This window comes from Salmo salar, chromosome 03, assembly GCF_965601325.2.
Source record: "Salmo salar chromosome 03, fSalSal1, whole genome shotgun sequence".
Taxonomy (NCBI): Eukaryota; Metazoa; Chordata; class Actinopteri; order Salmoniformes; family Salmonidae; genus Salmo; species Salmo salar.
In genome coordinates this window covers 65168656-65312834 of record NC_138293.1, presented here as the reverse complement: position 1 = coordinate 65312834, position 144179 = coordinate 65168656, and the positions used below count along the sequence as shown (strand labels likewise).

The 144179-nt window shown below is 42.0% G+C and overlaps 1 protein-coding gene across 1 annotated transcript; it reads left to right on the top strand.

Annotated features, from left to right (window-relative positions):
- The first annotated feature begins 30661 nt into the window (after window positions 1-30661).
- Window positions 30662-131628, top strand: LOC106601107 (heparan sulfate glucosamine 3-O-sulfotransferase 4). The gene is made up of 2 exons (XM_014193034.3): window positions 30662-31993; window positions 129412-131628. Exons 1-2 carry the CDS (start codon window positions 31380-31382, stop codon window positions 130064-130066), a joined length of 1269 nt encoding a protein of 422 aa, XP_014048509.1. The 5' UTR covers window positions 30662-31379; the 3' UTR covers window positions 130067-131628.
- The last annotated feature ends 12551 nt before the right edge of the window (window positions 131629-144179 follow it).

Genomic DNA, 144179 nt, shown 5'->3' with positions numbered 1-144179 from the left:
CTTCAATCTCTTTATTTGCCAACTTTTTTTAACAAACAGTATTTATCCCATGCCCATCATGTATACTAAGATGCAGGTTGTTAACATTACTGTATGTGTGGCGTGAGATTCCTTAACATTGCCCTTTAGAATAGAGCAAGCCAGTATTGCTGATGAATCATGGCTGCAGTGGTTATCTGCATCTGATAACCTGGTGAGGGACATAACGTGCAAAGTGCCAGAGAGAAAGGCCTAACAGCTGTGAAAATCAGCCCAGAATATTTCCCGGGAAACAGGCTTTGTTGCGTCATGGCATGAGGCCTTGGCAAAGTACAAGCCAAAAACATGGAGTCTGAAATTATGTCTCTGTCTCTCTGGGTAAACAAGCCAGCACACATTCATTACACAGCCCCTGACTGGGCCTCAAATGTGTATTGAACAGCTGGGGGCAAATGGGAACTATTTCCTTCTATGAATTGAACCCATTTGTTATATTTTAGGATTGATTCTTTGTCATGGGAACCATCAATACCAGTATGTGGATGTGAAATACGAAATAATTTTATCTCAACAAAATGGATTTCCACAAAAATGTAATCTCTGAAAATCTTTATCAAGATGCCACCCAGTTGTGACCGTAAACATCAAAAGAATGTCGCTGTATTTTTTAAACATAACATTTGCATTTTCATGCATTTAACAGTGTAATCGTGAGCCTTGGCCTGTCCAGCAGCAACAGTCTTTGCCCCCCCCCCCCCAATACCCTGTAGAGAACTATCCAACCAAGCAACTCTGACATGGCATCAGTGTTACATGTAACTGATGTTTGAGAAGCCATTACCTTGGCACATAGTAGACAGCTTTATTTAATCTACAAGCTGCCAGGCCTGTCGCCTTCCCAGACTGGCACAGCAGGTGCTTGTTCCTCCAATCTGCAGGGGTTGGCACGAGCCAGGTCATTTTATTCAATCTGGGGGGGCTGGAAAATCTGGCAAGGAACAAAGTTCAATGCTGACACCTCCAGGTAAATGTATAATTACTGGTACCGACCATACGCTTTCATTCTTCCAGTATACACCAGACAGAGGACTGCAATGGAGTCAATTTAAGAGTTCAAAATGAATGCGTTGCTCTGGTGGAATTTTGGCCAAATGCAGCATTTGATATACCTGATTACCTATTTAAACCTTTTTTATGTATTTTTTCCACATCTAAGCAAAGGAGGTTTGACCAAGTAATAATAGATATGTCTAAATATTGGAGATGGTGAAATACCTCTCATATTGAATAGATATTCCCCATCTCTTTTTCATATCATCTAGATTTAGGATCAGGGGAGCATTGCCCAAGAAGACTGTCATTCAGAGTGGACAATTACCTCGTCTCATACAGGGATCATTTTTTAAATTAGGGAGAGTAGGGCCAGGTGCTAGAATGTAATGTTATGTTGTCAGAGCCACAGTGTGTCTGGGAACAAAGGTCGGTGTGATCCTCTGTCTTCAGTCTGGAGTCTGGGATTTTATGTGGAAGAAGAGCTTCTCCCCAGGATCTACCAGGCCAGAGGGGTTAAAGGCACAGCTACAGGACTTGTCAGAGATGCCATGTTGGTGTCCCGATGTCAGGATTAGACCATGACCATGACATACATGTATGGTAGCTATGTACACTCAGGGATCTACTACCTTAGATACTTAAAGCAAAGGGGAGCTGTGGTCATTGTGGAAATTCGGACTGAGCATTTGAGTCATATTTCATTAAGTTAATTGTACATAAATGGCCTTTGTAGACACTTCAACTGAATATGACTCATATTTTCGTGTAGCTCATAAAAGTGGTTGTATGCCCACAATCATTTTGGATAAAAGCATCAACATCAGAGATGTCAGAAACAGACCTTTTGTTGCACCTCAATGGAAACATTACCATTGGACAATCTGCTAACAATGGTTGAGATGTTTTATTTTATTATATTTTATTTGACAAGGTCTTCACAGTATCATTGTTTTGTTAACCTCCCCCATAACATCCCCCCCCCCCCCCCCCCACACACACACACCTTTTAACAAAGCACCTTTTTATGTTATTTTTAAACAGCATTGTCTTTCATTTTCAAAAACATTTTGTTATAATTTGTTTTAAAGTTCAGTTATTCTGACTCATGTCTCCCTTTAGTGGTGCTGCACCTCTCCATTTCAATTTTTCTGATAGACAGAATATAAATTGAACATTTATATTGTCTTACATTTCTCATGACTCTTGAAGAAGAGAGGACGCGCCACTGTCCTCTGCTATCTGAGCTTTTTAGTTTTCCCCAGATGAAATGTGATTTGTCCGCACCAAATCCCCGCCATTTAATGTGGGATGTGATCGAGTGTGCAGGCCGTATCTATAATGCATCACCGTGTTGCTCTGCACAAGGAAAGGCCTATAATAAGTTCTCTTTCACCACACCATTAGAGAGCATGTCTCTTCATTTCAGTGTACATTGATAATTTACATGGGGCCTGACACAGTAAATGAGAATTACCGGGGTTATTTGTTGTTTTTACTCTCCTTTTCCAGTCTCATCAACATACTGGGGGTTAACGCTTTTCTTCTTCATATGCATTGTCTGAAAACGACTTATTGTATTCTGTAATTGTTGAGCGGTAAACACAATGCTTGTTGACATTTGCAGAAAATAGGTGTTGATCACTGAGCCAGAGCAGATTCGCAAAGCCAGTAATTGAATAGTGAGGAGTGCGGTGAGGGGGGGAAAGATGTGGCGAAGCCTGCTGTGAACAGCAGATGGCACTGGCGGAGCAGGAATGAGTGTGAGAGCTGAGCTTGGTCTATCTATGCTCTCTTTCCTTTGAGGCTGGCTGGTCCATCCACTCCACCAAGGTGAATAATGACGGTGTATAACCCACCCGAACTCTAGAGTAGCACTTTTTAATCTAGTTCAGATTTATGATGTTAACAGCATGAAAATGCCCCCTCTTCTTGTTCGGGATGAAATAGAATGTATGTGTGGGCATTTAATAAAAGGAGGGTGTTTTGAAAGGTGATAGAAAAAGGCCTTTGCCTCGGCTCTCACTGAAGTGAGTGGAGTTGTGAGTCATCTCTCAACCTTTTAGATGTGCGAGTGAGGAGGAAAAGCATGAGGTGAACTGATAACCAAGGACTACATCAGACAGGAATGAATTGAAAGACGAAGTGTAAATTGCAGCAACTCCAAGATAGATGAAAGGCAGAAGCGAAGAATGTTGAAATTGGAACTCAAAACAGGGCCATAAAAAAAGATGATGAATAGCAAATATAGATTGACTGTATCTAGTGCCTCATTCACCATGTGCACCCCTGTGGCAGAGTTCCTCATTTCCATAAAAGTCTACTTCCTCCGTCTGACAAGAGAGAAAACACTAGCTGCTGCTTTACAAGAACACTGGGCATGCCATTAAGAATTCTCCATTACATGGCTGTAAATTTACTTTACATCTAGGTACGCGTGTACTTCATTGATTTATTCATGAATTTATTAATCCACTCATTCATTTCCGAACGATACCCATGGAAGCAGTTCAATATGAAATCCAACATGGGAATATATGGAAATACAATGTAATGTCGCCATTGGGAGTATAATTTTAAGATACAGAGTAACTCTGCAGTTGTCAACAATGAACAACAAAGAACGGATTAGTTGTATTGCAAAGGATGTATGAACTGAAGACCTGATACTCCAACTCCAGCCTCTAGCAACAAATGACGGGTCAACCAACAAATAGACAGATTGTGAAAATATTTGACAAGCCAGAGTGCGAGAGATTAATGTGATAGATCAATCTAAAGATTTATTCCTTCCCAGCCAAAGGTCTCCATTTCTGTCAAATGCCTCCTCGCTGGATCACTCATCATGGACACAGCGCCATATCATTATCTCCCTGAAAGAATTGTTTTGTTGGCTGGCAACAGATACCAACGGATGACCTTAATTATCATGTGCCAGCTATGCTGGGTTTTAGATTACTGAGTTACTTGAGCAGCCTGCTTCAGTAAAGTATGCTGCATGTTATATTGTGATTGTGTGGGCAGGAGCCGATAGCCCCTCTCCTTTCCGCTGTATGGAACCTGATGCCAGCACAGGGCACTCTGGGGAAGGTTTCAGCAGGACAGGGCATTCAGCCAAATAGCACTGCTGCTCCCACACAGGTCTACAATTTGTCTTGCTGCTCCCCTGGATACACCCCATGAAAACAAATGAAATCTCACCTTTGTTGCTACGGCAAGGAAGTACACAACATTGTTAGTGACAACGATTCATTACAGGATGCTCAGGGTTATTATGGGATTGTTGAATGCCACCCCCTCAGGGTCCAGATGCCCTACTGTACGGCTGCATCTGAGATTTGATTGTGGTGAAAATTGGATGGGGGAGAAAAAGAAGTGAAGGATATTTAGTGACCTCAGTTGTCCAGTGATGTTTTGGCCTAAAGGGTTTTCAGGACTACATCAAAGACAAGAGCAGGGAGCAAGTGTAGAAAATTCAGTCCAGGGTCAGAGGTCATGTGCTGTATAAGCACTCCTGGTGAGGGAAGATCATAAACCATGGGGTGTTAAATCGATTTTCAGTGTTCCTGTGTGGCCCGTGGCTGAAACAGTGGGGGATAGACATGTCCGTCATCTTTATGCGTACATTTATAGTGCCTATGAGAAACTGTGACCATCTAAACCTCGTATATCAATATATTTTAGACCAAGTAAAAATAGTATAGTAGTTGACTTTCAGTAGACTGAGCCTAATAAGAACATTAGTCTTTGTCATACCGCAATGAGAAAAATAAAGCCAACTATTGTAATGCACTGTCATCATGAAATAGATTTATGAAATTAATGAATATCTAAAATGAATCTTGTGTCTTACTGTCATAAAAGAAAAATGATCAAGTAGATTATTAATCGTTATGACATTGTCATCATGTTGGCTTAGTTTAATCACAGTGAAATCCCATGCCATAGCCGTACCCCAAATGACCTTTTCACATATGCTGAAACGTTCATTGGGATGTGCTTAACATGAAGGTACAGAAAGGTCAGCGTGGGATTGAGGGTAAAACACGGTAATCCCTGATTTTAAGGGATTTCAATGAAAATGAGCTTTGTCTTTCATCCCTTAATCAAAATTATAGTGGATTTTTTTAATCAGCGATTGAATGGCTTCTGTGGCGCATCCCACCAACCATGCATGCCTCATTGTTGAGTAACACAGAATGAGTTCAAGAATTCAAGCTCAGATTCGGGCTAATTGAGTTTGTGTCTTCAAATAAATGCAGGTAGTGGTCTTTGTAGCACAAGCCTATTGCCACTACTGCCCATGATTGACTTCAATTATAGGCTTTGGGGATTAGGTTGACCCAGGGTGGAAGTAAATCGTCTGGCTCTGCATACATAAATGAGTGATTATCAATTCTTGATCTAAGGGTAGCATCCCAACGCAATTCACTGAGTGCATCAATAGAAATGCTGTCACTTTTATAGAGCTATTAAATGTTAGGACGTATTTTCCTGCCTTAGAGCCTAACCATCAGACTGGGTTTCATACACCACCATTACTATGTCGTCATCGTTTTCCATCCGTCACCCCTACAAGTGTCCACCTTTAATGCCCTTTCATAGCGAGACATCAGATGTTATATCATTAGAATCGTGTTCAGAAGTCATTAGGGTTTCCTGTGTTTAGCACTAAGTATAGGTATGAACCACATTGCCTCAGCGATCACACAGCTTGGACAGATTCCAAGACTCACTTGCTGCCTACTGAGCAGTCATGGATGGATGCAGTGAACAAGGATTGGGTTTTGCCCAGGACATGTGCAACCTCTGACTACAGGACCCCTTTTACACTGCTGCTATTATGGACTTCTGAAACAGGTCTCAGTTCATTTGATATTTCACGATTAATGTATACCTGGAAGAGGAAAGGATTAGCAGGCTTCAACTGATATAGATCTCTATGTATAGCTTTGATCCTAGACATAGAAGTGAACATAATCTACGGTATGCAGATTCAACACAAAGATATGTTATCTGCCCTTTATGAGTCATTTGGAATGATTTGGAGGTTCTCACTGGTACCTCATGTTAGAAGTCACCATTGGTTGGATCTCAGGTATCTCCACTAGAAGTGCACTTGTATACCATCTTAACCGGCAGGGAGGATAGACATGGTTGCAGGATCTCTACACTAATTACACAAAGCCTGCATGTTGCATGCAGATATCCAGATGCCTTTATCTCCTCTCCATCAGAGCCTGAATGGAGTTGTAGAATGCAGAGGAGCCAGTGTGGGGTCAGTGACGGCGAATGCAGCTGCGCATGTGTCAGGAAGTTAATGGAGGCTCCACTGTAACAGATTACAGCAGTTCTGTCAGAGGAAGAGAGGAGGCAATGCCTGCAGCACATCCATCACTGGGCCCTGTCTATGTGCAGCCTCAGTCTCCCTAAGCCGTGTGATAAAGGTGCATGTCAGCTCCCCTCTGCTGCTCAACTGCATCCAATCCCTGCAGAATCCACACAGAGGCTCAACACTGGATAGGCTGGTACTGTACTGTACCTGCAGTCTGCTATGTGCACAGCAGGACAGAAACATATAGGCTTGAGCTCTCACCAGTGTTATTTCCTTCTTCTTTCTTTGGTCCTTTGGATACCTCAGACTCAGACCCTCTGTCCAGATTCTTTCCTGCATATTACATGGTTCTCTCTGTTACCAAAGGCAATTATAAAGGGTTGAGCTTATTGTGTGGCAAATCCCCAATCGGCTTGTCTGCACAGGGGACTCTAGAATTAATCCTGTCTGAGAGAAGGAGAGAGGGAGAGAGAGAGAGTAGAAAGAAAAGAGAAAGAATAGCGATAGTAAAGAGAGTAGAGAGAGAGAGAGAGAGAGAGAGAGAAGGCATACTGTGTTTTCATGTCATTAGTGTCATGCTAGCAATGTGTTAAAAATACTTTGTTCAGATTGTGTCTCTGCTCAAGATTACATCAGACATTCTTTAGTCCATTAGCGACACAAGCTTATGTTTCTTTTAGACATGCTTGTGTAGGCCGCTGAGAAGTTGATTCGTTTCTCAATCATATCGTTTCATTTTTATCAAGGAGGATAGTATGGTGTTGAAAAACACCAACAATACATTTTTGCTAATATTCCTTATGACACTACACTGTCTGGACCCTAATGACAGTCATTACCAGCTAAGATGTATGTTTATAGCACAAATATCAATAATGCTAGGGAATTCCACTTTCATACCTACTGTAATATTTCATACCTACTGTAGAGGCTAACGATGATACTCTGTGTTATGTAGATTGGTACAGTGGGCAGGCGTATAGACTCATCTGCACTGAACTCAGATGCCTCTGTAACACACTGATGTGGCATATCACCATTCATTGTAAATGCACCAATGCAATAAGCATTTTGAACAGCTCACAACTCCTAATATTGTAGCAGCTTTTACAGTTGAATACATGATTACAAATACATTCACAATGCATTACAGGTGGTTTCTCTATGCCGTTACTTACCGATGCATTGAAAACACTCTCAAAAACGGATGACTTATTTCTCTCAAAACTCTGCTTGTCAGATATCACTAGTCTTCCTTGACTCCGGGAATACTCTATTTATTTTAGCTTGCCTGGCATGGGTTTTTCTGAGAGAGAAGCATATGTTATTTTCTGGAATTCTCAAAGCAAATTGTTTATTTCAGTGTGCAGGGGCGTAAATTGCATACACTCTGTTTTAAATAGTTAAGATCAATCATATTAAAAATCTTGCTTTCAAAAGTTAGTGTTCCTTTCACAATTAACAAAAAAAAAAAAATCCTTTTTACATGAAATGGGAGGGACAGCTGGAGCTCTACCAAAGCTGTGTGCTGGGAACGGACAGCATACTTAATCAGTTCAATTAGACCATGTTGCCACCAATATCTATTGATAATGTGATGTGAACATGTATCACAAGGCATACCTTTGATCATCAGAAATGAAGGAGATAGCACATCTGCCAGTCACCATCAAACACGGCGTATCTTTAAAGAATAAAGTTCCAACTGGGTTAGAGAGTAGCCTTTAGTATTCAGTAAGCCAACTACTCAGATGTTCGATGTGGACAGAACAAAGATGACAACTGCCAGGGCTGAAGGTCAGCTACAAACGTAAGGGCAGTCATAGATTTGAGCTTTTGTTGAATTAACTGCACCGACTTTACTGGGAAGCCTGATGGGAATCGCATAATTGGAATAAACTGTGTTGCACATTCAAAATGGTGGTATTTGTACAGGAGGTTATATTATTGATATCGATCCATATTTTATGATGGAAGAATATGTTTTTATGATGGTGAAATAGAAGAGGTTGTTTTGATTGACATTACTGTGGACGTGTGTCCAGCTGAGGTACTTCTTTTCAGAGGGAACGTTATCCGAGATGTATATATTTCAAACCATCTCAGTATCAGTCGGTCTGAATTTATATTCCGCGGACATGTTTTATAAACAGCTTTATTGTGTTAGGAAATGTGTGGTTATAGGCAACAGATGTATGGTCATAAACAAAATGGCATCTCTATACTTTTTGGTGACTATAGATTTTATGTGGCCTCAACATTATGGTTTTATCTCTCTCAATAGTCCCCAAATGATACATCTGAAGACTACAGCATTGCCACGAGGATATTAACATCCATCCATCCATTATCACGTACCTCCCCATGTATATTTACCTTCCTGACTGACTTAAAAGCCTCATAATTCAAGAATATGAGATATACTGCAATTATCCATGTCCCCTGACAATTTGAATTCTATTTTGTTTTGATTAAATGCGTAGAACACCAACCAATACAGTCATGCTTTGCTGTCTAAAAATGTAGCACTCTCATTCGGAAGCATAATTTCCTCCGAGGTTTATAACAACCGGGCCTCAAATGAATAGGAGATGACCAATGTGCTGCAAACCTTTTTCAGATAGCTTTTTAAATGCACCTATTTGTTTTAATCTCCAATCTCTGCCCTACCATTAGGGTTTCCAATTAAGCCCCGAAAGACAGGCAGGAACCTGGCACATCACAGGAGCAAGAGTCCTAAACAGACATCTGTGTGCCACTCAGCCATGCCTTAAATACAGCAAGGCCGTAAATACATGGAATTGAATTAGTTAACATAAAGAATGAAACTTTCCCTCTAATTGGATTAAGTGATGGATGCCCCACTAGCATAGGGACAGACGTATAAGAACATCACTGATTGTTTCCATGGATTTTAGCTGAGGATAAGAGGAAGGCTGTGATATGGATTGGCTTTGCCTCATAATGCAACCTGGTCTCAGAGCATTTCTTATTATTCTGTATGTAAATCTGAGATACTCCATTTAGTGAGATATCTAATGTTCGTATGATATGTATCCATTTGTGGATGTCCATCACCCGTTTTGTATGATATGTTACAAATTACAATGCGTATTATATGTTACGAATTTACAAATGTACAAAATGTTACGAATTTGCTAAACGTACAATATGTTACAGTCCCCTCCTGTACTCCCTGTTCACCCACGACTGCATGGCCAGGCACGACTCCAACACCAACATTAAGTTTGCAGACAACACAACAGGGGTATGCCTGATCACCGAAAATGATGAGACAGCTTATAGGGAGGAGGTCAGAGACCTGGCCAGGTGGTGCCAGATAAACAACCTATCCCTCAACGTAACCAAGACTAAGGAGATGATTGTGGACTACAGGAAAAGGAGGACCGAGCACGCCCCCATTCTCATTGACGGGGCTGTAGTGGAGGAGGTTGAGAGCTTCAAGTTCCTTGGTGTCCACATCACCAACAAACTAACATGGTCCAAACACACCAAGACAGTCGTGAAGAGGGCATGACAAAGCCTATACCCCCTCAGGAAACTAAAAAGATTTGGCATGGGTCCTGAGATCCTCAAAAGGTTCTACAGCTGCAACATCGAGACCAACCTGACTGGTTGCATCACTGCCTGGTACGGCAGTTGCTTGGCCTCTGACCGCAAGGCACTACAGAGGGTATTGCGTATGGCCCAGTACATCACTGGGGCTAAACTGCCTGCCATCCAGGACCTCTACACCAGGCGGTTTCAGAGGAAGGCCCTAAAAATTGTCAAAGACCCCAAACACCCCAGTCAGACTGTTCTCTCTACTATCGCATGGCAAGCGGTACCGGAGTGTCTAGACAAAAAGGCTTCTCAACAGTTTTTACCCCCAAGCCATAAGACTCTTGAACAGTTAATCAAATGGCTACCCGGACTATTTGCATTGTGTGCCCCCCCAACCCCTCTTTTTACGCTACTGCTACTCTCTGTTTATCATATATGCATAGTCACTTTAACTATACATTCATGTACATACAGTGGGAGAAAAAAGTATTTGATCCCCAGCTGATTTTGTTCGTTTGCCCACTTACAAAGAAATTATCAGTCTATAATTTTAGTAGTAGGTTTATTTGAACAATGAGAGACAGAATAACAACAAAAAAATCCAGAAAAACACATGTCAAAAATGTTATAAAATAATTTGCATTTTATTGAGGGAAATACGTATTTGACCCCTCTGCAAAACATGACTTAGTACTTGGTGGCAAAACCCTTGTTGGCAATCACAGAGGTCAGACGTTTCTTGTAGTTGGCCACCAGGTTTGCACACATCTCAGGAGGGATTTTGTCCCACTCCTCTTTGCAGATCTTCCCCAAATCATTAATGTTTCGAGGCTGACGTTTGGCAACTTGAACCTTCAGTTCCCTCCCCAGATTTTCTATGGGATTAAGGTCTGGAGACTGGCTAGGACACTCCAGGACCTTAATGTGCTTCTTCTTGAGCCACTCCTTTGTTGCCTTCGCCGTGTGTTTTGGGTCATTGTCATGCTGGAATACCCATCCACGACCCATTTTCAATGCCCTGGCGGAGGGAAGGAGGCACTCACCCAAGATTTGACGGTACATGGCCCCGTCCATCGTCCCTTTGATGCGGTGAAGTTGTCATGTCCCCTTAGCAGAAAAACACCCCCAAAGCATAATGTTTCCACCTCCATGTTTGACGGTGGAGATGGTGTTCTTGGGGTCATAGGCAGCATTCCTCCTCCTCTAAACACGGTGAGTTGAGTTGATGTCAAAGAGCTCCATTTTGGTCTCATCTGACCACAACACCTTCACCAGTTGTCCTCTGAGTCATTCAGATGTTCATTGGCAAACTTCAGACGGGCATGTATAAGTATTCTTGAGCAGGGGGACCTTGCGGGCGCTGCAGGATTTCAGTCCTTCACGGCGTAGTGTGTTACCAATTGTTTTCTTGGTGACTATGGTCCCAGCTGCCTTGAGATCATTGACAAGATCCTCCCGTGTAGTTCTGGGCTGATTCCTCACCGTTCTCATGATCATTGCAACTCCACGAGGTGAGATCTTGCATGGAGCCCCAGGCCGAGGGAGATTGACAGTTCTTTTGTGTTTCTTCCATTTGCGAATAATCGCACCAAATGTTGTCATCTTCTCACCAAGCTGCTTGGCGATGGTCTTGTAGCCCATTCCAGCCTTGTGTAGGTCTACAATCTTGTCCCTGACATCCTTGGAGAGCTCTTTGGTCTTGGCCATGGTGGAGAGTTTGGAATCAGATTGATTCATTGCTTCTGTGGACAGGTGTCTTTTTTACAGGTAACAAGCTGCGGTTAGGAGCACTCCCTTTAAGAGTGTGCTCCTAATCTCAGCTCATTACCTGTATAAAAGACACCTGGGAGCCAGAAATCTTTCTGATTGAGAGTGGGTCAAATACTTATTTCCCTTATTAAAATGCAAATCAATTTATAAAATTTTTGACATGCGTTTTTCGGGATATTTTTGTTGTTATTCTGTCTCTCACTGTTCAAATAAACCTCCATTAAAATTATAGACTGATCCTTTCTTTGTCAGTGGGCAAATGTACAAAATCAGCAGGGGATCAAATACTTTTTCCCCCCACTGTACTACCTCAATTGGGCCGATCAACCAGTGCTCCAGCATATTGGCTAACCCGGCTATCTGCATTGTGTCCCACCCACCACCCGCCAACCCCTCTTTTACGCTACTGCTACTCTCTGTTCATCATATATGCATAGTCACTTTAACCATATCTACATGTACATACTACCTCAATCAGCCTGACTAATCGGTGTCTGTATGTAGCCTCGCTACTTTTATAGTCTCGATACTGTATATAGCCTGTCTTTTTACTGTTGTTTTATTTCTTTACCTACCTGTTGTTCACCTAATACCTTTTTTTGCACTATTGGTTAGAGCCTGTAAGTAAGCATTTCACTGTAAGGTCTACACCTGTTGTATTCGGCGCACGTGACAAATAAACTTTGTTTTGACTTGATTTGAAATTTGCTAAATTATGATGTGTTTATGAATTCTAGCTAGGTGGCTAATGTTAGCTAGGCTAGGGTTTAGGGTTAAGTTTAAGTTCAGGAGTTAGGTTAAAGGGTTAAAGTTAATGTTAGGGGAAGGGTTAGCTATCATGCTAAGTAGTTTCAAAGTAGCTAAAAAATAGTAAGTAGTTTAAAAGTTGCTAAATAGCTCAAATGCTAAAGATGTCCATGATGAGATTTGAACTCGCAACCTTTGCTTTTCGTTCTACATTCCATTTCGCTTCACCACTTTGTCCTGGATCATCTGTCCTTGAGGGTGTGTTAAGGGCACCTAGGTGTTATGAAGTGAACCTTGGTCAGGGTCTGGGCTCATTCTGCTAAGGCAGATCCCTCCTGAGCTCAATGACTTCACACAAGGAGGGTGCTCTCGGTAATAACTCTGCTAGATGATATCTAATCCAGGTACTTGAAGTCTATCTGCACTCACAATTGGTGTGTTTTTTTCTCCATTTCCCATCTCCCAACAACACATGGGTCTACGAACTGCAGTACATATCAATGACAGCAAGGGCAATAGAAACATTATTAATGTGTTAATTTACAGGACAGGCGAGGTGTGCAGGGCTCAGGAGACTGCAGTTTTTTGCACCGAAGGGGATAAAGCTGGAGGAAACGATTTCTATGATGATGGGGATCAAATAGGAAATATGAATTATTAATCACAAGCGTTTTGTCCCTAATGCCCCCGAGGAAAGAGAGACTGCTGCTAACACAATCCCCATCCCATTTATTTTTATTGAAAAGTTATTAAAGTATGTACTTGAGATCAAATGGTTAGCACAAGAGGAAACAATGAAAATAATGAATGTCATCGCCCTGGTCCGAACATTTGGAGGCTTTTAACAAGCGATCAGACATTTGCTGCCATCCAGCAATAAATTATGACCTAGATAAAACTTAAAACCTCCCTATTTATTTAGTTATTTACAGTGGGGGAAAAAAGTATTTGATCCCCTGCTGATTTTGTTCGTTGGCCCACTTACAAAGAAATGATCAGTCTATAATTTTAATGGTAGGTTTATTTGAACAGTGAGAGACAGAATAACAACAAAAATATCCAGAAAACGCACGTCAAAAATGTTATAAAATGATTTGCATTTTAATGAGGGAAATAAGTATTTGACCCCTCTGCAAAACATGACTTAGTACTTGGTGGCAAAACCCTTGTTGGCAATCACAGAGGTCAGACGTTTCTTGTAGTTGGCCACCAGGTTTGCACACATCTCAGGAGGGATTTTGTCCCACTCCTCTTTGCAGAACTTCTCCAAGTCATTAAGGTTTCGAGGCTGACGTTTGACAACTCGAACCTTCAGCTCCCTCCACAGATTTTCTATGGGATTGAGGTCTGGAGACTGGCTAGGCCACTCCAGGACCTTAATGTGCTTCTTCTTGAGTCACTCCTTTGTTGCCTTGACCGTGTGTTTTGGGTCATTGTCATGCTGGAATACCCATCCACGACCCATTTTCAATGCCCTGGCTGAGGGAAGGAGGTTCTCACCCAAGATTTGACAGTACATGGCCCCGTCAAATGATGCGGTGAAGTTGTCCTGTCCCCTTAGCTGAAAAACACCCCCAAAGCATAATGTTTCCACCTCCATGTTTGACGGTGGAGATGGTGTTCTTGGGGTCATAGGCAGCATTCCTCCTCCTCCAAACACGGCGAGTTGAGTTGATGCCAAAGAGCTCCATTTTCGTCTCATCTGACCACAACACTTTCACCAGTTGTCCTCTGACTCATTCAGATGTTCATTGGCAAACTTCAGACGGGCATGTATATGTATTCTTGAGCAGGGGGACCTTGTGGGCGCTGCAGGATTTCAGTCCTTCACGGTGTAGTGTGTTACCAATTGTTTTCTTGGTGACTATGGTCCCAGCTGCCTTGAGATCATTGACAAGATCCTCCCGTGTAGTTCTGGGCTGATTCCTCACCGTTCTCATGATCATTGCAACTCCACGAGGTGAGATCTTGCATGGAGCCCCAGGCCGAGGGAGATTGACAGTTCTTTTGTGTTTCTTCCATATGCGAATAATCGCACCAAATGTTGTCACCTTCTCACCAAGCTGCTTGGCGATGGTCTTGTAGCCCATTCCAGCCTTGTGTAGGTCTACAATCTTGTCCCTGACATCCTTGGAGAGTTCTTTGGTCTTGGCCATAGTGGAGAGTTTGGAATCTGATTGATTGCTTCTGTGGACAGGTGTCTTTTTTACAGGTAACAAGCTGCAGTTAGGAGCACTCCCTTTAAGAGTGTGCTCCTAATCTCAGCTCGTTACCTGTATAAAAGACACCTGGGAGCCAGAAATCTTTCTGATTGAGAGGGGGTCAAATACTTATTTCCCTCATTAAAATGCAAATCAATTTATAACATTTTTGACATGCGTTTTTCTGGATATTTTTGTTGTTATTCTGTCTCTCACTGTTCAAATAAACCTACCATTAAAATTATAGACTGATCCTTTATTATCAGTGGGCAAACGTACAAAATCAGCAGGTGATCAAATACTTTTTTCCCCCACTGTAGCTAAGAGTTTATTTTCAGAAGACAATGGTTGGCTGCCAAGTGACCGGGACTTCTTTGAGGGATTAAGAGAGTACATACAAAATAATCCAGTCTATTTGGCCCTCATTAAACTAACCTGCTTCAGCTCAGCCATATTCTCCAGATAAACCTGGCCACACCCCATTCATCTCAATGTAACCAAATGTACAGTATTACAATATTCTGCTGCAAAGCATACATTCCATAATGCATTATTTAAAACTCTCTAGCATAGAATTCCATTACAGAAAAATGATCGCTCTGCTGTGCCAAATGATAATTAACCTGCTTGAGTGCAACTTTGTCGACTCAGGGTTGTGCTTACAATGGTAATCACAGTAATCTTATGTGAAATATTAAGCGGCACTAGAGAAATCCAATCAGTGTTGACTATATAGCAAAAAAAAGCATGTGTCACAGTGCATGGTACAGAATACATCTCAAATCAAATCAAATGTTCTTTATCACATGCTCCGAAAACAACTGGTGTAGAATTTACAGTGAAATTGCTTATGAACATTTCCCAACGATGCAGAGTTGAAATATAATAATACAAATAAAATAGTAACTAACACAAGAGGAATAAAATACACAAGAATGGAGCTATTCTCTGTACAGAAAGTACCAGTACTAGATCAATGTGGAGCTATACTCTATACAGAGAGTACCAGTACTAGATCAATGTGCAGAGGTATGAGGTACTTGAAGTAGATTTGTACATGAATGCAGGGCAAAGTGACTAGGCATTCGGATAGATAATAATAAGAGTAAAATGAAGAATACAGTAGCACCAGCAAATGATGATTGTAAAAGTGTGTGAGTGTGCATGTGTGTATGTATGTGTGTTTGTGTTGTGTCGGTATACATGTGTGTGTTATGTGTGTGTGTGCATATGTAGAGTTTGTGAATTTATGGGGGTTTTGTGTCAGTGTAACAGTGTAGTGTGTGTGAGTGAGTGTGTGTGTGTATATGGTGTGTATATAAAGTCTAGTGAGTGTGTATGTGGTGTGTATATAAAGTCTAATGAGTGTGCATAGGGTCAGTGCAAATAGTTTGGGTACCATTAATTGACTATTTAGCAGTCTGGCTATTTAGCAGTCTGGCTATTTAGCAGTCTGGCTATTTAGCAGTCTTATGGCTTGGGGATAGAAGCTGTCTCTGAGCCTGTTGGTCCGAGAGCCGATGCTCCGGTACCGTTTGCTGGACGGTAGCAGAGTGAGCAAATTTTTGGGGGGGGCAATGTTTCGGGCCTTCCTCTGACACCGCCTGATATAGAGGTCCTGAATGGAATGGAGCTCGGCCCCAGATATACTGGGCTGTCCGCACCACCCTTTGTAACACTTTGCGGTCAAGGGCGGTGCAATTGCCATACCAAGTGGTGACGCAACCAGTCAAGTTGCTCTCGATGGTGCAGCTGTAGAACTTTTTGAGGATCTTAGGACCCATGCCAAATCTTTTCAGCCTCCTGGAGGGGGGGGGGGGGGGGGGGGGCTGCCGTGCCCTCTTCACGACTGTGCGGTTGTGTGTGGACCATGTTAAGTCCTCAGTGGACGCCAAGGAACTTGAAGCTCTCAACCCGCTCAAGAACAGTTCCAACGAGCTAACAGACAAGGTAAGTAACTTTTAGTTAAAGTGTCACGTGTAATTTTCCCCCCTAATTTCATAGCATACACTGAGTGTACGAAACATTAGGAACACCTGCTTGCTCTTTCCATGACATAGACTGACCAGGTCAATCCAGGTGAAAGCTTTTATCCCTTATTGATGTCACCTGTTAAATCCACTTCAATCAGTGTAGGTTAAAGGGGAGGAGAAAGGTTAAAGAATCATTTTTAAGCCTTGAGACAATTGAGACATGGATTGTGTATATCTGTCATCCGGAGGGTGAATGGGCAAAATATCAAGTGCCTTTGAACGGGGTATGGAAGTAGGTGCAAGGCCCACCTGTTTGAGTGTGTCAAGAACTGCAACGCTGTTGGGTTTTTCACACTCAACTGTTTCCCGTGTGTATCAAGAATGGTCCACCACCCAAAGGACAAAGGAGTCTGACACGAATTGTGCAGAGCAACAGATGGGCTACAGTTAGTCAACTGACAGTCCATAACAACATTAGTGCCCAAAGACCTATACAAGTATGAACAACCCGTTGTACCTTGACATGAATGGGGTATGGCAGCCGACGACCTTACAGAGTTCCACTTCTTTCAGGAAAAACAAACTGCAGTTGCAGTGGGCTAAGGAACAAAAACACTGGACACTGGAGAATTGGAAAAACATTGCCTGGTCTGATGAATCCTGGTTCCTGCTATTTCAAGCTGACGGGAGGACTTGGGTATGGAGAAAACCACATGAGTACATGCATCCATCATGTCACGTGTCAACATTGCAGGCTGGTGGTGGTGTGATGGTGTGGGGTATGTTTTCATGACTCACATTGGGCCCCTTGATAAAAGTCGAGCAATGTTTGAATGCCACAGAATATCTGAACATCATTGCCAATCAGGTGCATCCCTTCATGGCAGCAGTGTATCTATCTTTGAATAGATTTTTTCAGCAGGATAAAGCCCCATGCCACAAGGCTAGGATTGTCCAGGAATGGTTCCATGAACATGACAGTGAATTCAGCTTACTGCAATGTAATGCCCAGTCACCAGATCTCAATCCAATTGAGCATCTGTGGGATGAGATGGAATGAGCTATTCGGAGTAGAGATTCACTACCAGCCAACTTGACACAACTGTGAGAAGCACTGGAGTCAACATGGGCCAGCATCCCTGTGGAAAACTTTCAACACCTTGTAGAGTCCATGCCCAGATGGATTGAGGCTGTTCTGAGTGGAAAAAGGGGGTGCAACTCAATATTAGGAAGGTGTTCCTAATGTTTTGTACACTCAGTGTATATTTATCATACTGCATGAGAACACTACAGTATTTCTTGAGGCAAAGATCGCTGAAACAATCAATGTTTATTTTGTTCAGTGGAATCCAATCAATCACGTATAGTACTTTGAGCTGTGTCTTTGTTGACCAGGGAGTGTGTGCTCAGCCGCAGTACTGATGTGATGTGGATGACTTCAGCTCTCAACCTTCCTCTGTGGTTGTCCAGGGGAAGCTAGCTGATGAAGAAGTAGAGAGCCATGGCCACAGGTCAGCAGTGTTCATGACTAGTGTCAACACGCCTGACAGACTTCCCGGGGAGGGTTTATACACTTCCCACAGCGGGCGGCACCTGCCGAGGGGGATGTGGATCGCCTGTGGAGGAATGGGGAATTGTTTCACATGTTTCCTTCATGCCTAACGAAGCTTGGCATGTATTATGAATGTTTCCATCCACCACCAATGTAAATCACCCACCAAATGTGACTTACCACATATCACAGTGGAGAGTTGAGGAATGATTGCACCAATTGAATCTGGAGATGATTAGATGACCATGAAAATTAGAGGAGCCAGGTTGGGAATTTAGCCAGCACACCAGAGTCAACACCTTGATTTTTACAATAAGTGCCATGGTATTTTGTCACCACAGAGCCAGAACTGTGGATCAAATGCCCAATCTCATACAATCCCCTAGATCTCAACTCACATGGAATTGAATTTGTTGCCAACTAAACATTGACAGTAGGAATTCCATGGAAGTATGACTTAGACCACTCTGGCTTAGATAAGGTTTACTTACTGACAGTGCATTCAGAAAGTATTATGGGGTATTGTGTGTAGATTGATGAGGATTTCTTTTATTGAATCCATGTTAGAACGTAACAAAATGTAACTGTCACGCCCTGACCTGAGAGAGACGTTTTATTTCTCTATTTTGTTAGGTCATTCTATGTGTTATATGTGTTATATTTCAATGTTTTTTTTTCTTTGATTGGCCTAGTATGGTTTCCAATCAGAGGCAGCTGTCTATCATTGTCTCTGATTGGGAATCATACTTAGGCAGCCCTTTTTCCCTCCTTCAGTGTGGGATCTTGTTTTTGTACAGCTCAGTTTAGCCTGCAGAACGTGACGTTCGTTTTCTGTTGTTTCTTGTTTTGATTTAGTGTTCTGAGTTAAAATACATTTATCATGAGCACTCACCACGCTGCACCTTGGTCTCCTCTTTACGACGATCGTCACAGTAACAAAATGTTGAAAAAGTGAAGGGGTCTGAATACTTTCCGAATGCACTGTACCTACCTACTTACTATGATGATGTCCAAAATGAACACCGTGCTCTGAGATGGGCCTCTTCATCTATTCATTAATTGTGCAAACTCACGTATTGCCAAGCGTATTGGGGTAGATCTTTCTTTAAAAGTTTGAATGACAGCACCCTTTGCAGGGCAATGTTCCAATCAGTGCCCATGGCCACTATGGCCTCCGATGTATGCTGTTTTCTAATGTATGTTACTTTCTAATGTACACCACTTTTCTTTCCCCGATATTGCAGTTAATCATAAAAAGATGGAGGACACACCTACAGGTCCTTGACACTGAGGCTTTGTGACAGAGCAGAATAATTTTCATTCATGAAAGCCATCTTTAATTGAAATCTTCGTTTGTCATTTGGAGTATCTTCCACAGTATAAAACAGTCCCTGACATAAGCAGTGCATTGGAATTATTATATCATTAGGAATTAAATAGGTAATACATTCTGATCTTGACTCTGGGGACAGTTACATTCTCACATTTCTATCACATTTCTCTTTTGAATGACACATTTTTGTTCTTGCAAAGCACAGATAAGGCTAATTGGACAGTTGAGAGGCTCATGAATTGATGATATGGCGTGTGTTGCTTTCCATTCAAGATGTGGACGGAATTAATGAATGAAAGGTCTTTCTCAGGTTCCTTGAGTTCTGTGTGACCTTGGGGATGTTTGTGGAATATTTTAGTTTTTTTCTTATATTTTCCTTGTCTCCTTTAGACAATGACAAAAGAGGCTTTACATGCATACCAATATGGCGCGTGGATGGAATATGGTGACACTCTGAATGTGAATTCTCTGAACGATTTGAGTCATCGCTAAAGTAGTCATTAGTGGTCAAATCAATGCCAATATAAAGACTGCAGTAAGAGGAAGCAGTACATTGGTCTTTAATAAGTCCATCCTGTCTCTGCCATAATGATGCTTTCTAAAAGTATGAACCTTTTCTCATCCTTGAAAGCCTTGTCCAGACATGAAATGCAATTCTTAATACATAGTGGATAAGCATTGTGGAGGGTTTATTCTGTCATTAAAGCTGGCTGTTAATAAACTTTGTGTAGAACAGCTTGGCAATACTTGTTCTATTAATGTTGTTGTGAACCAATGTTTCCATGAATCAATCAGCTGCTCACATTGCCAAAACGCCCAAGTAGCTCTCACAGTCACACGTCTGAATTAGATGTTCATCCATGTTTATCAAATGTCACATTTCTAAGTTGTTGCAAACATCAAATGTTTAAGGTTAGGTTTAGGCTTAAAACAAAAATCTCAAAAACAACTTTTCTATAACTGGATTCAAACTTGCAACCTTTGGAATCAAAGGCAGATGCTTATGCCCATCCACTATCTCAGTACACAATGCCATTGCAAAAACGAAACCTACTTGAAGGTAAAAGCGCTCACTGTTGCCCCTCGTGCCAGTTTCCACGTCATCTCCCAACGTCTTCAGACATTGATGGTCATCTCCCAGCGTCCTCAGACATGGATGGACGTCGAATACTGACGTGAATCGCGGGTGACCCGGCTGAAAACGTCATGGTCCAGTATAGTATCACAGCCCCAACACAGTCTCCATTCTTCCATGCCATATTCACTGACCATCAGCAATAGGCTGTAACTCCTAAAGCACAGCAATCAAAGTGAATCGACAGGCAGTGGAAGCATTATGCCACTTGTTGTTGTGTTTCTTCTCAGTGAAGGGATTATGCCTGCTGTTGTGGACTAGAGGGAAGAGTGGGTGTTTACCTGAACTGATCAATAGGAAACTCTAAAAATGGCTTATTTTTCAAAACAGAGATGTAGCTTTTTGAGTACTCACAATAGGATCATCAAACAACAGTCTTTGAATAATCATAAATATAAAAGGGGTTGTTTGGTTCCTGGATGCTGATTGGTTGACAACAACTCCCACACAATATCATGACGTGTTAATCTCATAATTCCACTGTCCAAATAGTAGCAGGCAGGAAATTCATCTCCCTCTGGAAAAAAAAATTTACACATGATTTTTCAATGCTACTATTTGGTTTGCAACAGTTGGGGGTTGTATAAATCTGTCTGCCTCTACAACCTGTGCGATAATGTATAATTTGACTAATGCGATCTCTCCCATACCAGCAAAGAAGAGGCAAGCACTGGCTGTCACCAACCAGCTTCCGGACCATGGACAGTTCTTCCACTCATGTGCCATCAACGGAAACGTCACTATTAACATCCCTAACTAGCTTGGTTAGCTCTGACTCGCCAACCATAATAGTTGTTGCCTATTTAGGCCGATTAGATGTTTATTAAATTATTATTTATTGAGGTTCTTGTCTCTCATCATCATTTAATCTCTGCTAGCCAGCTACATAATGATTTTTTTTAGCATAGCAACGTCGAATGACTAGAATTATTAGAATTAACGACTAGGTCAAAAAATGAGAAAATAGCTAACGACCAGCCCGCCTGGGTAACTTCAGAATGCAAAAACACATTTACTCATTAAGTTAATATTTGTCATTAATATTTGTATAAATATGTTGGCAACCGTTTTATAAAATCCCTCAGGCATTATTGCTTAAATAGTCTTTTATCTTTGTTTTTAGAATAACTGTCTGGTCTTTGGTAAATTGGTTGCTAATAGGATTTTTTCTTCATCACAAAATGTCACACTTCAACGATAAGAACTCAATATATCCTGGGTAGAAATGGAAAAACTAAAGCTTAATCGTTATACCTTTTCTCACAACGATAAACTCACCACCTCCATCCATATGTTATCCAACTCCTGTGGGCAAGATCCTATTTCTTAGTTCGCCGTCTGAAAATGTGTATCTTCCCACTCGCCTGGTATACAAAGGCTCTATATGAAAAGGTACTCTATCTCTGTACGCTTAGTGTTTGATGAATAGCCCCTTGTATATCGCATGTCTTATCCATACTAAATACTTAAACAGGGACTACAACGTTCTGTTTCCCTGGAAGTCAAACAGAATTACGCTCATGGAATTCTGTAGCATATGATACGTAATGCTCTAAATCTTCGCCCGAACGCATCAGCTCTGCTGAAGAAATGAAGCGTTCTGGGACCCTCCTGAGCCCTCTAAGGTCACAGAGATCATTCGCCTGTTAAAAATGGCTTAACACCGACTGCAAATGATCACTGCTAGAGAATGATAAAGCTGATGATCTCTGGTGTCGATTCTCTGGGTGGTTCAGGATGATACATCTTCCTCACCAGGAAAACCTTGTTCACCTTGTAGTTCTAACATAACATGAGAAATGATAAAAAGGCCAGGTGGAACTCAACATTTTATAGGACTCCTAGCCTGGGGTCCTGAAAGGGCCACAGATGCCCAATGAATCATACACCTCCATACATTCTGCAGCCCACTACTCCCCTTCTAAAATAATGCTGTGGCCTACTGAGGCTGTGTAAATGACGTAGACTGGAGAACCACAGTGGACATGGCTCAGTGCTCACTATCTGAGGTGAAAAACGAGACTGGCATCGTGTTTCTGATAAATAAGACACGTTCAGAGAGGATGGTAGTTGTCAGAGGTCATGCTCTGGAAGTTCAAAGTGAAGCGCTTCATGGAGTTCTGCAAAGGGTCTGTTGGGAATATCGCCTGCAAAAAAAATATATCTCAGTGCCCTTATACCATTCATACTGTGATGCATAGATATAAAGCATAGCCTCCAGACACTGGTGAATCTTTCAACTTCACACATACAAACAGTACAAATTCTGTAACATATGTAAATATGAAATTCTACACACAAGCTGCTCAGTTGCTATTTTCTCTCCTGCTACAAAGAGTCTTTGTAATATCACATGCATGAGATGTATACTACACGCATGTGATGGATGATCATCTTTTTGGTGTATAGCTAATTGTAACAGCCAATTATCCCATGTTTTCATTATACTGGCTCAACAATTTAAGGGTCATATTCCGATTTTCATGCTGCGTTTGGAGAGAGCAAACAAGCTGTGATTTTTTTTGTGGAGTAGCATGCCAAGTTTTTGATGTGCGTATTTGTTTATGTCTTGGAGAAATATTGTGAGTATGTATATTTTTAATTGGTAGTGGGGGTGGTGGGAGGCAGGCAGGCAGGCAGGCAGGCAGGCAGGCAGGCAGGCAGGCAGGCAGGCAGGCAGGCAGGCAGGCAGGCAGGCGAAGCTGGTTATATTCAGTTTTCTGCTGTATGCTTGTTGTGCGTGGCTGCTGCTTTTCACTCCAGCTTGCTGTATGTTCACCCTGATATGCACCCTCAGGCAGTGTGCCTTTCATTATTTCTTTTGAAACTTTCATCTGAATTCTCAGAGGGATTAGCCCTCTTGATTCCTGACACAGTCAATGAAAAACAAGCCTCATACACTGGGAGGCTTACAGCCGGCAAAGCCATGTTCAACCCTCCCTCCTTGCCTTCCCTGTACTGTGTATGTTGGAGCTGTGAGGATTTACACAACAAGTGGATGCTCTTTTTCTCTGTTGTTTTGTTTCATGTCAAAACTGGGGTTATCTTCAGTTTTCACTGAAATTCATCAAAGCTTCAGAGCAAGAGGTTAATTCAGTGGAAAATATGAGCCATTTTCCATTTCATATAAAATAAGAATAATTTGTATAAGTCATGATTTGTTGCATAGCAGGTCCAACCCTCACCCTATGTTGTTGGTATATGAGTCAACTCTCAATATGAAAATAATGAGGGGTGTTTGAAAGGATGGAATTGATGATGTTGAAGAAATAGATTTGGTAGAACTCACTCCAAATGTGACTAATTAATGTAAACCGATTGAATTGATCTCGAGTGAGAATTGAATGCAAGCAATTATCTGGAGGATTTGAATGTGAGTTATCGGAATCGACCCTTACTTATCCCTCGTCTTTAGTATTCAATTCGCATGTAGCTCTGAGCAAAACTGCAATTGGTCTTTTGAGCACTGCTATGCCCCATTCTTCTTTAATGAGGGGTGTGTACCCATACAGGCTGCAGAGCACCTTGGAGATCTGTATGTGAGATACACTGTTCACTTCATGTCTGAGAATAATAATTAGCCTGTCTTACCTCCGGTGCTCCCAAACCAAGCATGTTCATTAAGAATGGACAGGGCATTATGATCACCTTCTGCGCCTGCAAGAATAATATTTTAAGCCTGTTTATGTGGTAGTCCGGGGAAAATGTTGGAGTCCAGATTCCTACTGCTGTACGGAGAGTCGGTGTATTATTAAATAGTGTCTCTGAATCCTTTGGGGTTTTAAATGTTGTGTGTTGTTGACACCCTCCCTCCTCCAAGTTCTCCTTTGTAGCTTATCTTTGTCAGCAGTTTTATTACTTTGCAAAGCGCTACTAAGCAGGTGGAGTTAATCTATCTTGTTTGCCCTTCAGTTATGGTTTACTGTCCGGGGGACTGGACACAAGTGTCTCCAATAATCCCTTAATTAGGTGATGATGGACTGTTCATTTAGTATGCAAAGCTGCAAATCTTCCTCTCCACTGATCGGGGAGTGCCTCTGCAGTGGTACGGCAGGCCAGCGCTAATGATCTCAGCAAGTGGCAGCAATCCATTGCAGCGCTGCAGCGAGGGCACATTAATCTTGCAGGTGATCTGGTTGATGAATGACCCCGTCCCAGAAGCCCTGGCAGATCCCGCCTTAATTATACCGAGGGAGCCACACCTGGGAGGCACCGGGTCGCACCGCACCGTGGGGACGTCTTGCAGATTCAGGGATGGCTGACTGGCTGGGACTCAGGAGGAGTGGAGCCATCGCAGCAGCTTACAGGTTGTTCTCGTCTCACCACAGCCTAATGCTGGACGAGGAAGTAGAAGCTCCAAAGCGCCCTGGGAGAGATGACAGTGTTTCCTGATGCCACCACTCCAGGGAGGAGATGATGTGTGGGACATGATCCCCAGGTGGAACTTAGCGGAAAGGGCAAATAAAAAGTCATCAATCCCAGACGTCACAATGATAGGTCATTAGGAGCCAAGTGATTTCACAGGGTCTTCTCTCTGAATGTGAGACTTTGAAGGAGCTTTTTTTTTCTTCTTGTGATGTGGCTTCGAACGGTGCAGTGCATTTTCACTACTGCTCCAATGGCACTCCATTAATTCACAGTGCTCAGCAGGACAAGTGTTGCATCAGCTACACACCCAATGACCCCAAGATAGCTCAATAGTACCACAATGTACAAGTACAGCATAAGAGAAAGAGAAGGAAATGATTTCATCTGAACAATTCCGGATTAACCTTATTTATCTGAAAAGTACTATAACCATTCCAAAAAAAGTCCATGTTAAGTGACACATGAAGTGGATCAACAGACCAAATGAGTCTAAAGATCTCTGGCCCATTGTCTCTTTCAACATTCTTCTTGAACCTCTCCTGCTGCTTTACCAATGTGCCAGACCTTTAATACTGTAAAGGTCTGCTGGTGTTCAGGGATGGTATTATGCTTCTGTCTCTCAAAGACAGATTGACCATACAGCATGTATTGCAAATTTCCATGAAGCCTGTCAGGCAGAAACAATATGATGAAGTACAACCCGTAGCATAGTCCTTAATGAAGCAAGAGCCGGGATAAAAGTTCTTCCCCCCAAGGACCTGCTGATGGTGGCGCTATGGTGATCCAGTGGGAGAGGCCTAATACAGGTAACTGACAAAATAAAGGAAACACTTGAGGAGGGATACAAAGTATATTGAAAGCAGATGCTTCACACAGGCGTGGTTCCTGAGTTAATTAAGCAATTAAAATCCCATCATGCTTAGGGTCATGTATAAAATTGCCCAGTGGCCCATTAGTTTGGCTACCATGGCTAGAGGAGATCTCAATGACTTTGAAAGAGGGTTCTCAAAGGAGCATAGGGGGTTTTAAGTGTGTGTGTGTGTGTGTGTGTGTGTGTGTGTGTGTGTGTGTGTGTGTGTGTGTGTGTGTGTGTGTGTGTGTGTGTGTGTGTGTGTGTGTGTGTGTGCATGCGTCTGTGCGTGTATGTGTCTCAGTCACCAGATCTCAACACAACTGAACACTTATGAGAGATTCTGGAGCGGTACGAGACAGCTTTTTCCACCACCATCAACAAAACACCAAATAATGGAACTTCTCATGGAAGAATGGTGTCGCATCCCTCCAGTAGAGTTTCAGACACTTGTAGAATCTATACCAAGGTGCATTGAAGCTGTTCTGGCTCTATTAAGACACTTTCTGTTGGGGTTTCCTTTATTTTGGCAGTTACCAGTACATCTCAACTCTGGTGCTGCGTGAGTATCAGCCCCCCTCTGTCCTCCCTCTAGGTATGGTCTCTTGGTCTTCACTGGTTGCTATATCGAACATACAGTATGACACATTCTGAGGTTATTGGATTATTTCGCCCAACAAACCCCACTGTGGATAATTTGTCCCTTTTCTTGCAGTCCTAGACAATTACTTTTTTATCAGGGCAAATTTGTGAAACCTCATTATCTTGTGCGTTTGGAATGAGGATCAATAGAGATTTATCCTTTGTTTTATTTATTACAGTGGAATAGAGGAAAATACCCATTGTCCATTTTCCAACTTCTTTCCATGTAGGATGTTGCCTTATTATATTTACACCTTTAATTGTTCTGCCGTCATCCGTGGGCTTTTCAAGCACAGAGAGGCCACTCCTATCCGGCCACAACCTTGGAGCCAACTGCTGCATTGCAAACATCCAACAAATTGATTTAATTGCATTCACATACAATAAAGTGGGCATTTAAAAGGTCAGTAAGAAATGATCCAAAGCCCAAAGGAGGTTGTTTTAAGGGGCCAGCTGAATTTAATTCACATCCATCACTTTTTATCATCTAATTAGTTCACAGAATGGCAGGCTGGTCAACATTGGGGGAAAACAGCATTATTGATCACATAAAGGCCTGATATCTATCACTTCACCTCCGCATTGACAGACTCCAGCCATTTCTAACCATGGGAGTCTATGTGGCTTCAGCAAAGTGTTCTGAGCATCTCACTGAAGTGACGCTTAGCCAGACAGCATGTCTCTACAGCCCGGTGCTGACATCCTCTTGTGATAGTTTACAATAAATACTGTGTTTACTGACATTAGCTAATTATTTATATCATCGATTGATTTCAAACGATTTAATGGCGAAGCATGACTTTGATCTTGGACATGGCTGCTGTCATTGCATTTCTTTTGCATACTGTATCTGTGACTGTGTGACTATATAGTGCTTTTGTGGTGCAACACATCAGCTCATTATGTCAGTGTAAGGCTAAAACATGCAGGGAGTTAATTAATGTAAACTACCTGTATCGATGGGAAATTATCTCAATTCCAGTAAACTCATAATAACTTCAAACAATGATTTGCCACATTGATGAGTTGAGATTACGACCCTCTACAGCAAGTATTTTTCTCTAATGAATACATAGATATAATTTGGTAAGACAGGAACTAAAAATGAACTGTTCATTTTGAAACATGGACTCCATTTTATGCCAATTTTGAAGAATGCAATCAAAATTGATTTACTGTAATAATCCCTCCCTAATCTAAAAACACCGACATTCTGAGACAGACTGTCTTCCTCCAGAAAAAGAAAAAGCACCCAGGAGACAATGAGTCCTGGATATAGTGATCCCCTTAGGCTAGCTCCAACTACCTCCACATTCCAAAACCCACACTGTACCAAAGTGCTATCTAACTTTTCATACACATTTCCTGTTGACGCCAATACATGCATTATTCAAAAGTGATTATCTCAAGTTAGGTGTAATCAACCAGTTGTTATATATAATTGTAACTTACCAACCTTCAATTACCAATCAACAATTATTATATCAACAGTTATTATAACTTCTAGACAACCAAATGTCTCGTATGTGTGGACTGCAGGATCCCTGATACAGTACTTGAGTGGCAGTGGATATACAGGTAACTGACAAAATAAAGGAAACACCAACATAAAGCGTATCAATAGGGCATTGGGACACCACAAGCCAGAACCCCTCCTGTCTCAGCCTCCAGTATTTATGCTGCAATAGTTTGTGTCGGGAGGCTAGGGTCAGTCTGTCATATCTGGAGTATTTTGCCTGTCTTATCCGGTGTCCTGTGTGAATTTAAGTATGCTCCCTCTAATTCTCTCTCTCTCTCTCTCTCTCTCTCTCTCTCTCTCTCTCTCTCTCTCTCTCTCTCTCTCTCTCTCTTTCTCTCAGAGGACCTGAGCCATAGGACCATGCCTCAGGACTACCTGGCCTGATGACTCCTTGCTGTCCCCAGTCCACCTGTTCGTGCTGCTGCTCCAGATTCAACTGTTCTGCTTGCGGCTATGGAACCCTGACCTGTTCACCGGACATGATACCTTGTCCCAGATCTGCTGTTTTCAACTCTCTAGAGACAGTAGGTGCGGTAGAGATATTCTGAATGATCGGCTATGAAAAGCCAACTGACATTTTCTCCTGAGGTGCTGACCTGTTGCTCCCTCTACAACCACTGTGATTATTATTATCTGACCTTGCTGGTCATCTATGAACATTTGAACATCTTGGCCATGTTCTGTTATAATCTCCACCCGGCACAGCAAGAAGAGGGCTGGCCACCCCTCTTAGCCTGGTTCCTTTCTAGGTTTCTCCCTAGGTTCCGGCCTTCTAGGGAGTTTTTCCTAGCCAACGTGCTTCTAAACCTGCATTGCTTGCTGTTTGGGTTTTAGGCTGGGTTTCTGTACAGCACTTTGTGACATTAGCTGATGTAAGAAGGGCTTTATAAATACATTTGATTGATTGATTGAGAACAGTTTTAATGCACCTTGGCATAGATTTTACACGTCTGGAACTTTATTGGAGGGACACCGTTCTTCCACAATAAATTCCATAATTTGGTGTTTTGTTGAAGGATGTCTAAGGTGCTGCTCATGCTCATCAAACCATTCAGTGGCAACTCGTACCCTGTGGATGGGGGCATTGTAATCCTATGGGGGCATAGCAATAGTAGCCAAAATAATGGCCAGTCCAGCATTTTTATACATGACCCTAAACATGATGGGATGTTAATTGCTTAATTAACTCAGGAACCACACCTGTGTGGAAGCATATGCTTTCAATATACTTTGTATCCCTCATTTACTCAAGTGTTTCCATTATTTTTGGCAGCTACCTTTACATAACTTTACTATAACAAAACATACTGTGTGCTGAAGTGGCTGTACAGTATGTACCACAGCTGCTAAGAAAAAAGGAAGGGTGTGATTTATCTGCCTTTCTCTGTGTAAGAGATGTCCTATTGGATTGTTCAGCATTTCCTGTCCTGTGGGAGGCCATAGGTCTAACGCAAAAGAGCTGCACTTTGATTTTTTGTTCACTACTCCAGGATTATTGCATTTTGGCAATAAAATATCTTTGTTCTCACCTTTATTCCTCCTTGCTCAGTACAGCCACTGTTTGATTTGCCAAACTGCTGGTTACATGATCTTAGAGATGTGATGGGAAGAGAAATTTGGCCAAATAAGCATTCTCTCATACTTTCAGATGCTAATACTGTAAGATGGCTCCTTTCATTCTGCTTTGAGAGCGATGAGCCCTCCATTTATTGTTGTCCAGGCATTGCTGTGGTGCAGATATTTCTGGTGTGTTTGAGGAGTATGATGAATGAGACTCTCTAATAAAAGGAGACATATCTCAGTGGCTCACAATCTAGAATCTCTTACTTTACCTCCCAAAAGGGCATAAGTCAAATTTGTCAACATTTTTCAATTCAGAGAACAATACTGACTGTCACCTTGTGTAATAAATGTGGTATAGATATGTTCTCCCTACATAAGCATCTTCAATGCAAAATACCTCAGTAAGGCTACACAGCCTAGTGTCCGTTCCAGCTCACTTACAATGCACTCCCTAGCACTGTCATATGCCCCTCCTTTGTATCAGACCAGCATGCATGAGAAGCAACAACCTCTTTGATATGAATTGGTGGAGTGAAACGACGATTTTCATCACACATCATTTCCATCGAAAAAAATATTGATCTATTCTCAAACCATCCATCCTACCTTCTTGTGTAAAATCTCCCAAGATCACGTTTACAACTATTGCAATGTTCCAGAGAACACCAGTAGGGAGCAGCCATGAGCTGCTTGTAGAATAATTATTTAGTAGTAGTAGTAGTTGTAGTCGTAGAATAATAATAATAATAATTACTATTATTATAATTATGACACATTTTATTCAGTAAATAATTTGAGGCAATTCAGATGTAGCCTACATTAGTTGTGCAAATTATCTTTAAGATTTCTTCTTAAGTGCATGCAGGGCAATACACCGCTTTCTACTTTTCCCTACTCACCCTTACATTCACCCAGCAATATATTTGCTGATCATAAGGCATAGAAAAAGGAGAGGAGGAGGAATAGTCATCCCGCCTTTCCAATGCCATCTCAGTGCCATCTCAGTGCTATCTCAGTGCTATCTGGCTGTCGTATCTGACGTCTCATTGGGTTTCCTACACTCTGGCACCGATTGCGAAAAGTGGGTGTTCACTTACTGAGCTTGTGGTGCTCCTACTAATATAATAGTGCTTCCGTGCGGGCGAGCTCACACAGTTGATGCGCACATCGTATCTACCAATCAACAGAAGGCATTAGGACAGCAAGCAACATTCCTGGCCACTGAGAGAGCGCAGTCAATTAATATTTATGCAAAGGTTGTTCACTTTCTACTGCACAAAGTTAGCAGTGAGGACCAATGTGTGGCAGTTTTTCCCCCTTGTTGGGAAGATCCACCGGATTTGTAATTGGCCGCTAGTGTATCGCGATGAAGACGTGCTTTGCACACTACTTCAAACACTTTGGCGTTCCCTTTTTTCTTTTTCCGTAAAATGCCAAGACTTCGTCCATCACATTCTGCACATTTCAAACCAGGCTGCTCATTTGGAAGGACGCCAGACCGCAGGCTTGCTAATCTGCAAATTCAGTCCAATAAATGGTGACATTGGCTGTCAGCGTTGGAATAAGAAATCGATAGGCTACTCAAAAAAGGGACGCGATATTCTTTCGGAATTTTAACGATCTATTTCCTGTATCCTTATAACCATGCGAATTGGGGATATGCTGGAGTGGTTCAGCTACTCACATTTTCAAATGGAGCTGTGTTGATAGTGACAGATTATTGTTGTTGAGTGTCCATGCAAGTATTGGGGTGGAAACATGTCTGGCCACTTCTTTGAGAGGATCACTGCTATCAGAGATGGCATTTTGGTCCAGCACTTCGGTTTTTACCTCTAAAGTGCCCCGGAAAATTTTATTCATGTTCACCCTCTCCCTTTCTGTCACCTACTTGTTCTATAGCCTGATGAGCTGTTACAACTCGTTACAGTTCCCCTTGCAAGAGAATTACGTGTACCAAGGGAGGCTGGTGACGGAGGAGACAACTTTCGTAACATTAAGGGAGAAACTTTATTCCACTTCACCCCAGGGCTATTTGGACGAGGAGCTGATAGAGGTGACTGCCGCCGAGAAAGCGGTTGCAATTTCCACTGTGAAAGATAATGTGGAGACCGAACAAAGAACATTGGATTGGGTTCGGAATCAGGCGGCTCCGACTAAAACTGCCGCGGTGTATCAATCTCCCGCTCTGGAGAGGGAGCGCCAGGAATTCAGCACCACGGACAACGAACTCAGGGTGAACTGCACCTCGGATTATGGGGTGAAAAAATTACCCCAAGCCATTATAATTGGGGTGAAGAAAGGAGGTACCAGGGCTCTGCTCGAAGCTTTGAGGGTCCATCCCGATATCAGAGCCGTTGGGAATGAGCCACATTTCTTCGACAGGAACTACGAGAAAGGGCTGGATTGGTACAGGTGCGCGCATTCACTCTCACTTAATAACCCTATCTGGTTCAGAGGTCTCATTACCCCACATAACATAAACCATGTGTTGGTAGATAGCCTCGATTGGTTCATATTTTAAATGCATTAGATTATCTGTAATAATACTAATAATAATAAGTAGGCCTATACCACTATCAATGCCATTATTCATTATAATCATAATAAAAATAACAACTCTGATGAAAAATTGCCTACCTATTAGATTGGATACCTGCCAAGTAATTCTGCTTAAATATGTTTCTAGTCTATTTAAAATATCCCCCACTTGTTTTACATCCAACGATACAAAACAGTTTATCATGTAGCCTCATTTTTCTATCCATTCCACTGCATCAAAATGAGAGCTAGACTGATTTGGATGATAAACTAAAATATTCATATCACTTAGAAACCACACCTAGGGAACAAAGTAGCCTTTATGCAGTACACCTTTATCTTGCTTCTGAAGTACAGTGAACCTAGTTTTACAATAATATACAATGTTTTATCATAGTATGCATGTATATGAACATAGTATGCAGCAATAGCCAAACTATTCAGGTGTTCATGCGAGTGCATTCATTGGAACAATATTTAGATCCCACCTACAGTTGTGGTATTACCTTTCTACAGTGTTCAGAACTGTCCCTGTGCAACAGGCCTGGTACCTTAGCAGTGTACTCTGGGTTTGGGATGTGATGTCGAGTTAGTATTCATACTGTACCACATGTTCTGATAGTGTCACAAATATAGACAATCTTGCCTCATTTCGACAAAATGTATTTCCTTGTTTATTTCCATCTGTTAATAGCTAGTTCCTAATATTGAGTTTATTTAGCAAATGCTTTGTAATGTCCACCATTGCAGAAAAAACGTCTGGTAGCTTAATAACAAAATGAAAACATTCTGCGCTCACCAAGATCCATATCTGATTCAGTGTATATTGGAGGAATTGTGAAAAAGTGGTCATTTTAAAGCTATTTAATCTGACACAGAGCTGAAACCAAATGCATGTAGCTAAAGGCCTATTTAAGTCCATCTATCTAAAAGCCATATTGCCAGGCTTTTGCTCTATGACTGCATGGGGGTAGAGAGATCATCATTTTGATCGGCTAATCCAGATGTTTCTCTACTGATCCTGAGTGTTGTGCCATCCATGTCTTCTCACATGCAATACATTCAAGGTAAAGATTCCCCCAGTCAGGTTCATCACCCAGTCATGGTTTTTCTATGTTTTACAACACTGCACATCTCACTGCCTCCTTTGTGATTTTTTCCTTCTTCTGTTTATTAAAATATAAACAATCATGGCATTGAACCACGGTCTGTTTGAGGGTTCTTCCGTCCCTCCGTTTGACAGTGGCACTCGCTCAATAAAGCGCCAGCATCTAGCAAGATGATGGTCTGACCAACCAGGGGAATGCTGGATTTCAAATGGACTCAGTGAGCAGAGAATGAAAATGAAGCCAGCCAGTAGTACACAGAGTCCCTATGCCTGTGCCCAGAGGGATGAGGTGCTGTGCCTGTGAACCCAGTCTAGTACAGTGGCTTGGGGCTTTGGTATACAGGGACCACAGGGGCCTCAACTCATTGCAGTGTGGATGGGAGCTATGTTCTCCTCTGTCCTCGGCTGTTGGCTGTTCATTTAGCCCGTGTTAATGTGAGACGTTTCATTACGCTTTCGGTGTCAGGCTCATTAGACGACAAGATGACAGGCTTACATAAATAACACCAAAGTGTGCTTGTGTGTTTTAGTGCCCCTGAGCCAACCAAATCCCTTAAGCGCTCTTAACATTTATTTCCACGTTTCGTCCTCTGAGTAATGTTAACCGCAGGATGACGTATGCAGAAATGTAACTATCGGGTAGTGGTGTTTTTTACACCCATGGGAACGATATAGCAATGTGGCTGTTCTGTCTGCCAAATGTGAACAGTGTTGTAGTGTGACAAGGGAAAAAAAGGTTACACTCAGAACTATGTGATCTGCCCACGTCCTGATGCTACAGACAAAGCATGTCATTTATGTGGATTTTTGCTGTTTAGAAAAAATATACTACACCACGTCTGTGTGCAGGCCTACTGTGTAGGCTGTGTGCCGGTCCTACTGTGTAGGCTGTGTGCAGGCCTACTGTGTAGGCAGTGTGCCTAATCCTATGACTGAAATCATGATCACGACAATTTAACGTTGGCTTAGGAGGTTGAGTCCAATAATGTTGTCAAACGCACTGAATCAATTTGGTTGTGCAGCGGTGGCCCATTTCATACTTTGTGATGGCTTGGAGAGTTTGACTCTGGCAGAGGATGAATGTGGTACCGTTGTAAAAGATTTAAAAGAAGCCAGTACAAATGCACAGCCTGAAGAGGTGTGCACTGAGAGAGCTATTCTGTGCTTGCCACAGTTATACGGTGCTCCAGAATCCTGGTACGCATACAGAATTCATCTGGTAGAAATATCAAGTGAAACATTTTTTTTTGTACCCCATCCGCTGGGCATATATTTCACAAGGAGTAAGTTAATCTTCTTGTTCATGAAATATGATGCAGCACCTTGGTGACATCTGTTTTACCCGGGTAACACAATGTTTAAAAGGCTTGTCGGGGAGGACCTTATGCCTTGTTAAACTCCTTACCGCTTTTGAAGGGAAGCTATAGTCTTTAACCAGCAGGGCGTTCTTTCTGTGTGTCAGATCATAATAGCTATACCATCATTAGAAGAATCACGCCGTTGCCTGGAAGCCTATCTCGGGTTTAAATAGGTGCTGCAAAACAACAGACGATTCATTGAGCTGGTATTCAGGAACAACTCTATTGCTTGTGTTACACTTGATTTTCCAGGAAGATTATTTGGGTTGTACTACTATGCTGATCATATTGTGTGAGTTGTCAATGAGATGCATAGCTCTGAAGCGGCTCTGAGGTTTCCGAGCCCCTTATCATTGTGTTGGGAGAATGACACTTTGTAAGCCTTGTAAGCGATAAAAGCTGAGGCAATGTGACTGTAAATCTTTTGAGCTGTTTTGTACCTTTGCAAGGCTATGGCCCTGTGTTGCACAATGTGACAAACAATAATGTTAATTTACAGTGGTGCTTATAACGTGCAGCACGGTGTTCTGAACGTGCTCTCCTTCCTCAAGCTATTTCACCTCAGGCGGAGGTCTTGGTTGCTGCCTGCTGGCTTTTATATGAGGTGGCCTTTAAAAAAGATGCCAAAGAATCAGCCTTGCCATCACCGAGGACTTTCTCTCTGTGTGAGTTGTAATGCATTCTGATCAATGGGGACCTACACAGCTCAGAAGCCCACACAGTGCAGGCTCTACACTCTGCCAAGGCCTTGCAATGAAGTGCTCTCATTCTTTTATCTACTTTTTCATCGAGGCTCTGTTTCCCACTGAATGGTGGAAAAAGCTTAACGAAATAATTTCCAGTTTACTGCTTCTACTTTTTCAGTAAATACGAAATGCTAGTAGTGTAGAGACCATGTCAGAGTACCATGTCTTTGCACTGCTGCAGGCCCGGGGGGACTCAGGAGAATAGCATGAATTCTAGCCCCAGCTTTATCCGCACCCTTCAGTGTAGTAAGACAGGACCCTCTGACAGGAAGTGTGTGTCGGAGACAGCGATCTACTGCTGAGAGTAGCATCAGAGAGTCTAAATCCTGTGTTTATCCCTTGTTTACCCCTGCGCTCCCACCTTAGCATGCCGCTCCACGGCTCAGCTCCCTGAGTCTTGCCACCAGACTAGGGGCCCGTGACTCCAGTCAGCGGGGAGATGGGATGGAGGGAGGTGGGCCAGATCCCTGAGCAGCAGGCTGGATGCCATCCCCTCCATCTTCCAGCTGGGCCTGTGTTGCTGCTGCTACAGCGCCTCCACGTCCTCCGCTCCTCCCCGGCAAGCCAGAATCTGTCTGTGCCTGATAAGATGGCGCCAAGGCTCGCAAGGACGCACCTCTGGGTACTGGGATGCCAACGCGGCAGTCGTGGAATTAAACTTTTTAATTAGCAGCATGCCCCAGTGCCTGTGAAGAGAGTGGACCGCTGCAGTCAGGTTGGTCTCAACATCCCCCCTCCCCTATTCCACTTGATTAAACTCCCAAGCACCACAGAGCCCAGAGATTCCACCAGCGTCCACAACAGAAACATATTTATTTCCCCGTTCCAGCGCCTTTGACTGGATGCAGACATGGCACAGCGCTATGACACAGACGGCACCTTCCCCCCAGAAAGCCTTTGTGTCCTCTCTGTCTGGCTGTTCAACATGAGTTTATGATGGAGAATAATCAGAACCTTCAGATTGCTGCACCACCAATTACTGTCAGTCTGGATAAATATGGATATTGGATCACACTTAAATAGCCTAATGTAACTCACTCTGTAGCAAGTTCCTACAACGATGAATGGCAGGTTTGTGTTGCCATTTACTCTTGTGTATAATCACATGCACGATACCTGTTACAAGGTAGCTAGTTAAATGTCTACTAGCTAGATATTTAGGTGTGTGTATAGCTATCTTATGTGGATGTGTCTCCACAGCGAAACTGTGGGAACAATTCACGGCACCTTATCTTTCCAGTTCAACCATATCAGCAGGTATTATCAAAATAAGTCTAGTCATGAAAACCATCCGCACAGCATTGAACTGCCTGGGAAAATGTTAGTTTTTTCTGCAATGGAATCAGTGTTTTGTGTTGGGAGAATGTGGATTCAATTTGTTTTGTGTTACTCTAGGGTCAGCCTTGCGGGGTTATCTTAGTCTATTTCTATTGTGACACTAGAATTATGAAAGAAGTAACACTGCTGCATCCTTTGTGACTTAGAGAGAGAACAAATCACTCTGGCAGTGGGTTAGTGCAGGCAATTTCATTCTACCCCAGCTCCTTCTTGCTATTCACATGCAATACCTTACCCTCTCTCTTTGACATTCATTTCCTATTCCATGTCATGGACAAAGCTACACCCAAACACCTAAAGTGATCATTCTCCAATTCTAGTAAAGTTGACTTTACTTGACCTTAGAATTTAATTTGCTGATTCAATTTGCCAACACAATGAATTGGCAATGGGGCATGGTTGCCATCAAGGCTCAGCCTCCCTTTAGGTTTGTGTCTGTCAAAATAGAATTGGATGGAATTCTGCCTTGCATTCTTCTCCATTCCATTGCCAATGGGAAAACAGGGAATTCTTAGACCCGTATTTCAGTTCCATGTCATAGATGGATTGCCTGAAAATGACAGCCCCAGTCTCGCCTGTTAAGTGATTTATTTTGGACCAAAAATAAAGTATAAGCACAAGTCATTTTAAGCTTGAAAGGATTCCTATCTCCCAGGGATTATTTACTTGCCGCAGAATTGCCGTGATGTGCTTCTAGTCAGAAGGAACAATGATTCCATTCGGCAAGAATGCTGCTTTACAACCATCTTTAAATCTCTCTGAATAAGACTTCCTTTTGGGACAAATAAGCATGTCAATCATACTTGTCAAGATTCCAATTTTCCTTTAGCCTCTCCTGGAGCACTTGGTGCTGTGCATACATGTCCCTTATCGGTTGTGAGTGATGCAGTCTCATGACACAAACCCAAAAGCAAGCTGATGCATTGGTTCAGTCAGAGCAGGGTTCTCTCTGACAGGGCTGGCCATGGAGCCAAGACGTCACGCAAGGGCTGTTGGGAGCATGTTTCAAATATGTGGCCGTGACCTGACATGTACTCCAGGAGTGTGTTAAGCTGAGGGATGTGGGGAGAGTGGAAATCATAACTTCTCCCTCCACGCTCCACCAGTACCATTATTCCGCCTGCATGCCCATGACATGTTACACACAGAGCTTATTCATAGGAAATACATCAGCTTGGCTGTATCAAGATGTTCGAATTACCTTGAGATATAGTCTGGGATGACATGGAAAGCAATTGTCTTTTTTTTCAAGGACTTGCCAAAGAACAGAGCAGAATGAAAAGGCAGTTCTAGCTATAGAAATATACAGGTGTCCTGTGAGCCCACATGCACCTCGCGCCACTGACGCCATCCACAGCTCACAACAATATTGACAGGCTTAATTCAATTATGGCGGTGCGATGTGCTGAGACTCCGGAGGTGTGCGTTAATTCCTCTGTTTACACCCCTGAGTCACTGTCACAAACAAAGAAATTCATTGGCTTCCAGGAGCTTGTTTGCTGCGATTGTCCCATTGCCTTTGAAGTTTCTCGTCGCTTTAAGTTGTTTATTTATTCATGCTCTTCCTTTGCCTGAAATCACCATGGGGTATTCCGCTAGAATATTTTAGCACAGTGTGAAACAATGAAAGAGCTGAGTATTAGACATGTAAACTACGCATAACACAGTAATTACGGTGAGATGGTATTCTGATTCAGAGGGGTTGGGTTAAATGCAGAAGACACATTTCAGTTGAATGCATTCAGTTGTACAACTGACTAGGTATCCCCCTTTCCCTTTCTGTGTTGATTGGGCTTTTCAAGTAGGAAATCTTCATTGGGAGTTGTGTTTATTGAAACCCTTTTATAAGTATTTCGGTTTTCGAGTTTCAACCATCTGTATCAAGAATACTTTATTAATCAGACCTCCACCATGATAATGTTGTCCTCTATTCTCTGTATAGGCTGGTGGAAGTGATTTTTATATAGAGATTGTGGCATTATGCCAAGTTCCGTTGAGACTTGGACTAAACTGCTGAAATGCAAAAGGATGCTTTTAGGGATTATGCTAATTATTAATTGGTGTATAAGAAGGTGATTGTTTTTCCTGGATAATTTGGATTATTGGCATTAGAGATTTAGTTGCAAGTTAACGTGCTCTTCCTCTTTTAATGGGGCCATTAGCTCCTTCCAAACATGTGAAGCCAACTCTTAGCTAATGTGGCTGATAGTTTTTCTTTATGCCTTTAACATGCTCAGCCACACACACACACCTGTGCAGGGCGACACACGAGGAAATGTGTTTCAGTGAAATCATGTTAAAGATGCTTGTGTGTTTAAAAGAAAAGTTACATATCCCATAATCCTTCATGTATGGGGGTAAGTACAAAGGGGTACACAGTCAGACATCACAGGTACAATCACGTTTCCCCATGGTCTTGTTTTTCTGTTGAATGTCCGGATTTAGCTATGAAACTTTGTATCGTTCCAGAAAAAGATAGATGTCAAACTGTAGTTACAGTATATTCACAAGATATGTTTCGGAGCAGGAAGAAAAGATAGGAGTGAAAACATGCCAACCCATACCCAGGGCTATAGCAGGATTAGACTCTCTTTTTGTCTGAGGTTTATCTTTAGATATGTGAGCTACACTTGGTTATTCATCCCATTCATTTTCAGTATGCCTGGGATGACTCTGCTCACGGTCGCCTTCCACTCCCATCGACCTCCAGTTTGTTTCACATCTGCACGACTCGAGGAGGGAGAATGTTAAGTATGAATTGATTTTTAAATAAGCATACATTTACCTTCAGACACCTGCGGAACATATTGGGCTCGTGCTGTATTGCAAAACAGGCTATTTTAATTGATCTTTGTGATGAACAATGAGGACAGACCACCCTGTCTTTGGAGTCAAGGTGACTTTGGCATCACAATCCTATACCGAGTCCCTTGTTTCTTTTTTATGATGGGACAACTTACCATGAAAGCGCATCTGGGCAGAGGTGAGAATGTAACAGTGCTGTAACTAATGGGTTTATTTAATTTAATTTACTGGCTGTGGCCCCCAGATCATTGGAGGCATGCTGGCCACAGTGAGATTGAGGTTTCAGTGGGAAAGAAAGAAAGATTAACCCTCTTTTCAAAAGGGCAAATTTCACTCTCATGTCATGCTGGATTTTCTTGCCGAGATAGCAGGCCAGTATAAATCTGCAGAACTAAATGAATACAGGTTTGCGGTGAAATGGGCCTCTCAAGCTTATTTCGTACAAGCCACCTAATCAACGTCACGCTGGGGCCATGCTCGCTGGGCTGGGGAATCGGTCATAAATGAAGGCTTTGTCAACATGTCTTCAGATGGATGCAAGGGAGCATTTGCAATAACAATTGCTTCTGGATTCGAAACTTTGACGTACCAGCGGAAGGTCAATTGGGCATATCTAACACGACTGAAGTTTATTTGAGGGGATAGTTGTGAGGGCTAGTATTTCCCTAATGATTAAAGGTATATAATTCTGTAGAAAAGCTTGGTAGGTTTGTTGCTGTCATCATTAACACAGGCTTTCCGCTAAATATTATCTTTGATGCCATTGTTGTAGTCACATGTCTCTCCGTATCTGTTTCTGGCCACATTGTCTCCAATTAACAGTCTCACAATTTTCTGATGCAATCAGTGGAATATAAATGAAGCAATCCCAGCAGCCTCTGGCTCTGTGTTGTCTCGGCCTCACGCTGAATCACTCGCTGTTGGATCTGTTTTGTAATAAACCCACTTTTTACAGGGCTAAACACGTACTCACTGCACCTTGGGTAAACTCAACAAACGCTTCAGGGTTTCAAAATTAATGTGGCATAATAATTAGTTAACCAACAGTGCGATGCCAGAGGAAGGAATTTTACTCCTTGTGTTTAATAACAGATAGTTTAATTTGCCTTGCTACTAATGTTGCATGTGTTTCTTCATGCTATTTAATAGTTGGGACTCACTTAGCTGGCTCCTTCCCTCCACACAGATGGATCTGCACAAACAAACCCATTTGATGTTTTTCCTTTCAATAGATTTTTGGTTTGTGGTGGCAAGACAGTGTAAAACACTGAAAGCTGCCTACAAACCACTGATGGTTGCTCACGGCGGAATCCGATCAAAACAAAGGATCTGTGTTTGGTTAGTTCACTCAGTCAGCCATTGGCTGCTTGATGGGTCGTTCTGCATTCTAGTGGATGTTATTGAAGTACATTTTTAGGACTGAGGCATTTTCTCGTAAAGGCTACCCCAGGTGTAATATGATCACTCTCCCTCTCACCTGTCTGTTGGGCTAACCCTAAAGCTGTGAGAGGGGTGTGTGTTGTTGTGTGTTAGAGACGAGTGAATGTCCAAAGCCAAACCAAAAAGGCGCTAGACATTCCACGGCACCACCCATAGATGAAGAGACTAACACTCTTAAAGGCCAGTGCAGTCAAAAGTGTGATTTTCTTATGTTTTATATACATTTCCACACTGAGGTTGTACTTGTGAAATGGTGAAAATTATGATAATGCCCTTTAATAGGGACAGGCGTTCCGTCAACGGGACAGTTGTAAAGCATGCAGCGCCTTGTGTCACGATCGCAGATTTTAGAGAAAAAACAAATGTTGTTACATATAAGTGTCTTATATTGGCTCAAAGCTTAAATTCTTGTTAATATAACTGCACTGTCCAATTTACAGCAGCTATTACTGCGAAAAAATGGCATGCTATTGTTTGAGGAGAGCTCCTAACAACAAAACACTTATTTTCACTGCGATAGGTTTGATAACTTCACCTCTGTAGGTGAAATGTGTACTTACATTCTGAAACTTGCTCTGATTTATCATCCAAACAGTCCCAGAGATAACATGAAGTGTCGTTTTGTTAGATAAAATCCTTTTTCATATCCTAAAAAGGTCCATATAGCATGCACGATCGATTTTGTATTTCCACTCGTTCAATTTACAAAGAAAGGAATCTGTGAAAATCTAACCCTAAACGTTGTTTCAACCAGTCAAATCACGTTCGTATGTATTCCTCAGAGATCCTAGAATGTAACCAGACTTCACTATATCATTAGGAGTGTAGTATATCCTATAGGACACCAAATTTGGTCAGAGAGTGACGCCTTCATGGTACGCCGATGACGCGGCCGGTCTTCATTTGATCGACTGTATCTTTGTCAAATAAGCACCAATTGGGGTCAAACAAAGCTAGCTAGATAGCCAATGAGCTGGCCTTTACGGTAGTATCCGGATACCCTGTATATGTTGCAAAATGTAGCTGCCAACCTTTTGCGACAGCATGCCTTTTCTATTTGGGCAAAAATTCTAAGAATATTCATAGTTATGAAAACTAGTTGTTTTGCAAATGTTGAACTTATAATATGGCTACTAATACTGGAAAAGCTAAATCAAAGTCCAAGTATACTGATTCGATGATATTCTTGCAGAAAAATGTAATATGAATGTAAATGTCTCCTTCACGATTTGCCCAAATGTACCTGGGTGACTTCACACTAAATGTCATGTAGTTCGCTCATACTTCAAGTTATCAGTCTGAAACTTTGCACATCTACTGCTGCCATCTTGTGAACACCATCGGAATTACAACGAGAGTGATGGCTGGGACCATTCTCTTGCATTTCTGTCACATCCTGACCAGTATAAGGGGTTATTGGTTATTGTAGTTTGGTCAGGATGTGGCAGGGGGTATTTGTTTTATATGGTTCGGGGTGTGTGTGTACTTAGAGGGGTGTTGTATTTATGTGTTCCGGGGTTTTTGGTTTATGTTCTTGTTTTGTATTCTAGGTTGTCTATGTTGTGCATTTCTTTGTTTGCCTGGTGTGGCTCTCAATCAGGAACAGCTGTACATCGTTGTTTCTGATTGAGAGTCATACTTAAGGAGCTTGTTTTTCACCTGTCCCTTTGTGGGTCGTTGTCTTTGCACTGCTGTTAGTTTAGCCTGTGAAACTGTCCTTCTGTCGCTTCTTTGTTTACTTGTTTTTTTTCGTGTTCACGTTTAAATAAAATAATGATGAGCACTCAACCCGCTGCGCCTTGGTCTAATCTCTACGACTATCGTGACAATTTCAAAGATGGCGGTAGAAAAAAATGGTTGTTTTTTTCTTTGTATTTTCTTCTACCAGATCTATTGTGTTGTATTGTCCTACATTCAATTCACATTTCCACAAACTTCAAAGTGTTTCCTTTCAAATGGTACCAAGAATATGCATATCCTTGCTTCAGGGCCTGAGCTACAGGCAGTTAGATTTGGGTATGTCATTTTAGGCAAAAAAAAATGTAAAAAGGGGGCTATCCCCATGAAGTTTTGGTGGGATGCGGTTTTGGACTGTCTGGTGTAGGGTTGTCGACCGATTAATCGGCATGGCCGAATAATTAGGACCGATATCAAGTTTTCATAACAATTGGTAATCTGCCTTTTTGGACACCGATTACATTGCAATCCACGAGGAGACTGCGTGGCAGGCTGACCGACCATCTGTTATACGAGTGCAGCATGAAAAGGACCTTGTGGCTGCAAGGAGCCAAGGTAAGTTGCTTGCTAGCATTAAACTGATTGTTTTTATAAGATAAATCTTCACATAATCACTAGTTAACCTAGTAATATCATCAACCTTGTGTAGTTAACTAGCTTGTTCTGCATTGCATATAATCAATGCGGTGCCTGTTAACTTCTCCAAACGGGTGATGATTTAACAAAAGCGCTTTTGCAAAAAAAGCACAATCGTTGCAATAATGTACCTAACCATAAACATCGATGCCTTTCTTAAAATCAATACACAAGTATATATTTTAAACCTGCATATGTAGATAAAATAAATTCATGTTAGCAGGCAATATTAACTAGGGAAATTGTCACTTGCGTTCAGTGCAAGCAGAGTCAGGGTATATGCAGCAGCTTGGGCCGCCGGCTCGTTGCGAACTGTTGACAGGCCATTTATTCCTAACAAAGACTGTAATTAATTCACCAGAATTTTACATAATTATGACATAACATTGAAGGTTGTGCGATGTAACAGCAATATTTAGACTTAGGGTGGCCACCCGTTCGATAAAATACAGAACGGTTCCGTATTTCACTGAAAGAATAAACGTTTTATTTTCGAAATGATAGTTTACGGATTTGACCATATTAATGACCAAAGGCTCATATTTCTGTGTGTTTATTATATTATAATTAAGAGAGCAGTCTGACTGAGCGGTGGTAGGCTGCAGCAGGCTCGTAAGCATTCATTCAAACAACACTTTCCTGCATTTGCCAGCAGCTTTTCGCAGTGCTTGAAGCACAGTGCTGTTTCCCAAGCCTATCAACTCCCGAGATTAGGCTGACAATACTATAGTGCCTATAAGAACATTCCATAGTCAAAGGTATATGAAATACATATGGTATAGAGAGAAATAGTCCTATAATTCATATAATAACTACAACCTAAAACTTCTTAAATGGGAATATTGAAGACTCATGTTAAAAGTAACCACCAGCTTTCATATGTTCTCATGTTCTGAGCAAGGAACTTAAACGTTAGCTTTTTTACACGGCACATATTGCACTTTTACCTTCTTCTCCAACACTGTTTTTGCATTATTTAAACCAAATTGAACATGTTTCATTATTTATTTGAGACTAAATTGATTTTATTTATGTATTATATTAAGTTAAAATAAAAGTGTTTATTGTTCATTCAGTATTGTTGTAATTGTCATTATTACAAATATATATATAAAATCGGCCGGTATCGGCTTTTTTTGGTCCTCCAATAATCGGTATCGGCGTTGAAAAATCATAGTCAGTCAACCTCTAGTCTGGTGAAATCACAAGGCGGTAAATTAGATAAAATAACAAAAATAAAGATAGTTCCAAACCTTTTCAGTTTTCCACCCCCTACCCACTCAGATTTTTTTTTTAAAGATCAGTCTTTAATTTACAACTGATTATTTTCCCTTTCATGAGATCTAGACAGTTGTTTGTATCATCTCTTGTTTTGTAGCTTTTTTGTGCGCTTTACTATAAATATTGTGAAGCGGAAAAGGTCTTTGTAGATCTCATTAAATGTTCCATGAATTTTTCATACAGTATTGCATTTGGTTCAATTTGAATGATAACTGCATTAGTTCCCCAATTGTCTTCATTCTACTAGATTCTAGTTACCCGCATTCAAGTGTTTCATCATCAGTGCATGATGGCATTGGGCATTTTTTTTGTTTTAATGTAACAGCTCCATTGGACTACTGCTCGCACCGGGAGCCTTCACACTGAGATTAGCCACACCGTGTCTCTAAATTGTTCTGACAGGTGATTTGCCCATAGTCTTTTGATGAGTTGTTCACATTCTGATAAACATAATAATTCCACCGTAAACACCATTCACAATTGAATCATAGATGTCTTTGCTTGACTGAGAGCACCAGTTTATTTGTAAATATCTGAACTTTTTGCTAAAATCGCCTTAGATATGGTTGAAATACTGGATGCTGCTTCTTGCTTTCCCTTTCCCCCTCACTCAAACCACTCCCAGACAGTCCTAGCAAAATTCTTGCTTGCGAAATTGTTTATTTTTGACCATTTTCATTTAAACAATCGCAGTAAGGTACTTAATATTTACCCAGAAATTATTTAATATTGAGATAAAAACGACTGGATTGGCCCTTTAAATCCAGGTTATCATAAACCAGTCCACTCATGCCACTGTCAGACTGCAGCTGAAGTGTAGGTTGAGTTTAAGTTATTGCAGTGTAAGTCAAAATGATATGCCCCCCGTATCCTCACAGGTTTGAACAGGAAAAGAGAAGGTAGGTAATGTAACGTTTTCATATTGCGACAGCGTCTTTAGAAAGGCAAAATTCAAACACTAGCCCTAGTAATACAGGAATATGGTAATGAATATCAGTGAAAAACAGTATAGTGTTCAGACAAGCCTTGACATTGAAAGGGCATGCCCCCCAACTCAAATAAATGGTGCCCCACAGAGCCAGACATGGCCCTGGCATTCCCCGATTTTAGTTCCTTTTGTTTCACAAGTCAAGGGCCTTTTTCTATCAGACTTGTCCATTATCTGAGTCTGAAAGACACAGCAAAGTCCACCACATGGTCTGTCAATTTGTGAAACTCACCAGAGCAGTCCTGGTGTGATAATTAATGTAATTTCTTTCCTCCTATGGCACAGACACTATTATTTAAAATGCAGTCAGGCCTGTCGACCTATGCATGCGGCGAAGTGTAAGATCCACCAAATAGTCATCTTCACCCACTCCTAGATGAAAATAATTGTCAATGATGATGTATTTCTTTATTATAAGGAAAGTAAATGTTTTAATACAGAAACATGTTCCAGTTTGGCTTCAATAGGAACAGAAAACTCCTGGCCCCAGCATCAACCACGCATTTGTTAACATTCTACAATGCTGCCCGCTGTGCTGGTTCATCTATCTGGCTTGCACCCGACCAGAACTGACAACCCACTGAATTGACTGACTGTCACCAAGCAACACCCTATAAAACCATATCAGCCCAGCCTGAGGTTGTGATCCCAGCCTCGTGTTGTGTCTGGCTGGGGCATGTTTGTTTTGGAGAGAGTACTCTGCCTTCCTTGGCTGTCCTCTTTATTGCAACGGCCCCTAATAGCTTGATTTAATGCACTCTCAGAGGTCAGATATTGCGCTGGCAGCCACAGACCACTTCCTTCCTCACTGCCCCATTAATAGCAGCAAACAAATCAGAGATGCACTGTAAATTCTCTCCCTGGCATATTGGAGCTGTTTGGATGGGAGACGTGGACAGATTTATTATGGGGAAGAAGGATATCTCTAGAAAAGACTAGCCAGGTTTTTTTTCCCTCTCTCTCCAAAACATGGACTGTGTGAACACTAATTAAATGTATTATTCCCAGTAGGATAGCTTAGCTAGTGTTCCTTCACATATCCTCTGATCCTTATGGTATGTCTGTGCAAGATGTGTACTGTATGTAGAGTCATGTGCAGTCAATCATCAACTTCTTCAGTGACCTCATAAAGGCTTGAAGTAAAGCCTGTTAATCCTGACCTGCTTTTCACAGGACTACAGGACTTTTCTCAACACCTACTCATTCAAGGTTTTTTCTTTATTTCTACTATTTTCTACATTGTAAAATAACAGTGAAGACATCTAAACTATGAAAAAACACATATGGAATCATGTAAACTCAGCAAAAAAAGAAACAGGACCCTGTCTTTCAAAGATAATTCATAAGAATCCCAACAACTTCACAGATCTTCATTGTAAAGGGTGTAAACACTGTTTCCCATGCTTAAACAATTAATGACAACAATTAATGCATAAACAATTAATGAACATGCACCTGTGGAACGATCATTAAGACAATAACAGCTTACAGACGGTAGGCAATTATGGTCACAGTTATGAAACCTTAGGACACTAAAGAGGCCTTTCTACTGACTCTGAAAAACACCAAAAGAAAGATGCCCAGGGTCCCTGCTCATCCGCGTGAACGTGCCTTAGGCATACTGCAAGGAGGCATGAGGACTGCAGATGTGGCCAGGGCAATAAATTGCAATGTCTGTACTGTGAGACGCCTAAGACAGCGCTACAGGGAGACAGGACGTACAGCTGATCATCCTCGCAGTGGCAGACCACGTGTAACAACACCTGCACAGGATCGGTACATCAGAACATCAAACCTGCGGGACAAGTACAGGATGGCAACAACAACTGCCCGAGTTAAACCAGGAATGCACAATCCCTCCTTCAGTGCTCAGACTGTCCACAATAGGCTGAGAGAGGCTGGACTGAGGGCTTGTAGGCCTGTTGTAAGGCAGGTCCTCACCAGACATCACTCGCAACAACGTTGCCTATGGGCACAAATCCACCATCGCTGGACCAGACAGGACTGGCAAAAAGTGTGCTCCACTGACGTGTCGCGGTTTTGTCTCACCAGTGGTGATGGTCGGATTCGCGTTTATCGTCGAAGGAATGAGCGTTACACCGAGGCCTGTACTCTGGAGCAGGATCGATTTGGAGGTGGAGGGTCCGTCATGGTCTGGGGCGGTGTGTCACAGCATCATCGGACTGAGCTTGTTGTCATTGGAGGCAATCTCAACGCTGTGCGTTACAGGGAAGACATCCTCCTCCCTCATGTGACACCCTTCCTGTAGGCTCATCCTGACATGACCCTCCAGCATGACAATGCCACCAGCCATACTGCTCATTCTGTGTGTGATTTCCTGCAAGACAGGAATGTCAGTGTTCTGCCATGGCCAGCGAGGAGCCCGGATCGCAATCCCGTTGAGCATGTCTGGGACCTGTTGGATTGGAGGGTGAGGGCTAGGGCCATTCCCCCCAGAAATGTCTGGGAACTTGCAGATGCCTTCGTGGAAGAGTGGGGTAACATCTCACAGCAAGAACTGGCAAATCTGGTGCAGTTCATGAGGAGGAGATGCACTGCAGTACTTAATGCAGCTGGTGGCCACACCAGATGCTGACTTTTACTTTGGATTTTGACCCCCCCTTTATGCAGGGTCACATTATTCCATGTCTGTGGAATTTGTTAAGTTTATGTCTGTTGTTGAATCTTGTTATGTTCATACAAATATTTACACATGTTACGTTTGCTGAAAATAAATGCATTTGACAGTAGAGGATTGTCACGACTCCTGCCGAGGGTGACTCCTCTCCCTGTTCGGGTGGCGCTCGGCGGTCGTCGTCACTGGCCTACTAGCTGCCACCGATCCCTTTTTCCCTTTTCTGTTGGTTTTGTCTTGATTGTTTGCACCTGTCGATGATTAGTGTTTAGTTTAGTATTTAAGCCCGTTTCCCCACCTGTTCTGTGTGCGGGCTTACTTTCTGTTGTCAACTGTTGTTTATGCAGTGGTACGTGTTATCGGATCCTTGTGTTTGTTGGATCACACCCAGTTGTGTTTTCGTGGGTGTACTTTTCTTTTATGGTGCAATTCATTAAAAGCCCGTTAGCAACTACTCCTGTTTCCTGCGCCTGACTCCACACCCACTACTGCAAGCGTGACAAGGATGTTTCATTTTTTGCTGAGTTTAGTAACCAAAAAAAGTGTTAAACAAATCAAAATATATTTTATATTTGAGAATCTTCAAATAGCCTCCCTTTGCCTTGATGACAGCTTTGCACACTATTGGCATTCTCTCAACCAGCTTCACAAGGTAGTCACCTGGAATGCATTTCAATTAACAGGTGTGCCTTAAGTTAATTTGTGTGTTTGAGCCAATCAGTTGTTGTGACAAGGTAGGGGTGGTATACAGAAGATAGCCCTATTTGGTAAAAGACCAAGTCCATATTATGGTAAGAGCAGCTCAAATAAGCAAAGAGAAACAACAGTCCATTATTACTTTAACACATGAAGGTCAGTCAAGAACTTTGTAAGTTTCTTCAAGTGGAGTCACAAAAACCATCAACCGCTATGGTGAAACTGGCTCTCATGAGGACCGCCACAGGAATGGAAGACCCACAGTTACCTCTGCAGCGGAGGATAAGTTCATTAGAGTTGCCAGCCTCAGAAATTGCAGCTCAAATAAATGCTTCACAGAGTTCAATTAACAGACACATCTCAACATCAACTGTTCAGAGGAGTCTGTGTGAATCAGGCCTCATGGTCAAATTGCTGCAAAGAAACCACTACTAAAGGACACCAATAATAAAAAGAGACTTGCTTGGGCCAAGAAACACGAGCAATGGACATTAGACCAGTGGAAAGCCCAAATTAGAAATTGTTGGTTCCAATCACCTTGTCTTTCTGAGATGGGGTGTGTGTGAATGGATGATCTCTGCATATGTATTTTGCACCGTAAAGCATGGAGGAGGAAGTGTTGTGGTGTAGGGGTGCTTTGCTTTTGACACTGTCAGTGATTTATTTAGAATTCAAGGCACACTTAACCAGCCTGTCTACCACAACATTCTGCGGCGATACGCTATCCCATCTGGTTTGCGCTTAGTGGGACTATCATTTGTTTTTCGACAGGACAATAATCCAACACACCTCCAGGCTGTGTAAGGGCTATTTTACCAAGAAGGAGAGTGATGAAGTGCTGCATGAGATGACCTGGCCTCCACAATACTCCGACCTCAACCAAATTCAGATGGTTTGGAATGAGTCGGACCGCAGCGGGAACGAAAAGCAGCCAACAAGTGCTCCGCATATGTGGGAACTCCTTCAAGAATGTTTTAAAAGCATTCCAGGTGAAGCTGGTTGAGAGAATGCTAAGAGTGTGCAAAGCTGTCATCAAGGCAACGGGTGACTACTTTGAAGAATCAAATATATATTTTGATTTGTTTAACACTTTTTTTGGTTACTACATGATTCCATATGTGTTATTTCATAGTTGATATGTCTTCACTATTATTCTACAATGTAGAAAATTGTACAAATAAAGAAAAACCCTTGAATGAGTAGGTGTTCTAAAACTTTTGACCGGTAGTGTATACCCAATATGAAGCCGTCACAACCATACAGGAAAACGAAGCTTGTAAATTGGAAGTAACCTTTTCTCAGACAGCCCTTTCCTTCCAATCACATCTCAGCTTTGCAGCAGTATGACTGAAGATTTATTTTCATCAAATGATGCGTATTTGGTCAGTCAGGATAATTATTATTCTAGTCAGCATGTGTTTATCTTGATGTAGCCCTCAATAATCAACTAGATCCAACAAGCACATTTCATTCAGGTGCCACTGCAGTCAAAGCCCTTTTGCATTTCTAAGGAGCACTGCACAACATCATTTTCAACAATGGTGGTAAAATGAGTTCCTTACACAATGTTAAACATTTTACTTATATTTCACGCTGTAAATATAGCACAAGGGTGTATATATCAGAGCCTTCGTTATTCAATATGTTTTATTGACATGACTACAGCATTTGAGAATCATCAACTATGTTTCCTAGGATAAATGGAACAAAGTCAAACATGTGATTTCCATATGTTTGATGTGTTTAATACCGTTCCATTAATTCCATTCCAGTCATTACAATGAGCCCGTCCTCCTATACCTCCTCCATCCAGCCTGCTCTGATCCTAAGGTGCATTTACTGTAAAGGCGTGACTGTTTTTTAAGCGTTTCTCAGAGGCCTTTCATAACCAACCTTCCCTGTAGATGTTACACGAGCACAGCTGCTTTGAAAAAATTACCCAGAAACCCTTTTTTTAAAATTTTTATAGTTATTGGGAATTGGCCACTACACTTGCCAACAATCATTTAGAGAGACATGGCAAAGCTACATAACTGTTAACCCTTCTGTAGCTTATCTTTAAAGGCCTTCATTATTGGTTAGAGCCATATACTTAGAGTTTTATAAAATCTATGAAACCAACTGGCCGGTGATTGTAAATGAATCATGTTGTGGTGTATAAACCCAGGACGGTTGTGATTTTTAGGCGGAAAGAGCTCCAGTAATGCTCAGTCTCTGAGGCAGATGTCTGTATTTAGACAGGGCAGGTAGCATATTTGAGCAACAGATACTCTAGGGAGTAAAAACCTTTCAGCAAGCTCTCTGTTAGAGCTTGTGATTTACAGTGTTTCTGCCAATTACAAAACTTGCCTTGGAAATGCACAGTCCTCTTCTTATACTCTTCTCCATATTGTTCATACACCAATCTCCCACTGCATTCTCACCTTCCCTTTCCTTATGAAGAATAAACTGCCCGGGGCTACTCTCATGCAACAATGGTTCACACTGTCCATAACACAGAAAAGCATTCAGCTTACTCACGGGAGACCATGACTATTTCAACAGTATGGACCTCTTGTCACAAAAGAGCAGGAGCGAGGGAGGACAGTATTGTGTGCGATTGAAAAGTAGAGATTTTGCCGATCCCTGTATCACTTGATTATGTTGTGGAGAAAGAGAACTTGTGGAATATCAATTTTCTCTTATGTTCTAAAAATATCAGTAATCAAAGACTTGGTATTAATTACACACATAAACAAAGCAGCCTTTTTAATGGTGATCAACATCAAAGGTAGTGGCGGACTCAACAAAAAATAGTCCTTGGAGAATTCAGTGTGGGGTTGTGTGTGTGTGTGTGTGTGTGTGTGTGTGTGGAGGGGGGGGGGGGGGGGGGGGTGTGCACACGGGTCAGTGCTTGTGTGCATGCATTATGTTTTGTGTCAGTCTGTCTGTGTGTTTTTGTTTGTGTTGAATGAGAATATTTTCAATGTGGAAAGGCTGTGATGATTCATACTTTGCTCAAGGAAAAAGGCAACATGTTGGTCTGCCCCACTAAATAACCAACATCATTATGAATTCTATTTCTCTCCCCTCGCTATTAAAAATGAACAGGCTCACTATGGTTGCAAAACTTGGCAGCAGGGACTTGGTCTTGATTTGCGGGGGAACCAATAAAACGGTTTGGCGGGGGCGGCCATTCTCTCAGATGTTAAGACATATGAATTATGCAGAAACCAGCTGTTCCAATATTTATCACTATGTGTGAATATTCTTTAATGCATATGGGGGAAGCCAAAGTCATTATATCTGTTACATATTTAGGCATACATTTGGTTGATGGATGCTAAAGGATGAAATATGAGGGAATTAAGAATTGCACTTCATGCAAATCCTTAAATACGGTTTGCAGTGTTCGGTATTGTGCTAGCATAACAATATCCCAATAAACTGTCCTCAGCTGCTCAATGATAAGTGATCTCATTATTTAGAATTGGGCTTTATAGTCAACAGCAAGGAATTTTGAGGCAACCAGGAGAGTAAAAGGATCTCATGTTTCCTTTCTTTTTTTTAACACCCAATCTAAATTATGCACAGTAGCATTATTTATGCGTCAAACCAGGCCTCGTTCCAGAATCATCACAAAGAAGCTCAGTATTAATTGGCAACAACAGAATGGAGACACAGCAAACAGACACCTTTCTCACTCGGTCCATGATGGAAATCATATTCAGTATGGGAAAAGCAGAGCCAGCTGTCTTTTAAGTTTCATCCCCTCAGTTCTAATGCCAAATTCAGTTGAGCTGTGCAGTGTTTAACCTCTCCACCTCCGGATCCCCAAGGCTCCGAAAGGAATATCCTGACTAAAATGAATGCAGGGGTAGACGGTGATTGGGGAGGTGAATGAGGGATTGTGAATAACGCTGAGATAATTGGGGTCTGCTGCAGCTCTCTTTCCCCCTCTCAGATCCAGGGACAGCCAATGGAAGGGGAGACAGGGGAGAGAAGAGGTCAAAAAGACTTATTCAGCAGTGGAACACATTTGAGGTGGGCATGCACACACCCTCTACTTCCTTGTACTCTCATAGTGGCCCCTTTAGTACACAGGGAGTGAGTTAGGTAGATAGATTGCGTGCATCTCATCTATACAGAGAGTTACTCCTCAGCGGTGCTATCAGCGGCCCCGGTGGAGAGTGCTGACCACGCTTGAGGGGGAATGGGGGGAGTGGCTAAGTGGTGCACCTTGGCGAGGGCTGGGTTTACCCAGGAGACACTCACAACACTGACACACTTTCACTTTGGCTAATAAATCATTGAAAGTCTGATGTGCACCGATGGGAATGCAGTGTCAGTTTTGATACTTGATTAGCATTTCTGTCACTTCGCTTTATGCTTAACATAACTCCAGCTGTGCAACCAATTCCCACTGCCCATCGGCATGACAATGGCGAGCCATTCCTCAAACTGACAGGCCGTCATGACAACATGTCCACTGAAGGGGAATTGCACTGAACGTCCAGAACACACATGCAAAAAAAAAGTTTTCCTTAGAGACATTACACATCTCAAGTGTCACAGTATCAGACTGTGTTGGTCTCTGTGTGTAGAACACTGCCAACGGATTGGGGAGTCATGATAACTGCACAACGTGTATGTATGGTTTACTAGGTCCTTTACTATGGTTTAATTCTAGACTGTGAATGCTCACTCACACTCGTATTGGACGGAGAAGCTGATGCCACGTCACACACAACTCACCAGCACTAAAATCTCTGACTGCCGGTGGAAAACAAGGCGCAGCCATGGCTATAAACTTTATATGAGTGTGGCTTATTAATTTATCAGTCCCAGTTGTAAAGCCTACTCTACTGGAAACTTCTCCGCTCAGGGATGGATCTGCAGAGCACAGGCCAAGTAGCATGTCATCCTTGTTTGATTGCTACCGTTTTAATGGTGATCATGACTCTGCTCATTAAAAAATGTCATTGTCTAATATTATCTCATTAGATTGATTTAGATTCAGTGTGGAAGATCAGGCTTTGACTCTGACCTTGGGCGCCCACCTTGCTCTGGTCTGTGGCAGTTGCTTAGTCTAGGTCCTAACACACACTCTTAGTATGGTAATGAGAGATGTTAATATTCCCTGCCTGACTTCCTGGTTCACCATTGGTATGTTGAAATCTGTCAGTCGGCTGCATCATTTCTGATAGCCCCCAGTCAGTCTGCTCTGACCGTTCCCTGTCAACTAGGAGATAGTTGCGTTGCTCTTTAAAATCAGGCTGGCTAGAAATAGATGATTATACTTAAATGTATTACTGTGGACTTTACAGGACAATGTTACATTTAATTTAATCAAGCTCTTTTGATTTTATGGTTCACTGCTGTTTTGGTGATATAATTCAACTTGAAACAATACAAAGATTGCTGTGCTTTATTGTTTAACAATAAATTGCATAACTCTTGGAATTGTTAAATACACTTCTACTACACAGTAAATAAAAATGAAACAATAAACTGAAGCGTCATTTTCCATCTCTGCACAGACGAGAAGTATCAAAAAATTGAAATACTCTGAAAAATAGTTGTTACATAACATCCTAATGTAATTGTGACTTTTTACATGGTTTTGTTTGTTTTATTACTGAGTGTCTTTAACAATGTATAACAAGGCCAAGCTGTTCTCTGTGGGTTTGGTGGGTACTCTGATTCTCTTCCAGAGCATGACCATAGTATCTATCCACTGTGGGGCCTGAACCTTACTTAAAGGCACATGGCCTACATTGTACTGAATATAGTAAGTCCTCTTTGTCTTCTCCTCAGAGGGCCTCTGATTCAAGAACATAAAGGAATAAAGAAACACATGGTTTAGAGAAAGAAAATACACTCTAGGGTATGTTGCCATTCCTCGGCTGGTTTTGCCTGTCCATTATGATTCAATTTCACCATGTCTTTATGCTGTGGAAATGGAAATAGCTAGCTTCAAAGCATTACGTGTTATGCTATTAACATTCAGCTGTGTGCATATCTTGGGAAAAGCATTGTGTTCCACTTTCAGATAAGATATTGGAGATAGCGTGACAGTACGATACTTAGCTTTCAGAAGTCATTTCGCCCTTCAAATGACAACAGACCTGAAGTCATTACATTCTTCCTGTATCCACTATGAAGGTCTGGACTGGAGAGCAGATCATGGTTAGCATCAGCAACAGAACGATGATGAAAGCCTTTCTAAAACTTGTGTGACCTGACTAACCTGCACAATGACTTTGACTAATTAGATGTCATGGAGCGTGGTGCGCTGGTTCAGAATGCTAAGCCTGCAAATTAATATTCCATCATGTTGTGCTTAACAAGATAATTAAATGCTAATATACGCTAACAAGCAACTCTGTTTGTATAATTGGTGCTGGTGGCATTGTGCTGTATGTGGAAATTATTTGGATGGAGGGTGAAGATTGTAGGATTTAAAATATGAAATAATACTAAGGAAAGTCAAGTTTAATACGTATCAAAGAATTTGTTGTGACAAGGAACCCATTCAGATTATGGTCTGTCTTTAGACTAATTGATAAACAATAGATATAGATTAAACCAATTGTTTTTTGCTTGATAAGTAAGGGGGTGTTTTTGTTTTCTACTTTCAGACAAGATGAGCGTAAGTACAGTAAATTATTGAATCTTATTCTAGTTTTGTTTGACATGGATTGCAGTATATTATTATGCATTGTTTCTGTCGCTGAATATTTCCCCATCACATCTTGGCTGTCACTCTGGGTGTATCCCTGCCTCGCACTCCATCATATTTGTTGCTGTACATATTTGAGTTTCACAGTCGCACCAGTAATAGACTTTTAGTGCTGGCAGCTGTACATCTGCAGTGCTATTACAAGTCCTGACAGCTTTAGTGGCACAGCTGCATTAACCCAACACTAAGGGAAAGAACTGAGAGTCTACCATGTCAGTCCCTCCTGATCTCACCCGATGCCATTTTACCGAGCTGAGCTCACACCTGCTGAAACGCCACACATTAATCTGTCAGAAGTGAGTTCCGTCATAAGTCTTGTCTGGAAATGCGTGACAATGGAATAGTTTTTTTTCGCCACACGGTAGAATAAGTTAGGAACATACATGTATTCATTCAACTGGTCCAACTGACTAAGAAAATGTTTTCTGCTTGGCATGTTTCTAGGTTGTTGAATTTGTTCATTGCATGTGAACTATGATTTTTCCTCCCTGAATGGCTTCATTGGAGTCATTAATGTTAGGATGAAAACCAAATTGTTCCTTCAGAAGCATTAGTCAAGGTTAAAGACAAATATTTAGTGTTTGTCTTGGATGTTGGCCCATGTTTTCAATATTAATTGGCACTCTGAATAACACAGAATGGACAGTTTTACTGGCACAGCAGACTTGGTTCTGGTCAGACTGTTATTCGGGAGTCAAATCAGAATCCATTTAGACATCTATGTACCAAAGTAACGGTGGGTCTAGAATGTTACAAGTGAATGAAAATACGCAAATTCTCAGCCCTTTAATGCACCATACCAATATTACTACAATTGGCAATGTACTGATTGTTTGCTTTAGACTAGAATACACTAAATACACATGGTGATTAAAGTACACTGTAAGAGCTCATTCCCACAGAGACATGCAGATGCAATCAGTGACACCCGGTCAAGCACTCAAAGCCTGTTCTATTTAACCTCAGACGCCTTGCCAAGAGATGATTTTTAGCTCCAAATGAACAGGTTTGCTGGCAAGTCCGAACTGAACTTTTCTAAATTGAAAAAGTCCTTATTCTTCATTGTTGTTCTCAGCTGTAGCTGTATTTTACTATGCTCTATATAGTTTGATATAACAAAATTGTTTTCTGTTAATGGGTTTCACACCTGTAATTAAAATGGTAGGTCAAATATTAGAAATAAGTGCTATTCAAATCCTCTAATTGAATAGTTGAATGGCCAATTAAAATCAATGTTGTAGGGTGAGATAATGGAAATTAGCCTCCCTTTATGCACCTGCTCTGAATATGCCTCTCCTTTTCCCTTGCTATTCCTTTCTATGTCGCAAAAGAAAGATTCCTTTTCCCGGTCTGTCATGCTGGTTTAATAAAAGATAGCCTGGAATTAGAGTGAAGACAATACCCAGTGTTTGCACCCCCACCCCCACCCCGCTGAGGTAATGGCCTGGGGAGCCTGATTAAATACCACAAGAGCCTCTAGCCAACCAGCTCGGTCCGCTCCATCCCATAAACTGCTGTATGTGGGTGAAGCATCGCCATTCCACAGTGTTCACACCCGCCCCTAGAAAAGAATGAAATTAGCCACACATCCCACATATTCCAGGAACGACTCCTCCTGCACGCTTTATCTTTACATCCTGAAGTCTCTTTTCTTTCTGTCCTGTTTTTTTCTTCCTTTTTTTCTATCGCAAGCAATCAAGTCATCTAATGGATTTTGTCTTTTGTCTTAACGTTGCACATTGGAGTATTTATAGAAGTGCAGTTAACAGTAGCACAGAGCTGGGGGAGGAAAATCATTTGAATGCGTCAGCTTCTGCAGCTAGTAGGAGCTCTGTGAATCCAGTCCCCTTGTGGGATCCATGGAAAGACGGGGGAAATTTGCAAATCTGAAAATAATTTTGCTTGCTGTGAAACTAAACAGATTTTCAACTCCCACTAGTCCTGACTGAGGTCTCACTCAAGTTGCAGGAATCGTGATGACAGTAATGTGTCTTTATTCATTTCATATGTGCCAACCTTAGACATCTCAGTGACTAACGATTTAGCATATATCCATTTAGCCATTAAGAAAGGCAAAGTAAACTGATGTTAATGGCATGGTTACCATGAGTGATTGATTCATTGGCCACTACTTGCCATTGGATTTATTTGGTAACCTCCCTTTTTACACTGTCAATGAGATGGCAGCAGTAATTCAGGCTGATTTAAAGAGAACAATGCTTACAGCACACACATGTAGCAGATGATGCAATTACTTTTGGTAAGATCTCGGCTAGTTTTCACACTGGGAGAGCTGTTTAGCCGACTTCCAATTATCGCCAATGGATGATATTAAAATAAAATAATCAAAGTGGGACATAATCTGTAGCACTGCTGAGCATAAAATGTCAGCCTCAAAGTGAGCGGAGTTCAAACACACCATGTCAAACTTTCCCTCACTTTCATATAAAACTGAATACATCTTCCCTACTATCAGTTGAGCTTAATTTCATGTAATGCAATCCTGGTGAATATTGTGTCATATGCACTATATAAAAACAGGGATTAGCCTAGGACTAGTCAGTAAAAAATTGCATTTCAGAGATCACTGTTTGATGTGTGTCCCAGTACTCTGGTACTGATGTACCATTCCAACGTGTGCCCATGCTGTGGAAAGCTCCAGTTGATTCTCTCTCATTTCAGTGCACTCAGCACGTTGGGCCCATAATGCCTTAAGTGGTTGCCTGAGCCACATGACATCACTCTGTGTAGCCACTCTCTCCAATTCTAGTTTGTCCTCCATTATCCAGGGTAACAAGAGCGGAGATAGTATGGGGGGGTGTTGGGTTCCCGACTAAGTCCCAGAGCAGCCTCTCATGCAGAAGGCAAAAAGCTCGCCCGGGGCATGATACACCAGAGAGCTGTCTGGCTGCACGCTAATCTCGCCAGCCACCCACCAGCTCTGACCTGTGTTTCCAGTGTCAGTAGCAGACTTCAGGACAAGCCCACCCCTCCATCACTGTCAGAGCCAGGCCTAATGAGCGCCAGAGGGCACCGGGTCAATGACTAAGCTGATTTGCCTACTGATACGCCGTCACCAGGAGACACGGCAGTAAGGAGCAGGAAAAGGAGACTTCTCTGCTGTGTCTAAGTATAGTTTCTCCCGTTACAATGAGTCATGTGGTTTCCCATTACCTGGGCTGGCGGTGGATGTCTACACTGATCATCCAACTACCCCTCACAATATACGCATGACCTACTGCAGAAAAGCTCAGGGACACCTGGAGCAGATTGTGAGAATCCAATGCTAGTACTAAGAGCACAATATATATAAACAAGGATGAGCACAAAGGGGGATTAACTCAAAGAATACCCCCTATAACATCCATTGCAGAGTTTGTAATAAATGTCAGATATTCCCTTGTCAACTTCAAAAGAGCCGCATTTTGTCTTCCAAGCTGCATGATGCATTAATGACTTAACACTTTTATTTCTACCTGATCTGTTGTTATTCTTAATGCTGAAATAAGTGATGTGAGACTGAAACTGCTCCTCTGTGATTTTAAGAATGCCATTCAAATATGTCAGCGATTACAACCTCCAAGCTAATTTACATGTGATTATGCAGCTGTTTCTGTGGAAGAAAAAGAAGACAGGATGGCTGTAATTGTCTAACTTTTAGCATGTAATTATACAGCAATTTGCTCACTGTAGTCTTAGATGCTATGGTAAATGCTGTGTGGCAGAATTAATTGCAGAAAAGGGGTGCATGTTGTCTCGAAATACACTTTCCTTTTTGTTCACTTTTCATTGTCCCTCATATTCAGATTGATTCATTGCCCCTCATATTCAGATTGATTCATTGCCCCTCATATTCAGATTGATTCATTGCCCCTCATATTCAGATTGATTCATTGTCCCTCATATTCAGATTGATTCATTGCCCCTCATATTCAGATTGATTCATTGTCCCTCATATTCAGATTGATTCATTGTCCCTCATATTCAGATTGATTCATTGTCCCTCATATTCAGATTGATTCATTGTCCCTCATTCAGTTTTCAATAACAATTACCTGGCTCTATTTTCTCTGTGGAAACGTTCCTTTGTGTGGTAGAGACACAGGCTGTATGAACTCTGTTTCATTTCTTGAAGTATACGCAATTATCAGGCTCCTACACTGTGTCTAAACACACATCTAACATAGCAGGGGACAAAACGTGATGAACAATTATCGCCATACCTTCTCCTCCTTGTGTTGCATGGATAACTCCTTATCAGCCGGTCACTTTGCCAGCTTATCTCCCGTCTCCCTTTTAACTTCACTGAAAGCGCCATCGAGCTGCTGATTACTTTAATCTATTGGAAATGAGGCCTATATTTAACAGTGGAGCTCAGAGCATATGACATTTCAGGCAACCAGGGCTTATCCTCTGTCAGTCAGCGGTTGGATCCATCTGGTGGCCATGCCTCTCTGTCTGGGGGAGGTAGGCTTGGTAATTCTAGATACACACTTGATGCCTTTATTTTGGCATGGCCTTCCACGTCTGACTCTTGATAGGGAGTATTGGCAGTTCTCAGGAAGACTGGCAGCAGGCGTAATCAATCGGGCCATCCTGTGTCAGGGGGAGACAGCTGAGCCTAGAGGCTGGCTATCCATCAGGGAGAGCAGGCAGAGCTGGCCTCCACGACTACCTGGATCTCCACTGGACTTGTAAAAGTTCAACAGCCGTGTGCATAAATAAAAAGGTTGTTTTAATTAGGTAGTGCACTGTTGAAGTTGATTCAATCCTCTGTACCTCCTAAGTGCCATTAAGATGTGGTTAAATAATGCATCAGGTAGAACGGTACAAGGTAGATTTTTCGCCTTCTCCACTCCGTGGATTTGAAAAACATTGTTACTCTCTGAGACATCAGGGGAGTGAGTTGGCCTCTTAGCCTCCCCCACTAGAGGCTTGAGTTGTGCGCGTGGGAGTTGTTGCTCCGAAGACAGGTACAGCAGTTCTTTAGCTGCTGGAGACGAAGGACTCAAGAATTGTGTAGTTCTGCACATTTCTGTGGCTATTCAAAGTGTGAGGGTGAAAGAGTTCAGTTGGAGGTTCTCTGTCTGTCTTACTTGGTCTGAGTAAGACACCGATATACAGCGGGTAAAGTTTGGTGAGATTGATTTCTGCTTCCACATTTGTATTCTATCTATTTGTTAAGTACTTGCCTGCAGTGGGCATGGTATTTGTTTGTCCACCTTCCCACAGTGTGAGTCACTCCCCACTAGTAGAGCCATAGGGGCAGGGACACAGTGTCTGCTGCCCCACGGTGTGAGTCACTCCCCACTAGTAGAGCCATAGGGGCAGGGACACAGTGTCTGCTGCCCCACGGTGTGAGTCACTCCCCACTAGTAGAGCCATAGGGGCAGGGACACAGTGTCTGCTGCCCCACGGTGTGAGTCACTCCCCACTAGTAGAGCCATAGGGGCAGGGGCACAGTGTCTGCTGCCCCACGGTGTGAGTCACTCCCCGCTAGTTGAGCCATAGGGGCAGGGGCACAGTGTCTGCTGCCCCACAGAGTGTGCCCCTGCCTGGCCTGACTCTGACTGTCGTATGGCCGGAGGGGGCAGAGCGCCAGGCTCAGGCAGCTTACTGAGGTGACATTTGTAGTAAGTGATCTGGCACCACAGTAGAGGGACATTAACAGAGTATCAGCTTTCATATGAGTCAGCCTTCCCTCTAACCCTTACATCCTGCCCCCTGCTATGACCATGATACAATCAGGTACACTGACATCAGTGAATCATAGGACATGACCCCAGTGCTCCCAAGTGCATAGGTCAGATCAACCCACCCTTTTGTACTGCGTGGGAAGTCATGTGGAAAATTGTTTATCATTAAAAAGGACACGTTTTCATGATGAAGATCGAAGCAACGATTCCATCCGCCATAAACATTAAACAACAACAGACCCTGCCAAATAACCATTATCATCATCGCCCCCACCAAACAACACTCATTAAGAACAGAGCTTTCAGTGACACTCTAACCCTGTGACTAATGTGCTCCTACTGTGTGAGAGCCATAATGGTGAATTAATGCTCTGGTTGCACAAACTGTACATTGTGAAAGCCACCCGCTGTGAGTTCAGTAATCAGTGTTTGCATTATTGTGTGTGAGGCTTAAACATTGATGGAATGTTTACTCAAGACCCAACTGTGCTCATCCCTGACAGCTGATGAGGTTTATTAATACAGGGATATGTAATTACAGGGTAAAATTAGACTGGATAAAGTCATTTGAATGGATGCAGTACATTCTTTGAACAACAGAAAAAGAGATACCAGTACCCCTCGCTCCCCCACTGTTCTTCAAAGCATGGAACTGATGCTATTGGCATCTATGAAGTATGATTTCTTGAGTCATAGCAAGAAACATGTTTAATGTCCTTAAAATCATGTGTATTTTTTCCCCTTCTGCGTTATAGGCATGCAACTGCAAGTGCTTTCATGTTCTTTCCCCATGGCTAAATGTGTCAGCGTCACTTGTGATATGTTTTATTTAGATCAGTCATTTCAATTATGTCATGCAATACATCCTGGAAAGAAAGTCATGCTAGAACTTATGACGGAAGCAAGCTTTATCTCTCTACGTGTGGAAATAAATACCGCCCTCCTCCATTCATGCAGGCTAATAAAAGCTGTGTTGAGTATAATCCTGCCAAAAGGTCCAGCAATACTAATTACCTGCTGTTTACTGGGCTCTATACACCCCACCTTTCTCGGGACAATCGATGACTATACACAAAGGCCGGAGAAATCAAATCACCGCTGATAACCATTAGAATGAAATTGGATGAAGTTCATTAGTGATTCCTAGGGCATAGTCTGGTCTGCAATATTGGAGAGACAACCCTCCCCTCCTATCCTTTGGTCTTTTGTTCTCGTCCTGTGTGGAAAGCATACAAGTCGGGACTTCTAAGACAATTAATTAAACTCGCAGACGATAGGCAATCTCATGCACTGCCTGCCTCACAGCAATCTGCAGGAAGATTAGCTGAATTTGATTCTCAATGTTTTTCCTGCTATTTGGTTATTTGCACATGCTGTCTCCAGTGTTTGTCATCTGGCATGACTGCACTGATGTTGCCGTCCCATCGCTGTGTGTGTTGTTCAGCAGCGTCTTCATGGGTTGGTCTAGAACAGCCTCCTCAAGCCTCCTCTCTGTTGCCAAGGCGCAGTCTTAAGTCGCTCGCCCACCATGGCACAAGCAACACTTTGGGTTGAAATCGCTGCCAGAGATGTTTAAAGAGAGCATATTTATTTTTGTCAACAATGTGGCACCGTGATGTGTTTTGGTCTAATTATTATTTAAACATTTTTGTGAAGTGCGCTGCGTAATCTGGTAATTGCAAGGTTCGTTCCATTCTTTGGCGACTGTTATCAGAGGAAAAATAACATGATGTGTTACTCTCAGACGATCACAATAGCTTTGGGATTATGAAAGATGCCATCTGGCCAAAATGCCAGGCTTGTATCATCAATTAAGCATCAGTAGAGGTTGGTCTCAGATAGTATCTAGCAAGTGTAAAAGTGTTTTAGGATGTTTTAGATTTAGTGTTTTAAATCTCTAGCTGGGAGGAACAAAGTTTGCTCTACTGTGAAGACTTGAATTCCTCTAAAATTACTTCTGCAACCTGCACAAAGTGAGGTCACTGCAAGGCTTACAGACAATCTTTTCCAACCTTTACCAAAGCAGAGATTGTGCGGTTGGTTGGTTGGTTGCACTGATGCTTTTTATGACCAGATGTATGTGCTGCTTATAGTTCACTGTTCTGCTGTATAATACACTGCACTGTATAATACATCCCTGGTATATCCAAATAACTACCTTATATTTACTGTGGAGGGCTATTTGCATGTGCTGAATATTTATAATGAATGGTAATGTATTAAAATCCTGTGATTACATTTTTTTTTACAAATTCAAGTAATTATATGCACATGCTACTTAATAAATCATGTCAACTGTAAGGCATGACAGAAACACAATTTAGAGACAATCTGTGTACCTTTGAATCGGTTCCCTTACAATGCCTATTTTCACTTGAATTGGTTGGAGAAATTAGACTGCACTCTAACTACACCAGCACAGAACACTAACCGTAATACTTTCAATTACACTGCATCATTTTGAATAATGAACATGTGTTATGACTTGTGCATTATACACTAATTCATTCTGCCTCTCCTTCATCCAGCTATCGCATTTGAAAGTAGCTGTACGAGGTAGATTAGTGTAATCCACACAATACTCTGGCTTCCATGATTTTAAGACAATTAATTTCTCCATTGGACCCTCAGATTAGATGAGTTGTATTGGACAGACTGGCCCCTAACCTATGGCTTTTGCCTTCATCACAAATCGTATTAACTCACGTTGCCTATCTAATTAAGCATGCAACAGACCATGAGCATCGAGCCAACGAGTGAAGCGGGAACAATAGATTGGGCAATATTAGCTAGGGATCCGCTGCGGCTGTTAATTGTATAAAAGCCCTCTACAGGTCTCACTGGTCTTTCGAGCCGGATAGGAATGATTGTCCTGGAACATTAATTTTGTCTTTCTGTTTAGATGTTCAAACACTTGACTCATTTGTTTTTTCACATAGAAGGCCTGTTGTACTGAAGTCCACCTTTACCAAGGTGGAAAGGAGCATTGTGGGTATCTATTGTGGGTATGCTCTAACCCAGGCTCCCTACACCTCAAATATTCAAGAGGTGTCCGGAGGCCATTCTTAGCAGGTTTAGTCCAAGTGCATCACCTGTCAAACTGTATCGATTCAGCCTCTGACTCAGCTGAAATAAAAACAGAGACGCATGTGTACCTAAGCACTGCTACTTTCCACGTCCACGTGCTCACTACTCCAGGAAGGGAGCATTACGCGATGTGGCCAAGCCATTTGCTCTGCCTATAAAATGCTTGGCTGGTTTTCTCTTTCTCTCCCCTTTTACTTCAGTGAACGTATTGGAAACCACAGTCCGTATAAACTGTTAAATGCAAGGAGCATGGAGCATGTCACTGCATGTCGGAGAGCAGATAGGGCAAACTTTATTTATCACAGGAAAGGCCTTTTCACCTCCTAATACTGACTTTGAAACCATTGTGTACATTGATTTTAGTAGTCATTGAAGGTCTCGTGCTGTATCTCTTTTTTTTATACAACTTTTTAAAACCAATATTCAATTCATCATCAACATTGCAAGTAGCCTAGTGGTTAGAGCGCGTTGGGCCAGTAACTGAAAGTTCACTGGTTTGAATCCATGAGCCGACAAGAGGAAAGATCTGTCAACGTGCCCTTGAGCAAGGCACATAACCCTAATTGCTCTAGGTCGCCGTTGATAATGGCTGACCCTGGCTGTGACCCACATGTAGAATGTGGAGAAATGTAAGCAACTCACCTAATTATGGTAATTAACAGTTGAAGTTGGAAGTTTACATACACTTAGGTTGGAGTCATTCAAATTAGTTTTTCAACCACTCCACAAATTTATTCTTAACAAACTATAGTTTTGGAAAGTCGGTTAGGACATCTACTTTGTGCATGACACAAGTAATTCTTCCAACAATTGTTTACAAACAGATTATTTCACTTATCATTCACTGTATCACAATTCCAGTAGGTCAGAAGTTTAAATACACTAAGTTGACTGACAGCTTGGAAAATTCCCGAAAATGATGTCATGGCTTTAGAAGCTTCTGATAGGCTAATTGACATAGTTTGAGTCAATTGGAGGTGTACCTGTGGATGTATTTCAAGGCCTACCTTCAAACTCAATGCCTCTTTCCTTGACATCATGGGAAAATCAAAAGAAATCAGCCAAGACCTCAGAAAAAAATTGTAGACCTCCACAAGTCTGGTTCATCCTTGGGAGCAATTTTCAAACGCTTGAAAGTTACGTTCATCTGTACAAACAATAGTACGCAAGTATAAACACCATGGGACCATGCAGCCGTCATACTGCTCAGGAAGGAGACGTGTCTCCTAGAGATGAACATTGGTGCGAAAAGTGCAAATCAATTGCAGAACAACAGCAAAGGACCTTGTGAAGATGCTGGAGGGAACAGGTACAAAAGTATCTAGATCCACAGTAAAATGAGTCCTATATCGACATAACATGAAAGGCCGCTCAGCAAGGACGAAGCCACTGCTCCAAAACCGCCATAAAAAAGCCAGACTACGATTTTCAACTGCACATGGGGACAAATATCGTACTTTTTGGAGAAATGGCCTCTGTTCTGATGAAACAAAAATAGAACTGTTTGGCCATAATGACCATCATTATGTTTGGAGGAAAAAGGGGGAGGCTTGCAACCCAAAGAACACCATCCCAACCGTGAAGCACGGGGGGTGGCAGCATCATGTTGTGGGGGTGCTTTGCTGCAGGAGGGACTGGTGCACTTCACAAAATAGATGGCATCATGGGGGAGGAAAATTATGTGGATATATTGAAGCAACATCTCAAGACATCAGTCAGGAAGTTAAAGCTTGGTCGCAAATGGGTCTTCCAACTGGATAATGACGCCAAGCATACTTCCAAAGTTGTGGCAAAGTGGCTTAAGGACAACAAAGTCAAGGTGTTGGAGTGGCCATCACAAAGCCCTGACCTCAATCCTATAGAAAATATGTGGGCAGAACTGAAAAAGCGTGTGCGAGCAAGGAGGCCTACAAACCTGACTCAGTTACACCAGCTCTGTCAGGAGGAATGGGCCAAAATTCACCCAACTTATTGTGGGAAGCTTGTGGAAGGCTACCCTAAATGTTTGACCCAAGTTAAACAATTTAAAGGCAATGCTACCAAATACTAATTGAGTGTATGTAAACTTCTGACTCACTGGAAATGTGATGAAAGAAATAAAAGCTGAAATAAATTATTCTCTCTACTATTATTCTGACATTTCACATTCTTAAAATAAAGTGGTGATCCTAACTGACCTAAGACAGGGAATTTTTACTAGGATTAAATGTCAGGAATTGTGAAAAACTGAGTTTAAATGTATTTGACTAAGGTGTATGTAAATGTCCGACTTCAACTTCCTCAAATTGAGAATCTCTTTTATAAAAAAAATTTACGGGCATAGTACTAAAATGTATGTATGTATGTATGTATGTATGTATGTATGGATGGATGGATGGATGGATGGATGGATGGATGGATGGATGGATGGATGTTAATGGTAATATGTCTGGAGTGCAGGTTTGAAGGCCATCAGATGGACTGTTATTGACATAAAAACACTCAATGTTCGTATCCCTTCTCAGCTTCTCTCATCACAGGTTTCTATTAACTGTGCTATGTGTCACAGATGTCCAACTTGCCCCCCAAAGGGGATTTTGGTGGTTCTAGGTCTACGTATCTTTTTCAGTAAGAAGGATTATTTACTGTGTGCTGGGGGAAACCTTACTTCACTCTTGTATATGTACATCTTTCAAGTTTCTTCTCTGCAGTCGGTGCTCTAAATCAAATGAGCACAGACCTCTTTTTTCCTCCCCCATCTCCTGAGAGATATTTTGTTTCAGGGTTCAGAAAATAAAACAGTTTAGTCGGGGTTTGAGGGCATTGTTTACCGCATTAGCAACACTCCTTGGAAAGAATTCTGACATCTTATGATTTGAAACAGAAGGGGGTTTGTTTTGTTGCCTCTTGTCTCTTGTACATTTACTGCCATGTCACCCTGCTGTATCTCTCTGTGTACAAAGTGTTTGCTAGGGGAGTTATCTTTGATAGAGATCTGTGAAGACCACTGATAACCTTTTAACATGCTTGTCCATGTCTGGTTGGGTGCTTGATGAAAAGAGAAGAGCGTCTCAAGAACAGAGGGTAGGTGAAAGTGCTGTCTATGCCCTTCCAGTGACATTATCTCAAGTGCGACACTACTGGAGAGAGAGTGGACTGGAGTGCAGGGAACATCTCAGAAAAACTAAAGATGACATTGATCAAGGAGACAAATAGGATGCCTCCACAGAGCCATTCATCATTACCTTTCGCTAATACTAAAATCCCTCTACGTTTCAAAAACATACTAGTCAGATACAGTAGAAATAAAACGCATGAACTAGGAAGTGCACAATACAGATTGCAGCCCAAAATAGTGGAATACAACAACCCTCTTTCATGAGATAAGAATCATTAAACCCCAAAAAAAGTATTTAAGAAGCTAGCGATGAAACTGTGGACTTTAAAGCTGCATCGATCAGGTCAGGATAAAGAGAGTTTGTGACCTTGTTAATAATTCCTTCCCATACCACTGGAGACCCTTCACCATTACCAACACAAACACCCTAAAGAAACAACTGCCATGGCCTTACTTATTTCCATGCCATTAGGTATATTCTGGAGCAGGCATTAGCTTTGAGCAAACCTTAGCTTATTGCCTTTTCACCCGGGGCATATTGCTTACATGGCGGAACACAGTATTTCCATAAGAAATGCCCAGGCTTATTCATCGGAGTGTTTCAGGCTATTATGAGAAGTGCCCTCTGTGAAGATGTTTCCTGTCCTTTAATAACTAAAACAGCAGAAGGAATAAGTAAAAACCATATGTCTGGTATACCTCCAGCCTGCAGTGAAATCACTGGTAGTTTCACTTCTAAGGAAAAGTAAAGTGTATGAACATCCCTCTTGCTTCTGGGGTGGGGGGTGGTGTTTGCTTTAGGACGTACTGAAGCCCCAGCTAAAATGTTTTTCTCAGTTCCATCCACTGTTTATCCATCAGGCTTTTCCCTCCCACTCGGATTAGTTCGAAATCCATGCGCAAGTTTAGAGGGGTTAGCATACTTGACGGCAATTGCCCATCAATGAATCTGGAGGGTATAGCCATACTGTTTGGCTTGCAGTTCTTTCAGGTAATTAAGAGGGGAAGCCAACCGCTCTCCCCAATGTCTAACGGATTTCACTATCAGCTTTGCAAAGAGCTAAATGAAATTAGTAGTCTGTAGGCTACCGGCGGTTAAGTCTAATTTATCTCCTTCAGACACTGTCCTGCGTTGCATTTTTAGACAAGGGGTGCTGTCCCGTGTCGGTGACGCGATCATTAGAAGGTCAGCGGCACACAAAAGAGGACAGCTTGCACAGCCACCTCTCAACAGGACTCATCTAATCTCGTTTACAGCACAGTGGGTGCTCCGCTCCGCTCACAGGGCGCTATGCTAGCTTAGGAATGTGACGTGGCTAATACTGACAACTACTGGAAACGATATAAATAAATAAATAAATAAAACACCTCCAGACGAACCACAGAGTGGCCTGCCTGTGTTTTGAGATGCAAATGTGTCATTAAGGATGAGATTGTCACCTCGCGTTTCTGGCACCATTGTCACATGGCCGACTGCTGCTGTCTGAGCATTCAGTTTAATGATACCACCGGTAATGAGGCAGCTTTTGATGAGAAGCTATTGCGCCGATGTTGATGTCCACTGGATGTAAACGGGGTTACATCTACCTTGAGTAATGTAATCAATGCTGTGCTTCTGTACCACTTAGCCTGCTTTGAGGGCTCGGAAAGTTGTCATGAACGAGATATGCTATGTCGCTACCTGTGCTGTAGCGCTGCAATGGAACTGTTCATTAAAATGGGGTTGAGCTTTGTGCTGCATGCTATGTTGGCTATGTCATGTCACTGACCCACAACGGATTCCAATGATTGAACGTTATTATGTTTCACACTAAAGCGAACACCTCGACTTACTGTCTTACAGTTTTAACAGGATCATACATGTCATTTCTTTACATTATCGGTAAGCTATTATAGTTGACCTTTTTATTAAGCTTTTGCTCATTGTAAATCTAAGCTTGAACGATTTTTCCAATTGTCATAAATTAGTTTTCCAAGCTCAATAGTATTATTGGTGTGTTGTTGGCTGCTGGACATGAATACAGAGCCCATTGTGATCACTATATGTGTGTACAGTAATGTGTGTGCCTCCCAGCCAGCTCTTAACTGATGGCTGTGATTGACATGACGGCTGTCACAGGGCACTGGATGTCAATTATGACTCACACCCTATCCCTCTGTGAAGAACACACACCCACAGACTCTCCTCTCTGAAGCACACACACACATATAAACACACACACACACACACTATGTGAAGAAAACAGTGTCTCTTCCCTGTGAAGCACTCATATCCACAGCCTTCTGTCATACACTGTGTCTGACTGCACATCAAAATAGCAGGGTAGTCTCCAAAATGTTGCTAATTCTAACTCACTACAACGCTAGCAATACATTCTTCATCCACAGCTTTGGGGAGCATATTTAGTGACTGAGTATTTAATTACAGCAGTTGTACACTGCAAGGCAGTTAGTTATTCACAGTGCTGCTTGTCAGTTTTAGTGCAATGTCCAGGCTATGAAGAGACACTTTGTATGGTGCTTTTTGTTCGGAGCACTAAGGGCAAGCATTCTGAGAATGGCTATGTTCTTTAAGCCATCAATTTTTCATACTTACGTCATATTTTAGCTTTTAAATGGAGAGAGAGGAAGTTGCCTACTGATTTGCTAGATTTATACAACGCAAATTGTGGAAAATGTATGACCTACTTTATATTTCTGGAATAAGATGGGTGGGAAAAATTCATTGAAAAAATTTGACCATCCTCATCTCTTCCTTTTCGAGTGCTTAATTTGTGCCTCTTCCTCTCTTTCACCCACTACATTACCTTCTTGCGCTCTCTTTTTTTCTTCTAGCTTTGTATGTACACCTTGCTTTTTCACTCCCCCTCTTGTTCAGCTTTTAAGCATTGATAATACCTGCAGAGAACATAGAGGCCCATGTAGGGAGAGTGTTGGTGACCTCAGGTGATGCGGAACACCTGCCTCTCTGAGGAGATGTGTGAGGAACAGCTATGTTTCTCTCCTCTGCTCTCCGAAAGGACTCGTACAGACCCTCTTTTTCTGACTGAGGATGAGTTCTCTTTCCTGGTTGCCAGTCCCAGATGTGCCTTTGATCGCTGTGTCTATTTTTAGAGCCTTTCATTGTCGCCAAGGAGTGAAATTGATATAACAAATACATCGTTAGAACAAATACAGCATTGTGCAGCATTCAAAATATGTAGAACAATTCAGTCTCATTTTTCGTACCCGAAGACACATCTCAGATGTTTGACAGCAGGTGCTAAATTAGTGACACATTTATTTTCATTACTGGAACTTCCTTGTGATTGATTGTGGCTCGAGCTGTTTGAAGTTGAACACCAGGCACTGCATCCACAGTGATGAAGAGGATGGGCATACACAACACACCTAATTTAGAATTCCTATTTTAGCACCACATGTTTAAGCATCATAGATTTTTCCCTGGCACCCAGTTTTGCACTGATTGCTGTGTTTATGGAACTGACACGGAGCAGCATGTCCTTGTATATTATCGGATGTGGTGTGCAATGTCATGCCTCTCTTTGCTTGCCCTAGTAAATGGAGCTTTCTATTTCCAAGGAGACGTTTAGTCATAGCTCATTTGGTTTGAGGATACTCATCACGCTCAATTAGTTAAGTGTATGCTTTTGCTGTCATTCCTTTTAATAATAATTATTGTCTGTTTTTATGGTCAAATCAAATCATGATTGCTCGCTGTAGAGAGCTAGCCTCTCTGTGGAGCTAGCCTCTCTGTGGAGCTAGCCTCTACACTAATGTTTAGACATAATATTACGCCAGTAGAGAGACAGGTCTCTAGTGAATTAACTGGTGTAGTTGCACAATGTCAACGAGTACAGATTTAGCCACACATCACCTGCTGGTCTGCATTGATCTATGGAACTGGGATTTACTGTAGATGCTAAGAGCACTGTTGGACCATACTGCTGTGTAAGATAGATACAGACAAATAGTGGATGAAAGTGGTCGTGCTTGGCGATTATTGTCCTAAATTCTCTGAAATTGGTGGATTTTAGAGGATTAATAGAAAAGAGCTGTTGTGCGCAGCCATTTCCAGATGTTGCAGCTGTAATGATTGATGCTTACTGCCTCCTAGTCAGTGGGTGGTTTTTACTTTTTATTTCACTTTATCTATGGAAATGTTCTTTCCCGGGGAGTTGAATTGGAAGCTCGTCAATGTCCATGACGGTATATCACTGCCAAACTGCTTTGATAATGCACTAAAAATGGATGTGTGTCTTACCTGGGACTTCTGACGGCATGTCTTGAGATAAAACAATTTCCCAAGCTGACAATCTGGCAATTAGTGAGAAAGGTCCTATTCTAATTGTTAGTGCCATGTAAATGTTTCCTTTTTTCTTTACACCCCGCTTAATGGAAAAATCTACAGTGACTTTAAGGGTAAAAAAAATACAATGTCCACATGAAAATCACATTGAATATGAAAATTGCATATACTGTACATACACAAAACATTTAAATATATACACATACTGAAAGGCTTCACATACACTATATACACACATATAAACTCAGCAAAAAAAGAAACATCCCTTTTTCAGGACCCTGTCTTTCAAAGATAATTCATAAAAATCCAAATTACTTCACAGAACTTCATTGTAAAGGGTTTAAACACTGTTTCCCATGCTTGTTCAATGAATCATAAACAATTAATGAACATGCACCTGTGGAACGGTCGTTAAGACACTAACAGCTTACAGACGGTAGGCAATTAAGGTCACAGCTATGAAAACTTAGGACACTAAAGAGGCCTTTCTACTGACTCTGAAAAACACCAAAAGAAAGATGCCCAGGGTCTCTGCTCATCTGTGTGAACGTGCCTTAGGCATGCTGCAAAGAGGCATGAGGGCTGCAGATGTGGCCAGGGCAATAAATTGCAATGTCCGTACTGTGAGAAGCCTAAGACAGTGCTACAGGGAGACAGGACGGACAACTGATCGCTGGACCAGACAGGACAGGCAAAAAGTGCTCTTCACTGACGAGTTGCGGTTTTGTCTCACCAGGGGTGATGGTCGGATTTGCGTTTATCATTGAAGGAATGAGCGTTACACCGAGGCCTGTACTCTGGAGCGGGATCGATTTGGAGGTGGAGGGTCCGTCATGGTCTGGGGCGGTGTGTGTCACAGCATCATCGGACTGAGCTTGTTGTCATTGCAGGCAATCTCAACACTGTGCATTACAGGGAACACATCCTCCTCTCTCATGTGGTACCCTTCCTGCAGGCTCATCCTGACATGACCCTCCAGCATGACAATGCCACCAGCCATACATTCTGTGTGTGATTTCCTGCAAGACAGGAATGTCAGTGTTCAGCCATGGCCAGCGAAGAGCCCGGATCACAATCCCATTGAGTACTTCTGGGACCTGTTGGATTGGAGGGTGAGGGCTAGGGCCATTCCCCCCAGAAATGTCCAGGAACCTGCTGGTGCCTTGGTGGAAGAGTGGGGTAACATCTCACAGCAAGAACTGGCAAATCTGGTACAGTCCATGAGGAGGAGATGCACTGCAGTACTTAATGCAGCTGGTGGCCACACCAGATGCTGACTGTTACTTTTGATTTTGACCCCCCCTTTGTTCAGGGATACATTATTCCATTTCTGTTAGTCACATGTCTGTGGAACTTGTTCAGTTTAAATCTCAGATGTTGAATCTTGTTGTGTTCATACAAATATTTACACATGTTAAGTTTGCTGAAAATAAATGCAGCTGACAGTGAGAGGACGTTTCTTTTTTTGCTGAGTTTACTATGAACATCAGTACTCATATCTTAGATAGTCAGTGAGTATGCTTACATGCTCACAATAATACGATTACTGTGAATAGTCAGATTAATATAATAGTTTGATTTAAACGTTAACATGCTTTGCAAGAAGAACAATTTCCCTAATAATCCTGTTTACATGGACACATCTGAAATTAGGCTACCTAATGGGACTTTGATAAATGCAGAAAAACATCTATCAAAATAAACATTCTACCACAGCGACTGTTATTTTTGGGAAGCCTATTTCGGACATTTAAAGTTTGTATGTGAAAACTTTTTCTAAGATGCATACTTTCAGTCTTTCCAAACTCACTTGACATAAGAGAGAGGCTTGTGCTGCTGGTGCTGGCACATGCGCAAGACAAACACACTGCTGGAACTCTAAACTGTTTTACATGTCCTAATAATATGAAAGATTGCTCAGAAAACCAGGTGTTTTGTCTGTGTATGCTTAATTCAATGATGACCTTATGCTGATAAGATAAGCAGAGTAAGGTGTTTACATGACTAATGCTGTACTGGGCCTACTGCCACAATCAGTTTAATAGTGAATGATTAGTGTGCATGTAAACATACTAGTTTATGATGTATACTGTACGAGGGTAACTTGTCATTCCATGTGCCAGCTGAATGACATGGGTTCATTGCTTTAAACCTCCCAAACAGGCAAGTGGAAAAGGATTACAGACATTTGAGTTGGATTTAGGAGAAAATATGAGCTATAATAAATCTTGCTCTATGCCCTGCCTAATCCTTGACATAGAATCTGATAACAGATGTACCACATGCAATCCTTTACATTCTATTGGCTGTACAGTAAAATCATTAACTACTGGAGGTGAAATTGATTAACACTAATCTAATCCCCATTGGCGCTGGAAGAAATGGCAGCAGTTTTACGGGAGCCTAACCAATTGTGCTATTATGTGGTTTTTCTCACGTTATTTGTAACTTATTTTGTACATAATGTTTCTGCCACCGTATCTTACGGCAAAAAAAGCTTCTGGATATCAGGACAGCGATCACTCACCGTGCATATTTGTAAACGACAGCTGATGCACGAAATCTAAGGAAGTCTCTAGATTTTGCTCGCCTGAAGTAGAGTATCTTATGATAAGCATCTCTACTTTTGGTGGCTGTTTATTTACTGCCACAGACAGATGCTGGCACTAAGACTGCATTCAGTCAGATGTATATGGAAATACGCAAACAGGAAACCGCTCACCCTGAGGCGGCGCTCCTAGTGGCCGGGGACTTTAAAACAGGAAAACTTAAATCAGTTTTACCTCATTTCTATCAACATGTTAAATGCGCAACCAGAGGGAAAAAAATTCTTGATCACATGTTGTCACGGCTGTCTGAAGAATGGGACCAAAGCGCAGCGTGTGTATCGTTCCACATTTTATTAGAACAGTGAAACTATGCAAGACATACAAATAAACTAATGAACAAAACAACAAACCGTGACGAAGAGGTGCAACATACACTTACTCAAAATAATCTCCCACAAAACCTAGTGGGAAAACCAACAGCTTAAATATGATCCCCAATTAGAGACAACGATGACCAGCTGCCTCTAATTGGAGATCATCCCAAAAAACAACATAGAAATACAGAAACTAGAACCAACATGCAAATAAATAAACTAGACAAAACCCCCTGTCACGCCCTGACCTACTCTACCATAGAAAATAAAAGCTTTCTATGGTCAGAATGTGACAGTACCCCCCCCAAAGGTGCGGACTCCGAACGCAAAAACCTAAACAACAAAAAAAAAACAGGGAGGGTTAGGGTGGGTGTCTAATGTCGGTGGCGGCTGTGGTGCAGGACGAAGAACCTTCTCATCCCGCGGATCCTCCTGCATCGGTGGTGGCTCTGGTGCAGGACGAAGAACCTTCTCATCCCGCGGATCCTCCTGCATCGGAGGCGGTTCTGGTGCGGGAAGAAGAACCCTCTCATCCTGCTTATCCCCCAGCATAGGATGTGGCTTCGGTTCGGGGCGTAGCCCCTGCTCCGCTAGCTGATCCCTCCGCTTTCATATCACCGGACCGTGGATCATTGCCGGAGACTCCAGATTGCAGACCGCCGCTGGAGACTCCGGACTGCAGACCGCCGCTGGAGGCTCCGGACTGGGGGACGTCGCTGGAGGCTCCGGACTGCAGACCTCCGCTGGAGGCTCTGGACAGGGGGACGTCGCTGGAGGCTCTGGACTGGGGGCCATCGCTGGAGGTTCCGAACTGGGGGCTGTCGCTGGAGGTTCCGAACTGGGGGCTGTCGCTGGAGGTTCCGGGCTGTGGGCCGTCTCAGGAGGTTCCGGACTGTGGGCCGTCTCAGGAGGTTCCGGACTGTGGGCCGTCTCAGGAGGTTCCGGACTGGGAACTGTCGCCAGAAGCTCCGGACTGGGAACTGTCGCCAGAAGCTCCGGACTGGGAACTGTCGCCAGAAGCTCCGGACTGGGAACTGTCGCCGCAAGATCTGGACTGGGAACTGTCGCCAGAAGCTCTGGACTGGGAATGCGCACTGGAGGCCTGATGCGTGGGGCTGGCACAGGTGGCGCCAGACTGGTAACACGCACCTCAGGGCGAGTGCGGGGAGCAACAACAGGACACCCCAGACTGGAGAGACTCGCTGAAGGCCTAGTGCGTGGAGCCGGGACAGGTGTCCCCAGACTGGTGCTACGCACTTCAGGGCGAGTGCGAGGAGCAGGAACAGGGCGTACTGGGCTGTGGAGGCGCACTGGAGGTCTGAAGCTTAGGGCTGGCACAATCCGTCCTGGCTGGATGCTCACTTTAGCCCGGCAAGTGCGGGGCGCTGGCACAGGACGCACTGGGCTGTGAATGCGCACTGGAGACACCGTGCATATCACCACAAAACATGGTGCCTGACAGGTCACACGCTCCCCACGGTGAGTACGGAGAGTTGGCACAGGATGTACTGGGCTGTGAATGCGCACTGGAGACATGGTGTGTATAGCCGGCCTCCTTTGTACCGGAACTTTAACACACTTCTTGGGATGAGTACGGGGAGCTGACTCAGGTGGCATCTGACGGCTAACATGCTCCTCAGGGAAAATGCCGTACATACTACGCCAAACCAACAGCTCTCTCTCATCACCCCCCTCCACTATCTCACAGTACTCCTCGCTCAGTCACTCCCAATATTGCTGTTCGCTCTCAGACTCACCCCTCGTCTTCGCCGACCAACCCGTGTGCCCCCCCCGAAAAAATTATTGGGGCTGCCTCTCGTGCTTCCGTCGTTACCGTGCTAGTTCCTCGTATCGTCGCCGCTCTGCTCTCGCTGCTTTAATCTCCTCCTTCGGACGGCGATACCCCCCGGCCTGCCTCCAGGGTCCTTTCCCGTCCAGGATTTCCTCCCATGTCCATTTGTCCTGACCACGCTGCTTGGTCCTTTCGTGGTGGGAGATTCTGTCACAGCTGTCTGAAGAATGGGACCAAAGTGCAGCGTGTGTATTGTTACACATTTTATTATAACTGTGAAACTATGCAAGACATACAAATAAACTAATGAACAAAACAACAAACCGTGACGAAGAGGTGCAACATACACTTACTCAAAATAATCTCCCACAAAACCTAGTGGGAAAACCAACAACTCAAATATGATCCCCAATTAGAGACAACGATGACCAGCTGCCTCTAATTGGAGATCATCCCAAAAAACAACAACATAGAAATACAGAAACTAGAACCCCACATAGAAATACAGAAACTAGACAAAACCCCCAACATAGAAAAAAAGAAACTAGAACCAACATAGAAAGAAATAAACTAGACAAAACCCCCTGTCACGCCCTGACCTACTCTACCATAGAAAATAAAAGCTTTCTATGGTCAGAACGTGACACATGTACTCCACACACAGAGACGCATACAAAGCTCTCCCTCACCCTCCATTTGGTAAATCTGACCACAATTCTATCCTTCTGATTCCTGCTTACAGGCAAAAATTAAAGCAGGAAGCACCAAATCAAATCACATTTTATTGGTCACATACACATGGTTAGCAGATGTTAATGCGAGTGTAGATAAATGCTTGTGCTTCTAGTTCCGACCATGCAATGTCCAACAAGTAATCTAACAATTTCACAACATCAAAGAAATGAATAAGAATATGTACATATAAATATATGGATGAGCGATGGCCGAACGGCATAGGCAAGATGCAGTAGATGGTATAGAGTATAGTATATACATATGAGATGAGTAATGTAGGGTATGTAAACATTATATAAAGTGACATTGTTTAAAATGACTAGTGATACATTTATTACATCCAATTTTGAATTATTAAAGTGGCTAGAGATTTCAGTCAGTATGTTGGTAGCAGCCACTCAATGTTAGTGATGGCTGTTTAACAGTCCGATGGCCTTGAGATAGAAGCTGTTTTTCAGTCTCTCGGTCCCAGCTTTGATGCACCTGTACTGACCTCGCCTTCTGGATGATAGCGGTGAACAGGCAGTGGCTCGGGTGGTTGTTGTCCTTGATGATCTTTTCTCATAATGATCTTTAATATATGCATAGTCAACAGTCTTTAGAAATTGGTTGATGTTTTTCCTTTGAGAAATGAAGAAGTACGGCTATTCAGAATGAGAGTCAAGCCAAGTGTACTTTTTTGTTTGGTGCGCGCGACCTGGAACTCGCTCCACTTTCATTTTATCCGCTATTGGCAGGGCCTGCAAACTGTTACAGACTACAAAGGGAAGCACAGCCGTGAGCTGCCCAGGGACACAAGCCTACCAGATGAGCTAATTACTTCTATGCTCGCTTCGAGGCAAGCAACACTGAGGCATGCATGAGAACATCAGCTGTTCCAGACGACTGTGTGATCACGCTCTCTGTAGCCGATGTGAGTAAGACCTTTAAACAGGTCAACATTCACAAGGCCATGGGGCCAGACGGATTACCAGGATGTGTGCTCCTGGCATGTGCTGACCAACTGGCAGGTGTCTTCACTGACATTTTCAACATGTCCCTGATTGAGTCTGTAATACCAACATGTTTCAAGCAGACCACCATAGTCCCTGTGCCCAAGAACACTAAGGCAACCTGCCTAAATTACTACAGACCCGTAGCACTCACATCCGTAGCCATGAAGTACTTTGAAAGGCTGGTAATGACTGACATTACCATCATTATCCCAGAAACCCTAGACCCACTCCAATTTGCATACCGCCCAAACAGATCCACAGATGATGCAATCTCTATTGCACTCCACACTGCCCTTTCCCACCTGGACAAAAGGAACACCTACGTGAGAATGCTATTCATTGACTACAGCTCAGCGTTCAACACCATAGTGCCCTCAAAGCTCATCACTAAGCTAAGGATCTTGGGACTAAACACCTCCCTCTGCAACTGGATCCTGGACTTCCTGACAGGCCGCTCCCAGGTGGTGAGGGTAGGTAGCAACAAATCCGCCACGCTGATCCTCAACACAGGGGCCCCTTGGGTGCGTGCTTAGTCCCCTTCTGTACTCCCTGTTCACCCACGACTGCATGGCCAGGCACAACTCCAACACCATCATTAAGTTTGCAGACGACACAACAGTGGTAGGCCTGATCACCGACAACGACGAGACAGCCTATAAGAAGGAGGTCAGAGACCTGGCCCGGGTGGTGCCAGAATAACAACCTATCCCTCAACGTAATCAAGACAAAGGAGATGATTGTGGACTACAGGAAATGGAGGACCGAGCACGCCCCCATTCTCATCGACGGGGCTGTAGTGGAGGAGGTTGAGAGCTTCAAGTTCCTTGGTGTCCACCAACAAACTAGAATGGTCCAAACACACCAAGACAGTTGTGAAGAGGGCACGACAAAGCCTATTCCCCCTCAGGAAACTAAAAAGATTTGACATGGGTCCTCAGATCCTCAAAAGGTTATACAGCTGCACCATCGAGAGCATCCTGACTGGTTGCATCACTGCCTGGTATGGCAACTGCTCGGCCTCCGACCGCAAGGCACTACAGAGGGTAGTGCGTACGGCCCAGTACATCACTGGGGCTAAGCTGCCTGCCATCCAGGACCTCTACACCAGGCGGTGTCAGAGGAAGGCCCTAAAAATTATCAAAGACCCTAGCCACCCCAGTCATAGACTGTTCTTTCTACTACCGTATGGCAAGCGGTACCGGAGCGCCAAGTTTTGGACCAAAGGCTTCTCAACAGCTTTTACCCCCAAGCCATAAGACTCCTGAACAGGTAATCAAATGGCTACCCGGACTATTTGCATTGCCCCCCCCCTTCCCCAACCCCTCTTTTACACTGCTGCTACTCTCTGTTTATAATATATGCATAGTCACTTTAACCATACCTACATGTACATACTACTTCAATTAGCCCGACTAAGGGGTGCCTGTATATAGCCTTGCTACTGTCATAGACTCGCTACTGTATATAGCCTTGCTGCTGTTATTTTTCACTGTCTTTTTACTGTTGTTTTTATTTATTTACTTATCTTTTGTTCACCTAATACCTTTTTTTTACTTAAAAATTGCAGTGTTGGTTAGGGCTTGTAAGTAAGCATTTCACTGTAAGGTCTACACCTGTTGTATTCAGCGCACGTGACAAATAAACTTTGATTTGATTTGAAATACATTCCGACTGTAAATGATTTTTTTTATTAATGACTGAAACAGTTTTCTTTGTACGTCCTCAGAATGCATGCTGAAGAATAGCTACTGTATTCCAGGAGATATGAATCACTTGTTTTGACCAGTTTTAATCTTCTGGAGAGTTAAGAGTCTATTCGGTAACTCAAAGCATATGACATGTCTGCTGTGGAGAAATTTGTATTTAAATAACTCGAGTGCATGAATTAAAATGGATCCGATGTGTTCAGCGAGCTAACTTTTAATTAGCGTCAGCTGTACAAGTTGAGCCGAACAAACCCCTGCTATACCGAGCTTAATTAGAGGCTGACTTGTTTTTATTTATTTACAAAGCCTCGCATAGACACTCAACTCCCCTGCTGACGACTCATTGTGACCAACGGGAACTCACTCACTCACTCAGTGCTATGCCTACTGGGGGGGCCTGCGGGTCGGCATTCTCATCCTCATATCAGCCATGCGTGGAAACAGCAGAACTCATGTCTGAAAGAGCTTTTTCCATTCCTCTAAGCGTTTTGCCTTTTGACACATTAGTCATTTAGTTTGTGGGGTCCAGATTAAGTCAGCACACTATCATCCAAATGAGGCAGGAAAGATAAGTAATCTAATTTACATTTGTTGTTCTGCTTTAAGCATAAACAGCCAGATGCTCTATTTATGAGACTGTCACAATTAGCAAATAAACATTTTCACATTAAACCTGATTAAAATTCATAGTAGGAAATTGGGTATTCAATCAAAAGCAAGGTAAGAGGCACTTAGTGGTAGCCCGATATGGCGTCTTTTCCTAAGGCATTCTATTCAAATTTTAGGAATAACCTGTTCATTCTAGTAAATATGTTTGGTAACTTAGTTCAAGAGGCATTATGAGAATGGTACTCTATCTGTAATCAATAGGGTTCATGGCAAAGAAAGCACACTTGCATAACCCATAGACCCGTCTATGGTCATTGTAAGCCATGTTGCTTTAAACTGAAACTAAAACAATATTACATCATCCAGAAACAATGCTTTCTATTCAGCCCTTTAAGAGCCAGTCCATGTGACCTGTTGATAAAAGCTCAAGATGTGACCAGTACAGTGATTATATGTTAGTGAAATTGATTGAAATACTGTACTTCAAACACTGCTAAAAAAAATATGTTATTATTATGAGCTTGAGTAGCATTGGTGCACTTTGCCAGAAATGGTATATAATTTGCACAGCTCTCAGATCCCTCCATTTAGAATGTTCATGACTATGCGTCATTGCAACTATGTCTGTTTGTTGGTAAGTCACAGGATGACAGTGTAGTCGCCCACCTTTTTCCAATATATTTAATTTTCTACAGATTACAATAGCTAGCAACCGTCTACAGTTCATACATTCTACAGTTCATACATGGTACAGTATGTAAATACTGACAGCATGTTTGCGCAACTAGCCTATGCTTCCATTTTCAATACAGATTTGATACTTCTATTGAATCTAATTCACCCACACACCACAGACACACAGTTACCTGACTTTATCAACAGTATTCAGAAAAACACATTCAAAACTACGATTATTGTGTGGTCATTGTCCTACCATTTCGTATTTAATTGATTCCTCACATTTTACATTTGCTTTCCCCATGGTTTGGTGATTACATTTGGGTCCACTTTATTAAGTTCTTCCGATATCCTGGTCAATTTTTTTTGTGATGTGAGCATCACCTTATCATTACCGTGGTGACCACTCTGAGCAGATTAAAGTTTGTTGTAAACATGTCCCCCACAATAGCTCTGTGTCTCCCAGTAGAGATGAAACTTTAAATACGGGAAAAAACTAGTATACTGTATATTGTTGTTTTTTAAACATTAGCTGACTCCAAGGCCACACTTGTCAAGGGAAATGTCAGTGTGCTCCTCAGCCTTTTATCATGCTCGCCGCTGCTGTCATAATGAAGCGCCATTTCATTTCTCTTTCCCCAGATGAAGTGATAAGAGTTGAAAAGTGGTTTTGACATGTAGATGATGGAGGAGAGAAGTAAATAAGTCCCACAGCTCTGTGGAGCTCTGCTCTGTACACATTCAGACAGTGTCTGAAAGCAGGATAGCACAAGGGTTATGTCTCCTCTGGAGATGAAAGAAACCAGGCTTGATTTTGTCTGGGGAACACTTTATATAAAAGCCATATAGCGTGCAACTGTAAAATGTTGATCAAGAAATAAGGAGACAAAACTAATTGAGACAAGGTTGTTTTCTGTCAAGCTTGTTAAAGATGACATGAGAAGGAAGAATATTTTTAACTGCAGTTGATTGGAAAATACAACAAGCATGTCTCATTATTATACAGCAAATTGGAGAACACAGAAGACGGCCAATGTAGCTACTACTGGATGGTAGCTACTAACTCCTACGGGATGGTAGTGAGGTTTATTTCTATATGCTATCATTAATAATGATGAAGGTGATGATGATGACAATTATGATTCGTAATGGCTGACAAATCTAGCATTAATGGATATGAGATCTTGTTGGCTATAAAGTGGCAATAAATAAACTAACCTCTTCAAACAAAAGTCTGTGCTGCCCACTGACTTTGAAGGATGTGCATAGTGCTCAGCCACTCTTGTGCCAGTGAGGAGGAAGGCAATGACAGTTAGCTACAGCATTATGTAAAGAGGATTAAATTGCAAAGCAACTGTAATTGATTAACCATTCAGGAGTTGACTGCCTTCAAAGCAGGAAAATTGAATTCTGACCTCAATGATGTAGCATTTCAAATGACCTGGCTTATAGAAGTGACTGAATGTGTGCTGTGCGAATTGCGACAGAGAGGCCCAGTTTTGTGCCTGAGGTTTGTGCACAGAATCTCAGATTAGTTCTCAGAAATGTAGACTTGATAAAACTGTATAGCTAATATTTCTGTTGAATTCTTTTGACATTACATTTCCCCAGACTAAATGAAGCCCACTGACTGGTCTTCTCATTTCATGTTTTCATCACCCATTTCCATTTTTTTTACTTTCTGATACACTGTAAAAGTATGCCTGTGTTGTAGTAAGGCTTAAAATGCATTTGTAGCTATCCTTCAGTCGCAACTCTCCCAGGGCTTGTGTATTCCTTCTCTGTGCATTGTTTCTCTTTAATAGCCCTGTCTCTATGTCTCTCTGGATTACCATGTAAAGGAACCATTTACTTGGTCAAATACTGTATATTAGAAGAAAAGACAATCATGCATTTTTAATGATATTGTTTGTTTCTGTCTCTCCTTTTTCTCCAGAGTGCCATCCACCCTGAGCCAGGGTAGTTCTGGCGTCAGTTCATCCAACATCAAGTGCATTTTTCATGGGGCAATCTGTGTGATTCTTTTCATGTGAGCAATTCCTGCCCTCCATCCCCCCCACCAGCCTGCTTCTCTGTGCCTGAGCAATGTGGCATATGAAAGGGACTCATCAGAAAGGAATTGAATGTGTGCAGGAGAAAAGAGGCGAGAGGAATAACAGTGTCTGCAGGTCAATTTAGATGTCCATGACAAGGCCTCAGAAAGGTCATCTGTGGCATTTCTTTATTTTGCCAGTTTATAAAGGGCATGTGTTGTAGGGCATGGAGGGCAGCAATGAGCAAGGGGGATCTTGACTGGCAGATTGGCACATTGGTTCAACCCCTACCCATGACATGTGCTCGCTACAATTATATAAAGGACTCTGTCAGAACAACCCAGCAATATTGGAAGTAGCAAAGGTCATGGACATTGATTCCAACTAATTGATTTCATGTTACAGGTCTGTGGAACTCTTCACATGAAGCTGAACTGCTCAACAGTCGGAGAAGCTCCCATTCTTCTGCAAATTAATTGCTGTAAAATGGAAGTGCCCTGAACCTGATGGCTCTCATATCAATCCATGGCATATTTATCTTTAATTGGGTGCAAGAAAGTTTTAGGGCCCTGATCTATGCCATTTTTCAGATTACATTTAACTGCTTTTGACTGCCATTTTATTCACAAGTTTTGTTCACAAGTTTTCACAAGTTCACCAAGGCACCCATCAAAACACTTCTGTCTATGTGGGTAATAGCTTTTTTCCTCTGGCAGTAGTCTTCTTTGTGCAAGCTTTAGAAGTATCTGTACAATAATTTGCAACAGACATTAGGCAAAGATAACATGGTATTGAGCGTAGAATGATGAAAGCAAACCAAGGAATTTCTCTCCTATACATAGAGGACATTTGTATGCAGTGATGTCAGTTATGTAGATACAAGCATTGCTACTCATGTGCTAATGTGTTTTCACATTTTGACAAAAAATTCACCCAAATCAGAAATATCCTTGTAATCCTTTAATTTCCATAATACTGACTAAAATCTATTTCCCCTCACATGCTAAATGCATTTTACTCTGTGCACGTACTGTAATTGTAATCTACATTTGTTAAATAGTCCATTGAAAACATGTCAAAGTGATTTATACGGCTAGCTGGTTGTATATACTGTACCTGTAATGGTGTCTAACTATTTCCAAGCATAATTATGAGAGCAGAAATCATTAGTGCTCTTCCACAATCTATTTCAACCCTTAAAGACTGTTGAACAGAATCACCAGATAAACATGTATGACTTTGATAATATAAAGAGTGAGAGAGAGTAAAATCAGCATGGTACCAAATGTAACTTTTTCATAAAAGCATGAAACTTGGTACACTTGTACAGTTTGGGGCCCTGAATATTTTCACATATCTCAAAAACGCCTCCTGGCATTTTCCATTCCACAATAACCAAATTATGTATTTTGCATTATACAGCTACTGAACCAAACATAATAACCCTGAAAAGGTGATGTTTACACCTCTGTTTTGATGGTCAATGTTTACAACAGTGACATTTACAACATCATAAACAGTTTAGATGATTATTTAATGGTGGACTGCCAAATTAAGCCATGGGATGAAATTCAATAAAAATCATTGTTTCTGACAACATACCCTATTGATTATTATTTATTTGGCATACAGAGCCATACAGTTGTCTACTGCTGTCGTCTTGTCCCTGGTTGTGAATGTGGATACTGTGTGACACTGTGTAAGTTCATGGAACACAAGGGAGGTTTTAGAAATTGTCTGGACCCAGGTATTTGGTGATTTCATGGGCACATATGTACCTCAAGTGCTTGTCGGTCCCAAATGCGACCTACCACTCCTCAAATAATATTTCTTAAGAGAACATTTCCATTCTTGAGCACTTCACGATTGTCCTTTTACGCACACACAACATCAGAAATGACTCCAGACGGCCATTTTGCTATTCCGCCATAACCAGACAATGTATTTTCCATCGTATCTGCTGAACTAAACATGAAAACGAAAAAATTATGTCTACCCCCATGTTTTGATGGTAAGAGATTAAAATGGTACCATGTACAACACCATAAACAGTTCAGATTATTATATGGCAAGAAATCCAATGAAATCGCTGTTTCTGACAACCTACCCAATATAGTATTATTTCTGTTGTTGATTAGAAAATTGTATTACATAATTTTTTTTACATAATGCTTGAAAGTGAAGCTCAAGGGTAATACCACAGAGGTTTCAAACCCAGAGATACAAGTGGCCAATACTACCGGGAACGTCACGAGAAGCAGACTCAACAGACCAGACAGGGGTTTGGAGAGTCAATGGGAGAAAACTGTCTTCCTTAGTAGTTACCTTTCTCTGAAGACAACCTAGATTCAAGCCAATGTCTCAAATAGCTGAACATGTAATTACTACAACCTTATAAGTGACAAACTGACACATTTTAATTTTAGTCAGTGCCTTTGATTTGATGGCCTGCTCATGCGCAGACCAGCGGGACCCCGACCTGATTATGTGTTTCTGTGCATGAGTTTAGCTAGCCAATGATGACATCCCTACAAGCGTGATGAAGTATTTCTATTCGAGAAGCAGTTTTCTAGAACTCTTCATGTATATTCTCTTTGCAGTACCCTCTCTAAGTGGTTACCTGCACAGTCTGGAGTGAGACAGGTCACTCATCTCTCCTATCCTCTTCCTTATTAACATTGACTGGATCATGACCAAAACCAATCATACAAACCCAGCGGTATTGAGTGGACTCTGTTCTCCCAGCTGGAAGATCTCTAGACAACAATCTCTCATTGTGCATTTTCGTCCCTGGGAACAGGCCCAGATCCTCTTCATTTGCGTGAATAGAAGGCAAAGAAAAAGGGGCCAGGGTACAGGCTGCCTTCTGAGAATTGATAGGCGATCGAATAAACCCCCACATCCTTCCATTCTGCTAGCAAACGTGCAATCTTTGGAAGATAAAATCGATGACCTACGCGCAAGATTAAACTACCAACGGAAAATTCAAAACTGTAATATCTTATGCTTCACAGAGTTGTGGCTGAACGACGACATTATCTACATATAGATGGCTGGTTATACGCTACATTGGCAGGACAGAACAGCGGCGTCTGGTAAGACAAGGGGCGGCAGACTATGTATTTTTGTAAATAACAGCTGGTGCACGATATCTAAGGAAGTCTCGAGGTTTTGCTCACCTGAGGTAGAGTATCTCATGATAAACTGTAGACCACACATTCTACCTAGAGAGTTTTCATCTGTATTTTTTGTAGCTGTCTACATACCACCACAGACTGATGCTGGCACTAAGACCGCGCTGAATGAGCTGTATTCCGCCATAAGTAAACAGGAAAACGCTCACCCAGAGGCGGCGCTCCTAGTAGCCGGGGACTTTAATGCAGGGAAACTTAAATCTGTCTTACCAAATATCTATCAGCATGTTAATTGTGCAACCAGAAGGGAAAAAAACTCTGGACCACCTTTACTCTACACACAGAGACGCATACAAAGCTCACCAAATCTGACCATAATTATATCCTCCTGATTCCTGCTAAAAAACAATTATTAAAGCAGGAAGCACCAGTGACTCAATCAATAAAAAAGTGGTCAGATGAAGCAGATGCTAAGCTACAGGACTGTTTTGCTAACACAGACTGGAATATGTTCTAGGATTCCTCCGATGGCAAAGAGGGGTACACCACGTCAGTCATTTGCTTCATCAATAAGTGCATCGATGATGTCGTCCCCACAGTGACCGTACGTACATACCCTAACCAGAAGCCATGGATTACAGGCAACATCCACACTGAGCTAAAGGCTAGAGCTGCCGCATTCAAGGAGCGGGACTCTAACCCGGAAGTTTATAAGAAATCCCGCTGTGCCCTCCGACGAACCATCAAACAGGCAAAGCGTCAATACAGGACTAAGATTGAATCGTACTACACCGGCTCTGACCTGACGCTCGTCGGATGTGGCAGGGCTTGCAAACCATTACAGACTACAAAGGGAAGCACAGCTGAGAGCTGCCAAGTGACACGAGCCAACCAGATGAGCTATCTACTTCAATGCTAGTTTAGAGGCAAATAACAGTGAAACATGCATGAGAGCACCAGCTGTTCCGGAAGACTGTGTGATCATGCTCTCCGCAGCCGATGTGAGTAACACGTTTTAAACAGGTCAACATTCATAAAGATACAGGGCCAGACAGATTACCAGGACGTGTACTGCGAGCATGCGCTGACCAACTGGCAAGTGTCTTCACTGACATTAGCAACCTCTCCCTGTCCGAGTCTATAATACCAACATGTTTCAAGCAGACCACCATAGTCCCTGTATCCAAGAACACTCAAGTAACCTACCTAAATGACTACCGACCTGTAGCACTCACATCTGTAGCTAGGAAGTGGTTTGAAAGGCTGGTCATGACTCACATCAAAACCATTATCCCAGAAACTCTAGACCCACTCCAATTTGCATACCGCCCTAACAAATCCACAGATGATGCCATCTCTATTGCACTCCACACTGCCCTTTCACACCTGGACAAAAGGAACACCTATGTAAGAATGCTATTCATTGACTACAGCTCATCGTTCAACACCATAGTGCCCTCAAAGCTCATCAATAAGCTAAGGACCCTGGGACTAAACACCTCCCGCTGCAACTGGATCCTGGACTTCCTGACAGGCCGCCCCCAGGTGGTGAGGGTAGATAACAACACATCCGCCATGCTGATCCTCAACACAGGGGCCCCTCAGGGTAGCGTGCTCAGTCCCCTCCTGTACTCCCTGTTCACTCATGACTGCACGGCCAGGCAAAACTCCAACACCATCATTACGTTTGCCAATGACATAACAGTGGTAGGCCTGATCACCGACAACGACGAGACAGCCTATAGGGAGGAGGTCAGAGACCTGGCCATGTGGTGCCAGGACAACTACCTCTCCCTCAATGTGATCAAGACAAAGGAGATGATTGTGGACTACAGGAAAAAGAGGACCGAGCGCGCCCCCATTCTCATCGACGGGGCTGTAGTGGAGCAGGTTGAGAGCTTCAAGTTCCTTGGTGTTCACATCACCAACAAACTACAGTGAGGGAAAAAAGTATTTGATCCCCTGCTGATTTTATACGTTTGCCCACTGACAAACAAATGATCAGTCTATAATTTGAATGGGAGGTTTATTTAAACAGTGAGAGTCAGATTAACAACAAAAAAATCCAGAAAAACCCATGTCAAAAATGTTATAAATTGATTTGCATTTTAATGAGGGAAATAAGTATTTGACCCCCTCTCAATCAGAAAGATTTCTGGCTCCCAGGTGTCTTTTATTCAGGTAACGAGCTGAGATTAGGAGCACACTCTTAAAGGGAGTGCTCCTAATCTCAGTTTGTTACCTGTATAAAAGACACCTGTCCACAGAAGCAATCAGTCAATCAGATTCCAAACTCTCCACCATGGCCAAGACCAAAGAGCTCTCCAAGGATGTCAGGGACAAGATTGTAGACCTACACAAGGCTGGAATGGGCTACAAGACCATCGCCAAGCAGCTTGGTGAGAAGGTGACAAGAGTTGGTGCGATTATTCGCAAATGGGAGAAACACAAAAGAACTGTCAATCTCCCTCGGCCTGGGGCTCCATGCAAGATCTCACCTCGTGGAGTTGCAATGATCATGAGAACGGTGAGGAATCAGCCCAGAACTACAGGACACGGGAGGATCGTGTCAATGATCTCAAGGCAGCTGGGACCATAGTCACCAAGAAAACAATTGGTAACACACTACGCCATGAAGGACTGAAATCCTGCAGTGCCCGCAAGGTCCCCCTGCTCAAGAAAGTACATATACATCTGAAGTTTGCCAATGAACATCTGAATGATTCAGAGGACAACTGGGTGAAAGTGTTGTGGTCAGATGAGACCAAAATGGAGTTCTTTGACATCAACTCAACTCGCCGTGTTTGGAGGAGGAGGAATGCTGCCTATGACCCCAAGAACACCATCCCCACCGTCAAACATGGAGGTGGAAACATGCTTTGGAGGTGTTTTTCTGCTAAGGGGACAGGACAAATTCACCGCATCAAAGGGACGATGGACGGGGCCATGTACCGTCAAATCTTGGGTGAGAACCTCCTTCCCTCAGCCAGGGCATTGAAAATGGGTCGTGGATGGGTATTCCAGCTTGACAATGACCCAAAACACACGGCCAAGGGAACAAAGGAGTGGCTTAAGAAGAAGCACATTAAGGTCCTGGAGTGGCCTAGCCAGTCTCCAGACCTTAATTCCATAGAAAATCTGTGGAGGGAGCTGAAGGTTCGAGTTGCCAAACATCAGCCTCCAAACCTTAATGACTTGGAGAAGATCTGCAAAGAGGAGTGGGACAAAAATCCCTCCTGAGATGTATGCAAACCTGGTGGCCAACTTCAAGAAATGTCAGACTTCTGTGATTGCCAACAAGGGTTTTGCCACCAAGTACTAAGTCATGTTTTGCAGAGGGGTCAAATACTTATTTCCCTCATTAAAATGCAAATCAATTTATAACATTTTTGACATGCGTTTTTCTGGATTTTTTTGTTGTTATTCTGTCTCTCACTGTTCAAATAAACCTACCATTAAAATGATAGTCTGATCATTTCTTTGTCAGTGGGCAAACGTACAAAATCAGCAGGGGATCAAATACTTTTTCCCCTCACTGTAACATGGTCCAAGCACACCAAGACTGCCGTAAAGAGGGCACAACAAAACCTATTCCCTCTCAGGATACTGAAAAGATTTCGCAGTGGTTCTCAGATCCTCAAAAGGTTCTACAGCTGCACCATCGAGAGCATCCTGGTTGCATCACTGCCTGGTATTTCAACTGCTCGACTTCCGACCACAAGGCACTACAGAGGGTAGTGCGTATGGCCCAGTACATCACTGGGGCCAAGCTTCCTGCCATCTAGGACCTCTGCACCAGGCGGTGTCAGAGGAAGGCCCTAAAAATTGTAAAAGACCCAGCCATCCTAGTCATAGACTGTTCTCTCTGCTACCGCACGGCAAGCGGTACTGGAGCTCCAAGTCTAGGTCCAAGAGGCTTCTTAACAGCTTCTACCCCCAAGCCATAAGATTCCTGAACATCTAATCAAAGGGCTATCCAGGCTATTTGCATTGCCCCCCCCCCCCCAATTTTCGCCTCAAAAAGTTTGTGGAAATGTGAATTGAATGTAGGAGAATATAACACAATAGATCTGGTAGAATATAATGCATTGAAAAAAACATATTTGAAATGCAACAGAAATGTCCCACATTTAGCCGTCACTCTGGTTGTAATTCCGATGGTGTACACAAGATGGCAGCAGTGTAAAGTTTCTGATGTATAACTTGAAGTATGAGCAAACTACATTACATTTTGTGTGAAGTCACCCAGGTACATTTGGGAAAATCATGAAGGAGACATTTACATTCACATGACATTTTTCTGCAAGAACATCATGAAATCTATATACTTGGACTTTGATTTAGCTTTTCCAGTATTAGTAGCCATATTATAAGTTCAACATTTTCAAAACACCCAGTTTTCATAACTTCATAACTCTCCATATTCTTATAATTTTTGTCCAAAAGGAAAAGGCTTGCTGTTGCACAAGGTTAGCAGCTACATTTTGCGACAGCCCAGCTCATTGGCTATCTAGCTAGCTTTGTTTGACCCCGATTGGTGCTTATTTGACAAAGTTACAGTCGATCAAGTGAAGACTGTCAGCGTCATCGGCGTGCCATGAAGGCATCACTCTCTGAGCGAATTTGGTGTCCTATAGGATATACTACACCCCTAATGATATAGGGAAGTCTAGTTACGTTCTAGGATCTCTGAGGAATAAATACGAATGTGATTTGACTGGTTGAAACAACGTTTAAGGTTAGATTTTCACACATTCCTTTCTTTGCAAATTGAATGAGTGGAAATACAAAATCGATCGTGCATGCTATATGGACCTTTTTAGGATATGAAAAAGGATTTTATCTAACAAAACGAAACTTCATGTTACCAGTGGGACCCTTTGGATGATAAATCAGAGCAAGATTTCAGAATGTAATTCACCTTCAGAGGTGAATTTATCAAACCTATCGCGGTGAAAAAAAGTGTTTTGTTGTTAGGAGCTCTCCTCAAACAATAGCATGCCATTTTTTCACAGTAATAGCTACTGGAAATTGGACAGTGCAGTTATATTACAAATAATGTAAGCTTTCATTCGATATAAGACACTTATATGTACCGACATTTGTTGTTTCTCTAAAATCTGCGATCGTGACACAAGGCGCTGCATGCTTTACAACTGTCCCGTTGACGGGACGCCTATCCGAATGAACACCGCTGCTACTCCCTGTTGTTATCATCTATGCAGTCACTTTAATAACTATACCTACATGTACATGTTACCTCAACTATCCGGTGCTCCCGCACATTGACTCACATTGTACCGGTACTTCCCTGTGTATAGTCTTGTATTGTTATTTTACTGCTGCTCTTCAATTACTTGTTACTTTTATTTCTTATTCTTACTCATATTTATTTTTAAACTGCATTGTTGGTTAGGGGCTCGTAATTACGCATTTCACTGTAAGTCCTACACCTGTTGTATTTGGCACATGTGACTAATAAAATGATATTTGAATGCCTTAGCAGAACAGCCTCAAAACAAATATCCACCTAGAATAGAACAGCTATGTTAAATATGTTGCCCTGTTGTCAAGAACGACATGAGAAGGGTGGAGTCTTTTAGCAGTGGATGTATCAAGAGAATCTGCTGCGTCTTCTGGACAAATATAATACACTACAGTAAGCTATACAAGAAGACCAGTTGCCAAAATGTCTCTGATGGCTTGACCACATTCTCAGAATGCCCAGATTTAGACTCATTATGGACTTATGTCCCAATGGGGATGAAGTGGATTGAGCGGATTGAGGCCTACTTAGAATATGAAATGTTTGTCGGCCTATGTGGACAACTCTCTGGCAAAAGTGTCTTGTACACTCTGATCTACTATGGTCATCCATGCCGTGAATATTGCCTGTACTCTCTTGCCTAATTTGACAATTTGTCTGGCCTAGATGGTCATATGCACTCCAAACTTTGCTGCTGCTTGCTGTTTGGGGGTCTAGACCAGGTTGTTGTAAAACACTCTGTGACACTCGTTGTTGTGAAAAGGACTATATAAATAACTTCTGTATTCATCGATTTTGATGTGCTGCACCAAAGTTTCATTTGTGGGAAGATCTACACCTTTTCTCATCCTTTCTTCTTGAACATCTCAAAATGAGCTTGACTGATGTTATCTTGACTGTTAGTGCAATCATAAAAGAGAATTGTAAATTGCTCCAAAATGGAAATGTTATTTTCTGAAACATCATTTGAGGAGGGATGAGTGGCATTGGGGACCGACAAGCACTTGAGGTACATACTGTTTGTGCCAATGAAATTACCAAGTCCTTGTGTCCAGACAATTTCAAAGACCTTCCTGTGTTCAATGAATTTACATTGTCACACAGTATCCACATTAACAGCCAGGGGAAAGATGACAGCAGGAGACAACTGTATGGCTCTGTATGCCACAGAAATAATATTCTATTGCGTACGTTGTCAGAAACTGGGATTTCATTGGATTTCTTCCCATGGCTTACCATGGCAGTCCGCCATTATATAATAATCTGAATAATCAAAACATAAGGGTAGACATGACATTTTCTGTGTTATCATGTTTGGTTCAAGAGATATGACGCAAAATGCATTATTTGGTTGGAAAATGGCCCCAATGAGGCTTTTTTGCGATTAATCATTTATGCCAGCTTTTGTTTGTTGTAGACTTAGTTCACACCCACGCATGCGCGCGCACACACACACACACACACACACACACACACACACACACACACACACACACACACACACACACACACACACACACACACACACACACACACACACACACACACACACACACAGTTCCTCTATCCATGTGGGAGGATGAAGTTAGTTTGTTTGTGGGGTAATTAATTGTTTAGGGAGTCCTTCAGATGTGCAACTTTCTCTCTGGAGGATATGAATCCAGATGTGCACAGGCCTACAGGGAGTGACACTTCATGATATGTACAGTTGAAGTTGGAAGTTTACATACACTTAGGTTGGAGTCATGAAAACTCGTTTTTCAACCACACCACAAATTTCTTGTTAACAAACTATAGTTTTGGCAAGTTGGTTAGGACATCTACTTTGCGCATGACACAAGTAATTTTTCCAACAATTGTTTACAGACAGATTATTTCACTTATCATTCACTGTAAAATTCCCGAAAATGATGTCATGGCTTTAGAAGCTTCTGATAGGCTAATTAACATAATTTGAGTCAATTGAGGTGTACCTGTGGATGTATTTCAAGGCCTACCTTCAAACTCAGTGCCTCTTTGCTTAACATCATGGGAAATTCAAAAGAAACACCATGGGACCACGCAGCCGTCATACTGCTCAGGAAGGAGACACGTTCTGTCTCCTTGAGATGAACATACTTTGGGGCGAGAAGTGCAAATCAATCACAGAACAACAGCAAAGGACCTTGTGAAGATGCTGGAGGAAACAGGTACAAAAGTATCTAGATCCACAGTAAAACAAGTCCTATATCGACATAACCTGAAAGGCTGCTCAGCAAGGAAGAAGCCACTGCTCCAAAACCACTATAAAAAAGCTAGATCACGATTTGCAACTGCACATGGGGACAAATATAGTACTTTTTGGAGAAATGTCCTCTTGTCTGATGAAACAAAAATAGAACTGTTTGGCCATAATGACCATCGTTATGTTTGGAGGAAAAAGGGGGAGGCTTGCAAGCCGAAGAACACCATCCCAACCGGGAATCACGGGGGGTGGCAGCATCATGTTGTTGGGGTGCTTTGCTGGAAGAGGGACTGGTGCACTTCACAAAATCGATGGCATCATGAGGTAGGAAAATTATTTGGATAGATTGAAGCAACATCTCAAGACATCAGTCAGGAAGTTAAAGCTTGGTCGCAAATGGGTCTTCCAAATGGACAATGACCCCAAGCATACTTCCAAAGAAGGTGGGATTAAAATGGATTTCATTGTCAAAGACTACACAACATTCTCTAATGTCAAATTGGAAGAACAAATCTAACATTTGTAAAAATATATATATGAAAAATAGAACACTAATATATCTTGATTAGATAAGTATTCAACCCCCTGAGTCAATACATTTTGCAACACCTTTGGCAGTGATTACAGCTGTGAGTCTTTCTGAGTAAGTCTCTAAGAGCTTTCCACGCTTGGATTGTGCAAACATTATTATTTTTGAAAATTCTTCAAGTTCTGTCAAATTGGTTGTTAACAATTTGCAATCATTTTCAGGTCTTGCCAAAAGCGTAACTCGGCTACTCAGGAACATTCACTGTCTTCTTGGTAAGCAACTCCAGTGTAGATTTGGTCTTGTGTTTAAGGTTATTGTCCTGCTGAAAGGTGAATTAATCTCCCAGTGATGGTGGAAAGCAGACTGAACCTCCCCAGTCCTTGATGATTATAAGCATATCCATAACATGATTCAGCCACGACTATGCTTCAAAATACAGAGCGTGGTACTCAGTAATGTGTTGAATTGGATTTGCCCCAAACATAACACTTTGTATTCAGGACAAAAAGTGAATTGCTTTGCCACATTCTTTGCAGTATTACTTGAGTTCCTTGATGCAAATAGGATGCATGTTTTGGAATAGTTTTATTCTGTACAGATTTACTTCATTTCACTCTCTTGTTGATCCGTCCTCAGTTTTCTCCTATCAAAGCCATTAAACTCTGTAACTGTTTTAAAGCCACAATTAGCCTCATGTTGAAATCCCTGAGCTGTTTCCTTCCTCTCCGGCAACTGAGTTCGGAAGGACGCCTCTATCTTTGTAGTGACTGCGTGCATTGATACTCCATCCAAAATGTAATTAATAACTTCACCATGCCCAAAGGGATATTCAATGTCAGCTTTTTTATTTTTACCCATCTAACAATAGGTGCCCTATTTTCTGCGAGCCATTGGAAAACCTCCCTAGTCTTTGTGGTTGAATCTGTGTTTGACCTTATAGATAATTGTATGTGTGGGGTACAGAAATGAGGTAGCCATTCAAAAATCATGTTAAACACTATTATTGCACACAGAGTCCATAAAACTTATGTGACTTGTTAAGAACATTTTTACTCCTAAACTTATTTAGGCTTTCCATAACAAAGGCGTTGAATACTTATTGACTCGAGACATTTCAGCTTTTCAATTTTAATGAACTTGTAGACACTTAGAAAAACATAATTCCACTTTGAAATTATGGGGTATTGTGTGTAGGCCACTGACAAAAAAAATCTCAATTTAATCAATTTTAAATTCAGTCTGTAACACAATAAGATGTAAATATTTGATTAATAGTTTGTCAGCAAAACAGGACTAAGGAAAGTTGTGTGAAATAACACAGGTGACACTCCAATGGCCCTAACAACATTATGGGATAGAGATGTGTGGGACCAAACACTACTGTACATCAGGGTTCCCCAACTGGTGGCCCGCAGGTGGTTTCATTTGCCCCCCCCCCCAAGATTTCTGTACCAAAAAAATATTAAAATAAAAACAATTAACATTTTTTTAACATTTTCATTGTTGAACATAAATGACAAAAAACGCCAGGAAATCAGCTCCAAATTATTTTAATTTAAGAAATCTGTTCCCAAGTATTCCCAGGCATAATAAAGAGACATGTGATCGTATACAAATGTAAGCAAGGTTGGAAATGATTATGTTTTAGTCAAACATTATATCTGTTTGGGCTTCTTGCGTTCAATTTGCAGTCTACAAATGATTTATTTGTAATTATGTTCCGGACCCCTGACCATCCGCTCAACAAAAAATCGTCCCGCTGCTGAATCTAGTTGATGATCCCTGCTGTACATACAGCTAGTTAAGTCTAGAGTTGTTACAATTGCTAGAGTGAACGACACACAGCTTGGCATAGCTTGACAGGTATTCAGAAACTCCCCGTACCTCTATTTTAGACGGCCAGGAGTTGCTCCCAGGGCCTTCCAACATAGCTCATCCCACATGAGATGGACTGTCACAGTCTGAGGCAGCAGACTCAGTGCAGGGGGAATGTGTGAGCGGCCTACAGCCTTATGCCTCTCTGTCATCGTCAGTGCCAGTGACAGCCAGGCAGGCAGACGGGAGCTGGGGTTTTCTGTGAGTCAGCTTTCAGTGTCAGGATCAGAAACCCATAGGGCCCTGTGCGGTGTTATCTCATATGGGAGCGGGGAGGGAGGAGAGGGAGGGTGAGATGGGGGGCTTTGGTCAATGATGAGCAAACTGCCCATGGCTGGTTTATGCAATATGCATGCAAGCTGTCAGATCAGAAATGTCACTGTGAGTGAGGCTGTTGAATGAGAATATTATTTAAGTGATAAAATGTTGGGGAAACTTAAAGCGTCTGCAATTTAAAGTGGGGTTGTTTTTTTTCCTTTTAGTTTTACATTTTTTATCAGAACATGTGTTTGTGATTTAGAATGAGTACGAAATCGGTTCTATGTAGGCTACAGATGTAGGATCTTAATTTGAGCCAGTTTGCTACAGCAGGAAAATAATCCTGTAGCAACAGGAAATGTGAATTATTATGTGGATTATAATTAATGGATATTTTTATAGGGGTAGATACGTTTGGGGGTGGGGGTGCTGCAGAAATATTTTTGTCCTCGCTACAGATGGCTATATTGGTCCGCTAATACTAGTAAAGGCCCAGTGCAATACTTTTGTGATGTAGATATGTCTTTTTTTTGTACATAGTTTTTGTATTATTCAGGATTTTCCGGGGGTGCTGCATCACCCACAACACCCCTATTTCCCATGGCAATGTAAAATACACTACAAGTTTAAAATGTCATTGCAGGAAAAGTCTCCTGCAACAGGGTGATAAAATGAAGATCCAACATCTGTATAGAATATTTTTAGTCAGTCCTGCTCTTGAGTCTGGGCTGACTGGTAAATGGAATGTTTAGGCTAAACAGGTGCTTGAAGAAAAGAGAAGGTGCCCCAAAATTGTTCTTTCAATCAGTTTCTCTCTTTGGATCTCATCTCAAGTAGCAATTTCAAGTCCATTGTATTCACTATATGGGGAAACTAAATACCCAAGTCACTGACTTTCTCTCTGAAGCAAGTTCCACCTAACAAATGATTCCAATGTCTGGTTCAGAGCACTTAAGAAGCATGAATAATTACACTCTGCGGTAGGATGGGGCGACAACAGCCTGTATGTGTGCATGCATGTGGGCTGCGTGCATGTGTGTGTGTGTGTGTGTGTGTGAGTACAGTGGTGGAAAAAGTACCCAATTGTCATACTTGAGTAAAAGTAAAGATACCTTGATATAAAATGACTCAAGGGCCTCCCGAGTGGTGTAGCGGTCTAAGGCACTGTGTTGCAGTGCTAGAGGCGTCACTACATACCCGGGTTCGATCTCGGCTGTATCACAACCGGACGTGATCGGGAGTACCATAGGGCGGCGCACAATTGGCCCGGGGTCGTCTGGGTTGGGGGAGGGTTTGGCCGGGGGGGGGGCATTGCGCTCTAGCGACTCCTTGTGGTGGGCCAGGCACCTGCAGGCTGAAGTCGGTCGTCAGTTGAGCTCCGTTTCCTCCAACACATTAGTGCAGCTGGCTTCCGGGTTAAGCGGGCGGGTGTTAAGAAGTGCGGTTAGGAGGGTCATGTTTCGGAGGACGCATGACTCAACCTTCGCCTCCCGAGCCCGTTGGGGAGTTGCAGCGATGACACAAGATCGAAATTGGGGAGAAAAATAGGGTAAAATACCAAAAAACAATGACTTAAGTAAAAGTGGAAGTCCCCCAGTAAAATACTACTTCAGTAGAAGTCTAAAAGTATTTGGTTTTAATATAGTTAAGTATCAAAAGTAAATGTAATTGCTAAAATATATTTAAGTATCAAAAGTAAAAGTATAAATCATTTCATATTCCTTATATTGCATAAACCAGACGGCACAATTTTCTTGTTTTTAAAATGTACTGATAGCCACACTCCAACATTGACATAATTTACAAACAAAGCATTTGTGTTTTGTGAGTTCACCAAATCAGAGGCTGTAGGGATGACCAGGCATGTTCTCTTGATAAGTCTGAGGATTGGACCATTTTCATGTCCTGCTAAGCATTCAAAATGTAACGCGTACCTTTGGTTGTCAGAGAAAATGTATGGAGTAAAAATTACATCATTTTCTTTAGGAATGTAGTGGAGTAAAAGCAAAAGTTGTCAAAAATATAAATAGTAAAGTAAAGTACAGTGTCCGGTTGCATAAAACATGTAAAGTGTTTCCCTTAAGGGTTTACCTTAATAAATAATGTTTCCTTACCTAAGGGAATTGTTTAACCTTTCTGGGAAGGGGGTTCCGCTAGCCTAAAGCCAGTGAAATTGCAGGGCGCCAAATTCAAACAACAGAAATCTCATAATTAAAATTCCTCAAACATACAAGTATTATACACCATTTTAAAGATAAACTTCTCGTTAATCCAACCACAGTGTCCGATTTCAAAAAGGCTTTACGGTGAAAGCACACCATGCGATTATGTTAGGTCAGCGCCTAGCCACAAAAAAACAATACAGACATTTTCCAAAGAAGGAGAGGTGTCACAAAAGTCACAAATAGCATTAAAATGAATCACTAACCTTTGATGATCTTCATCTGGTGGCACTCCCAGGACTCCATGTTAGACATTAAATGTTTGTTTTGTTCGATAATGTTAATCTTTATGTCCAAAAACCTTATTCGAAATTGCCGTGTTATGTTCAGAAATTAATTGTCTCAAACAAACATCCAGTGAAAATGCAGAGAGCCACATCAAATTACAGAAATAGTCATCATAAACATTGATATAAGATACAAGTGTTATACGATTAAAGATACTCTTCTTGTTAATCCAGCCACTGTGTCCAATTTCAAAAAGGCTTTACAGTGAAAGCACACCATGCAATTATGTTAGGTCAGCGCCTAGCCACAAAAACCATACAGCCATTTTCCAACCAAGGAGAGGTGTCACAAAAGTCAGAAATAGCATTAAAATGAATCACTTATGATCTTCATCTGATGGCACTCCCAGGTCTCCATGTTAGACAATAAATGTTCGATAAAGTTCATCTTTATGTCCAAATACCTCCTTTTTGTTCGCGCGTTTAGTCCAGTAATCCAAATGCAGAAAGTTCGGGCACAAAGTCTAGACGAAAAGTAAAAAAAGTTCAATTTGAGTTCATAGAAACATGTCAAACGATGTTTCTAATCAATCCTTAGGGTGTTTTTATCTTAAATATTCAATAATGTTTCAACCGGACAATACTGTTTTCATTAGAAAGGAAAGGAAAGGAAACGGAGCTCGCGCTCACGCGCGTGACTAGTCTAAAGGTTTTCACCTGGGCCATCTGCTTAGAGTGCTCTTATTCATTTCCCTTTCACAATAGAAGCCTGAAACAACTTCTAAAGACTGTTGCCATCTAGTGGAAGCCTTGGGAAGTGCAATCTGACCCCACAGACACTGGATATTCGATAGGCATTCACTTGAAAACTACAAACCTCAGAATTCCCACTTCCTGGTTGGATTTTTCTCAGGTTATTGCCTGCCATATGAGTTCTGTTATACTCACAGACATTATTTTAACAGTTTTGGAAACTTTAGAGTGTTTTCTATCCAAAGCTACTAATTATATGCATATTCTAGCTTCTGGGCCTGAGTAACAGGCAGTTTACTCTGGGCACGCTTTTCATCCAAACTTCCCAATGCTGCCCCCTATCCCTAAATAGTTTTAAGGGTGTTGCATAGAGCCCCTCAAATATTTCCCTAGGTAAGGGCATACTTAAGGGGTTTTACGGTAGTTTGAAAGCATGTATGCCAGAAAGAGTATCTTGCTACCATGGAGATGGCCTGATTCACTGACTAAACATCTCCTCAAAGAGATCTCTTTCGTTTTGTGAGATTGGAAAAATAGAACTTCTATAATCAAGACAGGACAACCAAATTGCTCCAGAAGATAATAAACCATGTTTCTTATCAACTTGTTTATATTACTTTCTAGTACGCCAAGCTAGCTTACAGAGTGGCTACAGTATAACTAACTACTCAGCTATCTTTGTAGCCAGGGATAGTGCACCTTCCATTGTTTATCTAAGTAGCTAGCTAGTTGAGGTTTTACTTTTGTAACCAGATCAGATGAAAGCAACATTCACCTCCACAAATGCTTTTTACATTGATATCGATACTGAATGAAGCAGTTAAGGGACCTCATGGGCACCCTTAACTTTTTCACTTAATTTAAGGGGGAAATTCACCTTAAAGTGTTTTATGCAACAGGGCCCTGATACCTACATCAACTACTTAAGTAGTACTTTAAAGTATTTTTACTCAAGTGCTTTACACCACTGTGTGTGTGAAAACAGCATCACTAGTGAATGGGTGAGGTCTGACTGTGCATGACTGTCACCAGCTGCACATTAGGGCAACTTGATTTCATCACTGTCCAACTGTTGTCACACAATAATGAAAGGCAGATTCAGACCTCCCTTTGAGCTTGTATCGTGCTGCTCTAGTAATGTCTTTAAGGCCATCGAACCCGCATTGCAGTATTCTTGTTGTAATGGTCAAATAAAATCACAGAATGGCTTTGAGTAATGTCGTACAAACAAGAGGAGGCTAGTGGGAGGCGCTATAGGAGGACATGCTCATTGTAATGGCTAGAATGGAATAAATAGAACCGAGTTAAACATGATTTCAATATGTTCGATAACGTACCATTTAATACCTTTCCAGCCATTACTATGAGCCTGTCCTTATATAGCTCCTCTCACCAGACCTCCTCTGGTACAAATGTACAGGGCCGGCTCCAGGCATAAGCCAAAAACCTACTGTTGAGAGAGAATAATCGAATACACAAGGTGCAAGTTCGATATTTGGTTGTGCATCAGCAATTTTTAAATTTGTTGGTTAGTCATTCTCACTCATATCATTAGCATGGCATAAGTCATGGCTAAATGTTTCATACAATTATAATAAAATCCTCTCTGACCTATGGCAAAATGTGTAGAATTACAGGGGGGCCCAACCAAATCTCGGTTAGCGCCCCCAAAAGGCTAGAGCCCTGAATAAGACACCTGAATAAACATTGCTATGAATTCAAACTCCTCAATACAACCACAGATTCAGACACTATATTGGTGTAGATTGCAGTACTGATGCACTGAGAGATAATCCTTCGATGGAAAGTAATGTATTTCTGCATGTGAAACGGACGTCAGTGTGCTGATAACTGTTTGACTTCCTCCACTGTCCCTGTCCCCATACTGCACTCGAACCAGTGTTTCTCTGCTCGCAGACACACGTGACCCTCCCTCCTTGACAACGTACCAACTTTTTGAGCTAGCGCCTTCGGTGACATTTCAAGCTAGCCGTGGAGTAAGCTTACGGTGCGTTCTTAACTCTGTTACACATGCTCATTGGGTATAATGGGGTGAAATAATTCCAAGCTGCATGATGCTAATTTCAACCCTAACCATGCTGTGGGCATGTGAGGAGGCAGGACACTTGGGAGGACTGTGAGATGCTGGCGTCATTTGCTCAGGGAAATAATGAACAGTTAAAGGGAGAAAATAAGCTCGTAATAGCTCACTGCCTGTGTGAGGCAATAATTAATGTAGAAACCATTTATAATGAGTCCATCAGGAGCTTGGACCTCATCATAATACCCTTGTGCTCATTTGGTGGACAGCAAAGCCATTTACTCACAAGCCGTGCATGGACGTGTCATGCTCCTACCTTCTTCATAAGTGAATTGTTCACCCTGGTCTTGGATATTCAATGTACACATTATTGAAGCTTACAGTGCTCTATGTATGTTGATTCCATCTTGAACGGTGCAAACAACTACCACTCGTATACAGCAGATGATATTTCTGCCTATAGTTTTGAATCTGCTCATTTCAGATGTGATCATGTGAAATAAGCAAGCTGTCACGCCCTGACCTGAGAGAGACGTTTTATTTCTCTATTTTGTTAGGTCAGGGTGTGGGGTGGGCAGTCTGTGATATATTTCTATGTTGTCTTTTTCTTTAATTGGCCTAGTATGGTTTCCAATCAGAGGCATATGTCTATCGTTGTCTCTGATTGGGAATCATACTTAGGCAGCCCTTTTTCCCTCCTTCAGTGTGGGATCTTGTTTTTGTACAGCTCAGTAAGCCTGCAGAACGTGACGGTCGTTTTTTGTTGTTTATTATTTTGATTTAGTGTTCTAAGTTACAATAAAGAAATATGAGCACTTACCACACTGCACCTTGGTCTACTCCTTACGACGATTGTGACAGAATCTCCCACCACCAAAGGACCAAGCAGCGTGGTCAGGAGAGATGGACCTGGGAAGACATCCTGGATGGAATGGGATCCTGGACGTGGGAGGAGATCCAGGCTGGATGGCATCGCAGCCCATGGGAACAGGTGGAGGCAGCGAGAGCAGAGCGGCAACGAGACGAGGAACTACCACGGCAACGACGGAAGCCCGAGAGGCAGCCCCCCCAAAAAAGTGTGTGGGGGGGGGGCACACGGGGAGATTGGGAGAGTCAGGTTGGAGACCTGAGCCAACTCCCCGTGCTTACCGTGGGGAGCGAGTGACTAAGCAAGCATCGTGTTATACGGTGATGCGCACTGTGTCGCCAGTGCGCATTCACAGCCCGGTGCGATCTGTGCCCGCGCCCCACATTTGTCGAGCTAGGTTGAGCATTCAGCCAGGAAGGGTGGTGCCAGCTCAGCGCTCCTGGTCTCCAGTTCGCCTTCTCGGTCCAAGATATCCTGCGCCGGCTCTGCTCACTGTGTCGCCAGTGCGTATTCACAGCCCAGTGCGTCCTGTGCCAGCGCCCCGCGTTTGCCGGGCAAAAGTAAGCATCCAGCCAGGACGGGTTGTGCCAGCTCTATGCTCGAGACCTCCAGTGCGCCTCCACGGCCCAGTATATCCTGTACCTGCCCCACGTACCCGGCCTCCAGTGAGTCTATCCAGCCTGGTACGCCCTGTGCCTGCTCCTCGCACTTGCCCTGAGGTGCGTGTCACCAGTCTGGCGCCACCTGTGCCAGCCCCACGCATCAGGCCTCCAGTGTGCCTGCCCAGTCCGGGGTGTCCTGTTCCTGCTCCCCGCACTCGCCCTGAGGTGTGTGTTACCAGTCTGGCGCCACCTGTGCCAGCCCCACGCATCAGGCCTCCAGTGCGCATTCCCAGTCCAGAGTTTCCGGCGACAGTTCCCAGTCCAGAGCTTCCGGCAACAGTTACCAGCCCGGAACCTCCTGAGACGGCCCGCAGCCCAGAACCTCCTGAGACGGCCCGCAGCCCGGAACCTCCGGTGACGGCCCGCAGCCCGGAACCTCCGGTGACGGCCTGCAGCCCGGAACCTCCGGCGACGGCCCGCAGCCCGGAGTCTCCGGCGGCGGCCCGCAGTCCAGAACCTCCGGCGGTGGTCCGCAGTACAGAACCTCTGGCGACGATCTGCGGTCCGGTTCCTCCTCCGACGATCCACGGTCCGGTGGCACAAAAGCAGAGGGATCAGCGGGCGGAGCGGGGGTTACGCCTCGAACCGGAGCCGTCCGCTCTGTTGGAGGATACGCGGGATGAGAAGGTTCTGCTTACTGCACCAGAGCCGCCATAGACATTTGTCTTTTTTTTTTTTAGGTGCGTTCGGAGTCCGCACCTTTGGGGGGGTACTGTCACGTCCTGACCATAGAAAGCTGTTATTTTCTATGGTAGAGTAGGTCAGGGCGTGACAGGGGGGTTTTCTAGTTTAGTTTTTCTATGTTGTCATGTTCTAGTTTTGTATTTCTATCTTGGGTTTTGTTTGGGATGATCTCCAATTAGAGGCAGCTGGTCATCGTTGTCTCTAATTGGAGATCATACTTAAGGTGCTTTTCCCACCTGGGTTTGTGGGAGATTGTCTTTGAGTTAATGTATGTTTCACCTCTGCGTCACAGGTTGTTGTTTTTGTTATTCAGTTTATTTGTATGTATTGCATAGTTTCACAGTGAAAATAAAATGTGGAACGACACACACGCTGCACTTTGGTCTGCTCATTCCTACGACAACCGTGACACAAGCAGGGAAAGCCTGGAAAATTCCTTCGACAAGCTTTTAACTGCTGTGCTCACATATAAAACCTGTCTATTAAAAACATTAATAACACCAATGTTATTCATCAGTAGATGTGAATGCTTGAGATCTGTTTCCAATACAAAATATGAGTCAAGACAGAATTAATTAAGCCAATTTTGAAGAAAAATGTACACACTTTCACTTTGATTACATGGAAAGTGAATATGCATGCAGGTGTGTCACAATTGCGAAATGGTTGTGAAACTAACTGTACACAACCTTAGCTAGCTAGCTAACCATCTTAGCTAACTGTGGGGTTAAAGAATTCCTTTGTGTGTGTGTGCACTTATTTGCTGTTAGCTGCACTCTTTGCTAGCAAACAAAACCAGTCTAGTCAATCAATATACAAAGTTGTGTGCTTACTGCTATGCAGATGTCCTTTAACTTCCTTGTTGGTCCACATTTTCAGTTGCTTCTGTGAGGCATTATGGATCGATGGCCCCAACCAAATTATTCAAAGCAACTATTCATTCCTCTCCTAACAGGAATGCATCCAACACACCACCTGTGTCAGATGCAGCCTTCAGTAGGAGTTCAAGGGCCGGTCATCTTACGCTGATGTAATGGCTGTTGCTTTTAGATGATAGTTTCTACTAGATGATAAATCAGTAAAAAGCCCAGCAGTTAATGACGTATACAGATGGACCACTTACTGTAGTGTTGATAAAGACATGGGGCATTGTTGTAGTGAGTGTTTCATTTTCAGCCACATAGACAGTGAAGCCATTTTTATGGGAGTTTCAGGATGAGTAGCTCTGTTTCAGGTCTATCTATGTGTCTTATAGTTTAGCTGGAGGTCACGTAGATTTAAAAGCAACCAGACAAATGTATACCCAGTCGTGCTGACAGTCTAGACCACCCCCTCTGTCATGTTGAAATGTGGTATTGGCATTCCTCATTATGATCAACCTTCAATGAAGAATCCAAATGTAAAGTCTGCAAGTTCTCAGACAGGGGGAAATAAAAATATGCTTCCTCAGTATAGGTTGACTCCACTCCCTCCTTCCTCCCTCATTATAAAGAGTCTTCTCTTTGAAATAACATCTGTTTAGGATTCCTCACAGTAGGGGAGACACCAGAAAGCCGCAATGCAGTTTGTTGTGTCAAATCATCAGATCACAGTACTTAATTGAATGTTGTTCAGGAACCAGGCAGCAAGGAATAGTCAGCCGGTTAAATTCAAAGTAATTCAAATATACAGTTCAGTTCATAGCAAATTATTTTGATAATTTAACCCTTTAACCCTCTGTACCGCTCGGTATAAGCACATTGTGACAGCTGCTGATGTAAAAAAGGGCTTTATGAAATAAATGTGATTGATTGATAGCTAGATTTTTTTGGTTGCAGAGGAATAGGCCTGATATCATTATTATGGAGGGACATCCTCCATAACAGCCCTTCCACAGTCAGAGGTGTATGGTGATGAACTATCATTGCATTTTTATGGAATGCAAATATTTTCTTATAACCTACGGCATGACAGGTCTTGACAGGTCTTGACAATGTGCTGTGGTCTCAGAAACAGGGGATTATTATAACAATAGTGTAGATGGGAAACATGTTCCTGATGAGTGGAGTACCCTCAATTTAAGTGCTCTCTGGTAACCAAGCTGGAGCACGGGTAGCAGTCCCCATGAGCTTTCCAGGGCTTTACTGGGATGTTTTATCCTTTTGTACCCTGTCTCACTCAACTTAATGGGGCCCAGGGACAGTCTCTGGCACTGGGGTGACTGAGGTTATAGGAAGTTCTCAGGTACCAAGTGTAAGGTAAAAAGCTGCTAGTGAACCTTCCTTGCTCCCCATGATTCAGAAGTGCTTTGGAAGGGGTTTATCTGATCAGCAGAATGATTCCTGCCAATGCGGTATTATGTGATTATACATATTCAGTACCATAAGTAGACAGTGTAATGAGAAGAAATGTCCACAATTCTTGGATAGGTTTTTTTAAACTTGTAAAGTCATAAAATTCTCCATAATGTTTGATCACATTAAACAATCTTTGGTCAGATTTGAGATCTGTTATTATATCCAGTGATTCTGACACTCAGGTTAATTGACAGGCAGTGGATCGTCCTTAAACAAAAGAGACTCTCACAGCAGTTGAGGAAAACTAAAGTGGGTCATGAGGGAGTTGTTTGAGGGTCGAGTGTTAAAATGAGGCTGATGGAACTACAATGGTGCATAAGAGGGAGGCTTGTACTATTACATGGAATATATCTGCATGTATTATAGGAAGGGAAATCAGCCTCAGTGGAAATGATGCCAAAGGCCATCATTTCATTACCACACAAGTAAGATGACTTTCCCCTCCTAATTTCTCTTCATTCATTTAAAAGGATGTCTTATTTTCTCAAATATTTGCAGCGGTTGGTTGCTAAACTGTTATTTTGTAAATAGGTTCCTTATATATCAGGAGAAGACATGGACTGACACTCTACAGATGATAAGTACAGACATTCAGTTGCATCGTGAAATCGGTGAAACACATTTACTCAAACAGTTTTTAAGGTAAAAAAATAAATCTGCAGAAGTGGAATATAGGCCAATAAAATAGAAAATGTGTAATGTACTGTGGCTAGCTGAGGAAAATAAACAAACACCAAATTCATACTCATTTGTAGAAATTATACCATTCCTAGATGAATCCAGCCTTTCAAGGAGCTAACTGTCATGGAAAATTGTAAATGTACCATTTTACTTTTCTTCAAAGTTTTTCGATTTTTTTTATTCTCCTGAGCTACTGTAGAAAATGTGATCTAACTGAAGCAGTATATGGACAAAAGTGTGGACAGTAAACTCCAAGAGGTTATTCATTGGCCAGATACCTTTTAGTCCACATCCTTGCCATTTCTGAAGTGAAGCAGGCCTTCTTTGTCGCAAGCTTCAAAGGCTCTGACTGTGCTGCATACCGTCCCAGGTCAATCATTCCATCACACAGGCACAGAGCCAGAGATATGCCCCTGCTTTAACTAATCAGGACCATCACCGCCCACAAAGTCATGCAATCATAACAGTTCGCATTTAGTATTAGACATTTGTATGTTTATTTCTGCAACTACTTTGGGATGAAAGATAATCTGCGTTAGTACAGAAGGCCACCTGAAGTTTCTGTTTCATTGCAGTGCTCCACCCAGTAAAATACATTTTTGAGGTAAAAATACATTTTACTGGGTGGAGCACTGCATTTTTGAGGTGATGTCGGCTGTTGTTTAGCAGTCAAATGTTTTATATCGCCCTGCCTGCTAAATGAAGATTTTTCAAGGTTGGCTGTGCAGCTGGGGATCGAAGGACAGGATCCTCCATCAGTGTCTGGAGATGTATCTTATTTCCTGTTAGGAAAATAATCCTCTTGGCTGGGTTAGCTTTACTCACTTCACTTCCTTTTACCGCCAACATTTGGTGAAAAAGGTACATTTAGGCACAACTCAAATCCATCAAAAGGCCTTTAGAATAATAGTCCGGCATCTCAGACTGTAACACTGCTGCTGATGATGGTGAATAAGTCAGTTTAGCCTCGGCAGTGTGAGCCAGCCCACTGACATTCTGGAAAAGATTTACCCTAGCACTCATTTTTTCCTATAACCTTGGTGAATAGTGCTGTTAAATAGTTTACTTCAGCTGTGGTCAGAGAAACACCACTTATACTTAGCACTGTTTTAACCCCGGGATCACAGTCATTTGTCACCATGGACACTGAAGGTAAAGTCGGTAAAGTCCTTCAACTATTCGTTTTTCCCCTCTTGTTCAGCAAAAGGAGATTTTCAGTTCTCTTGAGAGGGAGAAGATTTGTCAGTGATCTTGCAGATACTCCTAGAAGAGAAAAATATTTGAGATTAGAGAAAAAAAGCCCCCGGAGCTGAGATGAGGGTTTAATATTTGGTTTTTATTTTGTCCATAAACGTTTGATATGTTCCTTTTTAAGCTCTCCCTTTGGCAGCGCGGATTACACAAGTTAATCTGTATATCTGTAAAACATTATCCTGCATTTGCGATGTGTGTTTATGGCAGATTCACTCACAGTGTCAGACTACCTCTGCTGAGGAGATTAAGGATGTGTACAGTGGTTTATTGGAAGTGCTGCTCATTGGCTCAAAGCTGGCCTCAGAGGGATGCACTGAGATCTATTCCAGGATAACAAACCTATCTCCCCCCATCTTTAGCATTGCAAGCCAGTGAGTCTGCTCAATGACTTGGGATGGCCATTTCACAGCTGACATGTTCCATGTCCCTTTTCCCAAAGATAAAGAATGATTTTATATTGAGTTGGCTCAGCATTCTGTTGGGGAGACATAATGCTGAACTTCAACAACAATCTGTACTGTATGCTCTACCAATGTGGAATATTGTCTACGATTCTCTTTATAACATGGTTGCAAGTGGGGTACTTGGGCACAGTTCAATTGGATTGCAGATGCTAGGCTTTGATCCTGAGAATCATAAAATATACAGTGCCTAGTGACAGTCTACACACCCCTTGTAGATTCTTCACATTTTACTGCCTTAAAATTAAATCTAAAAAGGGATTAAATTGAAGGTTTTCATATAGATCTACACAACCTACTCCACATTTTCAAAGTATAAATTATTATTATTTATTTAAATAAAGATGTCTTGAATGTGTATGTCTTCACACCCAATAATACAGTGCATTGGGAAAGTATTCAGACCCCTTGACCTTTTGCATATTTTGCTACGTTACAGTCTTATTCTAAAATTGATTAAATAGTTTTTTCCCCTCATCAATCTACACACAATACCCCATAATTACAAAGCAAAAACAGGTTTTTAGAAATTTCTGCAGATGTATAAATAAATAAAAACTGAAAAACAGACCAGTAATTTGTTATACCCTGGCAATGATTACAGCCTCGAGTCTTCTTGGGTATGACACTACAAGCTTGGCATACCTGTATTTGGGGAGTTTCACCCATTCTTCTCTGCATATCCTCTCAAGCTCTGTCAGGTTGGATGGGGAGCGTAGCTGCACAGCTATTTTCAGGTCTCTCCAGAGATGTTCGATCGGGTTCAAGTCCGGGCTCTGGCTGGGCCACTCAAGTACATTCATAGACTTGTCCCGAAGCCACTCCTACGTTGTCTTGGCTGTGTGCTTAGGGTAAGCACACTGTTCTTTTGGAAGGTGAACATTCGCCCCAGTCTGAGGTCTTGAGCACCCTGGAGCAGGTTTCCATCAAGGATCTCGCTGTACTTTGCTCTGTTCATCTTTCCCTCGATCCTGACTAGTATCCAAGTCCCTGCCACTGAAAAACATCCCCACAACATGATGCTGCCACCACCATGCTTCGCTGTAGGGATTGTGCCAGGTTTCCTCCAGACGTGACGCTTGGCATTCAGTCCAAAGAGTTCAATCTTGGTTTCATCAGACCAGAGAATCTTGTTTCTCATGGTCTGAAAGTCCTTTAGGTGCCTTTTGGCAAACTCCAAGCGGGCTGTCATGTGCATTTTACTGAGGAGTTGCTTCCGTCTGGCCACTCTACCATAGATTACTAATTGGCGGAGTGCTGCAGAGATGGTTGGCCTTCTGGAAGGTTCTTCCATCTCCACAGAGGAACTCTGGAGCTCTGTCAGAGTAACCATCGGGTGCTTGGTCACCTCCCAGACCAAGGCCCTTCTCCCCTGATTGTTCAGTTTGGCCAGGCGGCCAACTCTAGGAAGAGTCTTGGTGGTTCCAAACTTCTTCCATTTAAGAATGATGGAGGCCACGGTGTTCTTGGGGACCTTCAATGCTGCATAAATATTTTGGTACCCTTTCCCAGATCTGTGCCTCAACACAATCCTGTCTCTGAGCTCTACGAACAATTCCTTCGAACGCATGGCTTGGTTTTTGCTCTGACATGCACTGTCAACTGTGGGACCTTATATAGACAGGTGTATGCCTTTCCAAATCATATCTAATCAATTGAATTTACCACAGATTTTCTCCAGTCAAGTTGGAGAAACATCTCAAGGATGATCAATGGAAACAGGGTGCACCTGAGCTAAATTTCGAGTCCCATATCAAAGGGTCTGAATACTTATGTAAGTAAGGTATTTCAGTTTTTTATATTTAAAAATGTTGCAACAATTTCTAAAAGCCTGTTTTGATTTGTCATTATGGCGTATTGTGTGTAGATTGATGAGGAAAAACATGAATTTAATCAATTTTAGAATAAGGCTGTAATGTAGCAAAATGTGGAAAAAGTCAAAGGGTCTGAATACTTCCCGAATGCACTATAATTACTTGGTGGAAGCACCTTTGGATGCCATTACAGCTGTGAATCATTTTTAATAAGATTCTACCAACTTTGCACAACTCTCAGGGCAACATATATCAATTGTTTTTGTCAAAATTGCTCAGGCTCAGTAAATTCTGTTTGGAGTCATTGATGGACAGCAAAATTCAAACCTTGTCTCTGATTTTCAAGAACATTTAAGTCAGGACTGAGACTAGACCACTCAGGAACACTCAACAACTCTTGGAAAGCCACTCTGGTGTGTCTTTGGCATTAAAATGTGTGTAGTTGTCCCACTGAAAAATAAAAATAACTCTATCCCAGGGTAATGTTTTCTGAAGACTGGTGCGGGTTTTCCTCTCACTTTTTACCTAGGTTTTGCTCCTTTCATATTTATTTTGATCCTGATAAACTCCCCAGTCTCTGCCAGTGACAAGCATACCCATAACATTATGTCAAAATGTGAAGACCTTCACTAGGCACTGTACATGAAAATATAACCTAGAATGAAAAAAAACACTCTTCGTGTTACGTGAACCCTGTCCAGCGTAGAGAGAGACATTAAATCGAGTGGTCTGGACATAGCAATTTTTTCTCTAGAGTTGTTTATTTTGACAGTGTTGTTAACCCTCTTGCCCTTATGTTGTTGAACAAGGGTCCCTCCCTTAGAGATTCTGGATCAGAAACAGGGCACACCACGGGGATTCCTTTAGAAGCAATCTTTTGAGATTAACTTGTTCTCTGGTGTTTTTGTGTTTTTGTGAGATCAGATTGCAATTAATTATATTATATCAACAGGAAATTAAAGTAGCCAGTGGCATGTTCACTCAAATGTACTCAAACTGAACACTGTATCAACCCATCCATAAAGAGCCAGGCTTGCATAACCCAACCCACATAGAGTAATGGTAATAAGACTATTCCCTGAAGACAGGCCAGAACTCAGTACAACAACACATCTGCCCATACATATTGAATGATTTTAAACCCATTTCAAACCATTTTGTCAGACATGACCAGGAAAAACAATCCCTGCACTAACCAGATGTAAGTAAACATAGTTGTCGTTCTTATATAAGCATGCATTCCCTGTGCTTCACTTACTCTACTATCGTGCCTGTGAAAGGTCTGTCGTTCAATACATCCGTGTGTGGTGTAACTATACCACAGCTGTGTTAGAACTATGAAATGTCCAAATGATAGCATGCTAAATTTCGTAGATACAGTCAGGTCCAGAATTATTGGCACCCTTGATATAGATGAGCAATAAAGACTGTATAAAATAAATAATACAAATACTGTGCTGTATTGTATGTACATTTTTTTGGTTAAATTCTATTATCTTATACTAATACAGTTCAGAGAAACACATTTTGTTTAACAAGTAATACTTTTTTCTCACTGTTTTTGTCTCCTTGTTTCTCTATAGAACTTTCAGATCTTGTTATGATGAGAAATCAGGCCTGTGCTCATGCTAGAAAAAAAAACTCTGTAGCTGATTGTCCGGTTTTTGGGCAATTGAGAAATAGAGGCACTTCCTCAGTCAAGAAAGATAAATCAATCTACTTTCTAAGTTCTATCTCAGACTCTCCTGGTGATCCATCAACATTTTGGAAAATAGTTAATGAACTGAAGCATGGAAATTCCTCTCTTTCCCTGCCTAAGCAAGTTGTGTCACACTTGGGCATTATTACTGAGAAAAACTTGATAAGTGATGCTTTTAATCAGCATTTGATATCGCCCGCTTTTTATTTTAAAGAAATGGCGGTTTCATTTACCCTGGTCAGCCAATCGACTGACTGCCCTTCTCTCATCCGCTAACTGGCTCGATGTAAGTTTTGTTAACTTCTAGTGAATCTTTGTTTTCATTTCAATACTTGATACTTCTTTTCCAAATCACTTTGTATGGTGCCCTTGTAACAGTGTAGGTTCCGTCCCTCTCTTCGCCCCAACCTGGGCTTGAACCAGGGACCCTTGCACACATCAACAACTGACACCCACGAAGCATCGTTACCCATCGCGCCGCAAGGGGAACAACCACTTCAGGTCTCAGAGCGAGTGACGTCACTGATTGAAACGCTATTAGCGCGCACCACCGCTAACTAACTAGCCATTTCACATCGGTTACACCCTCATTGATTGTGTCCCCGCATATACTGTAAATACCTGGGAATCTGGATTGACAAAAAGCTATCTGTAAAGCAGACGCTGGGAGTCAGGAAGCAAGTACAGGGGGTGAATTTAATAATACAAAACACATGGAACAAAACAAGAGTAGCGTCTGGACATGAGAAACAACTAATACTGCCTGGGGAAAGAACCAAAGGGTGTGACAGATATAGGAGAGGTAATCATAGAAGTGATGGAGTCCAGGTGAGTCTCATGGGGCGCAGGTGCGGGTAGTAATAAGTAAACTAGCGACAATGAGTGCCAGAGAGGGGGAGCAGGAGTAGACGTGACACTATCATTCAATAAAGCATGTTGATGACTTAGTTAAGAAATTAAGAATTAAACTATAGGAATTCCTATAGAACTCTTCTATAAGAACAGGTTCTGTCTTTCGTTAAATAGCTGAAAACAAATCATTCAGTCAACATTCATTCCCATTATTGACTATGGCAATATTGTCTACATGAATGAACGCAGTTTATAATAGGGCATTGCATCCTCATTTCGACGCCAAACCCCACCACTGATGTGCGTGGCCTAAGAGCTTTATTTTCATGTCATCCAACAAATGTAAACACCTGGAGTTTGCTAAATGGCATTGGCACCTGGATTGGAACCAGTGCTATGTTCAGATGACATGAAAATAAAGCTCTTTGGCCACGCACACCAGTGTTGGGTTTGGCATCGAAATAAGGATGCATAAGCAGAAAGGAACCCCATACCTACTGTAAAATAAGGTGGTGGATCTTAGATGTTTTAGGGCTATTTTTCTTCCACTGGTCCTGGGGCCCTTGTTAAGGTCACCAGCTTCATTAACTTTATCCAGTACCAGAACATTTTAGCCAAAAATCTGGTTGCCTCTACCTGGAGGATGAAACTTGGCCACAAGTAGATCTTCCAGCAAGACAATAACCCCAAGCACACATCAAAATCCACTAAGAAATGGTTAATTGACCACAAAATCAACATTTTGCAATAGGCTTGGCCAGTATTCAGATTTTTTATAACATACTGTCCTTCTGCCATCCCGGAATTTACGGTATTACCGCCGGACATCACACAAGGTGGCATTAAAAAACACAAAATGAAGCCTATTGGGGGTCTACTATTAACCACAATGCTAACAAAATCATCACAAGTAATAGCGAAATCACATAGACCCCCAATTAGCTAAATGCTAACGTGCGAAAGCGAACATAAATTAATTGCAAAGACAGGTGAATCCAGTTCATAAAGTTATACAAGCATAGCTAGGCGCTACCAGATGTCATTTTCGATGAGTGTCGACATTTACAAGCGAAAGTGTATGAGAGAAATTGTGCAAATGAACAAAACATGCTGTTTCTGAAGGAAGAGCAGCATGTGTACACGGAGCAGAGGGGAGAAGAACAGAGGAGAAAAAGCACAGGGGAAAAAATGGCAGCTGTACAGATATTTCACCCAAACTTCTCACGGCAGAAAGCCGTTATAAGATAGTTTATGGCAAACATGTAGTAGTGAATTGCATTCAAGTGTAACTTCATCAACTCATATGCGCAGCACAACAGAGACTCGCTGATAGATATTGTATAGAACGCTATGGACTCACTAGCTTCTGCTTTCTCCAGCTGTTCTATTTACAAACAAACCCGCGACTAGCTCAACTGTTCTGGTGGACTAAGGTACTGTAAGCTTCATAATGTAAAATGAAGAACGCAATCTGTTTTATCTCCTAACGTATTGCACAACTTGACTGCAGGTATTAACTTAAAAAGTAGCTACAAATATTCAAATGTCAAATAGTTTTGATGGCATTGACGGTATTTAAACATCCCATGGCTTTTTCCAAATACCCCGGTATATGGTACAGTATACCGCCCAAGCCTATTTTGTTATGACCATCTCAGTCTCCGGGGTTGAAAGGATTTGAAAACCTGTGGTTTGAATTGAAGAGAGCAGTCCATAAGTGTAGAGGAAGGATATCAAGGAACTGAATTATGTTTGGAGGAATGGTCTAAGATCCCTCCCAATGTGTTCTCCAATCTCATAAAACATTTTAGGAAAAGGCTCAGTGCCGTTATCCTCGGAAGGTGAGGTATTGAAAACAGGGGTGGCAATAATTTATAGAGAAAAAAATATTGCTTTTTAAACAAAATATTTTCATCTGAGCAATTGTATTAGTATAAAATAATATCATTTTCATTTTTTTTAGCATACAATATAGCTCAGTATTTGTATTATTTATTGCAGTCTTTTTGCTCATCTTTAAAAGGTTGCCAATAATTCTGGAAATGACTGTATATGCCATCAAAGAACATTTGTATATCAAAAGAAAAAAGACTGGTCTTTGTGTACAGAGATAATCGAAAGGATAAGTATTTGCATAAATGGCTATAGCCGTTCACAAACCTGGTCCACCATTTCAGAGTATTTTCAGCTCACTGGTTGAATTGAGCAATCTGTGCCAGCTAAAGCACAATTTGGATTAGCAAAGGTTCCACTGATAGGTCAGCTTAGTCCTTAATGGAGCGGCTTAGGCCTTCTGTACATGATTAGAACATTCTTTGCAGCCTATTTCCTTGTAGCCAGATGTTCTGGAATAAACACCAGGGTGTAATCATGTTGCTTTTCCCCTTAAACCCAGACCTGGTGTGCTCTTTTTGTGACAGGGAAACTAAGCCGTGCATACAGATGTCTAAGTAACTTTCTTAATACAAATAATATAGGAAGAATCTACTTAAATAGGTGGGTAGGTAAAGCGCAGACATTGCGATTTAGCGACTGAACAGTGCTGACATGTGTTGACAGTGCAACAGAAATGCATTATAAAAACTCATTATCTTCTGACCAAGGTTCACTCCTCTTCCTCTCAGGACTGCTTAAGAAACAAATACCTTCCATTCATATATTTCATTTAGTCAAACATATATTTTTGAAGAGCCTCCTGCATATGAAGAGCTTCTGTGAGTGGCATAGGATTTTGAAATATTATTCCGATTCTGTAATGAATGTGGACACATACTGACATCTTCAGATTGCAGCAAATAGCTTTGATTCTAAGTGACCACCTACTACTGCATGTTTAAAGGCTTGCTGGCAGCCCTTTGCTGAGTAACTTTATAAATAGTTGCAGAAAAGAGCTCAAGATTTTGAAGGGAAGGCAATAGCCTACCACACTTAGAAATGATGTATACACAACTCAGGGATTTCTAAATGTTTTATGACATGCTATAACAGAGTAAAGAGACAACTATGACTTAAACCCTATTCAGAATGCTCATTTGATTTGATTTCAATATTTCAAGTGTCATTCAGAGCTCTATTGAACTGATCATGCTGGTTTAATGGAGCAGATTGATAGGTGAGTAAATTATCTCCACATTCTTTCCACAGGCATTTACTCGGCGTGACCTTTTTGTGTCTTCAAACCTCTGTGTGATTTCACCCAGACACCAACATGGGAAGAGTATTGTGAATTGTCCCATGTGCGTGATTCCATTAATGACTCCATATCCTGGGGGTAATCAATAAACCGACAACAGAAAGAGACCAGAGGCAAAGTGGAGATTCAATATCATACTTGGAGTGTGATTATACAAATTGAGTCAGATTAGGGATAAACCAGGTTAAACTGACAAATTCTGTGAAATTCTGACCTCCAATTAAATTGATCACGAATTAAAGGAATCTACAGTAGCTTCTCTAACTTGACGTGTCCTGATTTCATAACTTAAACGTCAAAATAATGCCTCAGCAACACGATAAATGTCTGAAGGTTCCTGCAGGCCAGTTCTTTTCTCACAGACGAAGAAAGTACATTGAATCAAGAGCTCATTTGAAGACTGGGGGAACAATTGACAAGTCAGAAATACATTGAATGGAGATTCATTGGTGGGTTTATTCAAAGCAATGCAACCTCTATATTGTAAGCACTCATCAACACCCACTACAACACAATACAAAAGGAAGGAAGAAAGAAAGACAGTACAGTATATTGGAGGCCGATGATTAAAGCCGATGATTAAAGCCGATGATTAAGGCCGATGATTAAGAAAGATGATGAAGATGATGACAAATCCAAAACTTATAACTATAGAATTATCTGCAACTTGGAGCAGATGCTGTCAGGGATATCATCAGCATCATTTGTATTAAATCCATACACTATGAACAGTAAGCAAGTGTTTGATATTAAGTTTGTGGGAGAGAGGATATATCACATCGGTCATATTACACCAACAAATTGACAGTCACAGAGTGTGACTTGAGTCTTGGCCAACTCCAAATTCTAGTTTGGAGTGCAGTGCTGTGGACAAATATAGTTCTAGCTAGGATTGCTGACTCAAGCCAATAGCGGTTTCCATGGAGTAGTGAGGGATATCATGGGTTTGGCATAAGCTGAGAGAATTGCACAAGCTATTAGGGGCTCCCAAGTGGCGCAGGGGTTTAAGGCACTGCATCTAAGTGCTAGAGGCGTCACTACAGACCCTGGTTCAATTCCAGGCTGTATCATAACCAGCTGTAATTGGGAGTCCCATAGGGCAGCGCACAATTGGCTCAGTGACGTCTGGGTAAGGGTTTGACCGGGGTAGGCATCATTGTAAATAAGAATTTTTTCTTAACTGACTTGCCTAGTTAAATAAATAATCTATGAATAAAATATTGTTATTCTACAATCTAAAAGACATTCAGTCTTTGCTTATCGGGAGCTAACACTCACACATGACTTTTTCCTACTGGCACTGACTTTGCTGATGGATACTTTATTGATGAAAAAAGTACTTACTATGACTGAGATGTGGTTGTCCCACCTAGGGCTGTTACGGTGACCTCATTACCGCCACACCGGCAGTCACGAGTCATGATGGCAGTCAAATTCCATGTGACCATTTAGTCACGGTAATTAGGCTTCTCCAAGCTCTGATGCTGCTGATGGTCATTAGTGGCCTACCAAACGTGCTAACTGCCTGGTACTCAGCACTCTATTGTCCCTCTAATCACTCTGACATCAATGCAAACGTAATCGAAAATCGAATCAAACACTTCATGAGAGCCCATGAGCTCATGTTGCCTACTATATTTATTTCTCAACCTTCCTAATATTAAGCACTTTGCTTCTCTTTAAAACAGGAGTGTAGCCTACCTGGCTGGCATGAAAATGAAGCACGGGAAAAGCGTCTTCATTCACTATTTAAGTGCATAGATTACATGTATTTTTTCCCACTATCCCTGTTTCGAGAAAGGTGCATGACAATGGTCCATTCTAAATCAAAACAAATTTCTCACACATATTATTTAGTATATAAGTAAAGACAAGATTAAATCAAGAATAGTGTGATGGGTGACAATATTAGCCTATCACTTGTAAATTATATATTATCACTTGTGAATGATGCCCAGCAGCATGCTTTTTTAACGACTTTATCAAATCATAGTCGCACACCTCATGTAGCCTATCCCATAAGCCTATATGTTTTGATAAGGTTTGTATCACAACTAAAGTGGCCAAATAACTTCTTGAAATGAAACGCATTAATCCGCTTTACAGCGGGTGTAGAGTCTAACTGGCATACATACGCAGTGCATGAGTTTCAAGTTTGGGGAAGATCATTTTCACCATAAAAATGCACCTTTATAATAAAAGCATAACATGTATAATTGCATTTGTGGTCACTTTTAAGAATGGAGTTTTCCTGCTAATGGAACATTTGCGCTTATAGCCTACTGCCGTGTGCACATTGCTGCACTTATAATGTGATAGCCTAATAGTTTATCAACATTTTAAGCTAAACATTCTCATCTGTTGCGTCAGGCTCATTGCTTAAAACAGTTTGTTTGATGCTTGTGGTTGTATTAATTTGGGATCTATCGCGTCCCACAACTGTCCCGGACTATGTTTGGAATATTTCTTTTTCGCACAGAATAGAATAGGTCAACTTTTGTACTAAGGGGGATAGTAGATTGACATAGGCCAGTGCTTTTGCTGTTCGTTAGGCCTACTTATCTTGTTGGCTGACCAAATGTAAATGTGGACAGTTCTTCCAATTTATTCAATATGTGTCTCGGAATTGGATAAGGACGCGCGCAGTTGCGTCCCCGATGTGTCTGTCTTCACTTGTAGCCTGTGAGAAAGACCCGATCATGTGACTGAGTGCCATGTGAGTGAGAGGTGATTTCAGAACGCAGCGGGGAGAAGGGAATTATAATTATTATATTCAGCCAAAGGGCACAACGGCCACTGGCCGCAAAAGGCATGGATTTTTTTTAGGGGGAGTATGGCAACATAAAGGGGATTCACCCGGAAAATTCGAGGCATTATCAAATGCTTGTTAAATTGTGAACAAGAGACTGATGAAGTGTGTACAGTCTGTGCAAAAAAACTAAGTAAAGCTCATGCCTTTCATGCAACCTTTTTAAAATCATCATTAGAGTTGCATCATGCAGCCTTAGAATGTATTAAAAATCAAACATATAGCCCAACATTTGTATCACAACTAAATAACTCTAAATTAAGCATTAAGTACCTGTTTCTTTGTTATCCGCTCAAAACAGAATAGCCGCATGTGCTTACTCCCTCAAATCGTTTGGAGAAAATGTCCTTTCTATTTTATTCAGCTATGTTCAATTGTATTCTTCATACTATAAGTTAATAGAAAATAATGCCACGGAATTCTGAGCAAATCTTATCTGCTAAATGAACTAGTGTAGCCCACAGCCATATGGCACAGCCAGATCAGGGCCTAACATAAGGACAACGCAGTGTGCTATTCTGTTCTTCTGAAATATACTACATTTTCTTCATATCATGATTCTTTAGACCTGTCTAAAATAAATCATGGATTTATTGTGATGGTGTAGGCTATATTACATCGATTTATTAGACTTTTTAAAATGTAGATGTTCCAAAGATCTGCATCAGTAGGCTATGCGTGGAAGACAGGAGATGCTAAATGTGTTTATGTTAATTACGGTCAATTACCGTGAGACCGGCAGTTATTTCCTTGACAATCACCGGCTGACAAAATGTAATGACCGCCACAGCCCTAGTCCCACCTAGCTACAGTATTTTAAGATTAATGCACAAACTGTAAAATGACTGTACTGTCTAACAGCACTCTGGGTTGATGACAATGTCTTACAATATGGGTAACCCATATTGAATGTTATCCATGGATGGTTTTATGTCACTTTGTTCGAACGGTGGTGTGAGCCATATGGGGCTTTCTCTGATGTGAAGTGTTTGTATATATTTGATGCCCACATGCTTATCCATGCACTAATAGATGTCCTTCACCCGTCACTCATCTAAAGGCCTTAGTATGAGAGAGATGTGTGGAGTTTCTTCCATCCATGGTCAGCTGCAGCCAAATCTCCTAAGTGGCCAGATGAGTGTTCCTAGCTGTTTTTCCCATGCAGGATAGGAAATCTATCAAGTTCAATCTGTCATATTGTTAATTGGTTCAGCATAACTGAACCAGATCTGCAAAAATGCCCTGGATACACATTTTACTCTTTGCTTCTGACATACTCAGGTGTGGCCAGCAATTACTGTTTGGGCTTTTATTTTATTCCAATAAATTCTTGACTGTGTTTGGGTAAGGTAAATAAATGACATTGAGAGACAATGAGGGTGACTGATAATTTGTACTTGTCTATTCACTGTGGTGCTCTGAAGCAGAATACAGGCCATCACATCTGCTTGTTGTTGTAATTGCAACACCAATCGTATAATATAAGGGCTATTGTGAGCAAATTGTATGTGTTTAGCCTGAAGCACTCTCATCAGTTCATCCAAATGCACATAAACAAACACAAGCGAGGAACATTTAGAAGTAACAACATATATATTCAAATGAGTGGCATGTTCCTAGTATTGTAGACCTGTGTATTTGTGTGCTGATAAAAACAGTAATGTTTGAAAATATTTTTTTCTTAGGGACGGTTCTGCAGAGTACAGTTTCGGTTTTGATCTAAGCCACTGAACTTAAAAGAGTGACACAGAAAATGAACTTGAAAGCTGCCGATAATATCTTTAGAATCCTTGAAATGTGATTGCTCCTATTCTCCTCCTCTGGCTTTAATCTTGTGAAAAATAGGCTAATTTACTGGCCAATGTATAATAATAATGGCCTAATCATGCAGTTTATTATGATATTCCAAGGATCCATAAAGTTTTTTTTCCTCGCCTTTGTTTTATTTCATGATGTTCTATGTCCAAAGAGAATGTGAACATTGCTTCAGATCTCAGCGCAGCAGTCTGCTGTTGTGGGTAGAGAAAGTGCCTGGCTCCCCCGCTGTTGGAAGTGGAATGGTCTTCAGGGGATCTCAAGAAGAGAGCGGGAAAAGGTTTTGATCAGGACCAGCTGTCAGTTCTCTCCTTAACTGTTCCATTGAAGCACACAGTTCTTCTGCAGTATAATGGGCTTATTTACAGCGGGGAGGCTGTGTTATGTTTTAATTAAACTCACCTCTCCCTCTTTTCTCACTAGCAAATTGTACACCAATGTTGTGCTCATTACACGTACCAAGTAAAATTCCAAAGCTGGGAGATGGAAGTGTGCCAGAAAACAGCTGCAACATGCCCCCGCTTTTCTTCTCAAAATAATGCCTTCATCCACTAACAAAGACAGAATAAGTCCATTTACAGTATTCCTCATGAGAAAAAAACAAATGTTGTTTTCTCCCTGGATAGGACCCACAGTGTGTGGACTGCTCAGGGATTGTACAAATGCCATTGACATGACATCGCTTTGTGAGTTTGATTCAGTACCAGTACCACGATGAAGGCAAATGAGAGATTGGAGCAGCTTTTTTAACTGTGCCAGTGTTTTATTAGAAATGACCAAGCCTCTCAGCAGCAATGTTTTCTATACGCCAAGAAACAGCTTGGCCTTATTAGTGTCTGGGATGCAAATGAATATTTTCCCCAACTCGTCATGCCTCAACATTTTCTTCTTTAATGGTTTTGACAGGGCGTAATGAAACATATTCATTGAGGAAAATGCATGGGCATGTTCCAGAGCCCACTCATAGTGAGTGTAGCAGAATACTTCCTCAGTAGGCGTTTAAGAGATGGTCATGAAATGGCACTGTTGGTAGTCTGCGTATTGAAAGGAAATGTGCATTTCCTGAATCTTTTGTAACTGCTCCAGACGTGTAAATTTAGCATTCATTTTGTTTCTATGTGAAATGGTTTAAAGCTGTGATGGTTGGTGGAGTGAACCTACACCTAGTTCACAGTGCACAGATAGTGGCACCCAACCTGGCGAAGCAACTATATTACAATAGGGGTTTGTCTGAGTCTGGGCCAACATCTGTAGCTATCCATTGGTTGGAGGATTCAAAGGACATTCCATTTGCATGAGTTTGAAACACCTGACAGAAATGATCAGTGCTGTCACCCTCCTCTTTTTTCCTCTGTATATTAGAAATCATGAAGAGAAGCAATTCAATTGCTTTTAACTTCAAAGCAGCAAATGGAAATGCATTTATAAAAAAGTTTTTCCTGTTTACAATGTACTACTTCAGAACAGCATGCTTTCAAAGTACTTATTGAAATGACCTTTTCTACCCTCTCATATTGAGAACTGCAGCTTTGTTGTCATAATATATAGTAGTCACAGTTTTTTCTCCTGTCTAAGTTGATACAAGCACGACCACCATGTACTGTACTCTGTCATATAACCACTGCATCCCCATATGCTTCAGGAGCAGGACGTGATTGACTCACTGTCTTTCAGGAAACGTGAAGTCCTTACACTTATGTTAGATAGGACTGGATTCAATCCGTATTGCCGAAGTTCCGCGTTGTAGCCCTATTGTCATGTAAAGACAATTTTCCCGCGTTAGCGGAGACTGCATTCACGATAAACGCTGCATATGTTGGCTCAATCAGATATTACATTTACATTTCAAGCGCGCTATATCGCTGAACATCAGCGATAGGGATTGAATCAAGCCCTTAGTGTATAAATTAGAGGGTCTGCCGTTATGGTACAAGAGGTAAATGTTAAGAGATGTGTTATGTGGTCTAACTGAGTAAACAGCAGATGGTTCGCCGGGCCTCTTTAGCATTCTGTGTTTTATTTACCTACCCACCTGAATGACCCACGTTGAGCTCAACAGCTGATGCGTAGAGAAATGAGAGTTAACTATTTGCTCTTGTTTACTTCAGTTTCGCCAGAGTGCAAGGCCAGAGGAGTCATCTGCCTGGCGCATGCAGGAAAATTTGCTTTTTTATCAGCATTGTGATTTCTGTTCCGCCTCTCTGTTCCACTGACATTTTCGATGTACACGATCCATGACTGATTCATTCTCAATCAAAATGAGTTCGACCTCAATCAGAGATGAAGGTACCGCGCGCTTGTTCAACCTCCATATTTTTTTTATTAAGCCTGATGAGGACAATAACGTATTATGTGGCTGACTTATATTGAAGAGGTCACCTTGAGAATCATTTATCTGTCCTATCAATGGGATGTTTGCGTCAAAGAGGCATGACACGTTACTGTTGAGGCATGCTATTTTTTGCTTATGGTTCTTTTTAGGATGTGCCATATATAGGTTGTTTCAAGGCGATTCGTTGTGGTGTGTTTTATTGAGTTTCCTCTCTGTGCTTTAGTTCTCATACACAGTGATGGCACACCCTCGCTACCATCTAACATGCTTTAGACTTTACTTTAAATAGCCATCAGCTGAAGACCTTGAAGGGAGAAAAACAATCTTTAGCCATTCATTACCCCACTGAGGAAGTGCGGAACATTGATGGAATGTAATGAAAACTAATACTCCTTCCAGTCACTATGCAATCTGTAGGTATGTTTTAAATCCCATTACAGCCTAAGAAATAGCCACAGCCTCTATAGTTTCTTGAGCCAAACAGAATCCAGGGGGAAATTACCCATCGGGAGTGTTTCAGTATGATATATTGGATAAAGTAATAAAGACAGACACCAATGTCTAGTTCAATAGCCTTGTTCATGCATTGTACAAATCCCTACACGCGGAGTCCGGGGAACAGTCCGGCTAGTCGATTACCTATCAACTAGACTCCGTAACATCATCCTTTTCAATAGAAAGTGCAAACATAACAGCATAACATTAAATTCTTAACAATCAAGTCATAACAATTAAGAACGCATGACATTTTCTTTTTACTTCAGTTGTCATCTTCCTTTCTTTTTAAATTTTCTTTTTTTCTTTATTTTCTTTTATTTTATTTATTTTTATTTTTTAAATGTTTATTTTTATAAACAGGAGGACAAGTTAACACAGTCTCTTGCTTACAGAGTAAGCCTGTCCGGTGGCTTGCACAGCCGACCCACCCGTGAGTAAGTATTGGCTCTGACAGGGGTAGGATTAGGGCCACGAGCTGGAGAGCTTGGTGGGGTAGAAGCCTCACCTTCAGTTGGCTCATGTCTCAATTCTGCACCTCTTACCCTTAGGCCTGGACTGTGATCCATCTCATCTAGGTGAGTGTATGGCGTGTTCTGGTTTGTCCGCTCTGCTATGCGCAGATCCACCCGATTGCGACGATAGAGGGAGCCACCAACATCCACCAGGTAAGAGCGTGGTGCAACTCTCTGTAGGCACGTGCCCAGCCTCCAAAGTCCTGTGTGGTCTCCCGGCAGCGGTTTCATCCTTATCGTTTCACCCACCTCCAGTTCTGGTAGGTCTCGAGCAGTCCGGTCGTAGAAGCACTTAGCGAGCTGCTTTCTGCGACGCAGTTTGTCCGTGACGCCAACCATGACGCAGGGCTCAAGTAGCTTGTTAGCTACGGGGATGGTAGTCTTCAGACGTCTGGACAGAAGGCGTTGTGCTGGGCTGCTGTCCATGTTTTCGGTGGGTGTGTTCCTCCACTGTAAGATCGCTTTCCATGGGTCGTTGCTGTCGCGCGCGGCCCTGCTTAACAGGTTTTTTGCAATCTTGACAGCTGACTCTGCCTTGCCATTTGCTTTTGGGTGTCTTGGAGAGGAGGTTACATGGTCAAACTCCCATTCTGAGGCGAAACGCTTGAACTGTGCAGTGAATTGTGGGCCATTGTCCGTGATTACCTTGTCAGGCTGACCTTGCCTGGCAAACTGCGCCTTGCAGCGCTTTATGACCGTCTCTGCAGACAAGTCAGGGAGCAGTTCAATTTCCCAAAAGTCAGAGTAGTGATCCACAATGAGAAGATAGTCCTTTTGTCTGTGGCTGAATAAGTCCATGCTGACGATTTGCCAGGCCCTTGTGGGCAGTTCGTGTGACATCATGGTTTCCTTTTGCTGTTCATGAGCGTACTCGTTGCACGTGGTACAGTTGCTGACAAAGTCTTTAATTTCTGCTTGCATGTTTGGCCAGTATAATGTTTCACGAGCCTGGCGGTAGCATGCGTCACCTCCAACGTGACTGGAGTGTATGCGGGTAAGCATCTCTGGACGTAGTGATTTGGGAATAATGACCTTCTGACCTCTGAACAAGACGCCATTTTGCACGCTGATCTCATCTCGAAAGGTCCAGTATTCTCTCACTGTGAAAGGTGTCTCCTCTTTCAGGTATGGCCAACCTGCGAGAGCCATGGACTTCAGTGATTGTAGGTGTTCGTCCTTGTCAGTGTGTTGCCTGATCTGGGCTAGGCGGTGATCTGTGACATTTAAGTAGTCTGCCTGATTGATCTGTTGAACATCTTGTTGTTCCTGCTGTAGCGAACAGATGGCCTGCCGCTGATAGGCAGTGCCTCTGCCTGTACATTGTGCCGTTGCCCTGCTCAGTGTGTCGCTGATGTACATCTCTGGTCCTGGCTTGTAAATGACCTTCAGGCTGTAGTTTTGCAGAGTCAGGAGCATGCTTTGAAGCCTCTTGGGCGCGTTGAGGAGAGGTTTACTGAATATGGCAATGAGTGGTTTGTGGTCAGTTTCAGCGGTGACCAGCTCTCGACCATACAAGTAGTGATGGAATCGCTGGCAAGAGAAGACGATGCTGAGGCACTCTTTCTCAATTTGTGCATAGTTCTGTTCGGTGGGGGTGAGCGCTCTCGAGGCAAACGCAACGGGTTGGCCTTCCTGCATAAGGCAGCATCCAAGTCCCCTTTGACTGGAGTCACTCTGGATTGTGACAGGCTTCGTGACGTCGTAGTAGCGCAACACTGGCATGGATGAAGCCAGAGATTTCATCTCCTGCACCGCTGCCTCGTGCTTGGGTAGCCAGTGCCATGGTGTGTCTTTGTCCAGCAACCGGCGCAGAGGCTCACAGACTGCTGATAGGTGTGGCATGAACTTTGCAAGATAGTTTGCAAAACCGATGAGACGCTGTACTCCTTTTGCATCAGATGGGTTTGGCATGTCGAGGATCGCTCGGACCTTGTCTGGGTCCGGCTTCAGGCCTTTTGCCGAAAGAATGTGGCCATGGAAGTGGACGTCTTTCACCTTGAACTGTAGCTTCTTCAGGCCAAGACGAAGCTTAACTGTTCGACAGCGCTCCATCAGTGCCAGGAGCTTCACATCGTGGTCGCGTTCTGCTTCATCGTCTGTGTCACCACAGCCTACGATCAGGACATCATCAGCGATGGGTTCAATGCCCTTGAGCCCAGCCAGTAACTCGTGCTGCTTGCGTTGGTATACCTCAGGTGCCACTGAGACACCAAACGGGAGCTTGAGCCAGCGTTTCCGACCCCAGGGGGTCCAGAAGGTAGTCATGAAGCTGCTTTCTTCGTCCAGCTTGCATTGAAGGAATGCATCTCGGGCATCCACCAAGGTGAAAATCCTGGCCTTGGGAAGCTTGTAGAGGACATCCTCTAGTGTCGGCATGATGTAGTGGGATCGTTTCAATGCTTGGTTCAGATGCTTTGGGTCGATGCAGACCCTCAGCTTCTCTGGTTTTTTCACTATGACCATATTGCTGATCCAGTCAGTTGGTTCGGTCACAGATGTCATGTGGCCATCGGCCTCATACTTGTCCAGCTGGGCCTTCACAGCCACTTTCATTGCAATGGGCACATTGCGAGGAGCACACTGGACTGGAGTGATGCTCTCATCCACTTCAAAGTGTACCTCACCAGGCACTGATTCAACGGGCATGTTGAATACATCGTCATATCTGTTGAGTAGTTGTTCTTTGGACAGGGGTCCATGCTGGACATGATCCACAATGTGCAGGTCATTTGGTACAGTGAACTGCATCAGTCCCAGGCGTTCGCATGTAGAGCCTGAGAGGAGAGGATGTTGACTGGTTTTCACAATCTCAAACTCCAGCTTGTGTTTGCGTCCCCGAATAACACATTCGGTCTCAAAGGTGCCCATAGAGCTCATTAGCTCTCCTGAGTACAGCTTTAGTCTAGTATCGCTGGGCAATAGATGCGTGTCAGGTGCCAGATTGATTTTGTCTTTGTAGCTCATTACGTTGCATGTAGCACCGGAATCCAGTTGACATTGTTGTTGCTTGTTGTGTAATCGTAGTGTCACAAACCATTTCTTCCCTCTTGAGTGTACAGCCCCAATGGATTCATGCATGTAAATGTTACTTTCACTGTTCAGCCCTGAACATTGAGTGACATCATCAACACAGTGAATCTTGCCCTCACTCACCCTTCTTTTGCTTTTGAGACACACTTTTGCAAAGTGATTATTAGTTCCACAAGCTCTGCATGGTTTTCCATAGGCAGGGCAGTGCTCTTTGCCACGTGTGTGCGTATTCCCACAGTATATACATGCTACTGGGCTCTCTGTGTTCACCGTTCGTGGTGAATTACTCTGCCTTGATTGGTTTTGCCTGAATGTCTGCCTAGCAACAGCGTGAACAGTGTCAACGTCGGAGCGTGGGGTTTCGATTTCCATTGCTCTCATTCTCATGTCAGTGACTTCAGCAGTGCGGCACATTTCGATGGCAGTTACTAATGTTAAGCCTCTCTCTCTCAGTAGACGCCGGCGTGTATCCTCATTTGCAATTCCCAGTACTATTTTGTCACGAATCAATTCATCTTTCAATCCCCCGTATTCACAAGTGGCGGATTTTTCTCTCAAACGGGTTACAAAATTGTGTACTGACTCACCCTCTTCCTGTTTGCAGCTTCCGAAAACGAACCGCTCGTAAATTACGTTTCTGGCGGGTTTGAAGTAATTCTCCAATGCATCCAATATAGCCTTTGCATCACACTGTTGTCGCGCTGTGAGGGTGAGATTGTGCCGGTAGATATGCCTGCATTCGCTGCCCATTAAACTCCTCAGAGCAATATTGTTACAGAAATGACATTACCAGACCACTTGTGAGACTTGAGGGCCAGTGTCCATGTGTGTGTGCATGTCGTGTGAGGGGGGTCAATATGTATATACATAACACTTGATTTGTTTCTCCCAGGAAATTGGATTCTTTGCAAAGAGAACAGTTCATATAGAATGTGTCCGGGATGCAAACAATTGATGTGGCTATATTGTACCATCTTAGGTCTATGCTGATGACAATCTAAATTGAGAAAACATTGTACTCTCCGTATCTGTGAAAGTGGAATCATTTATTTTGAAGGAATTGAATAATTATGAGATGTAGATTTCACAAATCCAACGAAAATATAGCATGACTAAGAATATAATTACTTTTATACAGCAAGGAGATTGTAAAACATTATCAAATCAATAGCATTTAGTACAGTGTTCATAAACTTGTATTGTATTTCATGTTTCTATTTGGTGTAAGTATATAAAGGCTATACCATTCACAGCTTTTAATGTGGCCAATTTAGACCGTAATCATGTCTAAACAAATAGAACATGGATTGCAATGAAAAATAATGTAAACATTTAATATTGATTTGCTGGAGGTAAACATAATGCTTTATTATCCATAGAGGAAAAAAGAGAAACTGTAGGAGCTAATCTCTCTTTTGTATGTATGAATTACATTTGCTTCCACATTGATTTATCCCCCAACTTAGTCCCAGAGACAAAGTTGAACATAATATTTGCGGCACTGGCAAATGGTTTCCTGTTATCCCTGAGATAAATCTCTCAAGGCAGGGGCATTTCTGTTCTACTACAAATTATCACAAAGAATCGTATAATTAATCACTATTCCCTTCAATGAACAGCCTCTAACCTTAAGAAAGAAAAGGAATAAGTGTGTTGCACACAACGCAGAAGTGTAAGTGAATGCTAAGGAATGAAACTCAAGGCAGGCACACAGTGTGGAGCACACAGAATAAATGTATGACAAAACAATACCCCAGGCACCAGCAGTATTAATGATATGCAGTGAACTCATTATTAAAGTTCCAAAACAGCTCCTGGAGTAACACAGATGGAGCCAATTAGGCAATGAGCATACTTGCTCACTTGCCGTTACATCTTCTGTTTTTTTATCTTGCACATATTACTCCACGGATGAAATAAGCTGTATGTTTCTCCTCGCTACATAATGTCCAGTGATAATAACAGTTATTTTCACTTGTAATTTCAAATAATTTATTGCTCTATAAATATCAAATTTGCTTGTACCCTGTTCTTGAGTACCTCATTTGTGTTGCAGTAGGTGCAGAGAGTTCAGTATTAACAGAGCTGAGGTAACTGCTGCTTTGTGTTCACAGAGACCTGATGCCTTCGACGCTGGAGGGACAAATCACCATGGAGAAGACACCCAGCTACTTTGTGACTAGCCACGCCCCAAAACGCATCCACACGATGGCCAGGGACATCAAGTTAATCATTGTGGTCCGCAACCCTGTCACCAGGGCCATTTCAGACTACACACAGACTCTGTCCAAGAAACCTGAGATCCCAACCTTTGAGGTTTTGGCTTTTAAGAACCGGACGCTGGGCCTAATAGATGCGTCGTGGAGTGCTCTACGTATAGGGATCTACGCGCTCCACTTGGAGACGTGGATGCAGTACTTCCCTCTCGCCCAGATGCACTTTGTCAGTGGAGAGAGGCTTATCGTTGATCCCGCTGGCGAGATGGGCAAGGTACAGGACTTTCTGGGACTCAAGCGGATCGTCACGGATAAACACTTTTACTTCAACAAAACGAAGGGATTTCCTTGTCTCAAGAAGCCAGAGGACAGCAGCACCCCGAGATGTCTCGGCAAATCTAAGGGGAGAACTCACCCTAAAATTGACCCGGACGTTATCCGCCGACTGCACAAATTCTTTAAACCCTTTAACATGATGTTCTACCAAATGACTGGCCAGAACTTTGAGTGGGAGCTGGAGGAGGGCAGTGACTCTCGGGGCTCTCAGAACTAACAGACTGCTGCCCCACGTCACAGCCACAGCTACACCACCAGCCTTTCTCAATAACACATCTACTGTCTGTCCCTACCGCTTCATCCTCTGAGAGAGTGCTTGAGTACGTCAATCAATCATGGCTGTCTTTGAGAAAGTGTCTGTATCCATAGGAAAAAATAGTTTACTGATATGCTTCTATTCTCTCCCTCAATGCTGATGTTGTTGATGGTGGCAAAACATTATTGTACATACTATACATAAAATTATATTTATATTTGTGAAGAGGAGAGGATTTTATTCCTTTTGTTTTAAAAACATAGAGCTGATATATGAATCATGTCGACTATGACGATGCATGCATGCGATAAGTTAAGTGTCCTTACCTCCTGAGCCCTAAGGGTGTATTCTGCCTGCTTCTTCTCCCTTTACTTTTCATGCAGTTTGTTGCCCTTTCACCCACACCCACCAGCGTACAGTACAAAACAGTCATACTACTCAGATGACTGAGGCCATGAAGTATTCTGGATGATTTATTTCAACACTCTGTAGAGATAAAATAAAATAAATGAATCTTACAGTACAATTATCCCTTGACGTGACCCTCATGTCGTATTTGAGGTTGTCTGTGTATGTATTATAAATGGAGATAATCCATTTTTTGTCAATCCAAGTTTACCAAAGCATAGCTTTAATTTCCTCAGAATCAACATATTTGTTGACCTGCACTCGTAGGTAACATGTTTTAAACAAATGTACAGTACATATATTTCAAATAGTTTTTGTATATCATCATTTGTGAAGCTGGAATTGGCATATGGTGTATCAACTAAAATGTATTTCTCACACACATCAAGGGATTACTGTAAATGTCACACCCATGCAAGGTATCCTATGCCCAGTAATCTGAAGTAACAGTATTTTGAGGTGTGCACAAAGTATATTATAAATGGAGGAAAACTATTCTAAAAACTATTTTATATGGAGCTATTATATGATAAATGTGACAGAACTACTACGAAGAAAAAAATTGCAGTGAGATTTGTGAGCCAATGGGGTTCTCCTGTTATTGTTAAGTCGATGAGGTGAAGAACAACAGAGGAGGACCCAACAGAAGGGTGTTAACAAACATCTGGTGCCACGCAGTCTTCTGTCATTAAGAGATAAATGGGTTAATTAAGTAAACCTGGAACATCATTGTCAATGTCAAATTGAGGATTTGCTTCAGACAAAATGTTATTATGCACAGGTTTACCCAGTAAATCTCCCATATTGTTTTGACAGTATCATGTATCTGACTGGAATATGTCTGCCTGTTGAGGAAACATGTACATCATCGCATTGCAACCCACTTGTGCTCATCTTCATCCAGGTTTGTATACATGGCACGGATTATAATAACAGAGTTTTTGCTTTTCTATAAATGTTACTTTATGTTTCACTCCATGAAATAAGAACCGTCATCCTTTTTGCATAGCTTGCTGTGCTTCTGTCTGCTGTCTTACTACTGTCTCTGGACTTTTCATCAATTGAGACAATCAATACAGTCAATGAGTCAATAAATACAGTCTTCTACACATCAATGGTCGCCCACAGCTATGATGCATTACACTGTTAATCTTCCCTGTTTTCTGGTCGGCCATGACAGGCTGGATTGGTTCACTCTCTGCTGGCCTCCCTGTCACCCAGGGGAGGCTGGGTGCAGAAGCTAGTTACACAGAGCAATTGATTCAATCAAGGTAAGAACTATACTACCCGTTCTATCACTGAGCATGAACACTTACCTCAGAGCCTCAGTTTCCCACTGAGGCTTCTCTGTGCAGATATCCCCTGGTGTCTTCCTCTGAACCTCTGTCTCTCTCTCCGTCCCCGGAGCACACTCTCTCATTCCTCACATGATTCTTTCTGTCTAGCACTACTCTCTCTGTTCAGTTTAGAGAAGAGATGCAGGGTCATAAATAAGATTGCTTATAGTTTGACTACTTTGGGGAAAATGGTAGGTTGCATCAAATCATCAAATTTGAATGGGATTCTGCTGCCTGTTTTAATGGTGTGTTTGTTTTACTCTGATGAAGAAACTGCATTGAATGCATATGCTTAGAGGTGGAGAAATGGGATTTCTTGCAAAAATAATACTTTCCATTTGCCAAATAAACACAAACAAAATATTCTAGCTAGCTAATCACAATATTGCACACAAAAGCAAATATTTTTCTGGCAACTCATTTAAACATTTTCCATTCTAAATATGTAGCAAACTTTCAGATATTGCTTGGAGAAGTTCTTTCCTTTTAATTAGGGTCCATGCTATTAAGGCAATTTTTTTCTGCTGAGTCAGTGTGCTAGAGAAACTAGGGCTGCACAACTAAGAGATTAAACAAGAGGGTTGAGAGGAAAAATGGGGAGAGAAGAAGGTGACATTATAAACACACAATATCAATCATACTTTTAGGAAACACCTCCTTGGTTTCTCAGTAAAACCAAATTTAATAAAAAAAATCTACCACTGGATTTGACAAAGTGGCAACAACAACTTTGGTATATGTAGAAGTACATACAAATGTAGGATCTTCATTTGGGCCAGTTTTCTACAGCAGGATAATAATCCTGCAGCAACAGTGACATTTCTGTAGGGAAGTTTTAAATGTCCTGATTTTCAAGAAGGTTATCATGCAACAGGGTGATCAAAGTAAGATCCAACATCTGTATGCCCTGATGGACTCAAATTCATAGTTGTTTTACAAATTAAAACCTAAATTCCCCTCAAACATTGTTCAGAGATGCCACATGGAAAGACAAAGATACCTAACGTGTCATGAAAACAGATAAAAATGTATACAAAGCATGTAAGTATCTTCTCTTTGTGTACCAAAGTACAGTCCACAGTCGGTGGAGTAGTGTAGTGCTTTGATACGCCTTGTGAGAGTTCCATTGTATGAAAGGCATGCAAAGCTGTCCTCCACATGTTTCTCCCTATGGGGTGTTTTTGGCTCGGCACGGTGCTGGTGTGAGGAGACAGAGGAAAGAGGAGCTCTACTTAGACAACGGGAGGAGCCTCGCCCACTCATCACAACCACTATTGTTTCCCCGTCATCATGCTCCCCGAATGTACAAATGAATGTCTGTCACTCAATACCTGCAAGGAGATAAAAGAGACCATGTATAATTTCCTCGCAAGTGGCATCCGCAGTACTTCACAGTAGCCTACTGTCCAATGAAAAAAGCTGTTTATACACATAGCCTAGCTCGTAGAATGACGGAGAAGAACATTAAGGCATGAACATAAACAACAATGATGCAAATCTACCATTGGAAAAACGATAAACTAAGGGCTGGATACAATCCGGAGCGTGGAAGATCCGAGTTATAGTGCAATTGAAATGTAAAGGTAATTTCTGACAACATTCTGTATGCAGCTTTAACCATGAACGCAGTCTCTGGGTGTTTCTCAAAATGCACACTACCGTGCTCTGAGCATGCAAATTGGAGCACGGGAGGGTCGGAGTATGTGTCCAAATCCAAAGTAGGCGAAACGGAGCACGCAGAGCACTTCTCGAATACGTACTCTGTTTGTATATATTTTGAATCATGCATCGATGCAAGCTTCAACGGAAAGTATGCAAAGAAATATGACGCAACCACTTAAAAAATGACCAAAATGTTATTGAAATCAATGACGGCCATTATTTGAGTTGAAGCGAGAGAAAATACACTGAATATGAAATTAAATGTTGCCTATTCACATCTCATATGTTTCCTGACTACAATATTTTATCTTGATACGTTAATAAATGCATGCTGTGTTCAGTTTTGCATGTTTACCTGCGTACGTACCGTAGATCACAAGCTCATAATGAGTCAATAGGGCTAACTGGCTAGCTACTACTGTTACAGTAGCTAGCCACGAAGAATTGTTAACTAGCTACTCAAAGAATTTACATCTATCTTGCATAATATTAGTTTTAGGTCATTTTGCCTTTTAAACTATCTGGTTAGCTACATTATTATGATTCACATATAGCTAACTGACAGTTGTGAAGTTAAATGGTTGCTTTGTGTATATGTTGTTTAGTCTATTGTGGTCCATTGTCCTGGCTGGAAGAAGGTTCAGTGAATGGGGAGGTGTAGCCTGAGGTAATACAGTAGGGGGAGGTGTAGCCTGAGGTAATACAGTAGGGGAGTGTGAGTGCTTCTCAAATGTAATGTTTTATGCGTTCTCCACACTCTCGTCCTCACAAGAACGTTTTCAAGAGAACGTTGTCAGGGAATGCACTCGGAGCATGAGAGTGTGGATGCATATTGTAGTATGCATATTGAGAAACACCCTCTGGCAACGTGGGAACATTGCCTTTAAATTTCAATCGTGCTGTAGCGCGCTACTTCCACACTCCGGATTGAATCTAGCCCTTACCCTCTCTCTCTAATGAAATCATTTTGTTTTGTTATTCAAGATTGGGCCTTTTAAAAACAGGAATTTGTCATGAAATGTGTTAGGAGAAAGGGTCCTTTTTAACACAGTACAGTAGTTTACCATGTCTAGAAATAATCATTCTAGTTAGCTACATTGCAGTCCAATCTTACTCTGACTGGCTAAAAACGAAACGTAATCTCAAATGGAAACAAACAATTCCTGTAAAGTACAATAGAATGCATCTCAACAGGATCCAGCATATCATTTACATGATCTAAACTGATCTTGTCTAGAGCCATGGAACGTTTATGATCTAGCTATCGCTGTAGGAGTGGGGTGATCTAAATAAGTAAAGTGTTGTCTAGAGCCATGGAACGTTTATGATCTAGCTATTGCTGTAGGAGTGGGGTGATCTAAATAAGTAAAGTGTTGTCTAGAGCCATGGAACGTTTATGATCTAGCTATTGCTGTAGGAGTGGGGGGATCTTAATAAGTAAACTGCTGTTGTAGAGGAGGGGAAGGGGTGAGCTTGTTTTTCATCCTCGTCTCCGAGTATTAATTACAACACTATTTACAGTGCATGGAGGCCTGTATTGTCTGGGATCACCCTTCTGATGCCAGCAGGACAAAGTGTTGTCTATATAAAGAAGGATTATTTTTCCAATCAATATCTCTCTGCATCTGATATGCTCCTCCTCCTAAAGGAGACTAATTTCTTGATCCATCATTGTTGGTAATGGGCTCATTAATACACTGTTGATTCATTTTCTGCTGGGTGGATATTAACCTTTTGCCAGCAATCATTAATTATGTTTGTCAGAGGTGTGGTCAGTATGTATTGTGAATTAAATTCTTGGAGGCCACATAAACAAACCTCTTAAAGAGCGACTGAACACACTGACTCTGCATGTGTTTCTCTGTTGCTCATTCAGAAAAAAGAGATTTCAGTCTTGGGGGTGTGGTTCGATGTGGCTGTTACTGATTTTTGTCCCCAATGAGACACCATAGAACAAAGACAGTATTACTTCCTCAAAATAGTCAAAATAAATCTAATATAGCTCAAGAAATCTGAAATGAATTTTGACATGTTTTGCCAAGGTTTTAGTCGTGCAATTTTATATCTAGCTAAGGTGTTTATTGCAGTATTTGTCATTAAACAAATGTGCAGTTAATCGTTTTATGTAAACAAAGTCAGATCCAATGTCCTGATGGGCAGGTCTGTCTCACTGTCTGTGTGTTCTGAGGAAGGAATGGAGAGAGCGCAATCATTTCAGCTGTGTATCATTCTAAGCCTGTCACATGCTTTCCAGTCAAAACAGTTTGCACATATATTATGACAACATTTTGTGACATTTTTGTTCGTATTGGTGTGTGGCAGGTTTTTTTTCCGTCTGTTCGAGCACACAAATTATTTTCTTAAGGCAACTCGAAGTTAGGTAGCCGAAGTCTACGCCCCTTTGTCGATGATTGGTCAACAGTACTACTCCTAGTAGGAGTGGGAACTATGGATGGGATTCTTCAATTAAGTGTTTGTTGTCATTCAATGAGAGATGACTAGTTTTCATGCAAAAAAAATCATCTGAGAAATACTGCACCAAACATTTTAGTTAGATTTAAAATTGTGCGACTAAGACCCCTGCAAAAAAGTCAAAATGAATTACAGATTTCTTGATTTATTTATTCTGACTATTTTGAGGAAGTTGTTTGGCTATGTTGTTGCTACGGCATCTCAACAGTAATATTGCTTCTTTTTTCTAATTTTTCAAGCGAAGGTCTTTTAAAGGAGTATGCGAGGCACAGATGTTCGCTTCCCCTAGCTTAGTTCTGCTGGGAGCAAACCGAATCCAGTATGCGGGTGCCTTTAATGGGCAAGTGAGCATTGTCGGAATCAAAACCCAACCCTCAAGTAAGTCATGAAGAATTCACTTACAAAACTTTGTTTTGGACGAGACTAACTTCATGAACAATATTATCCTTTACACTTTGTAGTCAATAAATGTTTCTGACTATGCGCTTTAAAATGGAAATATTACAGTTCACTGCATTTACTGTCTGTTGATTACAGTTGCCATACCGATAGACTCGCTACTCTCTCCCTGTTCATGTTCTGTTTTCCTTTGTACACAATCATGTAAGTTTGCCCTGAAACTGGCAACAATGGTCCCTCATCTTGCTTTGTTCAGTGATGCATGCCTTCGGGGGCAATTATTATGCTCTGAAAAATCTAAAACTCATGGTACAGTAGGTGATCAAAAATGCCTGGCCTGATGCATCTGATAACTGCTTCATGTAAGGGGATAGAGTAATTTTAGGTTTAGACATGCTAGCGATTGGTCAATGTAAGGGTTTGAGGACGCCTTGGGTGTTAAAACTCTGCAACTAGAATATAAACCACTTAAGTTCTCAAAATAACATTTCACCAATTATACACTCACTAGATATCACATACGATGCAGCACTTCTTTCTTTTCTTAATTAGGCTTAGTGCCCATCCGTCAATAACTCCTATTCTCCTATGAGGGTTGGGTCTCCCCTCTCATTTATCAGCAAAGTAAAAGATTCTCAGCCTAATTATAAGGTATGTTTTTCATGAGGGTATTGAGAGTAGCAATTATCAATGTTTGTTGATTTTTAAAGAAAGACATCTTGCTCGCTACAAGAGACTCACTCTGATGTCATTCCAATGACATGGAAGGCCACAGTTGGGTGAGTTGTACAAGGTTGTTAATCTTTTATCAGATGTGTTATATGAATGACTTAATTATTGCATCTGAGCTCCTAGAGTGTGCGGCTCTCCTTTTGTTTTCCATATGAATGACCTAAAACTGATTCACTATTCAGACAGCATTATTTCAATGAGTTTATGATCCATTTGTGTCATGGGGGATGTCGCTAATGAGAGGCCTACTTCACCATGTTCCTTGAATCATCGATTTTTTATGAAAGATAAAATGTTATTTATATATGTTGTTTGACTATACACCTCTGACTGTAACCTAAGTGATACATTTATTCATGTATTTTTTCACCAATCTATAATGTATGCATTTGCATTATGATTACTATCAGAAGCCTTGCAATTTCTTCTCTATTTTTCTCTTGCATGCAATGAAAAGAAAATACATCTCTGGAGAATTGTCTACATAATCTTCATATTCTGTGAGGTATGGTAATTTTGCATGAACAATAAACCCTAAGTAGGAGATGAATTAGTCCTATCTGTTCCCACTAGGCCAAGTCAACCTGTCTCCCTTGGTGGTAACTGTACAGTACCAGCTTCCTTCAAGTTATATGTAAAGACCAGCTTTCATTAGATTTGTCTAATCTCCCAGCAGTTTCATTTACATGTAATCAGCTAACACCATTCACAAAAACGTCTGAGGACTTAACGTTTGACAAAGGTTGGACAATTTCCATTTATCAGGTATGCATATTGTTTTGTATAGCCTTTTGATATGAATGCTTATTGGGTTCGCGGTTGCTGGTGTGTGGTTTGTAATGTAAACATATAGTACACAGTCAAGTATACACAGTAGAATGGATTTTGTGTATTGGGAGGAGTTATCTGCCAGAATGCAACTATGGTCTCCTTTATGTAGATTGTCATCCAAGCTCCACCTCTTAGTGTAGATCATACATAAAATTATTTGGAAAGCGTCCATTGTTAAACAGCCTTCTGTCCTATTTCTGAAAGTGTTACTTGAAATGAACGATGATAATGGAAACGCTTACTCTCATGGTTAACGTTTATTTACAATTGCCCTAGGTATTATTTGAATAATTTTATCAAACTTTTCTGGGAGGTTTTATGCAGTTGTTAATCATAACACGTTCATATTTGCTTAACATTGTTATGGTTCCCCATTACCAGTGATACAACATGTGTTGATTTAGCTAGTTACTTACATCGTAAGACAATTAAATGCACAGGATTTACCACGATCATAGGGTTAGAAATCTCTGGTTGGCATTTCAGTGCATTTGCAGAAAAGGCATGTCACTCTGGACGTTTCCAATGCATATGTATTCCACGTGTTTTGCAAGTGACAGAGTGAGAAGGGTACAACATGTTCAAGAACCTCATTTCGAAAGCCTACAGGCAATACAAGAGCTGACACGAGCTGAAATACAAAGGCAAAGTTTAAACGTATTAGAGCTCTATACAATCTGTTAAGCTGACACAAAAACTGAGGTACACAGGCAAAGTTTAAACGTATTAGAGCTCTATACAATCTGTTAAGCTGACACAAAAACTGAGGTACACAGGCAAAGTTTAAACGTATTAGAGCTCTATACAATCTGTTAAGCTGACACAAAAACTGAGGTACACAGGCAAAGTTTAAACGTATTAGGGCTCTATACAATCTGTTAAGCTGACACAAAAACTGAGGTACACAGGCAAAGTTTAAACGTATTAGGGCTCTATACAATCTGTTAAGCTGACACAAAAACTGAGGTACACAGGCAAAGTTTAAACGTGTTAAGGCTCTAGTCAATCTGTACAACTGAAGCATTACAGATTCCGCAATAGAAATTTCAAAGGTAATTTCAGATTGAGCCGACATATGCAGCGTTTACCGTGAATGCAATCTCCACTAAAGCGGGAACATTGCCTTTAAATTTCAATCACGCTGTAAAGCTCAACTTCCACGATGCGGATTGAATAGAGAGATAACCTGACAGAAGGCAGGATGCCAAAAGTTGCACCAGGTTTTCTCATGTTTGGACATTGGACTGTTGTTCTGTTCCATCCTAACCCTGAAGCTACATAAATGATGCAAAAATAAAGTAATGTCAGTTCTCTGAGGGAAGAGTGCCTAGTGCATGTATACTTGACAAACCCCACACACCTGGCACAAACAAACAAGGTAAGAAGTATTGTCAGTGAACAACAGAATCGGTGACCGCGTCTTACCATCTCAACATTGGTGACTGTCATCTATGTTTGTTGATCCACATTTTACCACTCATTATTATATTGTCCTTGTTAGCACAACAGCTTTGAAGATTTACATGCAAGCTGTCATACATTTGTATGAATGGCATAGCTGGAAAACCTTGAAACACACTGAAACCGTGAGTGGCATGGGCATATGTGTGGATCTCGACAAACCATTTCTGTATGGACCTTGCTTTGTGCACGGGGGCATTGTCATTGCCACAAAGTTGGAAGCACATGATTGTCTAGAATGCCATTGTATGCTGTAGCGTTAAGATTTACCTTCACTGGAACTAAGGGGCCTAGCCCGAACCATGAAAAACAGCCCCAGACCATTATTCCTCATCCACCAAACTTTACAGTTGGCACTATGCATTCGGGCAGGTAGCACTCTCCCGGCATCCGCCAAACCCAGATCTGTCCGTTGGACTGCCAGAAGGTAAAGCATGATTCATCACTCCAGAGAACGCATTTCCACTGTTCCAGAGTGCCATTCGGTGTTGCTTTGTTCGTTTTTTGCTGTTCACTTGGGCTATATGAGATTGAAGGGAATTCCATGCAATGATGGCTCTATATAATACTGTACATTTTCTTGAATTGGTTCTGGACCTGGGGACTGTGAAGAGACCCCCGGTGGCATGTCTAGTGGGGTAAGTATGTTAGAGCTATATGTAAGTTATTTATACAGACAATTTAGAATTTTCAACAGATTAATATTTCTCACAAAAACAAGAATTGAGCCAAGAGAGACTGACATGCATACTGTTGGCATTAGCCTTCTGTGTACAATGAGGGCAAGACGTGCTGCTCTGTTCTGGCCAGCTGCAGCTTTTCTAGGTCCTTCTTTGCAGCACTTGACCATATCACCAGGCAATAGTAAAGATTAGATAAAACTGGGACATGCAGCACATGTTTGGTCAACTGTGGTGTTAAAATTTCTGTGCATCTCTCTATCACAGACAGACCTCTCCCCATCTTTACAGCAATTAAATCAATATGCCTTGACCATGACAGTTTACAGTCCAAGGTGACGCCAAGAGATTTAGTCTCCTCAACTTGCTCAACAGCCGCGTCATTCATTACCAAATTCAGCTGAGGTCTAGAACTTAAGGAATGTTTTGTACCAAATACAATACTTTTAGTTTTAGATATGTTCAGGACTAGTTTATTACTAGCTACCTATTCCAAAACTGACTGCAACTCTTTGTTGCAGGGACTTCACTAGCTGTGGTTGCTGATGTGTATAATGTTGAATCATCAACATACATAGAGACACAGGCTTTGTTTAATGCTAGTGATTGATCATTAGTAAACATATAGAACAGTATGGGCCAAGAGATATACCCAGTTCAGCACCATGGACAAAGCCACCCACCTCAGCACAGGAGACAGGTGTCGCTGGACAGCGGCATTCAGTTCAGCACTGTGGAAAGCTGCACTCCCTTCAGCACCAGGCCAACCGAAAGACAGCACCACAGCTCTGCTCACCCAACACAGGATTACTAATCAGCACACCTGCAAGGCATTCCCTAATCAACTGACTGGCACAAGAGTGCAGGCTGGATCTCACTCAATTGGAGCAGTTAGGAAGACAGCCACAGCATGCCTGCTCTCCCACTTAAAGGGCCTCCCAGAGGAAATTCCTGCCACTGTTTTGACGCAATTTCCTGTCCTAGGGAGGAAATGCATGTTTAGGTTTCACCTCAGAGGAATGAAGAAGGCTACGTATACATATTCACGAATTAGGTGTGGCAACTTCCACTTGGAGTTGATAAACATCAACAAATAGGGCACTGACAGCTGTCAGTGTAGCTTAGCTAGCATGCGGACATTAGCTAGCTAGCTAGTAATCTAATGTTATCTGATGTTGCTCTTTTTTTATTGGTTATTTAATACACCATATTAAAAAGATTGGCCGGTTTTGGAACTGGATTTGTCATAAGCATTGATTTAGGGTAAACTTTTCCTCAGATGGAAGTCACTGGCCTTATATTTGACTTTGCCATCTATTGTTATCGCCCAATTTTTTTGTCATCTTCCATACATTGCAGTTGCAAATCCACCAGAGAAATAGTTTGGAAGAATAAGATGAAGCTCGGGTAATATGGACTATTGAAAGATATCTGATAAGCATTTTTCTACGTTGTAATGGACACGGTGTAACCTTTGGTATGTAGGCTGCTGGCAGGATTCGGCTACAGTACAGTAAAGCCAAGTCAGCCCTTGCTCATGATTCTCACAGGGGAAGTGAAATGATAGGCTACAATGACTTTGCTCATGATAGAGCATGCCGCAAAATCTAGCTAACGTTACAGCTATCAAAGTATTGGAGCATGTTTTGAAGCAAAACTTTAGTGGTCAAAACCATTCATCTTGGGGTGACGGGGAAGCAGGATTGCAAAAGGCTATCATATCACCCAATTATACATTAATAAAATGGTCATATGTATATTTTTATTACAGACCAGCTAAAAAAATAAGTGAAAATGACAAATTATCCAATGGATTATGACAATTTTCTGGTAAAAAGTGGTGGTGCAAAAACATACGTTTGAACCTTCTATTTTAATTTGCTCCATGGCTCAGGCTGTTTGTCTCATCTCAATTGCGAAAAGGAATAACTTTGCAGCTGTTTCTGATTGATAAACAATTCCATGCTGGTGGGTGGTAACGTTCATTTAAAACCCAGCCCTGAAACGAAATGTAGGCTGAAAATAATTTGTATGTCATATCACAGGAAAAGACACTGCATTCACATGGATTTGCATGAAGTGGGCAGTTTGGGTTTGTCACTTCAAACCCAAATGTATCACACTTTGGCAAAAATAATTACTTATTGACTTAAATCGTTGTGCAAGATCATGGGTAAGCTCTGGCCATCATCTCTCAGCTCGAAAAAGTGGTGTGGGCGCTAAAGCCTGTTGCATGCTTCCCAGTCGAAACAGTTGTGACATTTTCTGTGTTCAGCAGGGTTTTTTCCGGCTGTTTGCGCATATATATTTTTTTTTTGAGGCGAAATCTACATCCCTTCGTCAGTGATTGGTCAACAAAACTACTCCTAGTAGGATGGGGAACTACTGTGTGGACGGTATTCATTAGTTAAGTGTTTGTCATTCAACAAGAGATGGCTAGTTTTAATGCAATTTTTTTCACCTGAGAAATACTGTACCAAACATCTTAGTAAAATTGTGCGACTATGACCTCCTCGGGAAAAACGAGGAGCTCTTCTTGATTTATCTTTGATTAATTTACGCTATTTTGAGGAAGTGTACACTGGCTATGTTGTTGCTATGGCGTCTCAAGAGGGACAAACTGTAATATTGCTTTTTTCACATGAAAAACTAGGTGTTTTAAGGGAGTATGCGAGGCACAGGCATTCGCTTCGCCTAGACGAGTTCAGCTAGGAGCAAACCGAACCTACTAGTATGGGGGCGCCTTTACACTTACACTGTGTAAAGGTGGGGGGGAGAGATATGTACAAAAAGTGCTGTAATTTCTAAATGGTTCACCCAATATGGATGAAAATATGTTTGATTGTTTTCAAGATATAACCTTTAAAATACAGAAATACATCCAGTATGATGCAAAGGAAAACTTCTACATTTAAAACAGGAGAAATAAATTGATTCCAAAGATAATAAAACACATTTCTTTTAGTTACCTTTTTCTCAACTTGATTCTATTACTTTCTTACTTTATTGCACGTCAAGCTAACTTATAGAGTAGGTAGCTAGCTAGCCATGTAGCCATGGCTTGTGCACCTTCCATTGTTTAGCTAAGTAGCAAGCTAGCTATGCACCTAGCCAGCTGGTTGATGTTTCCTTTTGCAACCAGAGGAAAGCAACATTCACCTCCACAAATTCTGTTTGCATCGATATCCACACTGAATTAAGCACTTAAATCAGTGCGACTGACTTAAAGTTAAGGAAATGTACTTAATGGGAAAATGATAAGGAGAAAATGTACTTAAGGTCTTTTATTCAACCTGTCCCTCTTCCCCCACCCGCCATTAAGGCCAGAGAGACCCTCACTAAAATGACTGATGCTGATGACCCAGAGGCCTATCTCTTGCCATTTGAGAGAGTGGTAGAGAGAGGATTATGGGACCGGATGACATGGTCAGCTCTTCTAGCCCTATCTCACAGGAGAAGAGTAACACGCCCATCAGGATCTGGAGACAGTAGAGGCCAATACCTATGTCCGTTTGAAGGAGGAGATCCTAAGCAGATCAGGGCTTAACCCCTTTGCAAGCGCACAATGGTTCAGTACCTGGAAATACCAAGCTGGCCAGGCACCCCGGGTCCAATTATACCACCTAAGGTGGCTTGGGAAAAATTGGCTGAAGCCACAAGTCAACTCTATGGGTGAGACAACGTTTTCCTGGACTGGTTCATGAGACCCCTTTCCTACAATCCGCGCAAAGCAGCCACCCAACAATTCCCTCAGACTCACCAGGACATGATTCAGCTGGTAGAAAAGTTGGAGGCCACAAAAGATGTACTTAAGTCAAACAAACAGGAATGACCTCCTGAAACAAGCCGACACGCAAGCTTTTTCCCCAAGAAGATATGAGCCTGCCAAAACAGTATTCATGTATTTCCAAGCCGGAGAGGAATGACGTAATGCCATTTGGTGTGGAAAATGTGGGGCCAAGGGACACCCTACTCACAACAAGTGTCGACTAAAAGATGAGCCAATGCCTACAGACCCAGGGGTGGTTGGTCAACCCTTCATTGCCACCTGTCAGACCTGAGAGATGACGGAAGTGAAGTACCCGCTCGCAA

Excerpts from the sequence above, each read along its gene's own strand:
- LOC106601107 (XM_014193034.3), top strand. The coding sequence starts at position 31,380 with ATGGCATTTTGGTCCAGCACTTCGGTTTTTACCTCTAAAGTGCCCCGG. Across the intron at positions 31,994-129,411 it reads AAAGGGCTGGATTGGTACAG|AGACCTGATGCCTTCGACGC; the intron begins GTGCGCGCATTC and ends TTGTGTTCACAG.